At 41.0% G+C, this 144179-nt stretch overlaps 1 protein-coding gene and 1 long non-coding RNA gene across 2 annotated transcripts; both read left to right on the plus strand.

The window, feature by feature from the left end:
* The first annotated feature begins 51101 nt into the window (after window positions 1-51101).
* On the plus strand, window positions 51102-53172 carry LOC126416707 (uncharacterized). Its single transcript, XR_007575500.1, has 3 exons — window positions 51102-51240; window positions 51460-51632; window positions 52972-53172. It is a non-coding gene; the product is annotated as an uncharacterized LOC126416707 (long non-coding RNA).
* Window positions 53173-53690: 518 nt separating this feature from the next.
* LOC126417040 (uncharacterized) lies at window positions 53691-109629 on the plus strand. Its single transcript, XM_050084930.1, has 13 exons — window positions 53691-53760; window positions 55968-56050; window positions 56646-56774; window positions 60235-60405; window positions 69720-70281; window positions 73429-73513; window positions 74104-74956; window positions 75022-75944; window positions 80233-81646; window positions 85996-88272; window positions 88955-89090; window positions 98667-99106; window positions 107309-109629. The coding sequence occupies exons 3-13, from the start codon at window positions 56648-56650 to the stop codon at window positions 107365-107367; spliced, it is 7047 nt and encodes a 2348-aa protein (XP_049940887.1). The 5' UTR covers window positions 53691-53760; window positions 55968-56050; window positions 56646-56647; the 3' UTR covers window positions 107368-109629.
* The last annotated feature ends 34550 nt before the right edge of the window (window positions 109630-144179 follow it).

Genomic DNA, 144179 nt, shown 5'->3' on the forward strand with positions numbered 1-144179 from the left:
ATGTGTGTGAAATCTTATGGGACTCAACTGCTAAGGTCATCAGTCCCTAAGCTTACACACTACTTAACCTAAATTATCCTAAAGACAAACATACATACCCATGCCCAATGGAGGACTCGAACCTCCGCCGGGACCAGCCACACAGTCCATGTGGGAAAGATAAAATAACGCTTATCTTATGTGGAGAACTATTGCAAATTTGTGTCACGCTGTTTGTAATGGAACTTTTATGAACCTGTGTCCTTGTTGATTGTGTATATTAAATATAGAACAACGCGACTAGGGTACGGAAAATCGAGGAAACGTGCGTTTTAATAGGGCTAACATGGGAATTTTACGCGCGCCCGTTGAGTAAACAGTGTGATTTGCGAACAGTAACATCCCACAACTGCCGCTGGTGTGCGTCGCGATCGCGTATACCACGTCGGGGCCCACGTACCGTATGCACAAGTCGCATCGTTCCTGAGCGCTCAGCAGCACGTTGAACTCGGCACGCTCACCGTTGACGTTCGACAGCACGGTCCTGTGCCGACGGCTTAACGGAACATACGAGCTGCATTCAGCTGTGTGTACCTGCGAAACGTCTGCGTCGCGACTCGCCATCTAAAATTTTCTCAATCTTATTCTTATGTCACATGGCTTTGTAAAAAATAACAGCCAACTCCACCTCTCGGCAATTCTATACTGTCCCAGAAATAGTTAACGCTCTCTTTCTTCATGTCTCAGCTTGTATGCACGCAAATTCCTAACAGAACCTGTTTACGAAAATAATATCGAATTCACTCGTCCCAGCACACCTAACATGATACCTTCCTGCTCTCAATATACGCAAACGTCCTCAACGCTATGTAGAGGCTCCTATATCCCAGCACAAAGGATGTGAATCAGTCGAGCATTATTATTCGCTTTTATCGAATTTACCCATCGAATTACTGATACCTCCGATATCGATGCACTGTCCGACTTTTTTTCCTTATTTTACACTGATCACCACACTGAACCGACGACTAAACCTCGCAAAGTGCCATACATATCGTCAAATACGGAAAGACTCTTACTCAATTACACTGCTCTCCCACTGAGGACAGGAGCTTGAATATTCAGCTACAACAGCTACACGATAGAATGAACAGCCCACAGACACAGACAAGCAACCAACTCGTAATTTTAATACACAATAGCAAACTGCTCCTAAATAATTCTTCACACTAATGTGTATACACGCTCAGTACTCGTAAACTGTCCAAATAGCTCATAGAACGGCCTACAGAGCCGCTCGCGAAATAATGCAATCAACGCGCGCAAGCACAGTCCACCGCCCCTTGTCCTGTAGAGTACACATGAGGTAGCGATAAGTGACACATCAGTTAGATGTCAAACCGCGCACTGGCCCCTGCTCGGCTTCCGCAAGCATGAGGTGGCGGCACCCCCATTCATACGTAACACCTGAGAAATTCCTATCCACTTGACACTGATGATGATGCGCTCGCACGTACGGTCGACGCGGCCGTCAGCTGTTAAAGCACTCACAGACGTCCCATTTAGGACCGCGCGTGCCAAAACCCCCTCGAAGTGAGGCAGCTGTAGCTCAGGTCTCGTGCGTTCCGTCACAGTCCCCGAGCCAGCGTCGTCTAACACCGGTGAAAGTCGCATGTGTCTATACAGTCACAGTTGTACTGTCATAGCATTCCAAAGCGCGTTCACGCCAGTCTCATATTCGAGGCATCTCCAGGCGTCACTAGTCTTTACCATTGAAGGCAGAATAGCACAGAGCGTGTTGACACACATGTTCAGCCGGACGTACACGCCCCAGCATGACTGACACATCGCCATCTAAAAGATTCACATGGCTTTGTGAAAAAAAGTTCTCCATAATTTTTTAGTGTCCCAGAAATACTTAACGTTCGCCTTCTTGTCTCAGCTTGTATGCGCCAAAATTCCTACCCTAACAGAACCTGTTTACCAAAATATCGCCGAATCCAGTCTTCCTCCCAGACATAACGTGATAGCTTTCCTCCTCTCAACATACGCAAATGTTCTCATCTCTCCTATATCCCACCAAAATCAATCGAGCATTCTCATTGGCTCTTTTCGATTTTACCAGTCGAATTACTAACGCGTGGGTATCGAAGCACCATCCGCCTTTTCTTTCTGGGACTTTCTGTCGTTATTTTGCAAAGATTGCTAAATTGCAGTGACAGTTCCCTCAATCTATACACTCCCAACCTGTTCTTTCTTTCTACAGACGCTACACTCAGTGGTAATAAACTATTTTACACTCATCACCATTTTGCACCGACAACTAAACATCGGAAAGTTGTCTACAGGTCATCAAATACGTACTATACTAGCAAGAATATTGGAGCGTCAAACCGATCTCCAACCAGGGAATATATCACCGAGTACCGTCTCAATCTAGTAAACATGCAATTCATATCCCCCACCATACCAAATCACCTCCTTTACATCAGCGATCCGAAGTCACTCTCAGAACCGATGTGTGTAAAGACAGGCTCGTTTCCCCCTTGGCACAAACGCGTTACTGTTTCCGCTTTCTTGCTCGCATTTCTACAGACATCTCCAGACTCGTCGATTACAAGAACACCCGTATTTTCGCCATAATATTATACAATTTTCATCGTATTTCTCTATATCAAGCACACAGCAGTAGCCTCCTGATCGCAAACGCAACGCAATGCACAAGATATAGACTGTAAATTATTTCTCCACAAACACCAAAATTTAGTGGGTGCAGCGTACTGTAAACCACTAACTAACTAGAAACAAGTAGAGTAAACTGATATTCGCACTCTCGAATACCGAAGTCGGTGATCTAACAGCTTCCACATGATCAATATTCTTTACAAACGAACTAAGGTTTTTCCCACATCTAGAGAGCAAGTGTCCAACACACCACCATCGATCCTCCCTCAACTAAATAAAGGCACCAAATGTGCAGAAGCAGTGGGCCGAACAATTTGCATGGGAGGGAATAACGCTCCACCGCAAACGCACAATCTTCTCAAAGTTACACTTGATCACGGAAGCCGCCCAGCACATACTAAGTATTAGTTCGCTATTCGGTCTTCTAGAAGATGGTAAAGTTAACTCTGATACATTCCTACAATCAAACAGACCTCTACATTCGCACGGATACTCCTATTAGCAGGAAACGTGAATCAATGCCACCACAGACATTGCATACACGGACACATTCTACAAAACCCATGACATATATCTTCTATCATTATACTTACAATTAAATCTTACGATCACGGTCTCAACTGAGCCGTATTTAGCAATGACCGAAGTATCAGAAATACACCCTCTTGTCAGCAGTGGCTCTGGAAATAGCTGTACCATCCTTACAACTGGACATACTCCCCCCATTGCTATCACAGTACTCCAAGTCAAATCCATACCCTCCCTACAACACCACATAGACATTTCCTTTACACAAACACATATACTTTATAAACCTGATCCTCAATTGGGATCATATCACACATCCAACGCTAATACTAAGTATAATATTACTTTGTCAATAACTGCATGCATACGATATCAAATAATACTGATCGAAAAAACCAATGATGAGTTTGCAAGTCTCTTAAGTTCTTCTTTCGAGTCCTACCACCCTGTCATAAACTTAATCGAGCAGATGTTAAAGAAAAAAATCCCAATCCCAACAACTACTGCATGTTACTCTCACAAGTGCTCTTGGTTCTACAGGTGCACCCAAGTATCCTTGTTAAAACCTATAAGCGCTTTATGAATTGAGGTACGACATTACCTCTGAATAAGGTGATGTTTTTCGGACAAATATCGTGACGGTGATCGTAGAAATGTATGTATTAACAGTCAACGATGCAACCTCGGGATAAAGTCACTGAACTTTGAAAGCGATTTGGCTAAGGAACGTGCCATGTACGCGGTACTTGCAGCTCCATCACACCGCACCCAACTAGGTAATTCATTAGTTTTGCCAATGCATCTTGTCTCGAGACCGTATCTGAGGTTCCTCGATATATCCGCTGAGTTATAGGCTATGACAATTAGTAGTAGTAGATGATGTGCTGATTGAGTTCGTGAGAAGAAAAATATACACTTTCTACTCAGATATCTAGCGTTACGCTATATGTTAGAAATTATTTCCATTCAAACACATACTTGCACAGGCACACACCCACAAGTCAATCATATTTCACGCACCATCATATCTCAAAACGAGTCACCTTTCCTGAACCTAGCTTCTACAGAAAAATTCCAACGTGGTTATAGTCACCCCCTACACGTCGTGCAACTAATCCCATTTCTACAGATTCGCAAATGCGATCGCTCCATTTTAAGTCTAAACTGGGCACAAGTCGGAGAAAAACATGCCCACCACCTTCAGCAACCTCTGTAGAAACAGAACGACTTGAATTACTGCAACAGGAACGTGTTTTGACCATTCCGTGGAAATGCATGCAATTTCGTACATCCCCCAAACGAGATACAAATACTACAGATCCACGTCCATTCAAAACAAAGAGCCCAACAGATAAAAATTCAAACTATAAAAGCTCATACGAATTAGAAGTCACCAAGGCATCGATGCGGGCTTAATGACACATAGCTGCGGTCGGCCTCCAGTGCGGTGAAACACATTTCACAATACTTCTCACAATAGTGTAGCGTGCAGCCATCCAAGCATTCTTGCGGTATAGCCCCTTCCTCACTGGCTCTCACCTCAAACTGCTTCTCCTACAGCTGCATTATGTATGACACGAATCTATTAAACATACAGACACCGCCGAGGCCACTTTAATGTTTGATCACCTGTACTCTACGCGAATTATTGTATGACACGCTCCCTCTGGTCCTATTTAGTTGTCTCAAACATTGTTTTCTAACACGCTTTTGTACAAAGCCAAACATTTGGTTTTTCTGCCACAAGTTCCATGCCTGTCTCATGTTCTAAACTAACGGTAAGACGCCCAGATACACGGCCTGTCACAGAAAACTAGACATCGCGCTGTGTAAATCATTTTGTTACTGCAACTACCATAACACCCCACACATCTGCTTATTTTAAACAAAAACCCACTTACAACATAACGAAAGTAGAAGGCTTTTTCGGCGTTGGCGTAGATCTCCAAACTGATGTCTGAAAGCGAATGACGATCTATACATTAGGCTCGCCTCTCACACGGACAGAATAGCTGACGACTATGCGTCCTCTTTCGACTCATTCCTCATATTGCACTCATTTACCCGATCAATGTTTCGCTGCTAGCAACCCCCAGAAGTTGCCATAAATCCGTGAAAACTTTTTCCCCAACTAAAACAAGCCATATCAGTCAATCATTATCTGCTAACCAATGCAGGGATGGGATGGAAAAGACACTATGCATATACTCTAATAATAAACATGAAACTTGATAGTGCGAACAATTTTACACTAACTTCAACATCGGCCTATCATGTGACAGCATGTTTACCCAATTTCAATATCATAGCTAAGCCACCCCTTTTCTGCTTTGCGAGTATCATCGCGAACATGGATATATGACTACTCAGTTAGTTCTCGAACACTTAAATCATCAAAGTATACCAGACAGCACTCTACACATTTCTAAGACCTCGAGCATAGTACTTAATTTACGATCAATCTCTCTGCGTACGGGAGTCACAGAGCATTCTACCCGTCTGAGGGTAAAAGACCAACCTCACAGAGTCATTGACCAACGCACCCTGCAGTACCGTTAGAGAATTAATCTCCAATCGATCAGAAGATAAGCGCTACTCTCCACGTCTCGTGAATGAATATAGCTTTCCAAGTCCCAACCCATCCAAGGGCACAAGATTCCTCGAGAGGTTTCGTGTCGAAGAGCTTAGCACTCCTTGTCGATGTATAGTTACAGATTTCAAAGTGCCGTAATGTAAGAGCATACAGTTAAGAAGAACAAGAAAAGACTTATTTTTATACACGATGGAGTTCGACACGAATTGAGTTGGACACGTTTTTTACCTAAATCAACGAAGCTATCAACGCTAAATTATTGTTCTAGAGTCTACGATGTGTACCTGGAAGGTACTGGTAAGATAGAGAACATAAACACACACGCTCTGCACTTAAAAACGGGCCTATCAGACATACATCCGTCTTCACAGTTTCTCTATGCTGAACTATCTTATCGCATCGTAAAACATTTGCTTTGCATGATACGAGCACAATATAACTTTGCGGAGACGTATAGTGTCCATTGTTCACATCCAATCACGGTTCAGAAATCATACGATGCCTGCGTCAGGCCTGCATAAAATGATAGTTAGTAGCGGGGATACATCCTACAAGGAAACAGATAAACGCATAGCAGCAGCGTTCGACATGTGAAAATTACAAGTCATTCCGTCACTAACTCTGTAAACAGCACATCTCTTAACACTAAGTTAGTTATGACCCTGAAGTCTCGATTTTACACCCGAGACTTATGCGATCGTATAAATCAAAGCTCCTTTAGAGGAGTGTGTCAAATTTCTTCACACATGAGATGGAAGTCCTCTGATGACCGACAGGTTTACCTTCAACGATCGCAAGTAGACAGTGCTTTAAAACACGTAGGGAACACGTAGCTGTATACGAGTAGAACGCAGGCTATGTCACGTGACTGATGCATCCGGAATCACTGGTACCTCAATAGACATACGGTATAATGCTACCTCAATGGGGAAAAATTGGCTGCCTCCCTTATTCCCTACGTTTCGATGTCCACGTTTTCCCGGATTCCTCCTGTTGCAGCATACTTGGTCCCGTACACAAATTGTTCGGCACGAACCAGAAGATTGAAAATTACTTCCTCAATTTGACCGCATTAGGCTCTATATTCGGTCAATTTATACCTATTCCTTCGACATTTTTCGCAATTCTATCGATTTGAGGTTAGATCAAGACATAACATCTCGTCCTGTGTTCTAAAATTGATTGTAAATGTAGCAGAACTGCCACCACCTAACCTAAATGCATTGATTGGGATGTGTAATACAGCACTGCACTCGACTGTATCCAGTCACCTCCACATTCGGAGAGCGTTTCCTCTGCTTTCTGTATGTTGATTGCATTATTTGCGAGTGGCTCTGTAGGCCGAGTTATGCGTTATTTGGACAGTTTACGAGTACTGAGCGTGTCCACACATCAGTATGAAGAATTATTTAGGAACAATTTGCTATTTTGTACTGAAATTACGAGTTGGTTGCTTGTCTGTGGGCTGTGCAACATGGTCCCAGGCACATCAGGGTGGATCTTTTGTATCAGTGTGATAGATATTCTCTATCGTTAAATAAGATGATTCAAAATAAATAGAGTGCAGTCAATCCTTGCTCTCCCCAGCAGCCCAGAGCAGGCTGAGTCGTTTTGCCACCATTTTCCCAACAATCTTGGTTTACGTCAGGAAACGGACGACAGCGTCCTCTGCTGGTGGTACGGAGTACTAGACCTCGTGGAGAACACACTGTTTGCCTCCATCATGGACAACTGTACTTACGTCATCAGCTGGTGTCACGGTGGCGTCCTCTGGCAGCGACGAAATGTACTAAGCCAGTTGGGTTCTGGAGCTCGTGGTGAAGCCACTAGGTGGCGCCATCTTAGATTACGGTACTTGCGTCTTCACCTGACGTCACTACAGCGTCCTCTAGTGGCATTGACATGAGCTAAGTCAGTTGGGATATGGACTCAGTGGCGAATACACTTGGTGCTGGTGCTACCTCTACTTGTTTAAATAAAGAGTGGTGTATGATTTAGACGGTTGACGATTAGGAAGCAGAGTGTTTTAGATGGATTATTATTTTGACAATTTAGGAGTTGTTTGGCTATCTGGACGTAAATGTATTGCATTATTTACGAGTGGTTCGCATGTCTGTAGGGTGTGCAATGCATTATTTTTGACAGTTTACAATTAGCAAGCGTGTGTGTAGAGCCTTACACATGCGTTATGTAGTAGTAGTTTGCAGGTCTGTATGCTGTGGGGCATGTCAGAGCGTGTGTTCTGTGATACATACACTTCATCCTCAAATGAATTGCGCCCAAATAAATAAAGTACATTCCTTCCTCTCTCCATCAGCCTAGTGTGGGCTGAGTCCTTTTACCAGCAACCCCTAGGAAGAGGTTGCGCCCCACTGGAGGCTTAGGTTAGTATTGGTGAGCTTCGTTTTTGCAACAGTTTTCTTAGGTTGGTAGCGAAACCCCAAGTGAGCTTTGTTTACTTCCTAAATTCAAACTTGGCGCCAGTTCGTAGGAGGAAGTGGCGGTCTGGACCTTGAAAATTAGTTGAAACCAGGTGGTTTAAAGTATAGTGAAGCCCTTTTCTTACTTATATGAAAAGTAGTTGAAACTAGGTAGTTGAAAGCGTAGCGAACCCCTTTTCTTACCTATATGAATATCGATTTAACTAATTTGAATAATTTTTTTTATATCAACGTGATGTTAGCGATACAATAGTTAAGGGGGTGGTGTGTGTGAGTGGGTGACATGGAGCAGAACAGCAGGTTAAGTGCAGAAAAATGAATCGAAAACTGTACCAGAAAATGGTGGGAGGACATAACTGATTACTTAATTTCGTATCAAAGGCGGTACAATAGTTTAAGTGCTGTGACATGGAAAAACACTTAACAGAACAATAGGTTAAGTGCCGACAAAGACCTGAACATTAGGTTAAGACACCCAGAGTACAGTGCCTAACATTAGGTTATGCAACATGTTTGTCCCACGTAATTGCTTCTTGCAAGATGTACATGTTTCCAAACAGCACAGAATGATGAGCAAGAGAAATCCAACTGTCAAAAAATGAATTTTTATAAATAAGCAATATACCCTTTCCATATATTCCATACACTGCCTTGAATCGCCTAAAACAATATTCCATACACAGCAAAAGATTTACCTCCAAACAACCGATCACCTGAGTGGTTTTGGTACCATTTTCCAGGAGGGAGGAGAGGAGGTGGGGGGTTTATCAGATGGGGTGAGGTTCATTAATTGATCAACTTAATTGAGTAGTCAATCAAATGGATGAGAGTGGGGGGGGGGGGCTATTCCAATAAGTCAGATCTGAAAATGTAGCAGTACCAGAGAGGGGGGGGGGGTTGGAGGGGGGGAGGACAATATGTTAAGTGCAGTGACATGGAAAACCACTGAACAGGACAATAAGTTAAGTACCTGTCAATCAAAGGAGAACAATAGGTGGACATGGAAAAGCACTTAACAGAACAGTAGGTTGACGTGGAAAAGCACTTAACAGAACAATGGGAGGAAATGATGTTTACGTGGTTCTCTATTCCAATTTTCTGTACAGGTTCCAGAACCCTCAGACCCGAGGTGATGCAAAACTTTTTTTGATGTGTGTATATGCAAGCAATAAATAGCCAGAGTACGAAGATGTGCAAGAAGTGTCAAGAGATACAAAGGAACAATCAGAAATATTATTATACATAAACTAAACATACATCTATGAAGAATTAACCTGAAAGATTGCCAACAAAAATAAACGAAAACCGAAAGGAAATCGAGATCTTGAAAGACAAGGAAACAAAGATAGCCATAAAACAATAAAGAGCGTAAATGAAGTGGAGAATAAGCTACTGGGGTGTTTAGTTGTCTGGAAGACATTCAGTATAAGAATTTGTGTTACAATCTCAGTCATGAGCAAACAAAGTCGTAATTGTACAGAAAAGAGTCATTAGAATTATGGCTAGAGAGAACCCCAGATGCTCTTGTAAAAACTTATTCAAACAGCTCTAGATACTTACCATGCCATTTCAGTACATTTTTCACTAATGTGCTTTGTGAACAATAATCATACCATCTACAAAACAAACACTGAATATCATGTTCATGATACAAGAAGCAAACATGATCTTGACAAAGATATAAAAAAAATCTCAGTATGGTACAGAAAGGAGTACATTATTGAAGCATAAAAGGATACAATGAACGTCCATTTCGTGTTAAATCAACCATTGGGGTATGTCTGAATTCAACAAACAGCTGAAACTTTATCTTTTGAATAATTCTTTGTATTTTTTACAGGAATTTTTTGGCAGTGTGTGACAACTAGTACAATGTATTTAATTTTAAGCATTCTTATAAGAACTGATTATGTAGCACTAGCTTATCAATTGATGACAGAATGCACAATAGTTAGAAACGTAAAAGCGCGAGAGTGTTGACGTTGGCAACACCGATTCAAAAAGGGCAGTTGACCCAAGTCCAGAGAGGTAAAGACATCTAACAATCGGTACTTGATGGCCAATCGTCAACTTCTTTTACAAAGTAGGAGATAATTAAGTGGGTGACATCGATTTTATATAGTGATTCCAAAAAAGAGGAAAACACTGAAGCATAAGGTATGGTCCGTGTTTATTCATATACACACATCAAAAAAATTTTTCATCACCTCGGTTCCGAGAGTTCCGGAACCTGTACAGAAAATTGGAATAGAGGTCAACATAAACGTCATTCCCGCCCTTTTTATTGCTCATGAAAACTACACATTGCATGTTGTACCACCATACAACGAGACCTTCAGAGGCGGTGGTCCAGATTACTGTACACACTGGTACCTCTAATACCCAATAGCACGTCGTCTTGCATTGATGCATGCCTGTATTCGTCGTAGCATACTATACACAATTTCATCAAGGCACTGTTGGTCCAGATTGTCCCACTCCTCAATGGAGATTCGGCGTAGATCCCTCAGAGTGGTTGGTGGGTCACATCGTCCATAAACAGCCCTTTTCAACCTGTCCCAGGCATGTTCGATAGGGTTCATGTCTGGAGAACAAGCTGGCCACTCTAGTTGAGCGATGTTGTTATCATGAATGAAGTCATTCACGAGATGTGCTCGATGGTGGCGCGAATTGTTTTCTATGAAGATGAATGCCTCGCCAATATGCTGCTGATATGGTTGAATATTGGTCAGAGGATGACATTTACATATCGTACAGCTGTTATGGCGCCTTCCATGACCACAAGTGGTATAGGTCGGGGCCCCAATAATGCCACCCCAAAACAGCAGGGAACCTCCACCTTTTTTGCTGCACTCGCTGGACATTGTGTCTAAGGCGTTCAGCCTGACCAGGTTGCCGCCAAACACGTCTCCAACAATTGTCTGGTTGAAGGCATATGTGACACTCGTTGCCGAATAGAACGTGAAGCCAATCCTGAGCAGTCCATTCGGCATGTTGTTGGGCCCATATGTACTGCGCTGCATGGTGTCGTGGTTGCAAAGATAGACCTCGCCATGGACATCTGGGTTGAAGTTGTGCAGCATGCAGCCTGTTGCGCACCGTTTGAGTCGTAACACGACGTCCTGTGGCTGCACAAAAAGCATTATTCAACATGGTGGAGTTGCTGCTAGGATTCCTCCAAGTCGTAATCCATAGGTAGCGACCATCCAATGCAGTAGTAGCCCTTGGACGGCCTGAGTGAGGCATGTCATCGACAGTTCTTGTCTCTCTGTATCTCCTCCATGTCTGAACAACATCCTTTGGTTCACTCCGAGACGCCTGAACACTTCCCTTGTTGAGAGCCCTTCTTGGCACAAAGTAACAATGTGGACGCGATCGAACCGCGGTATTGACCGTCCAGTCACAGTTGAACTACAGACACAACGAGCTGTGTACCTCCTTCCTGGTAAAATTACTGGAACTGATTGGGTGTTGGACCCCCTCCATTTAATAGGCACTGCTCATGCATGGTTGTTTACACCTTTGGGTGGGTTTAGTGACATCTCTGAACAGTCAAACGGACTGTGTCTGTGATACAGTATCCACAGTCAAAGTCTATCTTCAGGAGTTCTGGGAACTGAGGTGATGCAAAACCTTTGTTGATATGTGTAGTACAGTGTCCCAGCAGAACCGACTAAGCAGTTTTAAGGAGCAATAAAAAGTAAATCTGCATGTATAGAGAAAAAATGTTTTTATATTCTAAATTAGTACAAAACACCATTTTACATTCATTTAGTTTTGAAAATAATGTCCTCAAGATGGCGGCCGTTAGCATCAATCCATTGTTGTAGACGATCCCTGGAGTTTCGAGCAGCTCTTGCACACATATCGCAATGTATGTCATTCACTTCATCAATAATCCACTCTTTTAACTCTAGTAGGGTGTGAGGGCGGTTTTTGAAAACCTTTTCCTTCAGTTATCCCCAAAGAAAGTAGTCACAAATGCTCAAATCTGGTGACCTCACAGGCAACCCGACATCACCCCTCAAAGAGATGAGGCGTCCCGGAAACATTTCTCTCAAAACAAGTGAAACTCGAGCTGTATGAGCAGTAACTCTGTCCTGTTGGAACCACAAGTCCCCCAAGTCCACGTTCTTCAACAATCTCGTCCATTCTGGGTTGCAGAAAATTTTACAACATTGAAACATAATGTGTGGAATTCACTGTGACAGTCACTCCTTCCTCAAAAAAGTAAGGGCCTACAACGGTAAATTGTGATATGGAACACCACACTGTCACTTTAGGAGAATGTTGCGGTCTTTCATGAATAATTCGAGGGTTATTTTCAGCCCAGTAGCGAAAGTTTTGCTTGTTCACTAAGATGTCACTACTGAAGAAAGCTGCATTCGGAGGGATCTGAGCAAGCATTTGCTGACACTGATTTTGATGGTTGGCGTAGTCTGCTGGGTGTAATTCTTGAGCAATCATTATTTTGAAAGGATGGAACTTCAAAGAGCATTGCAGAATCCTTCTCAAACTGCGGTCTGAAATCCCCAATGCAACAGCATGCTTCGAGCAGAACGTTGTGGCGATTGTTGAACTGCTGTTCTCACCTACTGCACATTTTCTGGCGTCCTGATTGCATCTGCGTCGGCCATGTGTATTTATTCTTAGTGTGCTACCAGTTTCTTCCAACTGCCGAACCCAGGACCAAATTGTGTTTGCCTTGGGAATGGCATTGTTGCGTGGAATGTTGATCTGTCACCGAAAAGCTCATTGTGTAGCGATCACAGATCTGCTGTTTTCATAATAAGTGCGAACAGCAAAACAACGATGTGCACCGGCCCAGACCATGTTGACTGCTGAAATGGGGTCAATGACTGAACAAAGGCAGATCACGTGCAACTGCCTACCCCCCCTCCCCTCCCCCCCGCCCCGCAGCCCCAGCGGTAATCGATAGAAACTGCTAAGTCGGTTCTTCCGCACCCTGTAGTATTGATAGAACGACGACCGCGCTAAATTTTACTGAGACTCTAAAAGTAGCAGAAGGCTATTTTGATATTGGTTAACACTTATTATCTGCTGAGATACTGAAGCATCTTTAAATTTTAACGAATTTCAAGACTTTTCTAACAATGGCTGTAATGCCCATAATGAAGAGAAAGAAACTGACAATATCAGATTACATGATTAGTTGTGGGCATCTAGTGGGTGTCACATGTATTAAATGATGACTGTAAGCACACTGAAATGGGACAATCATGTAAAATCAGTTTTAAGAAAAGCGAATGGAAGGCTCAGGAGGGATATGAGAAAATGCAATGACTCTCTAAAGGAAATTACATGCATGAGGGTATTGTGACCAATTCTAGAGTATTTTTCCTGTGTTTGTAGTCCCTATCAAATAGGCATGACAAAACGTCAAACGAAATCAGAAAAGCGATCTTCAGATCGTAACATGTAGATGAGCATACTGGATACCCAGGAGTACACGTCTTTGTCCGAAGCAAATTGACAGCAACGAATATTTTTCTTCAGGGTTCCAAAAGTATTGTAATTGCATGAGGGGAGATCGGGATTGGGGGATGTTTAGAGGGACCGACAAATTGGACATGCGTATTCGTTTTGAGCGACCGACCGGCGAACACTCCTTGTCGGGCAGGTAGGACCAGCCGTCCCCCCTCCCTCCCCCCTCCATCACACCCAACAAAGTGTGCCGTGTGCAGCCAACGCCACCTAGAAACAAAGCCTACACACACAATTCTGTGGGAGCTGTGACATCAGTGTTCTGCAGCTGACCCCTCGTAAATAATGCATTACATTTACGTCCAGACAGCCAAACAACTCGTAAATTGTCAAATAATAATCCATGTAAAAGACTCTGCAAACATGCTTGCTAATCGTCAACTGTCGAAATCATCCACAAGTCTTTATTTAAACAATTAGAGGCAGCACCACCATCCAGTGTGTTCACCACGCGGTCCGCACTCCAACTGACCTACACAGTACCACCACCAGAGGGTGCTGACATCCGTTCCGTGACATAATCCAAGATGGCAGCCATGATGGCAGCTGATGACGCAAGTACCATTATCCAAGATGGCGGCAAAAAGTGTGTTCACCATGAGGTTTAGACCTAGTACACAGTACCACCACCAGAGAGTGCTGTCGTCCGTTTCGTGATGTAATCCAAGATGGTTGGGGGAAATGGTAGGTAAAGAACCTTGCCTGTGCTGGACATGAGTCTTTATTTTGCAGGCAGCCTCTCCACCACGAGATCTAGAATCCAACTGACATAGTACACAGTACTGCCCACCAGAGGGTACTGCCATCCCTCCTGTGACATAATCCAAGATGGTGGTCTGGAGAGGAACAGTGGCGCGAAAATGACTCATCTTGCACTGGGCTGTATATACACAGACATACAGAAAACAGAGCAAATGCTCTACAAATGTGGAGGTGACTGGATACAGTCGGGTACAGTGCTATATTACTGCCCCCGATCAGTACATTTGGGCTAGGTGTTGGCAGTTGTACTACATTTACAAGCAATTTTAGAACACATAACTAGAGGTTATGTCGTGATCGCATGTATAGATCCGACATAAAATCGATAGAATTGCAAAAAATGACGAGGGAATAGGTATAAATTGACTGAATATACACCAAAATAAGCGGAAATTGGGGAAGTACTTGCGTGTCTTCTGGTTCGCACTGAGCAACTAGTACATGGGAAGAAGTATGTGGCAACAAGAGAAATCCGAGGAAACGTCGACATCAAAATGAAGGGAATCAGGGAGGCAGTCAATTTTTCTCCATCAAGGCAACATTGTGCTGTATGTCTATTGAGGTATCAGTGATAAACGCGAGTTGAGTGCTGTATTTGATGCTTTTCAGGAAGACAGATTATCATTCACCTCTGAACTTACATGCATCTGCGTTAAAGGATAACAGAGAGTGGACGGGGTGATCGATTGAGATGGAGCTGTAATGAGGTACGATTTAATGGTTGACTGATGTATTCTGAAGAAGGAGAAGATGCTAGAGGTCAATTTTTCCACTGTTCTGTCCAGATGCATCAGTTATGTGACATAGGCTGCGTTCTACTCGTATACAGCCACGTGTTCTATATGTGGTTTAAAGCACTGTCTAATTGCGATTGTTAACAGTCTTGATTTATGCAATGTACTCCACCCCCACCCTGTCGCATCTTGAGTGTAAAATCGAGACTTCAGCGTCACAACTAAGTTAGCGATAGGTGCTTGTAAGGTGCTGCAATCCCCATGTACACTTTTGCCTGACAGATGTGCTGTTTTCAGAGTTAGTGACAGGATGACTTGTAATTTTCACATGTCGGACGCTGCTGCTATGCGTTTATCTGTTTCCTTGTAGGAGGTATCCCCCGCTACTTGTAGGAGGTATCCCCCGCTACTAACGATCATTTTATATAGGTCTGATGCAGGCATTGTATATTTTCTGAACCGTGGTCGGACGTGAACATTGGACACTACACGTCTCTGGAAAACTATATTCTGCTCGTATCACACAGAGCAAATGTTTTACGGAAGTAGTTTTTTCGTTTTACTGTTCGATAACATAGTTTATCGTAGAGAAACTGCGAAGAACGATGTTTGTCATGCGTTTGAAATATATTTCTTACATTGGAGTATTAGCAACGCTACATTCCATACGACTGATAGGTTGGAAACGCAGGCGATCTACCATTATAGCCTGTTTTAAGTGCAGAACGTTGTAGCCTTAGGGGTAGGTGTGTTTATGTTCCCCATTACTGATACCTTCCAGGTACCGATCGTAGAGTCTAGAACAATACTTTATTGAGTTGATAGCTTGGTTGATTTACGTAAAAATGCGTCTAACTCCAGCTGTCTGGATCTACATCACGCATAAAAATCATTTGTTTATTGTTCTTCTTAACCGTCTGCTATTAAATCAAGACACTTTGAAATCTGTTACTATACATCGATAAGGAGTGCTAAGCTACTCAACATGGGCACATCTAGAGAAATCTCATCCACTTGGGTGGGTGAGGACTTGGAAAACCCCATGCATCCACTAGACGTGGAGTGTAGTGGTCTTCTTCTGGACGGTTGCAGATTAATTCGGTATCGGTGCTGCATGGTGGGTTGGTCATTGACAGTGTGAGGAGGGTGCTTCACTCTCTAATTTTTCCCTAAACCTGCGAGAATGCTCTGTGACTCCCATATGCATAGAAATAGATCGTAAATTAATCACTATGCTCGAGGTGTTAGAAACATGTGGAGTGCTGTCAGGTATACTTTGATGATTTATGTGATCGAGAATTAGCGCTGAATGGAGTTACTGCACAATCATCTATCCACGTTTGCAATAATACTCGCAAAGTCCAGACGGGGTGGCTTAGCTCCGATACTGAAATTGGGGAAACATGCTGTCACATCATCGGCCAGTGTTGAAGTTAATGTAAAATTGCTACAATTGTTTGCGCTATCAACTGTGATGCTTATTATTACAGTACATTCGCGGTGTCTTTTCCACCCCCTCTGTGCACTGGAACGCTGTTGGTTACCACATAATGATTGACTGACAGCGCTTGTCTGAGTTGGGGAATGAGTTTTGTGGATGGACAGCACCTTATGAGGGTTGCTAGCAATGAAAAACTGCTTGCGTACATGATTGCAATATGAGGAATTAGTCGAAACATAGATTTATTAGCTATTCGATCAGTGTGAGAGACGAGTCTAAATGTAGAGCTCGTGAATTACCTTTGGACTATAGTTTGGAAACCTAGGGGTGATGGACGAGGTATACCGTTAGGAATGCTTGGAGGGCTGAACGCTGCGCTATTCTGGGGAAGCATTGCGAAATCTCTTTCTCTGTGCTGGAGCCGCTCCACAGCTTTACGTCATCTTACAAGCAACGGTGCCTAGGTGAGTTTTATATCGGGTGAAGTTCGAATTTTTCTCTGTATGGGGGTAGAGAATAACGATGATAGCATGTTGTGGTGATAGATTTGAATGGACGCGGATCTGTAGTACTTGTATGTAGTTTGTGGATGGTTAAAACAATGTCCTGTCGCACTAACTCAGGTCGTTCTGTTTCTACACAGGTTGCAGAACGTGGTGGGTATGTATTTCTCTGACTTCTGCTCAGTTCCGACTTAAAATGGAGTGATCACATGCGCTAAGCTGTAGAAATGGGAGCAGTTGCAAGATACGTAGGGGCTGACTGAAACCAGGTTGTAATTTTTCTGTAGAAGACAGGATCGAGAAAGGTGACTCATTGCCAGACATGAGAGTGCCAGGAATATGATTCACTTGCACGTGTGATCCGATGCAGGTATGTGGTTGAATGGAAAGACCTGTTTCCAATCCCAGACATCATTTCTAGCGGATAGCGTTACACTAGAGATCTGAGAAGCAAGTGTACATTTTCTTACGACCTCAATCAACACATCATCTACTACTACTGTTTGTGTTCCTTCTCAATCAGTCATCACCTATAACTCAGTGGATATATCACAGAACCTCTGATATGGTATTGAGACAGAATGTGCTACAAATACTATAGAATTATCTAGCTGGGGTGGCATGAGGTAGTCGCAAATACCACTTACATACCACGTTCCTTAGCCGAATCACTTTCAAAATGCGGTAATTTTATCATGAGGTTGCATCGTGGGCTGCGTGTTGGTCTTACAATACACATTTGTATGATCACCATCATGGTATTTGTCCGGAAAAAACCACCTCATTCAGAGGTAATGTCGTACCTCGACTTGTAAAGTGGGTACAGCTTTTAACATGGATACTTGTGTGCACCTGTAGAACCGAGATTGCTTGTGAGAGTAACATTCAGTAGTTTATGCGATCGGATTTTTTTAACATCTGGCTGATTACGTCTCTCTTTCTAAGGCACAGTGGTAGCACTCGCAAGAGAAACCTAAGAGACATGCCCATCTATCGTTGATTTTCGGTAAGTATTACTTTGCGCCGGACGGAGTGGCCGTGCGGTTCTAGGCGCTACAGTCTGGAGCCGAGCGACTGCTACAGTCGCAGGTTCGAACCCTGCCTCGGGCATGGATGTGTGTGGTGTCCTTAGGTTAGTTAGGTTTAATTAGTTCCAAGTTCTAGGCGACTGATGACCTCAGAAGTTAAGACGCATAGTGCTCCGAGCCATATTATTTTGCATCGTGTGGAATCATTTATTGGTCAAATATTACACTTAGTAGTGGGGGGGGGGGGGGTGATATGTTAGCATTTGAGCATTAGGCTTATAATGTATGTGTTTGTGTTGTGACATGTGTAAAGGAAATGACCATGTCCATTCATAAGGAAGGTGCAGATATTTCCTTTTTCAGAGCCTCAGCCTTCAGCAGGGCTTATTTCTGATACTTTGCTCACTGTCGAATGACATTCAATTGAGACCGCGATCATAACATTTAATTGTAAGTATACTGACAAAACATATATGTGACCGGTCTACTAGAATGATTCTGTGTATGCATAGCATGTGGTGGCAATGAGTCACGTTCCCTGTTAACGGCAGCAGCCGTCCGAATGCAGAGGCCTGTTGGAGTGTAGGAATGTATCTGAGTTAACTTTGGCGTCATCTAGATGGCCGAATAGCGAACTAATACTCAGCATGTGTTGGGTGGCTTCCGTGATCAAGTGGAAATTTGAGAAGATTGTGTATGGAGGTGCTTTTGAGCTGTAGCGTTATTGCCTCCCATGTAAATTGTTCAGTTGACTGGTTCTGCATATTTCTCGACTTTATTTAGTTGAGAGAAGATCGATTGTGGTGTGTGCATCTAGCATGTGGAAGACATGTTTGCCTGTTCCCTAGACGTGGGAAAGACCTTACTTGCCTTGTAAATTATAGGGAATATTTGGAATCTGTCACATCACCAATATCGGTATTCGAGATTGGAAATATCAGTTTCCTCTATTTGTTTCTAGTTAGTGGTTTACAGCAAGCTGCACCTTGCTAAAGTTTGGAGTTCGTAGAGAAATAAATTCCAGTCTATATCTTGGGAATTATGTTGAGCCAGCGATTGGTAGGATGCTTCCTAGTTCGTGATATCGAGAAGTATCACTAATATGGTATAATATTATGGCGAACCATGCAAAAATACGTGTGTTTTTGTAATCCACATGCCAGGAGATGTGCGCAGAAAAGCGAGTAAGCAAGGAAGCAGGTTAGGATCAGAAACAGTAACGCGTTTGTGCCGAGAAGTGACGATCCCGAACTTGCAGAACAGTTCTGAGTGCGACTTCGGTCCGCTGAGGGTGCTCTGATGTAAAAGGGATGATTTTGTATGGCGGAGGATATGAGTTGTATGTTTACTAGATCGACAAGGTTGCAGTGATATATTGCTGGGATGGAGCTCGGTTTCACACTCTAATATTCAAGCTCCTGTCCGCAGTGGGAGAGCAATGTAATTGAGTAAGAGTCTTTCCGTATTTGCACTTTGCAAGGTTTAGTTGGTGGTGCATTATGGTGATCAAACTAAAATAGTTTATTGCCGCTGAATGTCATGTCTGTAGAAAGAAAGAAAAGGCTGAAGTGCTTCCCAAGGGCTGAGGAGCATTGTGACATATAGCCGTTGTGAGTGTAAGTGTACCTTCGGGTGCTGTACACATATAAAAGATAATTACACTGTTTGTGTAAAATATTTATATATTGTATTGTAGAGTTACTGTGGCTTATGTTGTAGCATGGCTAGAGAAGGTGAGTGTGTGTCCTATCACGAGAGACGCATAGATTCAGCACATAGATAACCGCGAGGGTATGAGAGAGATTTTTTATGTGGAAAATTATGTACGCTATAGATATGATTATTTGTTCCTGAACCACAACCATCAAGAGCAGAAATTATGTGTATATCAATTGGTGTCAAGACTGTTGCGGCAATTGTAAGAGTATTTAATTGTAGGTAGACTGGTAAATATGTTGCTGGCTTCCGATATTCCTGTGAGTCTAGTGTGTATGTATTTGATGATCAGTAGACAAGTTTTGTGGGTTTAACTGTAAGTGCAATTTAGCAATCTGTGAAAAATAATTTTATTACTGAAGGTCTCCTCTGCAGAAAACAATGCGGAGTGTGAATTGGATGTCGCTGCCTCATGATTGCGGGCAATTGTGTGTGACTTGGCACCTGACGGTCGTGTCACTTTGATGGTAGCCTCCAGTGCGGTGCAGTAGACGGGGCTGCAGGTGGTGCTTGCGCGTGTCTGTGGGATTATTCTGCAAGCATGTCTGCAGGCCGTGCTATTCATTATTGGGACAGTTTATGAGTTGATTTCATGTCCGCACATCAGTGTACTGAATTATTTAGGAGTGGTGGATCAGTTTTTGTATAGCACAATCTGTGATGTCCATATGTGCGTCACTCACACACATGTCACGAGCGGTGGAACAGCATGATCTGTGACGTAGGTAACCGCCAGTCAGAGTTGTCCCGTTAGAATGGCGATAGAGAGAAAGCGGTTGAACAATGAAAAGGATAATAGCATGCTTCATTGGTGGTGCTCTGCACTAGGTCAGTTGGGCTTTGGACTTCATGGCGAACACACCAGATACAGTAGTGGCTCAATTGCTTAAATAAAGACTGGTGCATGATTTCGACAGTTGACAATTAGAAAGCATGTTTGCAGAGTCTTTTAGTGGTTTGCATGTCTGTAGGCTGTGTGATGTGACCTCAAGCATGTCAGAGTGTGTGTTTCGTATCAGTGTATTAGATATACTCCATCCGTAAATAAATTGTTCCAAAATACACTCCTTCCTCTCTCCACCAGCCCAGTGCAGGCTGAGTCCTTCTCCCGTGAATCCCTAGGAGGAGGTGGCGGTTGGGTGACTTAGGTTAGTGGAGGTAGTCCAAGTGTCCTTTCCTTCACGTCATTTTCTTAAGGTAGCAGAGGTAGCCCAATTGACCTATCTTCCTGCCAAAATTCAAACCTGGCACCAGCTTCTAGGAAGAGGTGGTGGTCAGACGACTTAGGTTAGTGGGGGTAGCCCAAGTGACATATTTCCCTCGATTTTCTTAGGTTAGTAGAGATAACCTTGGTGTGATACATTATCCTGTTGGAATTTGAACTTCCCGCCATTTTTCTGGGAGTGGAGAGGGGAGGAGGGGTTTACCAGAGGGGAAGGGGAGGTTAATTAATTGATCAACTTAATTAAGTAGTCAGTCAATTGATAGTAGTGATACGGTGTATTCCAATAACTCAGACCTGAAAAGCCTTGAATCCCCTAAAACAATGTTCCATACACAGCGATCGATTGCCCTCCAAATGACAGATCAATTGAGTCTTTTTCCCGCAATTTTCTGAGGAGGAGGAGAGGGTGGGAGGGTAGAGGGTTTACCAGAGGGGGAGAGGTTAATTAGGTAGTCAATCAAACAATAGTAGTGGCAGGTGCTATTCCAATAACTCAGACCTGAAAGTGTACCTGTAGCAGTGAGGGGGCAGGGGATTTAGAGTGAGTGGAGGGAACAATAGGTTAAGTGCAGTGACATGGAAAACCACTTAACAGGACAGTAGGGCAAGTACCTGTCAATCAAAGGAGAACAATAGGATTGCCTCTGAGTGCATAACTGCCCCTGATGTAGGCCACCCACACTAACAAAATGCGCCAGCATCCCCTTCCTGAGTGGGGAGGGAGTGGGAGGGGGTGGGGGGACAATAGGTTAAATGCAGCGACATGGAAAAACACTTAGCAGAACAGTAGGTTAAGTACCTGTCAATCAAAGGAGAACAATAGGTTGACATGGAAAAGTAATTAACGTAACAATAGGTCTGCCCCTGAGTGCATACCTGCCCCTGACGTAGGCAACCCGCACTAACAAAATGCGCTGGCACCCTACTTGTCCCACTACTCACTTCGACTGTCACACGCATACTAATGGATGCTTTACTGTCAGGCCAGGCCACGGCACCGGTGTGAGCCTGTGATGTGGCTGCAGTCGACATCTTAATGAATTGACACCACAAGGGGAAAAGTCCCAATGGATTTTCTTTCAGTATACGTGCTTGAGCTCCTGGGTAGATGCCACTCGTGTAGCTCTTATTGTCATAAACCTGCCCACTAGTCTGGAAGCTGTAAGCCCTATTCTTTCAACTCATCACAAAGTCGAGAAAACGTGAATTCTGTACTGATCTCCGTAATAGAGGGCAATGTAGCGCATTGTAAAAACAAGTTGTTCTCTTTAAGGCGCGCAGTACCAAAGAAATTGGATGGGCCCAGTGAAGCACGTCCGGTGTGTAAGTGAAACCGTGCCGTGCTGGGCCACAACCAATAAAAGTTCCGCTCTGTTTCGGTACATCAAAGGAGACATCCCATCTGTGTGCACTCTGTCTGGAAGGAGTCTCCCATTTCTTATTTTATTGTCGGGTGTGCGCACTTGGGCACTATGGAACATTGCTGCCAGCCCTGGATCTACGATATTTCCGAACCATGGCAAAAACAGGATACTGCAGTTCCCATCGCCCCTCTCCACCCCCCCTCCCCCCCCCCCCCCCCACCACCACCGACCCCCCTTGGGCGTTTGAGATAGGATGTAGCAATTTTTTTAAAAAAGTCGATTTTTCAAAAAAATGTTCATTTTGTAATGTACATCTTTCTGAAGAGTTTGATATGTGCCAAAGAAACGGGTATAGGCATGCGTATTCAAACACAGAGACATGTAAACAGGCAGAATAAAGCGCTGCAGTCGGTAACACCTTTATAAGTCAAGTGTCTGGCGCAGCTGTTAGACCGGTTGCTGATGCAAGAATGGCAGGTTATCAACATTTCAGTGAGTTTGAACGTAGTGTTATGGTCGGTGCACGAGCGATCAGACACAGCATCTCTGAAGTAGCAATGAAGTGGGGATTTTCCCGCATGACCATTTCATGAGTGTACCATGAATATCAGAAATCCAGTGAAGCATCAGATCTCCAACATAGCTGCGGCCGGGAAAAGAGCCTGCAAGAACGGGACCAACGATGAGAGCAGAAAATCGTTCAACTAGTCAGAAGTGCAACCCTTCTGCAGATTGCTACAGATTTCAGTGGTGGGCCATCAACAAGTGCCAGTGAGCAAACCATTCAACAAAACATCATCATTATGGGCTTCCGGAGCTGAAGGCCCACTCTTGTATCCTTAATGACTGCATGGCACAAAGCTGGTCCCATCAACACCGACACTGGACTGTTGATGACTGGAAACATGTTGCCAGGTCGGACAAGTATTGCTTCAAATTGTATTGAGCAGCTGGACTTGTATGGGTATGGAGACAACCTTGTGATTCCATGGACCCTACATATCAGCAGGGAACTGTTCAAGCTCGTGCAGGCTATGTAATAGTGTGGGGCGGGTGCAGGTGGAGTGATATGGGACACCTGAAACGTCTATATACGACTCTGACAGGTGACTCATACGTAAGATCCTGTCTGCTAACTTGCTTGCATTCATGTCCATTGTGAATTCTGACTGAATTGGGCAATTCTAGCAGGACAATGCGACACCCCACACATCCAGAATAGCTACACAGTGGCTCCAGGAACACTTTTTTGAGTTTGAACACTTCCACTGGCCACCAAACTCCCCAAACATGAACGTTATTGAGCGTATCTAGGATGCCTTGCAACATGCTGTTCAGAAGAAATCTCCAACCACTCATACTCTTACAGATTTATGGACAGCCCTGCAAGATTTTTGGTTTCAGTTCCCTCCACACTACTTCAGACATTAGTCGAGTCCATGTCATGTTGTGTTGCGTCCTTGCCGGGCCCTACACGATATTAGGCAGGTGTATGAGTTTTTTTGGCTCTTTACTGTATAAAACATATATGTTCAAGAAAATGTAAGACATGTTTTTCGCTCTTGTGCCAAACTACAGTGCCACTCCTCTTTACACAGCTTTTTCCTATCGTACATCACCGTATTTCGCTCTGTAGAATTCAGACATCTATATTTTGTAACGGAAGCCATCAAACCTATACTCAGAACAGTAAAAATTAAAATGTCCTGTGGTGCCTCTCCTTCTCCCAGTCAGCCAGCCTGACATCCTACCCCCTTAAAAAAAACTTACAGTTAATACTGGGTGGGATTATTTGTGACTGGGAGAATGAGAACTCTTCAGAAAATTTGCTCTCTTTATTGCCTATTAGCTATTAATTTTCTCTTTTGTGTGATACAAAATTAAATACTGGAAACATAAAACCAGTAAAGAGAAAGCCCATCAGGCAAACTCAAACAATCTAAAATCCAAGATGGGATGATAACAATATTATGAAAAGGGTAGATTGCTACTCATCATGTAGTGGAGATGGTGAGTCACAGACATGCACAACAGAAAGACTGCTAAACAAGTAAGTTTTCAGCCAAAAGGCCTTCTTCTACATTAGACAACATAACACACACACATCGACCCAAACGCAACTCACACACATGACCACTGTCTCTGGCTGCCAAGGCCACACTGTGAGCAACGGCACATGACAGCAGAAGCAATCTGGGTGGTGAGGGTAAGGAGGAGACAGGGGGAGGGGGAGAGATAACAGGGTAGGTGTGGGGGACAGTAAAGTGCTGCTTGTGGAAGCATACAAGGATGGGGTGGAGAGAGGATAGGACAGTTAGGTGCAGTTGGCTGTGAAGAGGTTAGACAAAGGGCGAGCGGTGGGGCGTGGGGGGGGGGGGGGGGGGGGGAGCAAAAAGGAGAGAAGTAGGAAGACTGTGGGTGCATTGGTGGAATAGAAGGCTACATAGTTCTAGAGTTGAAACAGGGAAGGGGACAAGTGGGTGAAGGGCAATGGCTAAAGAAAGTTGAGGTCAGGAGAGTTATGAGAATGTAGGATATATTACATGGAGAGTTCCCACCTGTGCAATTCAGAAAAGTTGGTGTTGGTAGGAAGCATCGAAATGGTATAGGCTGTGAAGCAGTCATTGAAATGAAGAACATTATATCGGGCAGAGTGCTAAGCAACTGCGTGGTCCAGCTTTTTCTCAGCCACAGTTTGTTGGTAGCCATTTATGCAGACAGATAGGTTGTTGGTTATCATGTGCACATAGAACGCAGCATGTTTATGTTGTCTAATTCAGAAGAAGGTGTTTTGACCAAAACCTTACTCATTTAGCAGTCTTTTTGTTGTGTCTGTCTGCAACTCAACATCTCGACTGTATAGCGAGTAACAATCTATCCTTTTCATAATATTGTTACCAAAGAAGTTACATTGATCTACACTGTGACATTATCTTTTAAATTAGAAAAGGAGGGATGCATGCATTGCAATAAAATGTAATTTTTATTAACATTTATAATTACTTTTATTGAGTTTTGTTTAAATTAAATGTAAAAATGCCTGGATGACTAGTTGTTAGTGTGCACATATTTTTAATTAAAAAACAAACTGTATATTTTCATAACCATCAAATACGATATATAAATAGAATAATGGACAAATACAATATAAAAACCAGGTTCCCAGAAAAAGTTGAGAATTAATTCAAATGTCGACCAAAAGTGGTATTGGATAGTTCATTAATGGTGACAGTGATATTGATAGAATCAGTTTGGAAAAGAGAAAATCATCTTAGGTTGTTACAACTGCCTGTGTTCAGCCTATCTTTGCTATATACCATTAAATCAGAATTTTGAATTTATTGCTGTTAACATCTGGTTTTGGCCAAATTTCTGTCCCTAGAACTTAGTTTAGTTCAAAGACAATACTCAGATCAATGCTGCCGTCGACCCCCCGCAGTACAGAGTACTCAAATGAGAGGCCGGGGGTGACTATGGTGTCAGCAGGGGCACGATCAGCACGACAGCGTCGTCGGGGAGCTGTGTCGGTAGATGTCATGAAGGAAGGTTCGGCCACCGAACCTGGAAGTCGTTGAAGCGCGCCGGGCGTCGTTCTGGGTGTACTGGTCGTGCGGTGACAGGGAGGCCGGCAGTTTGTGGGTGGAACGGAGCGACGATGACGATGTCTCCGGTGGGCATGGCGAACACATGAAGCATGTCCAGGTCAACGTCGGGTCAGAGGGGAACACATTTCACCAGTTGGCAGGGAATGGCGGAGGTTGTGACATGAGCACTGGACTAAGGGAAACACACGATGAACAGTGTGTCATCGTGTAGTATTATACAAATGTCGTGGATTATGTCCGGGGGGACAGGGGACAGGCACAACCACCTCGGGCGAGGGCTCATTCAAGATTGGGGGGGGGGGGGGGGGGGGTGAGAAACCTCGACAGGGCGAGGCAGTTGACGGGGGAGAAGTCAAAGGGACCGGAGAAGGACCCGGAGGTGAGGGCATGATCGTAGGTAAGCTCGATGTGGGGAGCATGTGATCACTCGACGGAGTGCGCGAGTCCAGAATAGAGGGCGAGGTCAGAGAAGAGCTCAACGATTGGAGCTGGAAGTCACTCGACTGAGTGAGTAAGTCCAATGTGGAGGGAGTGGTCAGAGTGTCGTGAGCCACGACAGTGAGTGGCGTGGTAGTGGCCTGAAGGGGGATAGAAGCAGGCTTGACATGAGCAGGCTTAAGTCTATTGAGAGAGATTGTAACAGCTGAATTTTTATCTGGATGTCATAGGTGTTGGCTGAGCGCTGGAGGACTTGGTACGGGCCGGTATATGGGGGTTGGAGGGGAGCATGGACAGTGTCATCTCAGAGCATGACGTACTCGCAATTGTTCAGGGATTTCGGGACGTGAACATTAGGGCGGGAATGGCTGGTGGGCGGAGGGATGTGGAGGTTGATGAAGTGGTGTCTGATGCGGTCCATGAAGGAAGGTAAGTCAGACTGAGGGAGAGAAGCGGAAGGGCTCACAAGTTCACCAGGGAGAACAATGTTCTGGCCGTATACGAACTCGACTATTGTGCCTTTGAGGTCTTTCTTATAGATCGCACGAATGCTGAGTAGCGCAAGGGGAAGGGCCTCCATCCAAAGAGAGTCGTGGAATCGAAGAGCCGCCTCAAAAGTGCGGGGCCAGCACTCAACTAGCCCGTTACTTTGCGGGTGATATGCTGTGGTATGGATGCGCCGGATGCCGCAAATGTTACAAATCTCGTTGAACAGGCCCAACTAAAATTGTCTGTCCCGGTCAGTCATGATTTATTTTATTTATTTATTTATTTATTCATCCGTGGAACAATAAATATTGTATGGATGTCGCCAGTTTACAACACATGAGCACACATTTACATTTACAATGAAACAGGTTTCTCATATTTTGTGTAGTTTTTATAACTAGTCATACACACATTTATAATAACATAATATTTTGGTGATAATGTCATATGTTGCTAATAATCTACATCTATGTTAAATATTCTTTTACAGTATAACAACTTTTACTTACTAAAAAGGTTTTAAGCTTTTGTCTGAAAGTGAGGGGCTCATTTATTTCTTTAATTTCTTGTGGTAATTTGTTATACAGTTTTATCCCATTATAAAATATACTTTTTTGCGTCTTTGCCTTGTTCTTTCTATCTAGATGGAGGTGGTGACAAGCTCTTGTTTCATTGTAATGTATTAGGCTGTTTGTGTTGTACATGTTGAGATTTTTCTTAATGAACATTATGTTCTGAAAAGATATACTCACAAGAAACAGTTAGAATGCCTAGCTTTCTAAATAATTCTAGACAGTGGGCCCAGTTGTTGCTGTTTGTTATTATCCTTATGGCTCTTTTTTGTACTTTGAACACAGATTGTATGTTACTGGCACTTGTTCCCCAAAACATGATCCCATAGCTGAAGACTGAGTGTAGATATCCCTAATATGTTATTTTAAGACAGGTATTATTGCATACAGGTGCAAGGATTCTAAGAGCATAGCATGCTGTGGATAATTTCTTTGCCAAAATGTTGACATGGTTTGTCCATTTCAATTGGCTGTCTACATTCATCCCTAAGAATTTGGTACTTGTTACACATTCTAATTCATTATTATTAACTTTTATTCTAGTGGCATTGTGTTTTTGTTCAATTGGAAGTTAATATAGTTAGTTTTCTTTACATTTATGGTTACTTTATTTTTTAATGGCCAGCTGTGGACATCATTGAGAGCCTCGTTTGCTCTTTCTGACAGTTGTGTTGGATTTTCACCTGTTATTACTATGTTGCTGTCATCAGCAAAAAGTATTTTTTTTCCATGTCTGTTACTTTGTGGGAAGTCGTTAATGTATATAAGAAACAATATTGGGCCTAATACACTTCCCTGTGGGACGCCTATATTCACATTTTCTGGGTCAGACAGGTGTTTTATAAGGGAATTGTTTGAAACTTGTGATATCTTAACTTGTTGAACTCTGTTTTCCAAGTATTATTTGAACCACTTCTTTGTCACACCTCTTATTCCTATTTGCCCTAATTTATGAAGTAAGATTTTGTGGTCAACTGTATCAAAGGCCTTGGACAAGTCTAAAAAGATACCACTTACATTTTCACCTTTGTCCAGTGCTTCTAAAATTACTTAAGTGAACTGTGCTATAGCAGATTGTGTGCCTTTTCCGGGCCTAAAACCAAATTGGTCATTGGAAAGAAGGTTATATTTATTCAGGTAATTTAGCAGTCTCTTTTTGACTAGTATTTTTATTATTTTAGAAATGATAGACAGTATAGAAATCAGCCTGCAGTTCTCTACATTTTCCACATCTCCGTTTTTAAAGATAGGTATAACTTTTGCTTGTTTTAGGTACTCCGGAAAGTATCCAGATTCGAAAGATTCATTAATTATGTCTGTTAATGGGCCCTTTATGGAGTCTATACATTCTTTAATTACGCAGACTGGGATTTCATCAAGTCCTACTGAAGTTCTATTTTTTAGTTGGTGTACTTCCCTTTCTGTAGTTGGCAAGAGCACCATTGAGTTTGTTGGCTGGTTCTGAGTAGGTAAATCATACGTATCTGGAAATTTCTGCTGTAATTTTTTTGCAATACTACTGAAATATGAGTTTACAAAATCAGCTAATTTTTTAGTGTCACCTACTGGTACATCTTTGTTTTTAATATGTGAATTGAGGTCCTTTTTAGCAGAGTTAGATGTTTCCTGTTTGACGATGTTCCAGGCTGCTTTGCTCTTGTTTTCAGCTTCAAGTAATATTTTGTTGTTTGAAAGTTTTTTTGCGGCTAGCAACACCTTTCTGTATATTTTCCTGTACTTTTTGCGGGATTGCAGAACTTCTGGGTTAGATTGATTATTTTTTATGGAGTTGAGATATCTAAGAGTTTCTGAGGATTTTTTGATACCTGTAGTCACCCATTGATTTCTCTTTGTAGTTTTAATTTGATAAAGAGTTTTGGGAAACATCTCTTCAAATCTGAGTTTAAAAATTGACATGAGCTTGATAAATTTCTGATTTGCATTGGTTTCTGCATAGACTTCCCTCCAATCTTCATGTTCTAGCTGGGATTTAAACTGATACAGGGCTGATTTGGAAAACATTCTTTTGTATGTTCACAGTTTAGGAGGAGTTTCTACATGAATGTTAGTTTTTAAGATATGGTAGAGGTGGTCTGATAGGCCCAGGTTTTGGACAACAATATGACATTTTTTACTATCAATATCAGTAGCTACATGATCTATAGATGAGGAAGATCCTTTTGTTATTCTAGTTGGACAATTAACAAGGGAGGATATTCCATAACAGCTTAGAATATTCACATACTTGTTGCTAGCCTTATCAGGCTTCATCATATTAATGTTTAAGTCACCACAGATAATTACATTTGCTTTTGGTCCAGAAACCTTGTCTAAGCTTTGATTCAGTTTTGAGAAGAATATATCAATGTCTCCACTGGGGGAGCAGTGCACACAAAATATGACCAATTTTTTTGCTATGTCAGGTCCTATTATTTCAACAGCGGGAAGTTCAAAATGTTTGCCCTCACCTAGATCTAAAAAATCATATCTAACTTTAAATGACATTCCTTTTTTTTACATAGATACATGAACCTCCACCATTCATTGAGATTCTGCTATAGTAACATGCAAGGTCAAATGAGGCTAATGCAATGTGTTCAATTTCCTTCCCTTCACACCAGTGTTCAGTGATACACAAAATTTGGCTATCAAAATTTTCCAATTCTACTTCTAGCTGTTGTGCTTTGTTCTTTATGGCTTGAATGTTTTGATGAAACACTGTTAGGCATTTGTTTTCACTGATCTTGGTGGCGCCTTTCCCTTTACACCTGATGCTAAAAAAATCCTTTAGATGAGCTGGTGGCATGGTTATTCTTCTGTTGATGATGGTGGAGGTGAGTCCGTTGCCAGTTAGACTTGGAAGTTGGTGTATCTGAAGGTATCTGCCTTATGTTAGTCTTGTAGCTGAGCCCGGGTACCAAAAATCCTGCAGAGTTATAAGTTTCCTGGTTCTTGTGCTTCTTCTGTTTGCTTCTGTTACTGCTGATGATGGGTGAAGCTGGTGAAAAGTCTTTCACTGTTGAAGACTGAGGAGGGGCCAATACTGATGATAGGTCATTGGCTGCTGGCACATCAGGCATTTTTTTTCTTGTTAATGATGCAGTTGTGTAGTATGTAGCTGCTTCTGCTGAAGCTGCTTTGGAAACTTTTGTCCTAGTTGAATCATTTATCTCAGCTGTTTTTGAGGAAAGTGGAGATTCTAGCGCTGGACCTGTTATCAGTGATTCAGTTTCATTTTCTTGTTGGAAATTTTCAGTTGCTGTGTTTGGTGGTGGAAGTGGTATGGTCGTGCTATTCTTGTCCTTAACTGCCTTTACTGCATTAAGGATTTCTCGACTAATGAATGATTTTCCGAGTTTATTTCTGTGAAGCCCATGCCTTGTAAAATGACTTCTCTCTGCAGATGGTACATCCACATATGTGGCATTTGGGAGGCTTTGGCAGATTTTCTCAAATTTCCTATTAGTAACTGTGATTTCTTTGTTGACACAGGATTGTTCTGTAAGATCATGTCTTTGTGGGATACTGGCAATGAAGAAGTTAACATCTGTAATTTTCTGTAATGTACTTCTTAGAGCTCTTGTGGCGAGTTTGCCCTCGTTCCTATAAACATCATTAGCACCTCCTACTATTAAACAGTTGCTTCCCAACTTCAAAGAATGTTCACAGTCTTTTAAAACTTTGCGCAAAGGGGCACCCGGTTTCGTTATTCCACTAACCTTGAATATGGTTTGCATGTTACACAAAATGTCGGCTAAGCCCTTTCCATGACTGTCGGAAAGTATGAAAATATCTTCTTTTTTTCTTCTTGCCTGTATCAGTAGTTATCTTGTTTGCACGATAAGTATGTTCCATGTATTTTCTGGTATTTCCTTTCTTGTTATTACAGGACTTCGTAGGCCTACTGAAATGATTTGTGGTCGCTGCATTTGATGAAAGTACTTCCTTTCTTTGGCTCTTTTCACATATTTCATATTCATCACACGTTAAAAATTCAAACTTATTTGCTTGTGGGAGACGAAAGTTGTTTTCGTTACGATTAACACAACAAAACTTTTTAGGCCTAATAAAGTTACCGTTTTATTCGTTTACAACCGTTTCACTACCCTTGGAATGGTCTATCACTTCTTCCAGCTTCTGTACACTATCTATCACTGATTCAACCTTCTCTACATATAGTTTAGCTAACATAAGATCATATTTTAATGAAGAAGTCGTGCATTCTTCTTCGCATTCCGTTTGTAAACACATGATATAATGATAGTTACAGTGCACATTTCCACAGTCACAGGTCATGTTTTTTTCCTCTAAGACATTTAAACATTGACGATGGATCCATTTCTGTGACCACGAACATAATTTAACACCATATTTCACCTTCTTACTGCATTTTACACACACAGGATTTCAAAACTCGTAATTTTCCGCAGATTGGTTTATTAGTACGTCTATACATGCCGCCATCTTGCACACAGACCAGATGATAGCTGGACATCCGAAATGCGATACCCACGACTCGACGAAAGCTCGAGGAACAGTTTCTGCTGTGATATTGGGGAGGGGGACAGCCTCGACCCAGCGAGTTGTTTGGTCGATAGACGAGAGAACATAATAAAAACCGTTAGGGGGGGGGAGAGGGCTGGAAACGCCTAGGAGGGATCAAAAAGGTGCCGAGGGGGGGTGAAGTGTGCTTGTGTACTTTGGAGCATTGACACGCGTCGCAGGAGCGTGCCCATTGCTGGCAGTCCTTGTTGACATTTCTCTACACAAAGTGCTCCGCTATGAGGCGGGCGGACGCACAAACACCGGGTGGGCTAAATTGTGCAGTGCGTTGAAGACAGCTCAACGGAGCGTGGTACTGGTAACAGTGACTGGTAACAGTGAACTTGTTGTTTCATTTAATGTCAGTAACAGTCACGGTAAAGCCTAACCTAAAAATGTTTGCATTTAGGTTTAGTATTGTTTGTACTTTCTCAGGGGGCGGTGAAATGCTGTCGACAGAGACCCAAAAACCAAGAAAAGTGACAGCGGGTTGATGTAGCTGCAATTTGTCCTGGTTGGTCTTGATGCCTGCTGCCGTGAGAGTGTTCATAGCAGTTTGCACATGTTGAATGTTGTTCTCAACGGAGAAGCTGAACACAAGAATGTCATCAAGATATGCAAAGCAGAATTCTAGTTCGAATAGCATTTCGTTGATGAAGCGTTGCCAGGTCTGGGTTGCGTTTTTCAGACCGAAGGGCATGAATCAAAACTGAAATAACCCGACTGGGGTGGTGATTGCTGTCTTCTCGATATCTTCGAGAGCCATGGGGATCTGGTAGTAGGCCTGTTTGCAATCAATGACAAAGTGCGTGGTCGCACCTGCGAGGGAACTGGTCAAGTCGGCAGTGTTGGGTATGGGGCGGGTGTCCATAATTGCTCATGCATTTAGTCGACGGTAGTCTCCGCATATGTGCCAGGACCAGTCTTTCTTGGGTGTCATATGAATGGGCGTAGACCAGCTACTGGCAGAGGGTTCAATGACGCTGGAGCTTAGAAGTTCAGAAATCTGTTTTATAAGGTCGGAGAGGCGCTCGGGTCAGAGTCGACGTGGTTTACTAGAGATCGGGGGGCCTGGCGTGAGGCGAAGCTTGTGAACCGTGCCATTGGTGATGACGGAAATGTTGTCGGCGGCAGGGGAGGCGGTTTGTTTCTATGTGTGGCGGGCGGGGCAGGTGATGCATGGTTGTGGTGTTCAGAGCCACTCGGCGGATCCGACGGTAGCCGAGGTGGTGAAGTGTCCCAGGCATCAACATGACAAGATGGCTGCTGGCCCGAAGCAGTGGCACCGTGGTCAGGTGCGCTCGTTAGAGCTTGTTAAGCGTTAGTGAGCTCATTGTCTGAGGGCGCGGCCTGTGGCAGCACGGTCACGGGTGAGACGCTTGGCGCGAGTGCGCTGTTTGTGTTGTCAGTGGCGGTCGCACGGTGGCGCGAAGGAGCCGAAGTTGCATTGTTTGAGGTGCTGTCCGCGAGGGGTGGGGTAGGAGCTGTCAGTTCGGGAACACGTGACACTTCTCATACATGCACACTTGTGTCCGGCCGAGTGACAAATGCTGCCGTGTTAGGAGAGTGTGACCCTGCGGAACTGTCAGTACACGTTATGGTAGTCTTGATACCACAGTTGCGAGGGGTAACGGGAGGTAAACACACAGAAGCTCGATTGCTGGGATTGCAAGCAGATTTGGTGCACTTACTGACCTTGCTTTGTCCTTGCAGTAGTGTCTGTAATTCCTTTGCTGCATCTGAGAGCTGGAGCTGTGTTTCGTGGAGCCGGAGGAACTCGAAGTTTTCCTTGTGTAGGCGAGCAACATGTTCAAGCTCGACAAGGCACTTATGCGTGGTTTCTTGTGACATCGTCGACAGTGACAAGCATGTACGGATGAGATGAGCCTGGACAGATGTGTCACAGGGTGGGTTGCTCGACGGAGCACAGGGGAACTGAGTCTTGGACGGGTGATGAAACATGGTGTTTCGCAGTAGGTCCGGTGAAAGTTTGTGGTGTCGCAAGAAGTCAATGCCTAGTATAGATTCCTCAATATTGCACACTAAAAAAGTCCATTCGAGTTTGCAGTTTGCGGAGAGTGAGACGACGTGTGAGGTTGAACCCGAGCATTGCAATTTAGTGGAATTCACAGCTTGCAGTGAACTATGATGAGGGCGGATGTTTGACGACGCTAAGGACTTGGGCAGCAGTGAAAAATCAACGCCTGTGTCCACTAGGAAAAGGTGTCCAGACAATATGTCTTTAATGTACAGCCATCCACAATTATCCTGTCACTTCCGGACAGGATGGAGCAGTGGGGAGTGCCTGTCATGTTGTACGCAGGAGGCAGCACCTGAACCTACCTGCGATTGGCATTTGGGAAGTAGCAGGGTGGTCTGCAGTTCCGTGCCACCTCACCAAACCATGTGTGGAAGTAACAGTATGGGTAGTGTGATTGCATTTCCTGCAGAAAGTTCATTGCCAGTGGCGGTGGGCGAGGTTCGGTGGCTGCAGCAGGTTTGGTTGCAGGAGGGGGCGTGACCGCGGGAAGAGCCGGTGACGTCCCAGTTGCTTGTTTACTACTTCCTGGGGCGAGCGGAACAGTCAGCACAGTACGGCCCCGGCCACAGGGCGATGAGCCTGAACCTGAGACTTGTCAGGTAGGCAGTGGCTGGCGAAATGGAGCAGTGATGCATCGTGTAGCTTGTCAGCAATCATCGTTCTTTGCTTGCCCGGGTCAGGAGGCCTTTGAGCCAGAGCAAAGCGGATGTGAGGAGATAGTTTATCTGACCAGATGGTGAGGAGAGTTGTGTCAGAGAATAGATCGGCGCTGACCAGAGCACAAAGCCGTCTCCAGAGCTGGGAAGGTTTGTCATTGCCTAGTTGCTCAACGTGGAGCACTTGCTGTATTGCTGCCTCAGTTGAGCTTGCAAGCCGACGTAGAACTGTCTCTTTGGCTAGAGTGTACTGGGTAGATGAGTCCCAGGCATCGACCAGGTCAGCAATCAAGTCCTCCTGGTCCTGCAGGTGGGTGATGAGGCACAGAAACCTAGTTGACTTGTCGAGTTTGTAATGGTTGAACACTTCGTCCACAATTTTGAACCAGGTTGTTGCTCTGTCGGGATTAAATGGCGGCAGCGTCGGTAAGCGTTGTAGAATGTTCAGAAGAACAGGTTGAGTTGAGTTCGTCGGGACACTGCTGAATCAAGCTGTTGTTGCTGTAGTATTCCAGGAGAGTGTGCCTCCAGGGGATGTGGCAACGACAGCTGTTCGGGTGGCAGCGTGAAGGTGACACATTGTGGTTGAGTGCGATCCATCGCGACACAGAAGGCCGATGTGGGTGAGACACCGTAATGTGTCGATTGTGGTTTCGGAAGCTCAACACGTTGTGGGTGTGCTCGAATTGTCGCATCGCGGAAAACCGACGTGGATGAGGCACCTAGATGTGCCGAGAACGGTACTTGAATGGAGTTGGCGCGCGGGCAACAGGTGAGAAAAAGTTCAAAGTTTTAGTTCGCGGAAAGCTCCATGTTTGATCAGAGCCAGGGCCACCTGAGTTGCAGGGAGGCTGCGGAGGTGCGGGCTGTCCATAAGCACAGTGTGAGAAATGATGTCGAACGTAGGATGGAATGTGCGAATGTTCACTGTTCATAGTCACTCCACTCAAAACGGTGTGCGGGTAAGGTGAATGTCGTGGCACAAAACACTGAGGCATAGCAGTGGGACAGAGGTGGAGGTCAGGTACAGATAACAAGTTACTGTTCGTGTTGCAGTCTGAGGTATTGAAGTAGGAAGGCATGTGCTGATGCTGAACCGAGGCAGGCGTGGGTGTGGTCGGATGCTGAGGAAGTTGACCTGTGAATGAAACAGTTCCAGCCACTGTCTGGTATCCACATGGTACAGCATGGATTGCAGCATAGCAAATCATTGTCCTGGCGGTGGTAGGTTGTCCAACGAAGCATTTGCAGAAATCGCCATTTGTCCCGCACTGCATGGTGATCTGTAAGAGGTAACTGTACAGTCGATGAGGGAGGGCACATGTGGAGGGAATAAAGGTGTTTGATAGTCGGAGTCATGCACACTCCTAACCTCACTTATTGTTGCAGGCTCAAAAACGTCTGGCGAAATCGGCGTAATCGTCAAGTGAGAGGCATTATATTGCAGTCCTGGCGGGTGTACATTGCCCGCAACACGATGCATGTTGATCACAAAATTCAGCATTAGGTATTGGGCTGAAGACATTGTTCGAATGTTGTGTTGATGTAATACACGCGAAAATAATCAATGCAGAGGCCGTGGACACATTAAAACAGAGAAAACGGAAGACGTTACAACTTGGGGTCACCAGTGAGGAGGAAGTTTGGGTCAGTTTCACCAAACAACACTCCCATTTTACAGTAGTTCATTTATTCACCTCTTTACACAAACAAGGCTTACACAGAACTAACGTGGTGGTTTTGTTCAAAGATAATCTTAGTTTAGTTCAAAGATGATACTCAGATCGATGCTGGCATTGACCTCATCAGCGCCACAGATGTATAATTTTTCTCAGTAACTGTAAAATTTTACCATGAGTGAGAAGTGTGGGCTGCGTCGTAGGTTTTTGAGTAGTGGGTTACGGTGTGTGATTTGTTCAAAGTATTTTCATAGTGGGGAATGCAGTGAGGAAGCCAGTGGTCATTTTAGTGAGATCCTCTCACTGTAGTAGAAATAAGTTAGTAGAGGAGCAGAAGCATAAGATCTGTACATTTCAGGTGCAGTTACAACACGCCAAGGAGGAACTAGATAGGTTCCCAGTAAGAGACAGCACACACAAAAAAAGCAGTGGCAGACTTTTTTCAGATCGGCTATGTCTGGTTCTCAGGTATCAGTTTATAACAGTAACCTGCCGTGACACAAGCTAATGTTACCCTCTGAAAGGATTTGGGAAATTCTGACCGCACGTGTGACTAATGGATAAAGGCATCGGACTGTAATTTTGAATATAATTCAATTAATAGCAATTTTAAATGAGCTTAACTTGTTTGCCTTTTATATCACCTGTAAAGCAGGTATTTTAGACTGTATATTTTACACAATCTGGCACTGTATTTTTGCAAAACGATACTTTGCAAAAAACTGAGAGTACTGTAGCAAATTTCTAACTAACTTCCCTTTTGCTAAACTTTCCACATTTGATCAATGTAAATAAATCACTCGTTCATTTGAAACAGGATACTCGGCTTTATAAACACTTAGGACAGGACCCTGCATAGGTTCATGATCAGGATAGAAGTTATGGTTCCAAACACAGATTTATAGCATTTGGAATATTATTAAAATTCACTCACACATATTAACTGGTCCATGCTTTGATACATATCTATATAAATGAAGTTGGTGGATCAGTGGCACAGTTGTGGTAGCAAGTGACATGGCGGCTAAACTGTACTCACGGCTCTTAATGTTTGAATGCTCTATAAAATTTCTTCTTGGCGACGGATTTTTAATGTGTTACAGCCATTCATTATTGTCGAGAATACCAAACAACAACCAAATCCACATCTGAGGCAAACTTCCTTGCAAAATGGCTTCCAACTGCCTCCCTTGGCACCATTGATGTGTACCGTGCAACGGCTAGCCACTGACTGCGTACCGTTCCCACCAAGGAGCCGTGTAGTTCGACCACCAAAACCACCTTTTACATCGTGCCATGCCACTTCCGTTGTGGAAGGACTTCCCTATGTCTTTTACATTTTACAATACAAGTGCCCTAAGCATGAACCAGCTTCCAATACACATTGTTTATCTTATAAACTAACACATATTATAAAATTTCATTATTTTAAGCAATTTTATTTTAAACAATCATTTATCTTTTCCATATATATATTACTAACTTTAAATTTCCTGTCACAAATCAAGGACCAGATACAAGGTTACAGATACATAATATAAACCTACTTCTAATCAATATAAGTGTTACAAGTTGGAAGTAAGCAAGTATTAGGGACAAATAGGTTAAGTGCACCAAGATGTTAAGTGGTGTATGTGCAGTGCATGTAAATTCGCTCAGTACTGGAGTATTGAAGTTCTGGGTACGGGAGGTTAACTTCCAAGTGGATGCAGAATTTTTTCCCGTGGTTAGCGGGAGGTTATTCTTGGGCTTAATTTCCTGGTTGCACATCGTACTGTAATTGACCTGGAATGGCATACTGTGGAAGTGGATGGAACTTTATTTCAGCTAGGTTCTGCAGCCAGAATACCTTCACTGTTGCAAGGTCCACCCCATGGCCAGGGAAAACCAGATAAACTGTGTACAAGGTCTTTTAAGGTCAATTCTTAGAATCAGTTACCGAAAGGTACAGGAAAGGTAGTCTGGGCTGCCAGTGAACTTGTGTATCATTGAATCTTTGGCAGATAATGAAGTACTAGATGCAATTAGTTGTTTTATATGACACACCATGGCCTATATACAGGAGGTAGGTGGCACAAGTGTAGTGCCTATCAGTATTGATAATTTTGGTCCCGGGAAAGTAAAGTTGTCACAGGGTCACTGGCTGTGAATTTAGTAATGTTACATGAGGATGAACTAGACTGATTTTACAGCAAATTACACAATACTGGGAGGGTCTGTCAACTGGTCAGTGCTAAGGAGAGAGGTAGGCCATCTTGAAGTGAGTATGTGGAACTATTTAATCCATCGGGTCAATTACCCACAACACTGCTTATTCAGCACCAAATTCCTACTGGAAGTGAATCACCCATCTAAAAACAACTTTATCAATTTCCAAGTCATTTACAGCCAACTGTGGAAGATTTTACTGTGGATATGTTCCAAAATTTGCAAAAATTGCAAGACCTCTCATGCAATTTCTATGGAAAGAACTGTAGTTTCATCGGACAGTTGAGTGTGAGGTGGCATTCCAGATGTTAGAGGTTCTGTTGACACCTAGTTCCATTTTGGTCTATCCAGATTTTGAAAAACCATTTATTCTTTCTTCTGATGTGAGCAATTTTAATAAATATGTGTAATTGCTCACATTTAAATACTTGCTTTCTATGAAAGTGTGAAACAGTGTTCATGTAAGAATGGAAATAATCTTTGATGTGAGAATCACTAGCTTTTTATTTAGTTTTTTTTTTATGTTGTTATCCTACATGTATATTTTTATGTTAATGTTCTTATAGTTCTATTAAAATTGCAATGTCTAAGTGGCAAGTAAATTCAATTACAAATTTTCATGTACATGTATTTTAAATTGTAATGTTTATTGACGAGTCCTATGGCATTTTGATGATGTACTACAAGGACACTAATAAACTGAATTGAATTGAACCACATCCAAGAGTCTCTAAAATGTAGCTGGTGTATTCTTTGGTCCAAACAGCATCCTGTGGTACCGGTAATGTCCCCATGGTGTAGAAAAAGCTATTTTAAACCGGTTCTTTGGAACTACTTCAAATCCATGATCGAGAGGTATTTACATTACATTGGTGACAGTCTTTTCGTTTAGGAAGTGATAATCGCAATAGAATCTTTACTTCTTGGTACCATGTGATGACTTTTTGGGTACAATGCCAACATTCACACTGCAGGGACTACCATTATGTTCAGTGACTCCATCATCCATCTGCTAACCAATAAATTCCTCCATTGAAGGTTGTTAACGCTTTGGAATCCTGTATGGTTTCTTATATCCTAGTGTGTTGTTTCTGTTCGTATGCTGTGCCGTGTTATAGGTGTCACTGGTAGTGGACCCAGGGAGTGAAGACTTCTTTGAATCTAAGCAATAAAGCTTCCACGCCTTCCCTCTCTTTTCCTTCCAAATTTTTGGCTTTATTACATAGTGCAGAGTTGCTAATGGTATGGTATGCTTGTGGCTGTGATCATCTCTCGACCTATCAATATTGTCTTCTTCCAAGACACTCAAACTGCCAACCATTAGGACCTTTGGCAGACTTACCTTGTCTATGCCAAAACTGTCCAAACTCACAAGAACATAAATTCTCCATCTATATCTGTAATGTGTACTACACTCCTGCACACCATTAAATGCAACTTATCTAATCCCTCACTGTACTCCAATTTTTCTAACATGCACACTAATTGCCTTGGAAGTCTGTACCTACATTACCCTAGTTCAATTTTTCTGTAACTGTCAGTTTGTCATCCCATGAATTAGCCTTTAGTGTAAATGTATGCAGTTTAGCTGGTATCACTTCATGACAGGCACACCTTGTGATATTGATTAACTGGTGGCTCTCCCCTAAAAGAAACAAAATTCCACCAATTTCAATCATATGCCACAAAAGCTCAGTTACTGTGCGATGTTTATCCAGAAAATAAAGTCCGAAAATTGCACATCATGTGGCAACACCTACATATGTTCCTTAAATCTTTCAGTCCCAATGCTAAAAGTGAGGAGTGTTGTCCCTATCTGAGGCCGACAAGTAATTTTACAGGGAGTCCGAATGCTTTGGAAAATTTTTATCGAAGTCCAGAAGAGAAACATCATATTCTTTACTAATTTTTTATTCAATTTTCACTCAAAAAATAATATGAAATACAACTGACACATCTTTGTATTCAAAAATCTAGAAAAAAAGCTCATATTCCTTACTAATTTTTAATTTGAATTTTAATTTTCACTCTCAGATTAAGTTGAAAGACGACAGAAGGCATAACTGTACTGAAAAATCCAAGAAAACTTATCTTTTTCACTATTTTCATTTTATTTTCACTCACAAAAAAATATGAAATATGATTAATAGGCATATTGAAAAATCCAGAAAAGAAACGCATATTCAAGGTTATTTTTTATTTTCATTTTCGCTCACAAAATATTAAGTACAGAAGATAGGTATATTTGTATGAAAAATCGATGGGAGGAATTACATTTTCGGTCTTGAGCCAGTTTCTTAAAGATCTGTTCACGTGGGGAGCATGCTTATGCAAATAGCGTATTCACACTGGGCAACCATAAACCTTGAGAAATACTTTTTCTTACAAAATTTCATTTCTGAAAATGAAATTTCACAAATATATCTGAAGCCAATCATAGTAGCCAGGTATATGGCTAATTTTCTGCCTATTTTGGTAGTTTTCTGGGGTGTGTGTACTCCAAAATTCTTCAGCAGCTGCAATTTTATATGTTTGCAAGGTGAAGCCTTCCAGCAAGTCTATTATCTCCATTTGGAGTAAAGGCTTTGAAAGGCAGAAAAACTTTGCAGCCACACCTGTTCATTCTGCCACTGGAGAAACTCCAAAAGGCGGTTTTAAGAATTGCAACAGCTCCTGTACCACTAGTCTTGAAATCTTGTTGCAAATTTCGTCTTAAGATCTGACACAATTCGAGAATAATGAAAAGTCTATTTCAGAATTATTTTATATTAAAAACTGTTGCAAAGTCTTGACTTGTAATGCCTTTTTCAAAGAGATCCAGCTATCCAGCTTGCAACAGGAGGAAGACACACTTTGTATCACATTGCATATTAATTTCCCATTTCCTTGTAGCTTGGTAATGAGTGCATTTGATTGTTTCAGAATGTCTTTCAAGAAAGCCACAGCTAGCATACTGCATTTGTTTGCTAGGAACTCCAAATGGTTTCTTGCTGTTTATGAATCCAAGTTTTCTACGAAGGATGCTACTTCTCCTTTTATTTTCCAAAAATGTTCAATCACTTGATGTTTACTTGGCCAACAAACATTGTTGTGCTGCAGTAAGTCAGAATGCACTGAATTACAGTCAGAAAGAAACTCTTTGAACTGTCTGTGTTGAAGAGCAAAATGAGGCCTCACAAAATTGATCAACTTGACCAGCCCATCCATTACTTCTTTTGGAGTCACACTACGTTTTCCACAAAGGGCTGCCTAGTGACTTATGCACTGATAAGATAGTAGCCCAGCATTAATATCCTTGATTCTCTTTACTATGTCCATTTTCTTTGCCGATCATCATTGGGACCCCATCAGTTGAAAGAGACACCATTTTATCACAGCTAATGTTTTATTTTGTCATGAAGCATTCAAAAGTCTTGAATACATCTTCTCCATGAGTCTTGCCTTTCAATGGCAATATTGTTAGCCACTCTTCTCTAAATTCTCTACTTTCAATATCCAAAAATCTCACGAAAATGGAAATTTGTTCTTCTTCAACAATGTTGCACAATTCATCTAGTGCTATGGCGTAGCAAGGTGCCTTCTGCAGGAGTTCAAGTAAACTACTTTTATTGTCAGCAACCAAAATTTCAGTTCTTGTATTACTTCTTACCAACAATGGAATACCTTCAATTGCAGCAACATCTTTTTCTCTTCAAAATGTGCATGGCCATTTCCAACATATGTTTTTTGACTATCTCAGTCTGAAAATGGCTTCTGGTGTTTATTAAAGGACCAGCACAACAGATTTTTCTTCCTCACACATAGAGTGAACTAGGAAGGTTGTGAATTTTTGTAAGAAGCTAGATATGCCTTGAGTTTTTTTATGAACTCCACTACACAGAGAAAAATTTTTATGGAACTGCTGATGAGTCGTTTCGTAGTGTTGTTTTAAATTGGCACTTTTAACAAGAGTGACAGTTCTGTTGCATACGAGGCAAACTGGAACAGCTCCAGGCCTATCAGGCTGCGTAAAACAATACTGTTCGGTCCACTCAGTCAAAAACATCCTATTTCCACCATCAGCTTTACACTTTTTAGGATCCATATTAATCCAAAAGAAACATTATAAGCATTGACAGTAACAGAATGCTCTGTATGAGATCGCTGAAACTACTGATGAATTGGCGATAAAATTTGTGTACTTTATTTAGATTCATTCTTTATAAAAATACCTGTGCATGGGACACAGTCCATGCCGATGCACGGCAAAGGAGCTACTTCAATGTCAAAGTGTATGCTGCAGCTCGGCAAAGGAGGCACTTCGTTGTCAAATATCGCCATCACCAAGTGAACTCGCACGAAGTTTCATACAGTAGCTTTAATCTACTGTTCGAGTTATGAACACAAAAAATGGAGTTTAAATGAATTTGCCTTCTCTTATTTAATAGTGGTTTCAAAGGTTGCCGGAGTCTGAAATCGATTTATAAAATTTCCTTGGTCACTAAATAAAATTCTTGTGTTGCATTTGTGTTTACAGAGTTTTTATGCAGATCGGCATAACGTGCTGTGCCAGCCAGCTTGCTCCCTTCCGTCCCCGCTCTTCAGCACGCTATACCATGCTGCACGGCATAGGAACTATGTATTTACTCTACCTATAACTAACCATTAAGTATTTTAATTATTCAGCAGTTAATTGTATCCTACCAGAAAAGATTATAAGTGTGATGCTCAAACGGATTGTTATCGATAGAAGAATTTTTTAAAAATAATTTGAGTACATAATTTATACTTTCAAAATATTTTTGGTGGGCCAGTTTTCAATCTTCTGTGGTCTGGACCTGGACTGCGGTCTGCCAGTTGCCGACTGCTCCACTTTATTGTTTCCCACTCCATGTAACCTATACCGTGGACACTGAAGTCTCTTCCTACGTAACAGGTCCTGACCCACAACTGAAACGTGTGCACCAGTTGTCTACCAAGAATTTATGTTTCTTATTATTTACTGTGCCAAGGAAGCAACACTCCATCTCTGCACACATCCTTGCAGTGTATCATTTTATTGGATATTACCTTTTGGCTGTTAAGACACTCCTGTTCACCTTTAACAAATCCTTTTTATTGTACTTATCTTGCTTACTGCTTTCGCAGTCATGTGCCTTATGCCCACCCTCACCACATTCGAAGCACAGTGACTGGTGATGTTGCTTCTTCACATGCCCTCCTCCTCCACACCTGCTACATTTGACATCAGAGGAGATGACACCATGGTCACTCTTTTTCTGAGTCACAATATCTATCTCCTCCAGCTGTGTGGCAATCTTAATAGCTGGAGACAAATGCCTAAGATTTTCTGTCCTCACCCTTTGTGACATATCTGCTGAAATATGCCTCACAAATATGTCTTGCTTCTTGCAAGAGGATTCTATATCCGCTTCTGCAGCGTACATCAATTTGTAAGTCTTCGAGTTTACCTAACGAATTCCGTCCTAGAATGCCACTACTGACTCACTGTGCTTCTGTGTTAATACCATGAGCTTTTCCCTGAAAAGTGTGGCACTATTTTGCTTGCAATAGTGTTCGATAAGCCCTTTGGCCAGTAAGTCAAATGTCTATGTTTTACTAAGTGTTTCATGGAATGTGACATAGGTTTTAGCATCACCTGTAACTTAGTCCTGAACAGACACCCATAACTTAGTCCTGGACAGATATGTTGCATCAGACCAATTCCCTAACTGAGCTGCTCTCCTCACTTCACCCAGAAAGGCTGATACATCTAAGGATGCTTTCCCAGAAAAAAAGCATAATGAGACAATCTGCTGTAGGATCAATGGATAGGACAGGTACACTCACTACAGTCTCTATATCACCTTCTTACGACTGTGTCAACCCATTCAGGGCACTTAATGCTTCTAGTGCCTTCTGCATCTATTTGCTACCCTGGCATCATTCTATTTCATCCTGTAGTATCGTAGCTACCAGAAGTTTCAAATTTCAGTGGCTTCACTTCAAGTTGTTGCATGCATTTCTGCTTGTTGTGTAACCTCTATTTTGAATCAAACAATAGAACAACTGGAAATCTAGCATATTGAGACAATATCAATATGCAAAAACAACTGTATCAACATTCCTACATATCATGACCCAGCAGGACTCACTGCACTGCCATGCATCATGTCCAAACCATCTACCAGTTTCACACATTACTGGCACTGCCTTAGTACAAAGTAACTCGTGCCCCGATAAATTACAATACTGGCACCTAACTAACTGTAAGTACTCTTCCCAACAGTTACCCTGGAACTGTGATAGGTCTGCTGGTTCTTGTGGTCTAAACAATATCACTTTCAAGTTCCTCCACAGATCCTTGCAACTCAACATGGCCCCAACTAAAAGAAAAAGAAAACAGGTGAAGAAAAATAATGACAGATGTCAATGGCTGCTGATGTGCATGTGTGGCTCCTTGACAGCGGCGACAACTGATGTTAGCGCTCCTGACTCTAAATTTGAAGGGCATCACAAATCACAGCTTCTGGCAAAAACTTGTAGGAACCCACCAGATGTGGTCTCTTACATTGGTGTAGGATAACTGAGTGGAGATGTGGTCCTGTAGAGTGTCGGGGTGCTAATGAGACACCCTTTAATTAACACTCATCTATTTCTGAGGGCTTTACAATTACTCTGTCTTCTTCATAGTGTGGCCTGCGGCCACTGTCCTAAGCCCATGTCACATGGAGGCATCAGGCAGTTCATCAGCACCTGATGAGAGAAATGCAGGTCCTTTTCCGGCATTGACTAAAGTCAGTGCTATGACCCTGATGTAGGAAGGTATGGCATGTGGCATGTCACTCCAGCCTGGCATGTAACATTACAACTCACAACCAGACAGCAATACACACCAGTCAGATACAAAAATTCTTACAAGAACCCTATTCATGTCTCCAACAACACCTGAGCAATTATCTGTCATTATAAAAAGGTTACCCAATAAGTATTCAGCAGGTACTGATGAAATACCAGATATTATCATCAAAGCAAGTGTAACATCTATCGTAGAACCATTAACGGATATTTTCAATTCATCATTCGTGAGTGGTATATTACCGAAAAATCTGAAAATGGCAAAAGTGACACCACTGTACAAGAAAAGGGACAATCATAAAGCTGCAAACTATAGACCTGTATCAGTATTGTCAGGCTTTGGTAAAATTCTTGAAAAACTATTTCTTAGAAGGCAGACAGCCTTTCTAAATAAAGAAAACGTAACAAGTGATGCGCAACACGGATTCAGAACTGGCAGATCAACACAGTCAGCTATTTATACCTTCTTAAATGAAATTCTAACTGCAGCAGATAATAAGCAACATGTGTCTGGCATATTTCTTGACCTTAGTAAAGCCTTCGATGTAATTGATCATAATACTCTGTTGCAGAAGCAAGGTAATTATGAAATACGAGGCCTGCCAAACAAGTGGATACCTTCATGACCGTCAACAGATCACTCATATAAAACACAAAGACATAAAAACACAAAAAAATTGTAATTTTTGCAGTAAGGCACAAAACATTACATATGGAGTTCCTCAAGGGTCAGTCCTTGGGCCAATTCTTTTCATTCTTTATGTTAATGATTTGTCAGAAAAAATAACTAAAGGGACAACAGTACTTTTTGCAGATGACACAAATATCCTAATCAAATAACGTGATGAAGAAAGCCTGCAAAAAACAGCTACAGGTATAATACAAAATTTGACACAATGGTTCAGAACAAACGAGCTAATAATAAATAATGAAAAAACAGTGACAGTCAATTTCCACAATTCACAGAAACTACATCCTGCATGACCAATTTTTAAAATTGATGGAAAAACTGTCTCATCTGTGAGCGCCACAAAATTTTTAGGTATACATATTCAGCAAAACCTAAAATGGGAGACACATCTTAACCATATAAATAAAAAGCTAAATACACTTAACACGCGCAGTAAGAACCCTTGCACAAAATACAATGTACCATGGCAGTATTCAGTCACTGCTGATGTACGGCATTATCTTTTGGGGGAACTCCGTAGGTACAAACAAAACATTTAGGCTACAGAAAAAGACTGTTAGAATAATAAACCATGCTAAGTACAGAGACTCCTGTAGAACAATATTTAAAAATCTCAGTATACTGCCTCTTCCTTGCTTATATATGTGTGAAATATTAAATTTCACAAAAGGAAATATTTTAAAAGATGGAAATATCTTCAAGTGTAACTGTGATTACCACCCTCATGTTACTAGGCAGAAGCATTACTTGCATGTCAATACAGTAAGTACAAACATTTGTAAGAGAGGAGCGTGTCATACTGGCATAATGCTGTAAAATCACATGCCACCCTATTTGAAACAGATGCAAAATTTACAACAGTTTAAAGTGAAACTGAAAGAGTACTTGCTTGACCACTGCTTCTATTTTGTTTCCAAGCTTTTAGAGTACCAGAAAAGTGTAGTGTAACCGCTCAAATATTCTTAGTAAGTCTATCATTTTATTTCATTATATTAAATTTGTCATCAATATTCAACATGTATTGAATAATTTTTAATTATTTATTCTTTCAAAATAACAATGTGTATGATGTTGTATATACTGTACCAACCTGACTTGTCCTACATCGTTTGTGCAAAATATGTACCTAAACATGATTTACAGGACCAATAAAGAAATACAAATACAAAGAGATGTCTGTTGACGCCTTAGTGCTCTCATTGAGTGAGGTTGCACTTAGTTTCAGCTCCAGAAATCAGCAGGCTAATATTACTGGTTGTCGAGATGATGTGTAAGCGGAAGAGCCAACAGTGACATGGAGGATGGCCCAATAGGCAGTCCCAGCAAACAGCCAGTAGGGCAGCACTTGTACTACCCAGGAGTGGCAACACAAATGCCCTGTACCAAAATTAAACTGCTCGCACTCAGGCAGATGGGTTCTCAATCATGGAAGATTGGCCTGGCCCTCATCTTTGGACAGACATGGGTGTGACTGGCAGGAATGCAGCTTGCAGAGTTGAAGTTCCCTTCACTGTCAGACAGCTGCAGACTTGATATGTAGTAGACTCCAAGCTGGTGGTGGCTGGTGATACTTCACCATATCCACCAGGTCATCTTGCAACTAGTAGAGCTAGACTTTGTCGGTATCAGAGGTACAGATGGAGTGGCCAGACTCTGAGAATAAGTGAAAGAAATGGAGGGGTTTTATAGCAGTCAATGACATGATGCCCGCATATGGATGATCGAACGTGCTCTCATTTTCTGATGTCGGCACTCTTGGCAAGGCTAATGTTTAACTTCAGAGCATTCCTTTATGCAAGATTTGCAGCCTGAAATGAGTTCTTGTTTCATTCCTATGTGAAGTTACTACATGTATCCGCGTTACAGAAGAGTATTTGTTCTGCTCTGCAGTGTTTTCCAAGTTTTCCAAGTGCTGAATCTGGTGTTCCTGACATTATCGGTCATGCAGTCTGAGGTAATGCGCTGAGCTCCCTGCTTGTTTGTATTGCGGTTCTTCCGAGAGTCGACAATGGTAACCCACTGCTGCATGCTTGACAGGCATGCTCCTGTTAAAGAGTCCCAGTTGGTTCCAATAAAATTTTATTCCTGCACTTAATTACTATTCTGGTGTCCAGCAATTTTAGATCTGTAGAAATATTTTGACAATATGACTGGGCTACACTCCTTGTAATTCTGAGTGTAGTAAAGATAAAACACAGGGAGCAAAAGGTTTTACAAAAACGAAACTGTACTTATAAAGAGGCGAATGATATACAAGGGAAGCAGTAGTTGAGAAGGATGTGAGACCATGTTGTAGCCTACTCTCAATGTTAATCAATCTGTACATTGAGCAAACTTTGAAGGAAACCAAGGAGAAAATTGGTAAGGGAGTTAATATTCAGGGAGAAGAAATAAAAACTTTGCAGTTAGGTGATGGCATTGTAATTCTGCCATAGATGGCAAAGGACTTGCAAGATCAGATGAACAGAATGGACAGTAAAGAGGTATTAAGGCAAATATCGACAACAGTAATGCTTGGGTAATGGAAAGTAATTGAATTACGTTAACTGATGGAATTACATTTGGAAATTTGACACTGAAAGTGTGTGATAAGTTCTGATATTTTTGCAGCAAAATATCAGTTGATGACCAAAGTAAAGAGGATTTAAAATGTAGCATGACAATGGCAGGAAAACCATTTTGAAAATGAGAATTTTGTTCACAATGAATATAGATTTAAATGTTGGGAAGTTTTTTCTGGAGCTATCTGTATAGAGTTTAGCCTTGTATGAAAATTAATAGGTGGATGATAATCAGTTCAGAAAAGGAGAGAACAGAAGCTTTGAAAATGTGCTGCTAAGGAAGAATATTGAAAATTAAAGGGATAGATTGAAGAACTAATGAGATGGTACAAAATAAAAATTTATGGCATATAATAGACCAAAAGAAGGGAGCAGTACAGTACATATCCTGACACATCAAGGAGTCATCAATTTGATAACAGAATTAACTGTGGGAGGTAAAAATTATAGAGTGAAGCCAAGAATTGAATATAGTAAGTGGGATCAAATGGATTTAGCTTTCATTCATTCATTCATTCATCATGTTCTATTGATCCCATCATCAAGTAGAACATGTAAGGATGTGGAATAACTTAAGTATGAATTAACATGAGGCAAAGGCAGCATAGAACCTTGCTCTATATAGCATATAAATATACACGATACTATACTATAAACTATCACTATACTGGTTAATGCTATTCAAAGTGGGTATGCAGAAAATAAGAGGCTTGCATGGGATGGGTGAGCATTGAGAGCTGCAACAAATCAGTCACCACGCTGAAAACGATGAAAAATAAAAAAATTCTGATAATGAATCAATTCATTAATATTACCATTACTTTAAAATGGTTCTTGTTTTGTTGTTGTATAGTTATGATTAAAAGTGTATGCGTCTTTTGCAAATTAAAAGGAGGGGGAAGGGGAGGGCACACGCTGTAACTTAACTTACTGTATCATCCCCCCCCCCCCCCCCCCCCCGAACAGGACCCTGAATCTGCACTGGTGTTTCAATCCTGTACCTGCCATGTCTTATCACTTCTAGTGCAAAACACTGTAAGAATACCGACTTACTATGAACAATATCTGCATTATATAACTCAATAATTAAAACAATTCTGTATTGTACCACAGATGACTAAATTAATCGAACAATATATACAGCTCCCCTGTGACATTTCCCATATATGCGTGTGTATGTCCTACTGTTAGGATTTCTGTGGTCAATAAAAATCAAATTTGTGTACATGCCAAGAAGACTGTGTAGCTTGACACAGGCAGCTAATGTGCTCCCCCATTTCACAAGTAAACATAAAATATTAACTGCGTTTTTGCGAATGGCTATGCACAAACTTCTTTTTTAAAATCACTGGCAAACAGATGTAGTTGCAAAATTATAATGTACATTCAGTCTGCACAGTTTCAGATCTACAATGGTCAGTGACTGAAGAATACTAAATCACAATTTAATTTCGCATAGTTAAAGAAACGGGGAATTATTACACAAGACGAGGGAAATGGAAGTTGCAGTTCTTGTGTAACTACCTGAGAATATTATTCACGCGATTCTTGACGGTAGGACGCACTCCTGTACCCATACTCGCAGTATTTTCATAAATATTGGTATACGTCTCTACCCTTTACCTCGACACGTAATTGTCCTATCCACTTGTTTAACATACAAACGCAATATATCACATTTCACTGAATGTGTATGGATGAGTTTGCATAAAATTTGAAATGATTGGCTGTAGAAGCCTAATATACAGAGCTAACTTTCGCGAAACATAATTTTCATGTTTGTCTTTTTTCCCCCATATCACGCTTTCGGATAACCTTGTACTATTTTCTATGCGATAGCAACTTGATTCAAGCGCACAAGACCATCTGTATTCGATTCAGTGGTGTCATCAGAATTTAGATTGGAATATTTGCTTAACCTTCAATAAAATAGGTACAAAGGAAAAATGTGACAGTTAAATACGCGTCTCCAGAATGTTTCAAGCAAATTTCAAGTCTGTAGTATTAGACATACGTAGGCATTATTGGCCATATTTATGCACTCATTAGTGCTCATAAAAGTTCAAACTGAATACTTGTCAATTACGTGGTGTTTCGGAGTTATAATATATTATACAACACTGTTCATTCAAATTTTCATTTAGTGATGAAGGTGAATACTGACAGTCATAAATTAATTAGTAAGTTCAAAAACTTGTATAACATTTACTGGTAAATAATTTTATTATTTATTACACAGTGATAAGTATTACTTGTTTCATGTTCTGCAATACTTCTGTTGGTTGTTACTACATGTACGGGTGTTGGCTACACTGTTAATGTTCTTCCTCCGCCATTGCACGCGATTACAATTTGCGGAATAGGCTAGTGGATCCTCCGAAGTGTAAACTCGATTGGTTAATAATCCGTGAAGAAAGGTAGATGTATATCAATAATTTGAGCAAGATTATAGAAATGGAATGTTCCTGTGATGATGTTATAGACAGTTAAAAGTGAATGTTAGACTTTAGGAGTCGTCGTCGTCGTCTGCTGTAGTTATATAGTATATGAAAGAAATTTCGGAACCTTTATGAAAACACTGTAGTACTGGTTATGTTCGTTACTGCAGCATTGCCGATGTTGCACCTCTGTTTCAGATGTCTTCTGCAGTTCCAACGAAAAAGCTCCCTAAGCCCCAAATGAGGAATTTGTTAACCAATCAGTCCAAAGTTGTTTTTGGAGCTGGATTGGTTCTCGCAGCGAGCGTTGCACTTGCATATAAATTGATTGTTGGAGAAGGCCGCAAGCGAAAATATGCGGAATTCTATAAGTAAGTCCCAGTTTATTTTATACTCTGATGTTAGAGCATGTTATTAAGATAAAATAAGTTCAATTGTAAATGAAGTAGTGAAAGTGGGGTTTTCGTATACAATCAGTAAAAACACACACATTGAATGTTAAATTTCGGTTCAGACGACCAATAATTCTCTCGAGCTGGACGAGAATAAAAGAATTGCCCCATATCGTGAACTCTGTGTAATATTTCAAGTAAGCTGGTTATTTTTGTTTCTATACAGTGTTATGCATAAGGTCGTGTTGCAGCTGTCCCAGTTACACTGATTGTTAAGCAGTCAAATTTAATGTTAATAGTTTATTTAGCAGGTTTCAGTAACTGGTTGCACTGCAAGATAAGTTCACTGTAAGTACTCATTCTTTCCAAATTGGGTCGTAATGGAGATAAAACGTTCAGGGACATGTATTTAAGCACAAATCACCAAATGGTTTACGACTTGTTGATTTTCGTGTGTGAAAAAGAATAAGTTGTTTAATTTGAAGCATTTTTGGATTACTTGTTATATAGTTTCTACAGAAACAGCATATGTGGACTGATGCATAAATCCACATTGGGTGTCGATGTAAAGTTGGGTGGTACAGATTAATTTGAGGTAAAAAGGCACTGATATTTAGTCTGCCAGTCTATATTGAAGTTCTTCCTTTTGATCAGGTATTTTTGTGATAACCTTTAGTGTATTTGTCAGTGTTCTAGGAGTAATTTTGTGATCTTAAAACATTGGTCACTTTCCATAAAGATATTATTCTATGTAATTGACTATACTTGGAATGAAAATATTTTGGCCTATTTCACTTGTATTTGAATAATTTCCACATACTGTATGTAGTGGGTTATTTTGTACAAAGAGCAAGAACTTAAAAGTTACAATGTCAGCATTGTGTGTTAATAGCTAAATAAATATGACAACTTGTAGCTTTTCAGTAAGTTAAGCATATATCTTTGTGACACAATAAAATGTTATAAAGAATTGATAACAGGCATCTGTCGGTTTTGTAATTTGATGAATCAGGGTGCAAGTTAATAAACTTGCTATGCGTTAGATATTGTAGTTGGTTAGAAATTTTGAATTAGTAACTTGTGAGGATCTGATTTAGAAACTTTCAGTTAATGGTTGCTACATTGATTTCCTCACTTATTGTTTGAGGTACTCTTTCTCAAAAAAACATTTGTTTTCCTGGCATTTTATGCTATTAGATTGTTTGTACCTTTTTACTCTGTACAAGATTTTTAAATTTTGTTGCACAATAAAGGATAGAGGCCTTTATTTCTGTATGAAGCTACCTGAAAGGAATTAATATTTTGTGTTTGCTTTTAGGACATATGATGCTGAGAAAGAGCTGAAGAGGATGGTGGAAGCTGGTGTTTTAGTTTCAGGCAAACTGGACTCGTGAAGATTGTCATAAATTGTAGTACCATGCAATAATAAATGTATATCATTCTCGTCTCTGCCGTACAGAAGATATAAATTGTATTAAAAAATATGTTCTAAAATTGTAAATAAAGAATTTGTCGATAATTGTAACTTTTTCTTTTGCCAAACTGGCTCCAAATCCTTTCCCTTTTCCATTGCCATAATCCAGTATTAAATTGTAAACTAATTACACTGTGCAACGCACGGATTTGGATAAAACATAAATCCAATATTTGCTAAATTCAAGAACTGGGTATATTACACAAATAGTACCCAAATTTCCATCTTTCAATATTATTACAAACAAACAGCCTAGCAAAGCGGCAAGAAATTTAATAAATTTTAGGTTTCGAGTGAATGAGAGGTTAAATGGCGGGCTGGGCTGAAACTTACTGACACGAAATATAGTGCCGTTTGTAGTCCTGTAGGCTTCTCCAATGTTCAAATAAGTTAATTTTCAATGTTTTGATAATTTCACCGTTCGCCCTTCTACAATTCGCTTTACCACACTTAACCAATGGTATTTCTTGTAGTGCCTATTTCAACCTGTCGGACGGCGGGAAGCCTTACCCACAATTCCTATCGACTCATTTGCGCATGTCAGTTTCGAGCATTGCAAATGGCGGCTCTTGTTATTGTTCCATGGCGTTTATGACTTCGTCCAAATTATGTCCGTTTTTTCTTCGTTTATAGGTAAGTTGGGACCTGTGATCAAAGAATTCGTCGCAATGGATGTGGATTACTTTTATTTAAACCATCTGGAGGTAGGTTGTGCGTCTTCTGAAGCCGTATATGGTAGTCAGAAAGTGGGGTAAGGTGAGATTTTCCGTCTACCGAGGATCAGTTTTCGAATCTAGGATGAATAAATTACATGCGGATGCTTCATTTAACGTGATGTACAATGGTTTCTACGTCTTGTGCGTGGATATTTAATGCATAATAAGTGCTTTAGCAGTGTTGTATTGCTCTTCAAACGCCTGCGGTAGTCTGATTTGACGGAACTTTACAAGCATGCTGCAAAAGCTGATTTCCACTCCCCCATGTCACAAAATGGAGGTCGGAATCCCCTTGTACGGCTTGCTGTTAGTTGTTTGGATTTGTGTGACTTTGGCAACGATACGAGGATACAAATATGATTTAATTTAACAAGGGTCGTGTATTAAACCTTTATATTTGTGCTTCGAGTGGTATTTATTTGCGTTCCGTGGCGGAATCATATGTGTCGGTCGTACGTCGGCAGGGCAATATTTGAGCCATCGTATTTTGTTTGGTGTTTAGATTTAGTGAACAACGTAGGATTAAGAAAACTGATGATGATGTATTAAAGTAGTTTATTTATAGTGGATTTTCGGATTGTCAAATTGTGTGTCACAAACTTGAAGAAATGCAGATAGTGTGTGTTAACGAATCGCCTGTAAAATGTGTCAATATCAGCACAAAACAGTAAGACTTTTTATTACGTGCACATTATCACGTACTGCAAAAGGTGAAAGAAATGGATGATTTACAGCACATGAAACTCACAATAATCTAGAACTTCGTTGAAGCCAATGTAAACTGAAAATATGGTGAATGATTTCGATTTTTCTACCACTCATTTGGTTTGTTTACGAATGTAATAGTATGCATATTGTTATCAATGTACGATTGTTTGTAAATGTATAGAGGGAAAATAGTGGTTGTGAATTTGGAGTGTTTTGTCCCGGACATTGATTGTTTTGAAATGTGTAGAATAATGATTTAAATAGTTTGTCGGGTTGTATAGAATACGAGATAAAAGCGTAGTTTAGAGCAATAACTTCTTTACCTTGATATTAAAAGCGGAGGGATTATTTCTTACGTTATTTAACAGGTGCTGTTACCGAAATATTGGTGATGAATTACTCTATTTAGTTTTTTTTGAATGCATGTCATTTCTACTGTACGTCCCAGTTACCTAAGATATTCAGGCCATTCGTAAGCTCTTAATGGAAATTGTTTTAGTAGTTTGCCTAGAGTGGTGCTTGTTATGTCTCAACAGTTGCCGTACGCTTTAAATTTTCTATCATTTTAATGTTGATATCAGGTTTTGTGAAGTAGCGAAGTAGCATCTTCGAGTCGCAGCTAAGATTGCTACCGATTGCTTTGTTTACATTTCGTTCTTGGTCGTGTTTACTGATCATTAAATGTACCCCTAAAAATGATTGTTTACATATTGTAGGCTGTACTGCTTAAGGGTTGTCACCAACGGAGTTACATATTTTTCGATTTAACTATTACTCTCATTTAATAAAATATTAATTTTGTTACTGTCAGGCTGCTTGGCAATAGTTGTTTTTCAGTTGACCTGAAAATTGATTTTCTTTAACACCTACAGCAGATTTAGAATATATATTCAATTTGCAGAAAACACAGCATATATGACATAGATAATGTGTTGTTTACTTCTGTGTCAGTACTTTATTGTAGAATTTCAGTACTAATACCAGTTGATTGATTCAGATTCTCATTGAATCAGTTATGTTCCTTGCATTGTTACTATTGCATAGCCATATTTCAGCTTACTGTGCCCCCCTCCCCCCTAGGTGATTTTATCAATTTGTTTTGTTTATTTAATTTAATCCAGCTGATTCTAACTATCTTCAGCCGACAGGTGTAAGCTTAAGTCTTACCAGTACTTTATTGCTCGTGTTGTAAATTTTCGACATTATTGTAAACATTCTGTTCATTGGAAAAATTTACTGGGGGGTGGGGAGGTGGAGTAATACTGTAGCTGATATGTATTGCTTTGGAGCAGCAGTATTTTTTATTTTTGTTCTTAATGTGTGCTGAAATTGCAATGTTCAGCTTAAGGCAACTGGCAGAAATGCCAAATTTTAAAATGTTTAACTAGACTTCTGAAGATCTGGTATTTCTTGCAGGTTTTTTAGCCCTGTGCCCCATTGTGGGGCTGTGAGGATAGGGAGGGTTACCAAAAGCAGGAGCATGTGAGTCTGATTGGCAGGTAAGCAACCATTTTCTTTTACTTCTGAAAGCCCTTCACTTTTAATTGCTAGCCATATATTCCATTAATGAATATTGTGAGCTCCTTGGTCAATTATAGTTTCATGAAATACTACTGTACACACAGTCTAACTTGACACTCCATGCAAGGGATGCTGGGTACAACCATAAGGGATCCTGCGTATTCCACTTGTTCCAACATCCCTGCATGGGGTGCCAAGATATAACGCTTGTGTAGTGAGTATCCATAGTAATTTGGCTCGGAGCAGGCACTAAGAGTGTCTAACCAATCTTCTGTCCATAGCATCCCTTGCAAAAAGTGTGACGGTACAGAGCATATATGGTACGCTATTACACCATTACATAACAATTAGTGACAATTTAGAACACTGCACATACCCATTTGATGCAGCAAATTGTGTCAGCTAGCTAAATTTGTACTAACTAAACAGTAGTTGGATATGAAAGAAATGGGAAAGCTATTTCTGTGTATGTTTGTTTAATATACGTAGGAAAAATTTTGATATATTACTATAACCTTCCCCCATTTACCTTTTGCATTTTTAGTGAAATGTGATTTTATGATTGCATTTTAGAGATGGCTGCAGATAGCGATGGTGATCTAATTGAGACAGTTGTGACATGTGAAGGAGACCTCAAAGATCCTTATTTCCCTGAGAAGTTCAAGCTCATAGTGCAGCGTTTACGTGTGCTGTTGTGTGAAGGTACTATTTTCATGTTTCACTTATTAATTAATACTTTTCTAGTCTTCTAAATATCTCGTCCAATATTATGTCAGTATTTCAGTGTTCCTGCATACAAATATTTTAATTACTGTGTTCCCCATATTGATGGACATATATTTGTAGGATATATTGTGCCATATTTATTGCAGCAGTTAAAGGAGAGAATAATTTATATTACGGTTGCTTGCAACAGTATAAAATTGTTTGTTACTCACTATGTCTTGTTCACTGTGCCTGTCCAATTTTTTATGGCCTTGCTATGCAATGTCAGACACCTGTCATTTTCAATAAATGTCCCTGCGTCTGTTTACTCAATGGTTTAAGAAGTAAAACACATTTGCTACATTACATTTTTGTCATGTTTGCCATCATATGGTTGTATATCACATTGAAATGTTGCACTTGTATGTGGTCCAGGTGTTTCATTCCAATTTTCTTTTTGTTAATTTGTAAATTTTTGTGACCTAAAGTTTTGGAAATTTTTGAGTGTATGTGGGTTCAAATGGATGTTGATTACACTATCTATGCAGCGATCAGGAGGCTTGTACAAGACAGACCAGCATGCACAAGTGCATAAAACCAGTCTTTGGACTGAGAAGCACAACAACAAGATATTTGTTAATGAATGTAATATTGTTCCATTAAGTTGCGGAGCTCAGGCAGAAGCTACAGTCAGTTGTGGTATTTGAAGTAAGCCATTGTAGAATCACACGAATGGGCGAGACAGGAGATTGGACGGACACACAGCCGAAATCTGTATCGTGTTTCACACAAAAAAGTTTTTGTTTAGTCATTAGTAGCTGTTTTTCCGCTTCACTCTCACTCTGCATGTTATCCATACTTTAATTTACTGTAATGTGTTGTTCCTAATTTATTTCTGATAGTTTATTTTCTTGTCAATCCAAGCCTCTTCAACAGCTTGTAATGTCCCTTACTTGTGCTCACCCTCGTCCCTCCCTCAAAGAGCATTTTCTTCCATTCAGTTCATTCATCTCATTTATAGTTTGTTTCTGCTGTGTGTGAAAATCAGTGACCTATTTTTAAAAAAAGGTTTATAGGCGATACAAATCTGTACTTGGGTTTGGTTTTTTTCCCTCCTTGTGATTTTTATATATTGGTGACACCAGGCATTGGCAGTTGTTCCTTTTTCTTTTTTTTAAGTCTATATTGCCAGAAACTAGAGGAATATGTTTGTTATATTGTACTTGGAAAAGAGAATGTTGTCAGCACAACTGCAGGGTTTATTGAACTTGACAGAAGTTCCAAGTGACAACAGATGAAGTGTAGAGAACCATTTATGCAACAGTGAAAAGGGATTGACAAAGTGTGTGTGATATTAGTGATAAAATACAATCAGATGCTTACTGGGCAATGAGTTTTAGAGTATGTTTTCACTCATATTGTACAGAAAATTACTTGAAGTGATAGTGTTTTAGTTTGCATCTAGGAAAAAAGTCTAATGAACAAAAAGCATATTATTTGTCTAGTGCATTTCCCATATCTGTTTACTCCTAATTAATTTCAATATTTCTTTATTTTAGTATACTGCTTTGCCTATGGTTTATGGATTATCAGTCAGTAGAATTCTCTCTAGTTCATTGGGTTTGTGGGTTGTATTTGCAAGTAATAAAGTTATCTTCCCTGTATACCACTTCTGTCATTATTATTATTATTATTATTATTTTGCACATATGGAAAGCTATGTTATTGATAATGCATAAAGTGTGTAACTAGTGCTGTTAGATGCACATTTATGACAAAATGTTTATTGCATGTCCCAGAATACAATTGCAAAGGTGGCAATTTCCTTGTGTTTTCTTATTGACTCTTTTTTCCAGCTCTCCACACAGATGTATAGTCAAAATGTGAGATTTGCTTTGTGCTTCTTCCATTTCCTTTATCATTATTAGCACATCCTCTCTCTTTATCTCTGTTACTGTATATTTGAAATCATCTTCCACTACCCTACTTGTACATGTAGACATTATTTATTGGTACATTTCTTTGCGTTGTTTTCTGTATTGTGGCCCAAGAACTACATTTTATTTTTCTGCGCTCTGATCTTAGTACCTCCCTTGTGGGTAATAACATTTATGAACACACAATTGTATTTTATTTGTTACTATTATTTTCTGTTATTATTCAGTACTGATCAAAGCAACAATAAAACTGCAAATTTGTAAATTGCTACCTTGGAACGGAAAGACATCTTGTGTGCATAGCTTGCAGATCTGATTTCAGCAAGCAATGCAGCAAAGGAAAATTTAGTAGCCGATAGTATACAACTGTGGCAGTTGATGGTGGACTCTGTAAATGTTTCTTATTCTTCTAAAAGCTAAAAAATGGTAACAAATTAACTTTCATTTACAGTCTATGCATTCAAAAGCTTTTGTCAGGACAAACTGGACACAGTGATGAAGATGTTGCTTGTTGAATATTGTACTTCATACTATCTGTCTTGTCAAACTATAGGTGATTTATAAGTTTCGTCATATTTTATAGTATTGGGCTGACAAGAGATTATTTACAGGTACATCTCCAAAGGAAAGGAGGATGAATTATCGTCACATTTTTGGTATCATTTCTACACCCAGGAATAAACTATTAAAAGCCTTATAATACCATATGATGATCACAATTGAATACTTTTCCTTTCTAAATTACGTCTTACTACCCACATACCTGGCACTTTTCATACATTTAGCTTGCTCATTATTTTAACTGAAAAGTTCTTAGTAATTCGTCACAGTGAAAATTGTGTAGTGAAAATTTGATTTAGTTTTTCATTTGCAGTAAAAACTGTTGCCATAAATTCTGTTGCGGTATGTCAAGCTGATTATTTAGTGTTGATGCGATTAAAAAAATCTTGCACTTTTTGAACTGAAGTTGGAATTGTCATCTCTGTAATTTGAACAATTTAGAATCGCAAGATGTTTTTAAATCATTTAGGAATATTTCTGATTGTTCGAGTGGTATTTAATCTTCTTGTATGGTAATATTGCCGATCTTCATCCACTTGTCGGAAGAATTAGCCCCTTACACACACACACACACACACACACACGAGAAACAAAAGTAAAAGGGTTGACAAATATCCCACACTAGGTATTCTAGTTAGTTTTGCAACCTCTACACTCTCAAGTTAAGGTTCCCATAACATATGAAATCGTTTTTGTAGATATGGAAGAGAAAAGTCGCCTCCAACAGGTTGCGGGAGACAAATCAATTGCTTCTATTGCAGAGTTTTATGGTGACTTACAGCTATCTTCTGTGCTAACAGACACTGTTCACTTACATGTCTGTCATGTAACAGAAAAAAATGTTTTCTCATATAAGTTCTTTTACCAAAATACCATTCCTTCCCTCTCATAGACACTGTTGGACTAATGTTGAAGATATGCAATACCATTGTCTAATGCTTCCCGTTGCTGTTTTATAGGAAAAGCAGAGTCCCTTCGAGTATCAAAGGTGGAGCCATGGAACTCTGTTCGTGTTACATTCACAATTCCAAGGGAAGCAGCACTTCGTCTGAGGCAGCTCGCACAGCAGGGGGATCAAGCTCTTACACAGCTTGGTATACTGTCGGTGCAGGTCGAAGGAGACCAGGCAAGTAAAATGAGATAGAAAAAAGTGTGTCTGATGTGCACAGTATATTTTATTTTGTTGCTATATGGCCCAAATATCATGCACTACTACTTGTTCTTTATTCTTCTTCCTCCTTGTCTTCTTCTTCTTTCTTTCCTTTTATTCTATGCTCATATGCACATACAGAGAAATAAAATTTGACACTTCGACCTTCCTCAGTATTGAAAGTGAGACTTCTTTTGTATGAACTACGGATACTATGTGGATACTATGTCCCTGTTATCTGATATCACCCAAGGCCACCACATTTCCCTGTGCTGTGATAGCACACCTAGCACGCACTTCCTAACCCCTTGGAACTATCACAGTATGACACACAATCATTTTTTTTTTTCAAGGTCAGACCTGCAAACAAATTGTTGGATAAGCTGTTGGTACCTGCATAGTACCATCTTCTCTAACTTTCCGTGGATCACCTAGTGGTTGTCTTCCTATCCACTACGCATTGGCTTAGATTCATTGTTGATACCTTTGAGACCTAGATGGTGAGAAGGGCATTTTGTTACTTCCTCCAGAAACCAAAGTCTCGTCCCAAGTTGTATCACTTGGTCTTTGTCAGCTCTGTTAGCTCCTTGTCTAAATGTTGATGTCCACCACTTAGATGACTCCATAAAACAATCTGTTCATATCAAACCAGCAACCACCCATGTGTTGAGCCTTTGCAAGCAGACAAGTTCCTCTTCAGTTAGTCCAGAAAAAGATAACCTACACCAATTATTTCTGTGACAACAACAAATCCCTTCCTGTGTTGACAAGTCACCAGCTGGTGCTCCCCCCCATCACTTGACCTCATGCAAGCCTTTAAAAAGCTAATAGTAACCTTCATCAGGGTTTTGAGCTATCTCTTGCAGTGTGCTGAGATGAGGGTATCCTACCCTCATTACCCAAAGTATTTTTCAGTCACCCACTCAACTTATACTGTATCATAATACACTCCCACAACATATTCACTCTCAATCCTGCACTTACACTCATAATTGTCCACCTTGGTGCTCAGGGTCACAGCACGGACTGTAAGTGTCCTGATATTCAGTGCATATTTCTTCACCCAGGCAGTCGTTGATGGTACTGTCTGGTGTCACTTTGCTGTTGACTTTGGTTTTACAGCACTTGGCCTGTCTGGTGGTTTCTGAACTATTATAAGGAACTTTTTGCTTTTTTATGTGTATTACTGTGTGTAAAAACTGTTGTCATCTCCGATCTCTTTGCTATTTTCAGTATAACACCTGACAATGGGTGTATAAGAGCCCAAAACCGGTCGTGTTGTAAATAAAAGAACCTTACAACTATAGTAGTATTTTCAACCTTGGGTTGTGAAAATTATTGTTTTTCATGTTTCTACAACACTTTTCACTCTGGTTCGTGTGAGACTACATCTGTGGTATAAAATAATTTACATAGTCCAAATAACGAATAATTGGTTTTTCATTTTTGTCCAAAAAAACTGAATCGTCATGTTCTCTTAATTTAAGGAATCTTTATTAACAGCCTTTCATAAAATATCGATAATTAAGAATTTATATTTGAAATGAGAACAAGAGTTTTGCGTGGGATATGTAATTAGAAACAAGAAGACCTGCATTATTCATAAAAAAAATGACAATGAATTTTACAATTACGAGATGTAAGTATTTCAAATTGAAACAAAAAGGTAGACCAACATGGGATTTGAACCAGCAATTCACTAACTACCGTAGTATATCAATCTGTTACATTACAGATTCCACCATACATCCAATTTATACTTGTATTTCAACAAAATTAAATATAGTCCCTCAGAAAACTTCAGAGTCCAATTTTTTTCTGTAGATCTATTAAAAACATTAAGAACAACCTATTTCTCGGCACCTTTTAACTATATATATATATATATATATATATATATATATATACTATCCAATCTCCTGGTTTCCCACCTCCGGAAAGGCAACTCACTCACCCTTCACAATGTTTCCCTCTATTTTTATATATATATATATATATATATAAAATATAGGGAAACATTCCACGTAGGAAAAATATATTTGGTAAGTCACATCTTTGTTTATATATATATATATATATATATATATATATATATATATATATATATATATAGGCAACATTCCACGTGGGAAAAATATATCTAAAAACAAAGATGTCTGCCTGTGTATGTGCGGATGGATATGTGTGTGTGCGAGTGTATACCTGTCCTTTTTTTCCCCCTAAGGTAAGTCTTTCCGCTCCCGGGATTGGAATGACTCCTTACCCTCTCCCTTAAAACCCACATCCTTTCATCTTCCCTGATGAAGCAACCGTTGGTTGCGAAAGCTTGAATTTTGTGTGTATGTTTGTGTTTGTTTGTGTGTCTATCAACCTGCCAGCACTTTCATTATAAATATATATGTCACCCTCACAACACACCCACAACGACCCCATTAAATTTTATTTACATTCCTTCCGCAAACATGCCTTCGCCCTAGCCAGATTACGCTCCCATATTTTATTTTCTCAGGCTTGTCTGACATTTGGCATTACCCCCAAAGGCCTCACACTTAAAGTTCCCATCTCTGGCTGCGACCCTTCTTTCCATCAGTCCCTATACCAGTTCCAAACTGAACAATCCATTGCCCTCACCCACCTAATCCTTCACCTACACATCAACTCAGCCAATGAACACACCCGTCATCTCCTATCCTTAATAAAAGTCCTCAATCTTTCCTCTCCCACATCCACACCGGCTGTTCAGAGCATCCTCCTACAGGCCAACTGCAAAATAGAACAACATGCCACCCTCCACCTAAAAAAAACTATCCAATCTCCTGGTTTCCCACCTCCGGAAAGGCAACTCACTCACCCTTCACAACCTTTCCAGCAAACCTCAACCTCCTCATTGCACACAAACCCAGTCTCTCCCATCTACTCAATCTCCCACCTCCAGCTCCACTCCTTCCAAAACCTCAAAATTCCAATCAACACAATCTGGAACCACAACACCCTAATTCAGTAGTTAACCTTTCCTCCAAACCTCTCTCCTAATCCGAAACCTCTGTCCTATCCAAAGGCCTCACCTTCAGCCCCACTCCCAGATTCAACCAAACAGCCCTCGTCAAAGATTTACTGTCCTACAGACATACTCTCTGCTGGAAATTTCACTTTGCCATGAAGAAAAATGATCCTAATCCTACCCCTAATGATCCAACTCCCCAAGACACTATCCAAATTGAACCCTGCCTGGAACAGTTCCGTCCTCCGTCACAGCGGGACCCACCTCCTCTTCCTCAAAATCACCCTCTCCAAACCTTCCAGGAATTTCTGACTTCCAGCCTTGCCTCTCAATCCTTCTTAAAAAAACCTTAATCCTACTCCCAACATCACCACTGCTGAAGCCCAAGCTATCCATGATCTGAAGGCTGACCGATCCATCGTCATTTTTCCGGCGGACAAGGGCTCCACGACCGTGGTACTTGATCGTTGGGAGTATGTGGCTGAGGGACTGCGTCAGCTTTCAGACAACACCACATACAAAGTTTGCCAAGGTAATCCCATTCCTGATGTCCAGGCGGAGCTTCAAGGAATCCTCAGAACCTTAGGCCCCCTACAAAACCTTTCACCCGACACCGTCAACCCTCAGAACCTTAGGCCCCCTACAAAACCTTTCACCTAACACCATCAACCTCCTGACCCCACCGACACCCCGCACCCCTACCTTCTACCTTCTTCCTAAAGTTCACAAACCCAATCATCCCGGCCGCCCCATTGTAGCTGGTTACCAAGCCCCCACAGAACGTATCTCTGCCTATGTAGATCAACACCTTCAACCCATTACATACAGTCTCCCATCCTTCATCAAAGACACCAACCACTTTCTCGAATGCCTGGCATCCTTACCCAGTCTGTTACCCCCGGAAACCATCCTTGTAACTATTGATGCCACTTCCTTATACACAAATATTCCACACGTCCAGGGCCTTGCTGCGATGGAGCACTTCCTTTCACGCCAATCACCTGCCACCCTACCTAAAACCTCTTTTCTCATTACCTTAGCCAGCTTCATCCTGACCCACAACTTCTTCACTTTTGAAGGCCAGACATACCAACAAGTAAAGGGAACAGCCATGGGTACCAGGATGGCCCCCTCGTACGCCAAACTATTCATGGGTCACTTAGAGGAAGCCTTCTTGGTTACCCAGGCCTGCCAACCCAAAGTTTGGTACAAATTTATTGATGACATCTTCATGATCTGGACTCACAGTGAAGAAGAACTCCAGAATTTCCTCTCCAACCTCAACTCCTTTGGTTCCATCAGATTCACGTGGTCCTACTCTAAATCCCATGCCACTTTCCTTGACGTTGACCTCCATCTGTCCAATGGCCAGCTTCACACGTCCGTCCACACCAAACCCACCAACAAGCAACAGTACCTCCATTATGACAGCTGCCACCCATTCCACATCAAACGGTCCCTTCCCTACAGCCTAGGTCTTCGTGGCAAACGAATCTGCTCTAGTCCGGAATCCCTGAACCATTACACCAACAACCTGAAAACAGCTTTCGCATCCCGCAACTACCCTCCCGACCTGGTACAGAAGCAAATAACCAGAGCCACTTCCTCATCTCCTCAAACCCAGAACCTCCCACAGAAGAACCACAAAAGTGCCCCACTTGTGACAGGATACTTTCCGGGACTGGATCAGACTCTGAATGTGGCTCTCCAGCAGGGATACGACTTCCTCAAATCCTGCCCTGAAATGAGATCCATCCTTCATGAAATCCTCCCCACTCCACCAAGAGTGTCTTTCCGCCATCCACCTAACCTTCGTAACCTCTTAGTTCATCCCTATGAAATCTCCAAACCACCTTCCCTACCCTCTGGCTCCTACCCTTGTAACTGCCCCCCGGTGTAAAACCTGTCCCATCCACCCTCCCACCACCACCACCTACTCCAGTCCTGTAACCCGGAAGGTGTACACAGTCAAATGCAGAGCCACGTGTGAAAGCACCCACTTGATTTACCAACTGACCTGCCTACACTGTGAAGCTTTCTATGTGGGAATGACCAGCAACAAACTGTCCATTCGCATGAATGGACACGGGCAGACAGTGTTTGTTGGTAGTGAGGATCACCCTGTGGCTAAACATGCCTTGGTACACGGCCTGCGCATCTTCGCACAGTGTTACACCGTCTGGGTTATCTGGATACTTCCCACTAACACCAACCTGTCAGAACTCCGGAGATGGTAACTTGCCCTTCAGTATATCCTCTCTTCTCATTATCCGCCAGGCCTCAACCTCCGCTGATTTCAAGTTGCCGCCGCTCATACCTCACCTGTCATTCAACAACATCTTTGCCTCTTTACTTCCGCCTCGACTGACATATCTGCCCAAACTCTTTGCCTTTACAAATGTCTGCTTGTGTCTGTGTATGTGCGGATGGATATGTGTGTGTGTGTGTGTGTGTGTGTGTGTGTGTGTGTGCGCGCGCGCAAGTGTATACCTGTCCTTTTTTCCCCGTAAGGTAAGTCTTTCCGCTCCGGGGCTTGGAATGACTCCTTAACCTCTCCCTTAAAACCCACATCCTTTCGTCTCTCCCTCTCCTTCCCTCTTTCCTGATGAAGCAACCGTTTGTTGCGAAAGCTTGAATTTTGTGTGTATGTTTGCGTTTGTTTGTGTGTCTATCAACATGCCAGCACTTTCGTTTGATAAGTCACATCATCTTTTGTGTGTTTGTGTGTCTATCAACATACCAACGCTTTCATTTGATAAGTTACATCATCTTTGTTTTTAGATATATTTTTCCCACGTGGAATGTTTCCCTCTATTATATAAACAACTACATTGCTAAAGAGTGATTAAGAAAAATGTTGATGGCTATGAATATATTAGAATATCTTAAAAGTTTCATTTAAAGTAACTTAGTGGTAAGGTATCTATTACATAAGCAGGGCCTACTTCCAAGAGCATAATAGCACCGGTGTACGTGTGCTGTAGTTTCTGACCAGTCATTGCGTTTGTTTACATCAAGTTTATTCTTGTGATGAGCAGACTATAAATGGGCTATAATTATGTAATTTCTAATTATCATCTGGCAGTGTTTTCTGTTACGCAATTATGTTTATGTGATTGTAATTAATGCTTTGTACAAAATATTTCTGGTGCTGTAATATGTTATGATGGAGCTACAAATACAAGATCTAGTCCCATTAATCTGACCACCACCGATCTTCGATGTCATCATGCATAACCAATCACAGATGGCAGGTGACAGCCCTAGCAATGGAGGGCTTATAAAGCTTGTTGGTGGGTTATGAAAAGCCATGCAGTCGTTGTCGTAATACGAAAACGGAGCATTTGTCCGACACCCTAAAGGGCATGGTCATTAGCTTTCAGGCCGGAAGCGGAAACATTTCTGGAACGACTAAGTCTGTAAACCATTCATTTACTGCCATGGTTAAAGTATACTGTGTTCGGCAAAATGGCGCTCTCCAAAATGGGCAACGCTCATTTCACAACACTTCCTGAAAACATGATGTCATTTTGACTTCATACACAATATCAACAACTGCATGAGTGGCTGTCAATTTTCGTTAGCATGCAATATGATTTATCAGTGGCTAATGCCTTCATGTAAGAGTGCTCTTTCAGGAGTGAATTATTATTGTCAATAATTTACAAATTAAACATGAAACATGCTAGTTTTATAATTTGCAGTATGCCATTTCAGGGTAACAGAGTGTTGAAAATTTTATCACAAATACTTCACCATTATTAACTGTTACATTATAACGCATCAACAATATAAACCTTGAAGAGAGAATGTGATAACCAAGACAGGAGACAAACATCACATATTTAAGTGCTAGCGTAATGAATAACGCGTGCTTTCTCGACTTGAAGGCGTGGTTTTGCATCTGATCAGATGCAAATATTTATTTATATATTTATTTGTTTTCATGTTAGTGTTGTTAATATGTTGTGGGACCGTATGAATGTAATACAAGTAAATTCTGCAATACACAATGTTATTTACATTCCATCTGCTTTGACAACAAAGGATGAAATAAATATTTTGTCATTTCCAAATCTGTGGTTACGCAGGAACCCAAAAGGACAGCTTTAATTAAAATTAAAGTTCTCCCTTTTCACAAATATGTGGCGATTTCAGAGTGTGTGTCCAGGCAGGAACCTAAGGGAGATAATATTCATACTCTTCCATGTCACAGATGTTTCGCTGTGTATTTACTAATATGTGGTAATTTCCTAGTGTGTGGTTGGGTGGGAACCACAGAGTGCAGTTTTAAATGCTGCAACCAAAATCAGCTGCAATAAAATTCATATTCTTTCTCCTCACAAATATTTGGCTCTTTATTTCCGAATATGTTGTGAATTCTGAGTATGTGGTTATGCTGGAACCTTAGAGGACGGCTTGAATTTCTGTGAGTGAATTGAGGAACAACAACATTCATATTCTTCCTTGTCACTAAGGCAGTAGCCAATGATGCAGTCATCAGTATTGTATTTTATGTCAAAATGACATGATATTTGTGAGAAGTGTTGTGAGAGTGTTACCCATCCAAAACTGGCATCAAGGCATCTGTGTTGCACCACGAGCCATAGATGACAGGGGTGAACAATAGCTGTAGAAATGGGTGCGTGTGAATATACTTACAGGTGTTCAGCAACTGATCGCCCAGAGAGCCAAGTGGCTACCGGCAGTGTCTCTTTAACGACCATTCGTTAAATGTTATCTATGAGCATGCGCAGCAGGCGCCTGTTTCATGTACCCATGTTGACTGCTGTTCATCAGCGACGAAGGTTGGAAGCTACACGTCAATATTGCAACTGGATGTCCACTGAGAGGCAACAGATGCCTTTTTTGGATGAATCGCATTTTATGTTACATCGGAAAGATGGCAATTGGCGTTCATGGCGTGAAATGTCTGACAGCAAACACCCTACAACAATCATAGGAGGGTTCAGGCCGGAGGTGGGAGCGTTACGGTCTGGGAAAACTTTTTGTGGCATTCCCTGGGTTATCTCATCATTCGGAAGACACAGTGGAGCGACACAAGTTTGCTTCTATCCTTGGGAACTAGTTCACCTCGTACATGCAGTTTGTTTTTGCTTGGCACAATGGCGCCCCCTTTCAGGACAGTGCAATGTGTCACATAGCTAGCAGTGTATGTATGTAGTTTGAAGAGCATCAGGATGAGTACACTGTGCTCCTCTGGCCACCGAACTTCGTGGATTTAAACCATTCAAGAATCTTGGGACCACCGCAAACGGGATGTTTGTGCCATGGATCCTTAACTGAGAAATCGAGCGTAGTCGCCATCGCCACGGCTACACAGAGCTGTCGAAACTTTTCAGAACCTCATTGACTTTTCTTCTGCACATCTCACAGTGTTCCACCGCGCAGAAGGTGGTTATTCAGCCTGTTTGACAGGTGGTCACATTAATGCAACTGGACAGTATATAATCTCTGCCAGAGATGCTGGACAGAAATTTTGTCGCGAACTTATACTACTATTTGTGTAGACGGCAGTAAATTGTCGTTTCTCCCTCGCTAACTCACGTACTTGACCAGCCAGCCCCCATCCTCCCACCCTTACTGCCATTTTTCCTTCCTCGCCACCCCAACATGAGCTCCACTCCCAGCCCCCTCCACCCTAACTGGTCATCCATAAGCCACACTCCCATCGCTTTCTGCCATTGCTTGTTCTCTACCCTCAGCCCGTTGCCAGCCTCACTGACCCTTCAGCCTTGCCCCTTATAAGCCCTTGGCATACCTCTCCGTCGTCCTAAATTGCCATTTCCACCTATCTATCGCCACCCCTGACCTTCTGCCCTCAAACTATCTTGCACCTGACAGTTTTTATACGATTTTCCTCTTCAATGTCCCTCGCATCAACGCTGTCGGCGTCCCTCGGACCAACGCTGTCGGCGTCCCTCGGACCAACGCTGTCGGCGTCCCTCGGACCAACGCCGTTGATGTCCGTCGACCCAACACCGCTGATGTCCCTCAGACCACCGCTGTCGATGTATTTCGCCCAGCCGCCCTTGCCTTCCCACTCTAGATGTCCTTCGCCCACCATCCTTAACATCCTTTGCCCTTCTGTCCTCGATCTCGCCGTCTGTCTGACCTTGCCGTCCTCCGTCCGTCCGACCTCACCGTCCTCCGTCCGTCCGACCTCACCGTCCTCCGTCCGTCCGACCTCACCGTCCTCCGTCCGTCCGACCTCGCCATCCGACCTCGCCGTCCTCCGTCCGTCCGACCTCGCCATCCGACCTCGCCGTCAGACATCGCCGTCCTCCGTCCGTCCGACCTCGCCGTCCTCCGTCCGTCCGACCTCGCCGTCCTCCGTCCGTCCGACCTCGCCGTCCTCCGTCCGTCCGACCTCGCCGTCCTCCGTCCGTCCGACCTCGCCGTCCTCCGTCCGTCCGTTCGTCCGACCGACCTCGCCGTCCTCCGTTCGTCCGACCTCGCCGTCCTCCGTCCGTCCGTCCGACCTCGCCGTCCTCCGTCCGTCCGTCCGACCTCGCCGTCCTCCGTCCGTCCGTCCGACCTCGCCGTCCTCCGTCCGTCCGTCCGACCTTGCCGTCCTCCGTCCGTCCGTCCGACCTCGCCGTCGTCCGTCCGTCCGACCGACCTCGCCGTCCTCCGTCCGTCCGACCTCGCCGTCGTCCGTCCGTCCGACCTTGCTGTCCAGATTTCCTTTATCCGTCAACCTGACTTTCCTCGCTCTTCTGCCGTCGGCCTAACCTCACTAGCCCTTCTGCCATCAACTAGACCTCTCCTGCCCATCTGTCCTACAATCTACCACCTGCTCCTTTTCACCCTTTTGCGCGTAGCCTTCCTTGGGTACCTACTACCTGCCCCCTTGCTCTTCTGTTCCCAGCCTCCCTCAACTACTCCCCACCTATCCCTTTGCTCTTCTGTCCAGGTCATTGTCGACTGTCCACCTCCTGCCCTTTTGCCCTTCCTTTCCTGATCTCCCGTGACTGCTTGCCTTCTGCATTCTATATGCTTACATCCCTGTTCTTCCATCCTTGGCATCCCTCAACGTCCTCCCATGGCATCCTGTGACTTCTCATCCTCAGCCTTTTTTGATTCTCGTCCTTTTGTTCCTTTGCCTACCCCTCTTTTGGTTCTCCTCTTTGCTCCTGTGCCTTCCCCTCTTTTGCCCCTTGTGTCTCTCCCTTTTCCTGTCATATCCTCCCTTTTGATGCCTTGCTTATCCCTCCTTCCTTATCCTCCCATCGCTCTCTTGCGTATCCCTCATTTCCTACCCTGCTTCTCCCTCGGTTTCCCTTGCTCTCCCTTATGTGACAGTGATTTTAGAAGGATGGCTTGTCAATATATTACATTAAACTTCCAACATTCATTTATGAATAAATGCAACCATTCTTAGGCACAGTTGCCTTTTTGTGTTGTATTTCTTGTGTGAAAAACCACATACGTGGAATTAAATTACTTCATATATTTTGTACACTCCCAAAATTTTGGTATTGTGTGTACATATAGGAGGCAGAACTGACTGGTTATGGGAAGGTACCACATCCGGGACAGGGTTGCCGGTTTTATTTAGGTTTGACTGGGCGGGGAGGGGGGGGGGGGGGGGAGGGTTGCAGGCTTATTAGCCCACACTGACAGATATATTCCAAAATTATAGAATGAGTAATGACTCTCGGTTAGCTTTTCTGTCTTGGCATTCTGAGATTCCAAGAAAACTTTTCACACAGTTTCAACAAAATCTGAACTTCAACTCCTTGAGAAATAAGCCATTGGCCCTACTATCTGTGTTAGTCTGCCGAATATTAAACAAGTAAATCCTGTATCTTCCAGTAGACTTAATCATGATGGTGAGAAACTCAAATTGGAAAGAGGAGTTAATCAGAGAGATTCTATGTCACTAAAGCCATTTACAGCAGTCCATTTTCAAATTCTTAAACTGAGGCAGTGAATCTAAGACAGAAAGTGAAATATGAGTAGACTAAAGCAATATATAAACAACACACTGGACAAAAAATACTGGAAGTTTACATTTAATTTGTAGAACCTGCCGATGATACAGTTGCCTGGAGTGATTCTGATTAATTAAAAAAGTTTTTCAAAATGTGACTTGCTGGCTGACTATAGTGTGTAATAAACATGTTTGTACCAGTTTTGACTTTTGACGTTAGAAATAGTGTTGCTTAGCAAACATTGAAGAGATGAAAATTGTTAGGAGGGATAAGAAAACAAAAATATATTAGGGTACTAACTGGAACAAAAACATGTAACTATAGTGAAAATGAAATTGGTGTGGTCAGAATTATAAGTCAGGTGAATGGGTGTTAGTTGGAGCAAGGAAGCTCTTTACTTTATTGTATTCCAAAAGATAAGGAAAGACAGAGTATGCAGTCTAGTACCAAATAGATTGATGACATAAGAAAACATGAAGGAGCAATATGCATTTCTATAGTTGATGAATTGAAAAGTCAGATGCCAACATACACCCTGCAATGGATGTCAGGCGGCAGTTGATGAATGTGTCTCTGCTGGGCCTAGATGGCTGACAACAGAAGCCAACAAGTAGTTGTTATTTTTATTATTGAAGATGGGGAGAAAATATGTATGTAGTGAAACTGCTCTTCTACACTATTTAAGGAACTTCAAAAGTGGTGGTAAATTACTTTTGAAGAATATTTTATTTATGTTACTGACCTTTAATTTCAAACATAACTTAAGTACTAAATTAGTACATTGTTAGATACAACTTTTTTTCCTTAAATGTTAGAATTATGGAGTGTTTTAATTCCTTTATTGTATTTATGGCTGGATTTACATCCACAGTTGGAGGCACACTTTTGTCAACATCATATTCACATCAACACCTTAATCCTTCCTACGCTGTGCTTTCTTTCCATCCCCCACCGATTCCCTTATTGAACATTAGCCTCGTACCTTGTAGTACACAGACATCCCTTTTCAACAGTCGCAATTTTGTCAACAATGTGCAGGATATCTTGACTGAATCCTTCAGCTGCAACTTTTTCTATATCCGAAATAAGGAAACTTTCAGTTATCATTGTAGTTACCCAAATCTCTTGACCAAATCCACTTTCTTGATCCTCTTGGAAGATGCCACATTTTCAGGAGTAGTTGGTGATGGAAAACTCTAATTTTGTAAAAGTTTGCTCCTTCATCAAACTAAATGCCTTCCACACAGTTGTTTTCCTGTTTGTAATTGTGTTAACACAAAAATGGGTGCAAATTTTCGTTATGAATATAGGAAATTTGAAAAGACCAATAAAAAATGTTATAACAGTAGGAAAACTTTAATTTCAGGAACATAAAATCAGGTTACTGTAGAATACAGTTCAGTGTCAGCCCATACAGACTTGGTCTCAGTGCTAAATGTTAGCTTCAGGTTATGATGTAATGCCGTTAGGATGTAATTCACGTATCCAACTCATTTTTTACTTTCTCTAAACTTCTGCACTAAAATAGTGTTTTTATTCTGTAACAGTATTTACATTATTTAGCAGCATTTGTAATTCCTTGTGTACATCTAACTCATTTTCATCTGTAGCTTACCCTCCATCTTCCCAAGGATTACATTTAACACATCTGCCCCAACACACACACACACACACACACACACACACACACACACAGTCAAGGAATCCATCTGTTCAGATCTCTCCCTTTCCCTGCCTTGTTTCCCCCATTACTCATTCTACCCATAGAATACCACACCCAAGTCAGGTTGCAGTGCTGGTACAGTATAACTGTGCAGGCGTATGTATGTGTGTGGACATTTATATTCTGTACTAGTTAGCTCTGAAGAAAGGCATTGTCCGAAAGTTTAGGTATGTTTTCAGTCTTGTATATGTACCTTCGATCATCAAATTCCTCAATGACGTGGTGAGCTGTAACCTTTACTCCTTCCATTAAAAATTTTTCATTAACTTATTTGTATGCTGTAGGAATGAAATGACTAATGTTTAATGTGTCACTTTTCAGGTATTTATCATTTGTCAGTAAAAAATCAGTAACACCCAATGTGGGCTTAGAATTTGCCCAAAAAGGAAAATCAGAAGAGACATTTGTAAACTTTTGTGGTAAAAAGTTTTCGTCAACCCAACTGGAAGTTTAATTTGAACACTGCAGTGCCACTAGGCATGGCCTTATTGTAGATGATATGTCCTTGTTATCCTGTGACCTATTAAGTAACTTACCCAGCCTTTTGGTGGGAGACTTGAAGGTTAATGCAGTCTCCGAACCATAGTGCAACCTGCCATTTTTCACATACGCAAATCATTGCTGGTGTGAAGGAAGTAATGGGTGACAGTTCCAAATAAAGATTGTCTACTGAACCTGTGGGTTTGTAATTTTACACCTTTCCACTTTAGCAACCAAGCCACAAATTAGGCAGACTAAAATATATGTATTAAAAGAAAACAGGTTTTTGAATAAGAGAGCAGAAAGGGCAGAGAGAAATAGAAATGCTTGACAACAAGCTGATTCATAAACCAACTGTTAGAGAGATCTAGATGTTTATTTCAAAGGCAAATACCCAGTAGCATGTAATGTTCAGTTTACTTGTGAATCTGATTTTTTTCCTTATATATGCAGCTTTTTGCAATAGAGGAAACATTACTTTAAAAGTTACTAATTATAGTTGTTCATATTTTGCAGGTAATATCATTGAGGATTGCCAGTCGTTTTGGAGGAGAAAGTCAAGAAATTGTCCTTCAGACAGCTCCAGGGAATGCAGACGAACAGGTTTCCCTGCAGCAACCAGTACCATCAACATCTGGAATATCAAATGCAAGCTGTCCTGACACAGCAGCTGTGGCAGCTGCAGGACTAGCACGTGGTGTTGTGCATCTACTGCAGCAAGCAGTAGCATCAAAATCGGAACCACCTCCTGCAACCACATTTCGCAGTCCAAATGTTGTTGCACCTACAGACGGTGACCCTATACCACCATTTCCCCAACCGAGACGATCACCTGGCATCTCGGGAACACCACCTGGAACAGCCTCCTTGACAGCAGCTTCGTCTGCACCAGCAGGTGGCACAGTACCTGCAGGTCCTGCTCCTGCTTATCCAGGTCCCTTTCCATTTGCCAGTATGACTCACGCAGCACATGCTGCTGTGCGTGACCAGCCTTTTGTTTCATCTGCTGCAGTTCCTGCCCCAGCTGCAGCACACCATAATTTTGCAACACCACCTCCACCTCCATATCCAGGTTCCCAAACCCAGCCTCAACAACAGCAAGCTGTGTACAAGACAACATCAGGGCCTGCAGGTCTCAGGCAGCCGCCTAACTGTCAGGTTCCTGGTACTGCACCTGTGACTGCAGCCAATGTGGCTCTATCGAGTCCATTGCTTGTCAACTTGTTGCAGAACGATGGCAGTGGAGGCCCACCTGCCAAAATGCCTCCACCAGTGTTGGCCGATAGGCAGGCCAGAGCTCGTGCAGCACTGGTGGTTCAACAGCAACAGCAGCAGCAGTTACATACTGCTGTTCGGCGAAAGTCTGACGGTTCCCTCATTTCTGTGCCTTCGGAGAGCCCCGCCGGGAAAACTCGCACATCACCCTCGTTCTGCCTTTGCGGGTGTTCCGGCATCACCTCCAGCTGATGGCCCTGTCGCCCATCCACTTCCTTCTGGTCATTCTCGTCTGCAACAGGCACCACCTGTGTCAGGCACTTCACTTCAACAGAACCAGCAACCAGTGCCTCAACAATCTGCACAGCAACAGCAGCAGAAAACGTATAGCGGTTCCCTACACACCCTTCAGGCTCCTCGTGCCAGCAACGACCTTTGCCTGCTCCCAGTCCTGCAGCTCCTCGCCCTCAGGGATCTTCATTTCAGCAGCAACAGAATTCACTACCAACAAATCCCCACCGTATCCTCGCACTGCTCAACCGGTCATCCGACCTCAACAGCAGCGTGTCAACCAAATCCCAGCGAAAGAATCAGCAAGTCAGTTGCGACCACAGAAGATGCCAGGCACAGATTTTCAAAGATTTGGAGATATGAGACCAGCTGTGCCTGAAGCTTCGAAAGCTCGACATAGTGCTCCCAGTCAGTGGCCACGAGGGACAGCTCCACCTTACAGTTACCGGATTTCCACTGAATCCAGGCCAAGGCCAGCCATGTCACCGCCAGTTTCTCCACCATCAGCACCTGAACCACCAGCGTCACCTCCATCAGAACTAACATCATCTGGGAAGAAACGTCAGTTCCTCATTAATCCACTGACAGGTCACTTAGAGCCAGTAGCAAGTGACAGTGGCTCAGACGGCGAGACAGAGGCATCTACAGCAGCTGCAGACGACCCATTCTTCTGCTTTCCATCTCCTCTCAATGATCGGTCCAACTCTGTGTTTTCGGATGATGATGATGACGTGAGCAGTACAGTATCACGGAGAGCTGACACAACAACTACTGATCAGTCAGACTCAGAAGCTACTGTTCGCTCCACTGGCAGTGAATCATCCATGCCATCTAGGCATCCACGTTCCAAGGTAAATGATCTCTCTCTCTCTCTCTCTCTCTCTCTCCCTCCCCCTCCCTCCCCTTCCCCCCTCACCTTCACCCTCTCCCCTCCCCCTTCCCCTCACCCCTACCCTCCCTCCTCCCCTCTCCCTTCCCCTCCCTCCCCCTCCCCCGCTCACCTGCCCACCCTCCCTCCTCTCCCCCCTGCCCACCCTCCTCCCTCTCTCTCTCCCTCTCTCTCTCTCTCTCTCTCTCTCTCTCTCTCTCTCTCTCTCTCTCTCCCCCTCTCTCCCTCTCCCCCTCCTGCCCTCACTCTCTCCCCTCCCCTGCCCTCACTTTCTCCCCACCCCTGCCCTCACTCTCTCCCCTCCCTGCCCTCACTCTCTCCCCTCCCCTGCCCTCACTCTCTCCCCTCCCCTGACTTCCCTCTCTCCCCCTCCCCTGCCACACTCTCTCCCCTCCCCTGACTTCCCTCTCTCCCCTCCCTGACTTCCCTCTCTCCCCCCTTCCCTCACTCTCTCCCCTCTTCCCTCCTTCTCCCCTCCACTGCCCCCTCCACTTCCTCCTCTCCCTCCCCTCCACTGCCCCCCTCCACTTCCCTCCTCTCCCTCCCCTCCACTGCCCCCCTCCACTTCCCTCCTCTCCCTCCCCTCCACTGCCCCCCTCCACTTCCCTCCTCTCCCTCTCCACTTCCCTCCCCTCCCTCTCCACTTCCCTCCCCTCCCTCTCCACTTCCCTCCCCTCCATCTCCCCTCCACTGCCCTCGCCTCCTCTCCCTCTCTCCTCCACTTCCCTCCCCTCCCTCTCCCCTCCACCGCCCACCACGTCCATCCCCTCCCTCTCCCCTCCCCTCCACTGATCTCCCTCTCCCCTCCACTGCCCTCCCCTCCACTGATCTCCCTCTCCCCTCCACTGCCCTCCCCTCCACTGATCTCCCTCTCCCCTCTACTGCCCTCCCCTCCACTGATCTCCCTCTCCCCTCTACTGCCCTCCCCTCCACTGATCTCCCTCTCCCCTCCACTGCCCTCCCCTCCACTGATCTCCCTCTCCCCTCCACTGCCCTCCCCCCTCTCTCGCCCCTCTCCCTCCCCTCCCCTGCCCACTCCCTCACCTACCCTCCCTCGCTCCCCTCCCCCCTCTCTCCCCTCCCCTGCCCCCTCTCTCTTTCCCCTGCCCTCCCTCTGTCTCCCCTGCCCTCTCTCTCTCTCCCCTGCCCTGCCCTCCCTCTGTCTCCCCTGCCCTCTCTCTCTCTCCCCTGCCCTGCCCTCCCTCTCTCTCCCCTCCCCTGCCCTCCCTCTCTCTCCCCTCCCCTGCCCTCCCTCTCTCTCCCCTGCCCTCCCTCTCTCTCCCCTCCCCTGCCCTCCCTCTCTCTCCCCTGCCCTCCCTCTCTCTCCCCTCCCCTGCCCTCCCTCTCTCTCCCCTCCCCTGCCCTCCCTCTCTCTCCCCTCCCCTGCCCTCCCTCTCTTTCCCATCCCTCTCCCCCTGCCCTCCCTCTCTTTCCCCTCCCTCTCCCCCTGCCCTCCCTCTCTTTCCCCTCCCTCTCCCCCTGCCCTCCCTCTCTTTCCCCTCCCTCTCCCCCTGCCCTCCCTCTCTTTCCCCTCCCTCTCCCCCTGCCCTCCCTCTCTTTCCCCTCCCTCTCCCCCTGCCCTCCCTCTCTTTCCCCTCCCTCTCCCCCTGCCCTCCCTCTCCCCCTGCCCTCCCTCTCCCCCTGCCCTACCTCTCCCCCTGCCCTCCCTCTCCCCCTGCCCTCCCTCTCCCCCTGCCCTCCCTCTCCCCCTGCCCTCCCTCTCTTTCCCCTCCCTCTCCCCCTGCCCTCCCTCTCTTTCCCCTCCCTCTCCCCCTGCCCTCCTTCTCTTTCCCCTTCCTCCCTCCCCCTCCCTCCCTCCCTCACCCCCTCCCTCCCTCCCTCACCCCCTCCCTCCTTCCCTCACCCCCTCCCTCCCTCCCTCACCCCCTCCCTCCTTCCCTCCCTCCCCCTCCTTCCCTCTCTCCCCCTCCTTCCCTCCCTCCCCCTCTCCCCCTCCTTCCCTCCCTCCCCCTCTCCCCCTCCTTCCCTCCCTCCCCCTCCTTCCCTCCCTCCCTCCCCCTCCTTCCCTCCCTCCCTCCCCCTCCTTCCCTCCCTCCCTCCCCCTCCTTCCCTCCCTCCCTCCCCCTCCTTCCCTCCCTCCCTCCCCCTCCTTCCCTCCCTCCCCCTCCTTCCCTCCCTCCCCCTCCTTCCCTCCCTCCCACTCCTTCCCTCCCTCCCCCTCCTTCCCTCCTTCCCTCCCTCGCCCTCCTTCCCTCCCTCGCCCTCCATCCCTCCCTCCCCCTCCATCCCTCCCTCCCCCTCTCCCCCTCCCTCGTCCTCCATCCCTCCCTCCCCCTCGTGTCCTATCCTCCCTCTTCTCCCCTACCCCCTTGCTTCCTCCTTATCCTTTCTCCCACCTCTCTGTCCCCTACCTCCCCCATCTCCTTTTGCCCCCCTCTGTTTACTCATTTTCTAAATTACAACTGTTGTTTTTCCTGTAAATCTAGGAGTGGTCCAATGCCATTAGTTACACAGTTTGCGGAGCAGTGTACTTGGAAAGGATGTGCTTGTAGACTCTTAAAGTTGCAAGATTTTCATCAAAAGCATACAAATTATTTCATGGCTTGTGATACGTTGCTGATCCAAGATAATCAAACCTGCATCGGTATTAGTTTAATTCTACTATTTATTATCCACTGTAACAAGAAATATAAGGGTTTTCCAGAAAGTAACCACCATTTTATTGTGGCACTAGTATTCGTGCGCCGAGTGCCATCGTCACATCTGCATGTACCCGTATTCAGTAAGCGTCCAGATGTGAAAGTATGAACCTCGTTCTTTTGCACATTCACTTGTTATAACCTCAAAATAAGAGAGCTGTAATAAAAAAGAAAAATCTCATGCAATGTGAAGTGTGAACAGTAATAAGATTTCTTTCAGTGCAAAACATTTCAGCAGCAGACATTTATAGTTTTGTAGTGTATACTGTCCAGGCATTATGAGTGAAGGTGTGGTGTGACAATGAGTCCAATTTTTTAAAAGTGGTAGAAGACAGACACTCATGATGTAGAGAGGAGTGCCAGGCCTTCAGCTGTGAGTAATGGTCTTTCCAAGAAAATTGACTAAACAGTTTGTGAAAATCAAAGATTCATCCTCTCTGAACTTTCTGAAACAGTTGTCGCAGATTTCTAGTACTGTTTTGTATGATGTTGTCACTGATAACTTAGGCTGATGCAAGTTCTGAGCTTGGTGGGTACTGAGGTGCTTTCACACTATTACATGAAAGGAGATTTTTTGAAGGGAATTGTGAATGATGATGAAACGTGGGTGGCATACACAAACGCAAAAAATGAAATTTCAGTTGATGGCTTGGAGCCCTACGAGTTCTCCCTGCAAGTTGAAGAAAACCCGCCAAGTTATGGCTGGGTTTTCTTGGTGTGCCAAGAGAGTCTTGCTGGTTGGATTTATAGAACATGGAATGACAGTCACTTAAAATGTCTACTGTGGAACTAGGAAGAAACGTAAGTGAGCCATTCAAAACAAACACCACAGTATGCCGACATCCAGTGTTGTGTTTTGGCATGGCAACACTCATCCTCACAGTGTTCGAAAAACTCTTGAGATTTTGAGGCAATTCAAATGGGACATTTTTGATCATCTCTCATATATCCCAGACTTGGTGCCAAGTGATTTCCATCTCTTCACTCACTTGAAGTTGCTTATGTTGCAGCACTTCTATGCCAATGACGATGAACTTCAAAATGCCTTGATAGACTGGCCAGGAGCCAGGGCGGGAGACTTTTATGAAGGAGGAATTTGTAATTAGCGAAATGCAACGACAAATACTTAAATTTAAATGGTGACTATGTCGAAAAATAGCAAAAACCTGTAGTTTTGAGATACATATAATAATTTTTTCTGTACAGCCAAACAGAGGCTACTTTCTGAACCATCCTCATTATTTGCTAGGAATGTTGAATCATTTTTGTTTTGGCACTCACAATGCATTTTCTCTTTCATTGCATAATCATTTTTCCTTTGCCTATGCAAAACTGACACATTGCCGATCTATTTAAATGAAAGAAAAAGGGCATTCACTAGTGCTGTCCGTATTCTAGTCTCTTGCTGTTATTACTAATGGTAATCACTGTATATGACTGCATAGAGCTATAATTTATCTGCGAAAGAGTAACAATAATCCTTTCAAAATTGCAACAGGCCGTTTTACTTCTTCATTGGGCTTCATTTCTGGTCATTGATGCCTACCTTGCCATGGTGAGTATTTAATCAGTATTCTTTAATTGTTACAGGTATCACGAGATTCTGCTCAAAGCCCTGCACCGGGAGAGTCAATCAGGCTACGCCTAAAACTTGAGAAGAGTGAACCAGCTTACAAGGTAGACGTCTCATTTGTCAATGTACCCCCAGCCCGAAAAGCAGCGGAGGTGAGGGCTGCACACACTCAGCAAGGGCGGCTTTTTGGAGCACAAGGAGGACAAGCAGCTAGTGGGCAGACTAGTGAAGAGCCTCGTGTACCCCCTCTGCACATATCACTTAGAGGTCGAAATGCTGCTGTTGTTGTAGGCTCCCGCAAGGACAGAAAGTGGCAGGGCAGTACCAACAAGGATGTGATAAGTGGACCACATGGCTCATCACAGACTGCCTCCAGTGTTGCTTCTGGAAAACGTTCGTCTTCATCCTCTTCTGGCAAATTAAAGTGTTCCTCTTCAAAAGTACGTGATGCTTTGTCAGCAGATGGCACAGGATCGGCTTTAAAATTCAAGAAAGTTGTTGGGGTTCCAGATGGTATGAACCAAGTGAGTAGCCCACCAGTAGTTAAAATTAAGAAGCCTGGGTTATCAGTTCCAAGCGAAAATACCAACCATGTGTCACCGTCTTCAATTATGAGGATAAAGAAGCCAAGCACTAGTAGTTTGAGTAGTTTGGAGAACACATCCGTTCCAACTGCTTCTCCTCTGGTGCGACTAAAGAAACCAGGAACCTTGTCTGCCACTGTACCAGATGGCTTGAATGCACCTGGTTCAGTAATGAGGATCAAGAAGGCTCAAGAAAGTGCCGAAATTTTAGACGGACATGCACCAACTTCACCAGGTCCTTTTGTACGCATCAAGAAACCCCCAAATTCAAGTGCTATCTCGTGTACATATTCTCCTTCTACATCACCCGCACTCAGTAGCAAACTTTCAACAAAAACTTATTCAAAATGTGATATATCAAAAAGGGATACTACTGGTAATTTCTTAAATGACAGGACAGCTGCAAGTGTCGGTGGCAGTGATCTCGCAGGCAAAGTGAAAGTGAAGTGCAAAGAACGACGGAATGAACACGATGTTGAAGATGTACCATTGAAAGCGCGATTGAAAGAACAAGATGGTTCTCCAAGTGTAGATGTTGGTGTAGTGAGGAAGTCTCCTGCATTTTCCCCCGATCCTGCTGAAACCGGACCAGGTCGGCCTGAACCTTCACCACACAAGTTGAAACGCAAGGAGTCACGTAAGAAATCGCATCATGCATTGGAGAGGGATCGAGACAAAGAAAGGGACAGGGATCGTGATCGTGATGTGGAGTCACTTCCAAGTGGAAAGTGGCACACAGCAGTTGAAGAATTGCGGCGGACATCTCGAATCCCAGTGCCTGAGGTAGAAAATGGTGTTTCACAAAGCCTCAGGCACAATGCAGATGACAGGGAACTCGGATTCACAGGTAAGTCATTGTTCATGCAGAATTACTTGTTTTTATGAAACTGCTGTATATAGAAAAAGAGCAATGGAACTTAATCAAAATCATCAGTGTAAATAAGAATAATCCTCCATCTGTAGGTTGGATTGTGACTACACAGTGTTTTAGCAAATATGGTTGTATTGGAAGTAGTCTCTCTCTCTCTCTCTCTCTCTCTCTCTCTCGCACACACACACACACACACACACACACACACACACACACAAAACACTACTGCAAGAGTGACCATCTTGTTGATTTATCAGTCAAAACCTAGATTTTTAGCATAATTTGGCTGTGAACGGGAGGAATGGTTACAATACTAAGTTTCTTATCCCTAGGCTGTAACTGAATGTCCTGTATTTAATTATCTATCTGTTTGGACTGTATTATTCAGTGCTGCAATGTTGGTGGTGTCCTGTGCACTTTGATGAGGATATTATGATCAAGTACAATTATGATCACACTTGCCAAAAAAGTGATGACATGTTTCAGATTTAGTAAATTGTATCATTCAAAAAATCAGACCCCTTAAGGTGCACTTAACTCAGTAAGACATGTCACTTTGCCTTGTAACAGGTATTTCCAAAACCAGTTTGCCTTCCACCGTTATTTAGGTATATTTCATCTAAAAGCTTGTCTATTAATTTTTTAAATTTATTATGTGATGTCCAACATATGCTGGAGCGATTAAGAAAACCGAGAATACATTAATTATTTCTTGTCTGTGTAGAATGTGTCACTGTCAGATTACTGGATTCTCCCTATATTGTAAAGCAGATAGAGGTGTTCTTGTCTTGTACTGTAATTGTGAATATCTATCATTGTCAGTATGATGACTGTATACAACAATTATTTTATTACGCTATAAGATAAATCTTGGTGTGCTAAATGATTAATGGAAAATCTCATATAAAGATGTGAAACAAATACTAACAAAGAGATAGAGGGGCTGGCCAGTACTTACCTCAGTTCAGTACAGCCGATAGATACACAAAAAACAGAACCGAAAATATCTTTGGCTTCCCCCTGACAACCATGCCTCCATCCTTGCTACCCTCCCTGTTTTCCTTTCCCTGTTGCTTCATAACCTGGGTTGTGAGTAACTGAATCCACTTTCCCTTCTTCCCTTTCTTTCCCCTCTCTTCTCCCTGGTGAAGGAACATTTGTTCCGAAAGCTAGGAACATAAATTTTCGGTTCTGTTTTTTGTGTATCTATCGGCTGTACTGAACTGAGGTAAGTACTGGCCAGTCCCTCTATCTCTTTGTTAGTAAATCTTGGTGTGCCACTCACAATCTGGTTTTAACATGGTTAAACCCTAATTGGGAAACAGAGAGACAGGACTGTTGTTAAAGGCTTGATTTGTTTTTTGGCAGATAATGTTTGAAAATCTGCTCAGCTATGCAACTTTAGATTTTGGTTGTTCCCCTAAATCTTTTTAGCAAATTGTGGATGGCGTCGTATTGAATTGATGTACTCCCTGACCTTCGTTCTGAGCGTAGACTTTGTCTCTGATGGTTAGTGGCGTATAGCACTGAACTTTTTTTGTATTCCTTAATTACAAAATAATTATTGTTTTACAGTACATTTTGCTAACTCTCGTACCAAAATATATTCAAGAAATCAGAGAAATTACATGTAACTGGCAAGGTGGCCCCTTTTGTCCACTTACTGTCAATTCTTGGGTGATAAAACAACTTCCCAGAAATCCAAGTTATCAGTTATGTGATTTAATTCATAAAGAATTTTCATAAAGGAGTTATGGTCTATCTTTATCTCTTTTGGCCCGTCACTTTTCTCTTTGATATTTTATAACCTGTACTGATCTCATATCTCCATGCTAAGCAGAATAGTTGTGTAATGAAACACAGATTCACCAAAAACATTCACTTCCTTTCCTTCTTGTCAAATCAATATTAAACAGTTCTTTCAACCAATTAAAGATGATTTCACCCCTGTCATCAATAAATTGTTCTGTCCACCGATCTTTGCTGACCATAATGACAGTGAGCTGTTGTCCAATGATAGTTATAAATAGACTGGAAGAAAACATGGAGTCATCTGAACAAGTAGTTAATGTCTCTTTATTGTTAAGAAATGTTGGCAAATTGGCAGTTTTTTTGAACTGTGTTGTTGAACCAAAGTACTAACCAGCATTTAATTGCCTGTTGTTTAGCATGTTCTGCACTCCACTTTTAATAACATCATTGCTGTTACTATTTTCCTTTTGCTCAAACGAAAACACAAAGCAGCATGATCTATGTGGCATATATAAATCTGACCTTACTGCACCAAGAATTTTTCAGGACAGTTGTTTTCATATAATGTCTTTGTGCACAGATATAAAATGATCCCACAAATGATGAAGAAGATCAGTGATGGCTGTTCAGTCAATACCAAAAACTCTTAAATCTTGACAAGGGAAACAATTGTGTCCTGTTGCAGCAAGCTTTGGAATAATGAGAGCAACAGTAGTATAAATTTATTTGTTTTCTCTTTATTTGCCTTCAACACAGTGATGCTTTACAGTCGAAAAAATTGCAATAAATTGAATAATAAAAGCAGAGAGAGAGAGATTGTGGATGAAGTGTTGTTGTTGTCTTCAGTCCTGAGACTGGTTTGATGCAGCTCTCCATGCTACTCTATCCTGTGCAAGCTTCATCATCTCCCAGTACTTACTGCAACCTACATCCTTCTGCATCTGCTTAGTGTATTCATCTCTTGGTCTCCCTCTACGATTTTTACCCTCCACGCTGCCCTCCAATACTAAATTTGTGATCCCCTGATGCCTCAGAACATGTCCTACCAACCGGTCCCTCCTTGTTGTCAGGTTGTGCTACAAACTCCTCTTCTCCCCGATTCTATTCAATACCTCCTCATTAGTTATGTGATCTACCCATCTAATCTTCAGCATTCTTCTGTAACACCACATTTCGAAAGCTTCTATTCTCTTCCTGTCCAAACTATTTATCGTCCACGTTTCACTTCCATACATGGCTACACTCCATACAAATACTTTCAGAAACGACTTCCTGACACTTAAATCTATACTCGATGTTAACAAATTTCTCTTCTTCAGAAACGCTTTCCTTGCCATTGCCAGTCTACATTTTATATCCTCTCTACTTCGACCATCATCGGTTATTTTGCTCCCCAAATAGCTAAACTCCTTTACTACTTTAAGTGTCTCATTTCCTAATCTAATTCCCTCAGCATCACCCGACTTAATTCGACTACATTCCATTATCCTAATTTTGCTTTTGTTGATGTTCATCTTATATCCTCCTTTCAAGACACTGTCCATTCCGTTCAACTGCTCTTCCAAGTCTGTGTTGTTGGTCCTGTTCATTGTGAATACACTGAAGATACAAAATACTTTTGTCGTTGCTTTCTTTGTCACATCTTGTTTGTACTTGATAACGTGGGCATTTCAAAAAACTAAACATATATCTGAAAAAGAGACGCACTGACATAATGACTTTTTAATCACCAGTTGTGGGTAAGTCGTCCGAGACATTGTTGGATAATACCAATAACTATTTATGATATTCTCAAGAACAACTTCTAAATGTTGAAACTAACGTTTTGAAAATGCTATAACACGGTTCGTGTCATTTACATTATTTGCTGAGTAAGTTGCAGTTAATGTCCTTTAAAGATGAGGACTTAATTTGTTTTAACACTTCATCATAGTGCACAAGATTGTGAAATAAGAATGTTATATGTGTGTAAATTCTGTAAGTCATAAACGTCTTAAATTACACTACAGTAATTGTGTACAGTAGCATCTAATACTGATCCAAACAGTCTAACACACACACACATGAATCAAAAGTCCAAGGTTTGATAGTAAACAACCAAAGAATGGTTCCACAAGGGGTAAAAACTGTGATTTTTACCATGATATTATCATTAGGGACAGGAAAAAATAGTTCTATTTTTTGCCAAATTCAGTATTATTTACTGGAAAATTCAGTGTGCTTGCTGTTTTTTTTTCCAAGTTCAGTGGTGTTAATTTGCCAAATTTTGTGGTGTTTTTTTTAATTACATTCTTGTTTTTAAACAGTTTTATACATTGCAAAATTACAAATTTAACAATATGCACTAAAAGTTACTGATTTCTCCTTATTTCGCCAAAAACTGCTAATTTCGTACAATTTTTAGCGTTACTGTTTTCACGAAATTTACTATTCCTAATTGTCACTTAGAAGCCAGAATAAAATCAAAACTTTGCAGAAGCATTATTAGTTCTAAAAAAATAATAGTTTTTGTTACTTAAAAATGCAGCTATTGGAAAATAGTTTAATACATCTTATTGGTTTTTCTGTTCCAGAGTCTCAGGGTATTGCATCTTCTGTGAAACCAAAGCTGCGCCCTACTTTAACTGTGTCTGAAAGTCACGGACATTCTCAGGAGACTTTCAACAGTGGGGTAGTAAGGCAGAACTCTCCAGTGTCATCAAGTGCAAAACAAGTGGGCAGTGATTCTGTGATACTTAGTGATAAGCGCGGTACTGTCCCCCGCAAGGGAGAAGAACTGCTTACTTCAGGCAAGTCGAGTCCCACAGGTAGGCTTACAGTCACAGGAAAGATCTCAAATGATGTCCATCGCAAACAGAGTGCTGTGCATAGTGCCATAAAGCAGGAGAGAACTCGGTTTGTTGAGAATTATCTCCAGCAGAATCCTCTAGTTGCTAACTGCTTAAAGAAGCAGCATCGTGACCTTCCAAACTGTGATTCTAAACGCAGCTTATCTATCAAAAAACCTGCTGCAGATAGGTCAGGCACAGAAGAAAGGAACAATGTAATGAGGAGTGTAGTGACTGTCAATAGGGTGCAGATAGATGCCAAACAAGAGAATGAAATGAACCCCAGTATTCCCCCCAAAATTGCTACAACTCTTCCTGTTGGGGAGTTAGATGTATCGGAGGCCAAAGTGAAACAGAGGTTGCTCGAAGATGACCCTCTACCTCTTCCGAGAAAGCGGCCTCGGACAGACGCAGTTCTCACAGTGGTGTTGCCAGCTGTAAAAGAAGACAAAAAAGATAGTGATGTGTCTGTGGCTTCAAGAACTGCTTCTGCAGACAGTGATGACGGTCCACCTGTAGATCCAAGTAGTGAGCGACAGTGCAGTGTGACACCGACGGATGGAAGTGTGAGTCGTGTGAGTGGTGCTGACAGCCCTGCAGGTCCAGGGGTGCCAGGGGAACAGGGAAACACTCAAGGTGAGGACTCTGGTATAGAATCAATGGACGCATTATCAGAAAAAAGTCCAAACCAAGGTGAAAGCCCATGTCGTAAGGAAGAGAAAGATGGTGAGCAACAGCCATGTGCTCGCAACGATAGCAGTAAAAAGTGTTCCATACAACAGGTTTCTGTAGATTCTGTCACCACGATTACAGAAACACCTGTGGTCGAAAGGCGAGATGATGGGTGTTCTGAACAGTATCTTTCCCAAAATGATAGTCATAGTACCTGTACAAATACAGAACCTGAAAACAGGGTTTCTGAGAATCCAGTTGTAAGTCTTGATTCTACAAGCCCTGCACACAGCCCAGTGCCCCAAGATAGTTCATTGACTGATTCGTCTTTCTCTGGGTCCAACACTGCCTCACAAAATCAGGGAAACTTTACACCTGTGGTAGATAGCATAAAATCTCCAGAGTCACAAACGGAGCAGCAGACTTGCAGGTCAGGTATGCCTTCTGCTCAAGTTGAAAATAAAGATCCAGATGATGCGGATTTGTCTTTAGCTTTGGGAGAAAGTGACAACTCCAAACAAGAAGATGCAGGCAGTTCTACTGTTTTACCAACAGATCACCAGCTAGAGCCATCCAGTGGTGCAGAAGGAGAATTAGGGAGTGATAAGACTGCAGTTACAACTGATGCGGAAAGTTCAGTGGCAGTTTCTTCAGACGACATTGGAGTACCATCCAGGATGTCTGCATCTCCCACACGAGTGCCTGATCCAATATGTTCCCCAACGCCTGGTGATCCACAACCTGTGCGCACCACACCTCCCTTGTACACATATTCAAATCCAGAAAAACATCGTGAAGACACCCCATCACCGGCAGCACTGGGACCAGACGAAGAAGAGGATCCAGACGGTCCGCCAGTACCACGGAGAAGGAAGCGCCGACCTAATTTACCTGATGACCACGATGTTGATCCTTCACCAGAGGAAAGTCAGGTTCCTGCACCCATTCGTGGAAAATCGTTACTGGAACAACTTCTTGTCGAAATTCCAGGAGAGGGTGCAAGTGGTGAAGGTTTAAGTTCAATTTCAACGGCTGCAAGTCGAAGGGGCCCAGGCACACGTAGTGCACGACTAAGCAGACCACCTCCAAATGCTGCTGCGAGTCCTGGTTCTGGACGTACTGCAAACCTCGGGAAAAGGCGGCGCAACGGATCGGAGAGTGCTGCTGAGGAACCTCAACCACGTCCCGGAAAACGAAAATGTTCTGAAAATGCTGCTGAGCTCATTAAAGCGTGCATGGGTTTAGAGGACATTCCCAGCAAGAGACCATCTGCCAGCCTTGGTCCGTCTCACCTGTCCGTGCCTGACCAGATGCAGATCCGCAGGACTTCTGGCAAACCTCATCGGAGGGGTGAGTCGTAGCAACATACATTTGTGTTCATTACACAACTATAAGTGATACAATGATTCTGCTTAGTTTTGTTGATGAATAACAAACTTAAGATAAAGAATTAGTTTAAATTAAATTCTGAATGGTTTAGTTCAGCAAAAGATGAAGTTGCTGACAGGAAGATCTTTCTGCAAGATTCAGTTGGCGAACTATTGTGTGCAGTCTAGTTCAGAATTTATCAAGTTACCACCCCAGTGTTGGAATGTTCAGTCCCAGTATGCATTAGACACTTTTTTTATTCTTTGCATTAATTATCCTTCTCAACTTCATTTTTTTTTTCTTTTTTGATTTGTTTTTGTTTCTTAACCCTTCTCCTCAGACTAATTAGCAGCATTAACCCTTGACATCACTTGTATTTAGTCTTGATAATCACACATTATTTGGAAGGCCATTTCATCGTAATTGTAGGTTTCTATTAACAGTAGATCACCAGTGCTCAAGATTTTCCTAGAATGTGCTGCCTAACGGAGACAAAGCACTGCTTCCGTTATTGTGCTCTTAAAGTGATCTAGAGCAGGGCAAAATAACATGTCTCAGTCCAACTGCAGAGTGCAGTCTTTGCCAGACTTACTGTAATTATTCTTACACATTTTATATGCATTGTGACTGCAGCCTTTAGCAAGTATAATGTTGTTGGATTCAGCTGACGTGGAATCTTCAGACGATGAACCACTCATTGAAATTGCTGGCAAGGGTCGAGCGCGAAGTGCCTCTGAGGAGAGGGCATCTCCGAAGCTGAAAAACAGAATAAATAATAAGACTCAGGATGAGGATAACAGGTATGTTACATGCTGTCCGTAATTCCAACGAAATTTGTGTATGTTAGGCTTAATAACTTAAAGGCAGTAATTTTGAAAATTATTGCACAAATGCTAAAATTACCAGCTTAAAAAGCATCAGCTTTTGGCCTTGTGCAGAAAATGTTAAGTTTCATCGTACCCGTCAGTTATTTCCTGTATGGGACCAGTTCTTTAATTTAATACAAATTAGTTTTAAATCCTTGATTTATCCTCTTCCATCTTTTTTTCTCTTCATTTTTCCTTTGTTGAGCTGCGGCAGGGATGAGTAAGGCTGTCTCACATCAGCTACAGGATATATTACTTGGTGTATCATTATTTGCTATCACACAGCACTAATTAAAAGAGATTGTATTTGACACCACTACCTTATTAGAAAACTGTCAGACATCCTTTCCAGAAGCATTTTATTTATATGATTGTTACTTCTTTTTTCATTCATAATTTCTTTGCCTTTTTTCCCTGTACAGTAGGTTGTAGATTATGTAATTTTTATTATTGTGCTGTGAATGGGGAAAGAAGCTTAGTACTAAGATATGCAATCAAATTGTGTGTACACGTGAAAGCTGTGGGATGTTCTGTACAATATTAATTGATGCTTTGTACATGACTCACATTATGTGTAATCTGTCGGTATTTGGAGACTGTTTATCAGAAACAGTAGAATATCATAGTGCATCACATTTTTGGTTGTGACAAATTAGAAGAACCTCATTGTAAACAGTTGAAAGATAGATCGTCAGGCATTCACATCATGACTAAAAATAATCGTATAGGACTTAAAAGTGATTACTTGTGATTCTTTCGAGAATTTGGGCTGCAACTTAAATTACAAACTTGCTTAGTGTATAATAATGGAAGTTTTTAACCTGTACCCAGAATTGCATGGAAGCTTTTACAAGTGATACATTAATCATGGGATGTGGTAATTTGCCTGAATTTTTCAGTGTTTACTCAGTTTTCTCAATTTACTGTCTGCTTTTGTTCAGTTATTAGGGAGGAACAACAGCTGAGCAGAAATCCTGATGACATAAGGCACATCTGTAAGATTGTTGTGAAAGTCGCCTTTCTTCATCCAGCTTAAATTTAGGTGATGCATGCTTGAGAAGTATAGATATCAAACAGTTTGTAATTGATTTTCAATATTTCACCACTATTAGTTAATAGTATCACTCATGTTGTCATTGAGTTTAGGTTGAGCAAGATTTTCTAATTTGTTTTTGTTGCAATGGGACTGCAGTGCCAAGAGATAAAAATACTATTTGGAGCCTGCCATTACTGATCCCTGTAGTTAAATTTATGTGTAATTTACATCTGATTCTATTACTGAAGACTAAATTAAAGAATAGATAAAATAAACAGTTACAGTGGAATAGATGTTTTATGCATGGGAAATCACAGTACCACTCTGGTGATATTAATCGCACAAAATTGAATTGCGAAGAAGTTTTCTGTTGAAACACATTTGTATAATGCAAGAAACAGACTAATTGTAGTGTACTTCATTAAAACCAAATAGTGATGAATTATGACAGACATTTCTATTGAAAAGTCATCGCTCTGGCATCAGTGCATCATGAACAACCCTAGAGGGAGATAAGAAAATATTCATGTCACTGCAACTTACATAGCTTACTATCAGAAAACAGTTTGTTTCATTAAACCTATTGTATTATCTACAGAAAAATTACAGCATTTTCTGTTGCTTCTCCTGTTTTTCACATCTTAAGACTTAAGCCCCTTAGATACTAGTATAACACATGGCACCCTGCTGCACTTTGCTGGTTGATAGCTAGTGGAAATATGTCGTCTACACGCTAACAAAAAATGTAAAATCCTCTTACAGTGGATTGTCTCCATTGCCTGAAAAATGGAAGATCAGCACAGGGGAGGTGGGGGGGGGGGGGGGGCAGTGATAGAGGAAAGTGACGTATTTCATCGGTAGGACATACTCGAGTAGTTCATGTGTAAATTCATAGTATACTCAGATGAGATGGAGAGAAGGAAAAAATGGTAGATAGTATGTATGAGCTTGAAAACAAACAGAACATTAAGAGCTTAATCAAGAAACAAGATGTGGAGTAAAGTGCTGTAAAGGGAAATTACGGCCATCCTTTTCCCTTTTGGTTGCTGCCTTCTGCAATTTGTGTTTGACTGAATTCACATTGTGTGACACTTTGAGGTATACTGTGCATGTAGCACAGTACATGTTATCTATTTTCAAAATGCCACAATACTGTGCATTCAGTTGCACTTTTCAAGGCCAGAAGGTGGGAAAAACCTTTTAGGTTTCATGTTGCTGGCAGGGAAGATTTAAGATTTGCATACTAGTATATCGTGTAACAAAGAGCTGCATTGTTTTAACTTTAACAAATTAGTGATCAGAGTTGCTATGTGATGTTGAATTCTTGATGTATTGATGCTTTTTGTGTTGTGTTTTTGCAGAGAAGACAAGGTGCCCACATGAAACTTCCGTGATTTCCAAATGCAGTTAAAAAAAACTATGATACATAGGTACTTGTGGTTTGCAGCATCATGTAAAATAACTTTGAAAGATAGTACACTTCTGCGTGCACTCCTTTCATAACCAATAAACCACTTAGATATCAATACTCTATCTCAACCCGTGTGTGCTTAAAAATGTCTGAGGTAATGGACACTGTTGCATCTGCAGTGTCTTTCATATAACTCCACAGGAAGAGATCCAGAAGGGTTTTGTCAGTAAAGTGCAGTGGCCACTTTCGGTCCAATCCACCGCTGTGAAAGTGTTTGGTCTGGGAACTCACAAATATATTAACTGCATTGCGGTGATGCAACATCTTCCTGGAAGATCACATTTAGCTGAAGGGTAACAAGTTGAGGGTAACAAAATACATAAAACATGCCTAGATAAACAGTTGCTGGTGCTGTTTGCTCCATGAAGAAATATGGTCCAGCTATGATATCTTTCATCAGTACACACCACACATTCATCTTTTCACTGTCCCTGACGCTTTCCCAAAAGCTGTGTGTGTGTGGGGGGGGGGGGGGGGGGGGTTCTGAATCCCGATGTAGACATTGTAGAAGGCTGCTTTGTCAGTGAAAATGGTATTTCCTTGACAATTGTGATTTTGCCCGATCCAGTGAATCCTTTTGGTAGCAAATTGATGGTGAAACTGCAAGCCACTTCAGTTCTTCCATAACTTTAATTTTGTAATCATGTAAACTAAGTCATTTATGTGGTATCTTGTAAACTGTTAAGTGAGGACTTAGATCTCGTGATGCTCAACGAACTGACTTTTATGGGTTTCTTTGGAAGGTATCTCTGATTTCCTGTGCCATTTTATCAGATCTATGTTCTCTGATAGAACGTAACTGCCTATTTACGCTCCCAGTGGCTGGGAACTAGTCATATCAAGTCGTTATGTCTTGTGGCTCCCTTTGAAATTTGTGTCTGAAATTGCTGTGGATGGGAATGAGGATTTTCGTTTCCACATACCACACCACACACATGGTGCTCTCTCGAGGTGTAGGTATTTCTGGTAATTATCAAGCGGCTGAAGGAATTGACAAGAAAAATCTACACAAAACTTGAGTTGCTTTACATGATACCACAAACCACAAGTATCTTTGTCTCATAGTTGTCTTAAATTGCATTTGGAAATGAGGGAGATTTTATGTGGACATCCTATACAGTGTCTGACATATCAGTTTCACTGTAGTAGAGATGTGCATGTTTGGACTGTTAATTATCAAGCTAGTATATTGTGAATGCTTCGTGCTTAGGTGACACATCAGTGCAGAGGATACTGTTCATTACATGTCCATAATCCATGAGCCATGTATGGTTTGTGCAATACTGTGCTTCATTAAAACTTTCTGACATTAGTATAATGATAGATATAGTATATAATATGCTGTGTCTGTCTCACTAATAAATGATCTGACATTAGTATAATGATAGATATAGTATATAATATGCTGTGTCTGTCTCACTAATAAATGGATGCTTACAAAAGCATAGCAATAAGAAATCTGGCAGGAGAAAAACTTTTTATCTAATCTGTCAAATAAACCTTGCCGCTAGTGGAGCATGGTTTCTCTACTAGTTAAAGATTGTTGTTGTTACTTTCTTTTAATTTCATGACAGAAACAGTTCTAGATTTCTGGTGCTTGGCATGTAACTTTTAATTTTTCATTGTAAAATTGATGTTTTTGACATAATATTGGTTACCTTTCTTTCTGCTGATGCTGAGGAGTTGACATGATCAGTTATGACAACCTTATGACAACACTAAATATATGAGTTTACCACTATCAGAGGAACTGTGAAATCTTATCGCTGTTGCAGATAACTGACAGTAGTGTGCAAACCAGAGTTTATCCTCCACACAAAAGATATTTCTTAACATATATTGATTATATTTGTTGCCAAGAATTCAAGATGTTCAATTTGAATCTAGTACCTTAGCATTACATTAGGCAGTGGAGTGCACTTCTTTGATAAAACAACTAAACATACTGTAGTGGTAAATGTATGAACACCACAGTGCCTACAACTTTCAACTTATATTGATTACATTTGTTGCCAAGAATTCAAGATGTTCAGTTTGAATCTAGTGCCTTAGCATTACATTAGGCTGTGGAGCTCATTTCTTTGATAGAAACAACTAAACATACTGTAGTGGTAAATGTATGAACACCGCAGTGCCTACAACTTTCAACCTGGCGATAATTCCTTATGTATATATGCATACAGGTACAGTGCAGTAAATTCGCATTCCACACCAAATCAAACCGACAATTGTTGAACAAGAATTCTCTTACACATGCAACCATTAAACTTAAAATCAGTGTTTGCATTAATTAAAAGCAGTAGCTTAATTAAATATCAGAGACATGTCTGAATGTATACAGGAGAATGACAGTAAAAAGTGTAGCAGTTTTTGGGGAAAGCCTCACGGGATTAGCCGAGCGGTCTAAGGCGCTGCAGTCAGGGACTGTGCGGCTGGTCCCGGCAGAGGTTCGAGTCCTTCCTTGGGCATGGTTGTGTGTTTTTGTCCTTAGGATAATATAGGTTAAGTAATGTGTAAGCTTAGGGACTGATAACCTTAGCAATTAAGTCCCATAAGATGTCACACACATTTGAACTTTTTTTTGAGGGGGGGGGGGGGGGGGGCTTTCACCCATAAACATTTTGGTGTTTGTACAAATTGTGTTCCAAAAAAATAGTTTGAATAAGTCATTCACTGAATTATGTTACATATAGACAAATAAATATAACTTTAAAAGCTCAAAATAATGAATTACAAATTTTTGAAGATCATCATTAATAAAATACCCAAGTATACTAGAGAACTAGACATTGAAGTATCCTCAAACTCAATCATTTTTAGTTTCTGTGTAAATATGAAGTCGTACCATGTATGTAATGTGGTTTCTTGGCAAGGTACTTTCTAGTGGCCGAATACTAAACTATCAGCACTGAAATGTGTATAAACGATGTTTTACTTTTTCAAATTTGTGGTCTAGGTTGTCTAGCGTACTCAAGATTTTAAGTTTTTCTCAGAATAATAAAAATGAGAACACATGACTTAATGCTTTAAGCAGGCACTCTAAATTTTGTAAACCTCTGTCACCAGTTTTGTAAAGGCCTCGTCGCTACTGCTGTGGAGGCCGACTTTCCACTGTTGTTATGGTAGGTTGTGTTTGTGCATTCATGAAACGCCTTCTGGTGCAGTACGCCACAAAGACCGTTTCTCCCTACCACTGTTACCCAGCTGTGCCCCAGGGTCAGGTAACAGGATAGGAGAATGAAGGTTCTACAACACTCCAACAAATTAGTAACAAAGTCACACAAATTAGTTAAAAAGGTTTACTTATCTTTGTGACTCGTTGAGTAATGATGTCTGCAACACTGCATGTAATATAACACAAAAAAGGCCCTCATTGGTAAGTGCAAATAATTGTAGGTAAACTTCACAGCACATAGCAAGTGCTATTTACAACTACTATCTGTTCACTTCTAAGAGTTCACTGAACGATGTTCCATGTCTTAAGTCAGCCCTGGATAATGATCTATAACAAAGTGGACGAGAGCTGCTCTTCTATCTTCCGAGTAGGCTTCTGTCCGTTGTAATTCGGTCATTGACGGATTGTACTCGGCCGGCAGTTGGACCTTCATCCTCAGCTCTGCCCATGGCACTGGTGGAACTTGCGCAAGTCTCTTTGGCACTGGCATCAGCTAACATTTTTGCGCCTGTGATGCTTTTGTCCTGGCTGTGTCGTGTTTAGATGACACAACACTAAATTATGGCTGTAACCATTTACATATATAAAGAAACTGATGTAGAAGATACGAAGCATTAATCTACAGCAGGTATAAAATTTGAAATTTTGTTCCCCGCCCCCTCTACAAGTGCAACGAGTTTGAGAGATACATTTTGTTGTTGTACAACAAACATATGACATTGACAGTCATTAAATTCAATAAAATGAAGACAGTACACTGGTTCAGTAGTAGCTAGCCATGAGAAATGGTGTGTTTGCTCACAATAATAGTCTGTATCTTTGTACTCTTCAGGCAGACTTTACCACTTTGTATTTCACTCTTCTGTTACAGTCAAAATGAATCGGTGTAATTCAACGAGGCCATCACCCCATGTGCTATAATTGCATCCTCACCCTCTCTGTTATTATATCTCCTAAGACCAGGTCCATTATTGGAAATAGCATTCATCCTGTGTAACTTTGAATATATGGGTAGTAGAAATTTGAGAATTGAAATTAGAATTTGTTGATGAGTTGTGGGATGAAAATTAATTTGTTGAGAAACACTCTGTTCACTGAACATGTCAGGAATTGTTTACAGCATTTACAATGCTATAGTTCAATTAAAATGAGTTTGTGATTTATGTTTCTGTGAGTTGAGTGGTAGGGATCAGCCACTAGTGAAGCGTGATTCTTTTTGAGCACCACACACTCACTGTATTGTCCATTTCATAGCTGCATGTAGCACTTTGTCAAACATGGCTGGCTGCATGCCAGCGGCACTGCCCTCTGCCACAGCAGTCTTGTCAGTCACAAAGGTTTTTTAAATAAAACTGCATATAATGTATCAGTTCCACTGTTATGAGAGTAAAAAGTACCGTCTTATTGAAGAAGAAAGCATTTTTGAACTGATGTTTGTGGAGTGTTCACTAAACAAACAAGTGCCTTTAATACCATTCCAGCTTTGGTGCATATTTTTGCAGTAAATGTCCCACCCTTGGACTTATTTTTCCCGCTGAGAAAGCGGCAATGTTAGCTTGAACGAGAATGAACAGCTGATTGTCCGAATGCATAGCCAGTACTAAAATATATTTAGTGAAATGTGGTCATAGGATTGGAGGGATAAATTAAATTAAGCATTTTCTGGTGGTACAGATAGCAGGTGGTATGCTCACCACTAACAGTTCATTGCAAATAGAGAATTTTGCTGTTTTGAACTATCACATCCTCTATAATGTTATCGGATACGCTGTCAGAAACTTGACTACATTCCCATGAGAAGTTTATTTCACTGTGTTAATCTCTTGCTAAATTCATCATTGTTAAGGGCACATAAGTAAAAAATAAACAAGGGCAATCAAAAGCTTGTAATGTGGTAGTATTGGACAGGCCAGGTTTGGAATACAAGCATTAGGGGTAGCAAAGGTAACTACTAATCGTATAGTTCAGACATTGAGCTGCAGCGCCAGGGGAATGTAAGAAAGACTCTCGTCAAGCTAGTGATGGAATTATCTGAATAATCAATAATGATCAAAGTATGTTAACCGTCATTGAGTTCTTTTCAGTCACTAGTAACTTTAACTTATAGGTACCAAAGTTTTGATGAGTGTAGCATTTCAGTAAATAACATGATTTCAAACTGATTATGTATAACATTTTAGTGAATCTGTTCTGTTTTCATAGGCATGATGGCTGTGAAATCAGTGTTGTCTGATAGTTAAGTTTGGCAGTGGTGCCAGAAAACACCAAATATTGATTGATGTGTCAATTTCAATCAATTCATGTACTCTCAGTAGCCACCTCACCAACAATGTTCTTGTAGTGTGCGTATAGTAATGCTGTGTTTGGGGGGGGGGGGGGGTGTACCTTTATTCCTTAGATTTTAATGTATCAATGAAAATAATGAATTTTTGAAAATATAATGTGATTGGGTAGAAAAAAGATCTATTCACCAAGCAACGGCAGGAGGAAACACAGCTTTCGGAGTCAGGAGCTCCTTCTTCTGACAGAAGGTTTGAAGGGGCAAGAAGAGAGGTGAAGGAAAAGGTCTGGTGAGGTTTAGGAAATGGGAGAGTTCAGAAAAGTCGCTCAGAACCCCAGGTCAGGGGAGACATATTGGATGGGATGAGAAGGAAAAGCGATTGTTGGAAATTACTCAGGACAAGGTCTGGAAACCTGAGATCTAAAACTTGTGAAGACAGGATAATACAGAGTTCACACACACACACACACACACACACACACACACACACACACACACACACACACACAGAGAGAGAGAGAGAGAACATTTTGCAGTAGTTAAAATTGCATAAAGCTAAGTCCATTGTATGTGGTAGAGATGGAGGGGGCAGGGAAAAATAGACAGGTCAGAAAATAAAAGATATAGAAAACTAAAAGGGTGTGATGAAAGGAATTATTATTGAGAAGAAATTTGGAGACCAAAGAAATTAACATAAATGAAGGCTAGGCAATTTATGTTAATTTATTTGGCCTCACTATTTCTTCTTAGTAATTATTCCTTTCTTCATTTCCTTGTAGTTTTCTGTACCTTTTATTATCTGACCTGCCTGTTTTTTTTTTTTTTTTCCCCTGTCCCCCACCTTACCACATACAGTGCACTTAGTTGTACGCTCTTATTAACTTGTGCACAATGTTTTGTGAGTAGTCTCGGTCTTGCATATCATCCTGTCTTCCACCTTTTGGACCTCAGGTTTCCAAATCCCTTCTGGTGCAATTCCCAACAATCAGTCTTCCCTTCTCATCCCATTAGCCTTTTCCTTCACCGCTTTTCTTTTCCCTTCAGCTTTTCTGCCAGAAGGAGCCACCAACTCCAAATACTCGCAAATTTCAATATCTTTATATGTGTTTTCCCCTGTGAGTAGATTTTTTATCTATCCTATTGCATTAGATTGTAATGTGATGGATTAGCAGTTTATCATTTATATTGTCAAGAAAGTAATAGGGACCTTTTTTCTAATGGTTGATATTGTTAACACCCATAGTGTCGCCAGTAAATGCTTCATTCCTGGATTTCTGAAAGCAGTCTCCACATAATAAACCAAAATTACTTGTGCTCGTTCATATGTTTGTTTGTTTATAGTAAAAAAGTATGTATAGTAAGTTATTCTGAATACTTGCAGATCATTATTCCCGTACTTTGTAAACAATGTACAAAGGAGGCAGTCTCTGAAATGCATATATTAATGTTCTGATCAAAAGGAGGAATGAGGATGTATTTTTGTAGTAAGCCTCAAAGACATTGTCAAGTATATTTTACAGAATAACTCTTTTTTTTTTTACCTCCAGAAGCACCGCGGGACTGCAAGTTCGAACAAACAACCGCCTTGTGAACTCGAGATCCTCCCCTGGTGGATCAGGACTGGGGACTGTGGCTCCAAGTTCGAAAGACGCTGTACGGCGCACTGGAGCCACAGGGACAGGGGAGGATACACCTCGGAGATCTGTACGCCAGACACTTGGAATGGCAGGAAGAACACCAGCACGAGCTTCACCTCCTCCCACTAGGCTTGCCACCACGGTATCTGTTGCTACAGCTGCCTGCACTTCAACAGCATCTGTGACAACTACTACTACTGCACCTACTGTGGCAAGCACTGCAGCTAAATCGGTTATTCGTCAGGTGCAGACTGGCAGCAGTAATGCTGGTATTGCAACTAATAGTGGAAGTAACACCGGTGAAGAACTTGGCCGTAGGAAAACGAGAAGTGGAGCAGCTGCCAGCCCAGGTGAGTGGAGTGTGCAATATAACTTTCTTTGATATATTATATCAGTAGAAAACTGTCAGCTTACGTTTGTGAACACACTGTAAGACAGTAGCTCCTGAAAATAAATTACAGCGTTTCTTTGTGCCGTACCCGCATTAAGGGTGTAATAGGCTTAAGGTATGTTTAGATGAGACGTAAAAATTGCTTACTGTTAACAGTACATCATGACAATGTTGTCTGGCAACATTGCAGCCACATGTACAACAGCATTACCAGCCATTATTTCCTGTCATTGTTTGCGGCAATACATTTCCAGGCCTCAAGATTTTATGAGGGGTCACCCCTTTCACCTCAAAATTGACGAACACTGGAAGTGAGTGCTCATTAGAGCTTTTAAATCACAACAGAAATCAAGTTAGAAAGAACGAGAGTAATCAGGCTCTGTGGGTGTATTCTCTTTTTAAATAAGCAGTATGCTTCATAAAATTTCCTGCAAACTGATATTGTGTACACCCCTGTTCCAGGATTTACCATAATGTCACACGTTTTTGGTTGGTCGGAAAATTGCTAAAACTGATGTGTGTATGAGAGGTTGTACAACAGTTACAACACGATTGATGGTCTCCCTTCGGTTTTTAGCTGCCAGAGCTCGTACAATAGTTTAATGTACCTCTTTAATGTTCACTATTATCAATAAACCTCACACCGCATGTCTGCAATGTGGTGGTAGGACTGAAAGATTTCATTAAGGGAAGTTTGAAATAGGGACATATTTTTTTATTCCCCACCCTCCACCAGTACACACCGCATTTAGACTGTCAGTTCCTGCTTCAGGTACGTATCGAGATGGTAAGAGACCCATGGCAACAAATGCAAACCGTGTGGCAGAACTCTTCCTGTGCAACTTTTTTGCCTTGTATTTGGCATAGGTTTGCAGAGTTCAGAATTTTTTGTGTGCTTCATCAGATGTGATTCTAGCTCATCGGCAACAGGTTGCCAGTGATGTTTGCAGATAGTCATCTCCGTATATGTTACTTACAACATCCCATAGCTCTGGTCGTAGATGAATTGCATTTATAAACTTCGTAGTTCTCTTGTTTTGTCCATTTCTCCATTACTGCACACAACAAACCCATAACAACTACAAAAATGTGTGGCTATATTATTAATGTGTGTAACGTTTCAAACTATAGTGAAACCGTATTGTGTTCACTCAGACACGTGACTGCAGCACTGTCGATGAGAGAAGTAGAAAACAAAGGTGAGATTTAGAGGGAAGCATTTACAGCTGAGGGCAGAGAGAGGCATTGCCCTGCACTATTAAATAGTCTCCATTCTTGAGGGGACAACACTGTCAGTCCCTCAGCAGTACATTGTGTAGCAGCAGATGTATTGCCCAGCTATATTGCAAAATTGCCTTCCATTGCAGTAGTGTTGATGGCAGGACTGTTACAGCCAAATAGGGCTCATCTAAACATACCTTCAAACATCTCTCGTATATTTGAGAAAATCGGTGTGATTCTTTGAGTGAGACCCATTCTCAACATATTTTTCTCCAGCTGTAAGCCTGATGTTGAAACTGCTCAGTGCATTAAGAAGCGTGAGAATTTTCTTTTGGGTACCTTTGCTGTTTATTGTTAATTATAGGTTTATCGGATTCTTTAGTGAAATTTGAATATTTTTCTCCAGCGGTGAACCTGACGTATCAGGCTTGTTTAAACTGCTCAGTGCATTAAGAAGCATGAGAATTTTCTTTTGGGTACCTTTGGCGTTTGTTGTTAATTATAGATTTATTGGATTCTTGAAGGAAATAGTCAAAGATGTAATGACAACAAATAGAAAGGACAGATTGCAATTCTCCACATAGAAGAGGCACAACGAAAAAGAATGCTAGAAATATTTTGTCTTTCAGGCAGAACATTTCTACAGAATTGGAAAACACACACACACACACACACACACACACACACACACACACACACACACACAAGCATGCATGCACACGAGCACAACTCTCACACAAGGCCACTGTCGTCTCCGGGTGTTAAGACCCAACTGTGACTGCATCTGACATGAGCAGCAGTGTAACTAGGGTGAGCAGTAGGGGTACAGAAGCGTGCGGTAGGGTGTGGGATGAATATCAGTTATGGGTGGGAGAAGATGCTAGTGGTGCCTGTAGCAGCATGCGTGGACGTGGTGGGGACAGGGTAGGGCTGCTAGGTGTGGTGTTGGGAGGCTGTGCAGGAGGTGGGAAATGGGAGGGTAGAGTAGGGAAAACTATGTAGATTCGTTGGTCAGATAAGAGGCGTATGTAGTAACTTAAGTGGGAGCATGGAAGGGGGTAGGCAGATGGAGGACTGGGACTGGTGAAGGTTGTGGCCGGGGAGGGGGGTGTACAGTAATGAAGGAAATGTTACAGGGAGAGTACCCACCTGTGCAATTCAGAAAAGCTGGTGTTGGTGCGATTAATCCAGATGTCACAGGCTCTGAAGCAGTCAGTGAAGTGAAGTGTTTTGTTGGGCACCTTGCTCAGCTACTGGATGGTCCATCTATCTTTTGGCCACAATTTGGTGGTTGTTATTCATGCAGACAGACAGCTTGTTAGTTGTTATGTCCATGTAGAATGCAACTAAGTTGGTAGATCACATGGCTGCTTTCACAGATGGCCCTGCCTTTTGATGGAGTAGTAGATCCTTGCGACAGGACTGGAATAGGTGGTCTTTGGAGGATATGTTTGGGATGAATCTTGCATCTAGGTGTATTGCAGGGATGTGAGTTATGGTGTCAAAGTAACCAGCTAGGATGACCTATTGTAGATGGTAACTGTGCCCCCACAGAGAGAATCTCTGCCCTTGGGGACCAACACCTTCAGCCTATTACCTGTAACCTAACCTCCTCACAGACTCTCCATAGTCATTATTCCTTTACCACCCAGTGTCCTGCTTGTCGCTGTTTATGCCAACTCCCTCTACACTAAGGCTCTCACCTTGCTAAACAAACATCTGTGAACTTAAAAGAGTACGGACACACTGAGCGGCATGTGACTAATCTAGTCACTAGAAGAACAGTTGGTGTGATGAATAGCCGCTAGCTATAAATGTAGAAAAATGTAAGTTAATGTAGAGGAGTAGGGAAAACAAACCTGTAATGTTCTTACAGAATTAGTTGCGTCCTGCTTGACAGTTGTGCCATTTAGCTATCTGGATGTAACATTGCAAATCAGTATGAAAAGGAATGACCATGTGAGAATTATGGCAGGAAAGGCGAATGATCGATTTCGTTTTATTTGGAGAATTCTAGGAAGGTGTGGTTCATCTGGAGAGGAGATCCTATATAGGACACTAGTGCGACCTATTAGTGAGTACTGCTCGACTGTTTGGTATCCGTAACAGGTTGTATTAAATGAAGTCATTGAAGCAGTTCAGAGGCTGGCTGCTAGATTTGTTACTGGTAGGTTCAGACAACACGCAAGTGTTACACAGATGCTTCGGGAACTCGAGGGAATTCCTGGAGGGAAGGCGAAATCTTTTTCGATGAACACTATTAAGAAAATTTAGAGAATTGGCATTTGAAGCAGACTGCAGAACTATTCTGTTGCCACCAATATATATTGCAAGTAAGGACCATGAAGGTAAGATATGAGAAAGGCATATAGACACAAGGACTGTAGCATCTACATCTATTCAGACAGCCAGGCAGCTCCTGCAACAAGATCTAAGATTTTTGAAGAATGCCACAGGGCTCTAGTGGAGCTAGGGGGAAGCAATAGGGTAAACCTAGTGTGGGTCCCTGGCCACTCAGGGATCTGTGGTAATGAACAAGCCGACAGATCGGCTAGGATCGAAGCAACAACTCCATTTATTGGACTGGAACCTGTCCTGACAATCACCAAGGCTATGATCAAATTGGAACTGCGGAACTAGCTTAGGAAACAGCACATAGGATATTGGACCAAGGTCCACAAACAAAAACATGGTAAGGTAATGATGCCCATGCCATGTTTTAAAAGAAGCTCTGTAATCCTGGATTTAACAGAAAAGAGATCAAACTCGTGACTGGACTGATGACCGGTCATGGGAATTTCAAAAAACACCTACACACAATGGGTATGACAGAAGAGGACCATAATGTAGGATCTCTGATGAGAGTGAAGACTGCATCACACCTAATCTTCGAATGCATGGCATTGGAGAGTAAAAGATACAGAATCTTCGGGACAACTAGACCTGAAGAAATTGTGTCTAACAAAAAACTGGTAGAGGGACTCCTTGCCCTATTTAAGGGCATTGGTTGGCTTTACTAGATATACAGGGAGCGATACTACACAATAAACTTAGTTTCGGTGTGGGCAGTGGTGGGTTGGACCTTAGCTGTTTTAGCTTCCCAGTTAAAATAAAATAAAATCAAAGCATATAGACAGTCGTTTTTTCCTAGTTCTATTTGTGAGTGGAGTAGGAAAGGAGACAACTATTAGTGGTATGGGGTACCCTCCACTACGTGCCAGAAGATGGATTGTGGAGTATCGATGTAACTACAGATTCACTAGCTCCATAATTTGTCTTTTGTTTTTGTAGTTCTTCTGCAATAGCAATGAGAAGGATGTCGCATGATTTTACAGTCATTTGTAAACAACCAAAAGTTGTGCCTCAATACTCGCAAAGTTGTCCGTACAACATGTTGAATTCACACTGTTCACCTCTCATAATTAATACTATGTAACCCGCGTGATGGCAGTTTCTGCACGAGATCATATTTCAAATAAATATTTTCTGTCAGAAGCATTTCCTGACTCATAATTGGAACAGACGTATCCACAGTGTGAGCGAGCAACACATCTTTGGTGACTGGCATTGGTGCTCAGATGTGGTCATCAAGCATCCGAGCACTTGGCACAATGCGAGTCGCAGGGTACCTAGGCAACAAGCTAGGTGCATCCAGTGTGGCCATAACTGAACATCTCTAATGCTCGTGGCCTTGCTGCTGTTGAACACAACCTTTCCCAATGCCCAACTGACTCCAAAAGTACAATCTTCTTCCTGGTTACCATGGCCAGCTACATCCTCAACCACAGTTACTTCTATTTTGAAGGCATCCCCTAGTCACTGGGCACCCACATGGCATCCTATGCCAACCCATTCATGGGCCATCTAGAGGAATCATTCCTAAACACAGAGAATCACAAATGCCTCACCTGTTTCAGATTCACAAAGATATTGTCATGATTTGAGCCGAAGGTGGGAATTCCCTGTCAACTTTCCTCCAGAAACATCAACACCGTCTCTTCCATTTGATTCACCTGATCTTCCTCAACCCAAAAAGCCACTTTCCTTGATGTCAAGCCTCCACCTCAAGGATGGGTACATCTGTACCTCTGTCCACAACAAACCTACCAATCATCAGCAATACCTACCTTTGATAGCTGCCACACATTACACACAACTAAGTCCCTTCCATGCAGGCTATCCTCCCATAGTGGTTGCATGTGTAGTGATGAGCAGCCCCTCTCGAAATATGCCTAGGGTCTCAGGAAGGCCTTTGCAGACTGAAATTACCCTGCCAACCTTGACCAGAAACAGATCTCACATGCCATTTCTCACCATGTTTTTGACTACCTCTCATCATATACTGAAATGAGAAATATCCTCCCCACCCCTCCCACAGTGGTATTCTGCTGCCTGCCCAGTCTACACAATATCCTTGTCCCTCCGTACTCAAACCCTGCTCCCAGTTTCCTACTTAATGGTTCATATCACTGCAATATACCTAAATGCAAGACCTCTCCCTTACATCCTCCCACAGCCAACTACTCCAATCCTGTCACAGGCATCTACTACACTGAACAAGGTGGCGCAGTGGTTAGCACACTGGATTTGCATTTGGGAGGACGACGATTCAAACCCACATCCAGCCATCCGTGATTTTCCTAAATCAGATCAGGCAAATGCCGGGATGGTTCCTTTGAAAGGGAATGGCTGAGTTTCTTCCCCCAACATTGACAAAATCCGAGCTTGTGCTCTGTCTCTAATGACCTCAATGTTGACAAGATGTTAAGCCCAATAGCTGCAATAACTGTGCTGCATTTTATATGGGCATAACAACTAACAAGTTGTCTGTTCGCATGAGTGACCACTGCCAAATTGTGGCCAAGAGGCAGCTGGACCACCTAGTTGAAGAGCAAGCTGCCCAGCATGATATGCTTCATTCTATTGTCTGCTACACAACCTACACGAACTTTTTTTTTAACTGTGCGGGTGGGAACTCTCCTTACAACATTTCCTTCAGCCTGTAACTCTCCTGGCCTCAACTTTCTCTAGTCCTGTCCTCACGAGTGACTAAAATCAGGAAGTACTATGGTGTTCACCTGTAATTAGTCATACAACTTCCCTCACTCACTGCATTGTGCAATCTTCGTGTTGGACAACAAATTTACAGCATTGTTGAGGATTCATTCGCAGCAATGTAAGGTGTGCTGTTAATTTCCTGCCTAACTATTCTCTCAGAAATTGCAATGTATTTGGAGGAATAAATGGTGAGATATTTGTGACAAGCAAGAATATAAATGTTAGGAAAAGGATAGATTACTAATTAGCGTAAAGGTGACACATTGAGTTGCAGATGCGCACAACAAAAAGACTGTTACCCATTAAGCTTTCAGTCAAAGCCTTTTTCAGATAAGAAACCACACATATTCGTACAAGTAAGCTGTCGGAGGTGGTGGTCATTTGTGCTTGAGGTGTGCTTTCTTGCATGTGTGTGTGTGTGGGGGGGGGGGGGGGGGGGTTCCTGAAGAAAGCTTTGGCCGAAAGCTAAATGTGTAACAGTCTTTTCATTGTGCCTGTCTGCAACTCATTGTGTCGCCTTCACGGTTAGAAGCAATCTCCACTTTTCCTAATATTGTTCATATTCCAAACTGGAGTCTCCATTCTTTGAAGGATATAAATGTTCCTGCAGTTTGTTTCACTCACAGTACTTTTTTATTTTTTTAGTCAGACTGAGGTCAAGAAATTGAAGGAACTCGTTACTGGGGGGGATTCGCTTTTATTATGTAAATAACATTGAATATTGCAAAACATACTTCTCTTACATGAAGAATAAAGTCCCAGAATGTCTTCCAAAAATGAAGATGAAAGAAATATTAGTATGTAGCAGGACACATACACACTTCAACTCTGCAATGTTACACGTACATATTTAATTGACGTGTCTGTGTAAAGCAGCACACTACTAAAGCTGTATTTAAACATAAAGGGATTATTTTCATACTCATCTGTATTTACTTTCTACATTTAGAGGAAGCTGCCACTCATTGCGCCAACTAAAAATTTTGTATAAGTCATCTTGTATCCTCCTACAGTCACTCGACGACAACATATAGCAACTTCATTGGCAAACAGCTGGCTGCAGATTGCTGCTCATGCTGTTCATCAGATCATTTAAGTATACTGAGAATAAAGAGTGGTCCTGTTACACTTACCTGTGGCACTCCTGACAATTCCCTTGTCTCTGATGAACACACGCTGTGAGAACAACATACGGGGTTCTATTACTTAAGAAGTCTTCGAGCCTCTTGGATATCTGGGAAACTTCTCTATATGCTGGTACCTATGTTAACAGTCTTCAGTTGGGCACCATTTCAAATGCTTTTGGAAATCTAGGAATATGAAATCCGCATGTTACCATTCATCCACGATTTGCATGGCATCATGCAACAAAAGGGCAAGCTGCAGTGTAATTACTGAAGCATTCAGTCTACATTCTGGATTCACATCTGTCTTTTACACGTTACCAGGTACCAGGATGTGCTTCGGAGTGTAACACTTACATAGGGTGTGAATACTTCATGTCATCATTGACTGAATTATAACTTTGCTTTCTGGTTTCATTGAGTTTCATGTTCTTTCTAGAACTGTTGTGATTCCCTGTTTCATATGCATTCCTCACATTAGTAATATATACATACATTTGAGAAAGTAAATACAAATTGTTTTTCAGCCAAACCAAAAGTTGAAGAAGTTATGTAATGCAAGTTTCAAGCGCAGTCTGTTACATCTTTTTGTTACAAGTAAATTTGTTCTCCGCATTAAGGATGATATGCATGTAGTGTACAGTTCACTGAAAATATTTTAATTTGTAAACTTTACTTAAAATCACAAAGAAAATGTTAATAAACAGTATGCAAAAGGGACAAAAACTGGACTATTGATGATGTCTTTGTTCTTTCAGTTTCTGAGTCGGAGATGATGCTGAGTAAGAGGAGGAGATCTTCAAGAGATGGAAAATGATTGCTGGAGTTTGACAGTGACACAGATACGGACTGACATTAAATCTGTGGCTGTAAAACAGTTACTTTTGAAGGATATTTGCTTTTTAGTGGCAGAAAAATTTGCATGAATGGATTTTATAATATCAAAAACAGCATCTTGTACCAATTGCCTTATACCTTGTGTGTTAAATTTTTTAAAGGAAGTGCATTACTTACAAAGAATTATTCGTGTTACGGACTATTGCTTGAAATGAGCTAATTCTTGTTAAACTTGTGAAAAGAAAATAGCTTTGAAAAAGTTATTAAGAACACTATTTTTATCCAATGGTATCTTCATCCAAATGTTTTCATATAAATGTATAGTCTTGTACGCAGTTAACAGCAGTGACTGTTCCATACATTAATGCCATGTTGACAGTTGTAATCGGCCAGTGCGCTACATGAATTAGTCATTTTTTCCCTTCCTTTCAAATTATTTTTTGGGTCATTGTAATTCAGAGGACTCTAAAAAGTAATCACAATATTAATTGAAGATGAAGTTAAAGTGCTTAAGATTTTTCAAATGTTTTTAATATACCAATAGCATTGCTTCTTTGAGAAGTGTGACCTTTGTCAAAATGGCAGAATTTAATTTGCTTTGCAGATTTTGTATTCAGGTTATGTACAGATTTTGTTGCAGAACTGTAAAATAATTTTAGATGTTCCATCTGCATTAACTTTTAGTCCTGAGGTTGTGCCAATATGTGCAGCGTTACCATTTTAAGAGTTCTTTAATATTCATGTTTTTATGAAGTTGATTTTGGGATGAACTATAATTACAAATTTCGTTTTTGAAATTTTTTCTTGACGTTTCGATGTGTGGAACTAACTTTTGCTCCCTCCCCCTTCCCCCTAAAGACGGGACATGTTTTTCACATGGACAGATTTGATATGTTTTCTTGCTTCTTTAGTTTCTTTTGTTCTTCAGTTCTGTAACTTAAGCATGTTTTGACTTTTTTCTTTCTACATGTTGATTCTGTATTGTGCAGTGGTGAGGGTACAGTTTTCTCCTAGTTTTACCACTTTATTTGATGACCATCATTGTTTTTTCTTTGGAATGCTGTTTCTGATATTTTTAATCCTACCTAAATTTAAAGTCAGTGCTGATAAGTAATCAAAGAAGGAATCTACAGGTATATAGCTTCTTACATTAGTTCCTCTTAAAATAAAATAAAAATTGTGGTACTTTTATGAGTGCAGACCTTCAATTTTACATTATGAAAATGCATATCACCTGACAGATTTTATTCCGCTTTCTTCAGTTTCTTTTATTTTCTTAACATTTATACTATTAGTAGTAGAGTTAGTGGCTTGTGTTATTATGGTGGGGATATGATTATTTTGGCCAGTACAACATTCACAAACTTTAAATAAAACTAAATAGATATATATATTACATACATATATATTGTATACATGTGAACTGATGCTAAAACAGGAGATATTTTCTCTGAATATATATATATGCAAGATGTTAAATAGTTTTCCGCAGAGTAATGTTTGTGCGGTGACATTTTGCTTTTGTGATAAGACTTTTGTACTGTAAAATGCGTACACATGTTGTATAATATATACAAGCATACATAAATCCATACATACAGATAATTTTATTTACTTTGACATTTGTTGTTGATATGGCTGTTAGGAAGTTTTGCAAGCAATTAACTTATAGAATGTATGTTGGTATGTTTGAGTGTATTTGCGCATTAAAATATATGTATATGGATGAAGCTATTTGTATACTCGGCTGTAAAAATTGTGTATTTTAATTATTTTTAGCAATCTTATCTCTTCTATTTGTGGTGTTTTTCATTTATTCAGATATTGTCTGCTTGAATATACTTTTCAAATTATTTTGGACAGTGAAAACTTTTTGCTGTTGCTTTTAAAATGGCGAGGCATGTTTTAAGGGGTATATTGGACAAATGGAAACAATATAATATTTTTATGTACACCTTGTTTGAGCAATGCAAAGTAAGTAACTGATTGCTGAATTTGTAAATGTCATGAGCACATAGCCCATGATCTGCTTCAGAGCAGTTTACAAGTCTTCTAGTTTCATACCTTTTATATGAGTCTTTGTGTGTTGTGAGCTGTGTAGGTGCATGAAGGAACTTGGAGACTTTCTGGGTTTGAGCTAGGATAGCTGACAAAGGATTAATATTGCTAGTGTGTGTGTGTGTGTGTGTGTGTGTGTGTGTGTGTGTGTGTGTGTGTGAGTGAGAGAGAGAGAGAGAGAGAGCATATGTAGCTGTAAATCAAGAATGAATGAAATTGTAATTGAATTTCTACACACCTTTGTGTGGGGACAAATTCCTGTCTCACTTTTACATGAATGTGCTTTAAATCAGCTTGGTAGCATATTGGGAAAGAAAACAATATTTTTCAGCAGCTATCCTTGTTCTTTGCCCAGAACTTCCATTGTATATTTAATTTTAGAAGGAAAAAACAGTCTGATTTAATCTGTTTTATTTGTCTAGTTGATTTGACGTGCAATCTACTTAGAGTATGTTATTGTTCTTGATACTTTCATGCTATCTGTACAAAGCTATCTGTATTTATTTGTAAAGAAAGTTACTGGCAAATTTAGTTTTGTTGTTCTTGTGATCGTGATTGTTTTGTTAATGCTGTGATTATAATATCTGATGACTTTGATTGTACAGTTTGTTGTTACATATTTTGTAATAGTCATCAGTTGATGGAAGCACCCTTCAATCCTCACTTGTGGACCACAGTGTGTAACAAATGTATGTTGTTATATTTACATTTCTATGGAGGAAAAATAAATTGTGATACATAGTTAACACATGTAAATTAGTTACTTGTCTTGCGTTCGGAACAAGGGATTCACTATTCATCACTGTTCTGTCTCAGTGAATTCATCCCACTTGTTTGTTGGACATTTTTATGAGTGTTGAGAGTTATAAATAATATATATAATATATATGAGAACTGTACAAAGAAAATAAAATTTGCGATAAGTAACAGACACCTGTAAATAACGAAAGTTTTCTATGAAAAAGAAGCGAACTTTACATATGTAATTAGTGACTTGTGCGGTTTATAAATTTTATTATTAATATATATTATTATGAAAAAATACAATGATAAATATCTGAGTAAATTCATAAAAAAACTAGCCAACTTTACATGTTTTATTATATTTCTTTGGATAAAATTAGTATAGTCATTAAATGCCCACCTCAGAGTTGTGATAGATTTTTCAAACTACATCTGTTTGAGTATTTGTATATTTTGAGAAGCATACATTTATGTGATGGATACATCTCATGACCCTTATTTCCAAGAAATATTGGGGATGGGTGCATTTTTAATTTTTGGTCTTCTGTGTGTCCTTGGAGTAATTGCTGCATGTGTGTTATTTTTTTGTTTCAGAAACTTTTAAGTCATTGTTCTGTTGCTGTCATTTCAGTTGTCATAATACTGTATATCTCTATATATATATATTATATATATAGTCTTGTGAAATAATATGTACATAATGTTGTAAATAATTAAGTGAAGCTAGTTTCAAAAGATAAAAGCAAAAATTATGTATATTGTACAGAGAGAAAGTGCTCTATAGGTTTATTTGTATTTTAGTACATACGAACATTGTCATTATTACTCTTGTAGCGTGGAGTCCAAAAGAAATAATTTAAACTATAAAAAATACAAAAGATGGTGGCGATTGTTGTACCTCATTGTAGCTTATAGTTCTCTGTTAATAGAAAGATGAAATTGTGTTATTCCTATGTAGTGTCCTTAATTTTCATGATTGCACATGAACAGAACCTCTTTGAATTTTCACGGCAAATACGGGATAGTTCAGTTATATTCTGCAATTTCTGGTAATTCGACTGATCATGGAGAGAAAAGTAGTAGAACATGGCATAGGAAGGTGACAAGGCAGGAGTGAGGAGGAATTCGAAAGAGAAGCTTAACCACACATTCTAGAAATGCAAATCAAGTATTTTCTGATATCATTGTGCATGTGGAACAAGGAAATGTAGGATGACGGGTGAATTCTAAAGTCAAAATTTTGAGCACAGTTAGAGTTGATAATTTAAATTTATATGTGCTATGGGAAAATTTTGGATCAAAGGCAAAAAATAATTGTGTGGCAGATGGTAAACTATAGACATGGACATAAAAAATGTTTGAGCTTACACTCTTCATCAGAACATTCACATGCTTATTGTTCTTCTCTGACACCTTATATTGACTGGGCTTATGAATAAGTAATTTAATGGCTTTTGAGGTGCATTTCGTTTTTGTCACAAAACCAAATGATAAAGAAACAGTCACTTGTTTAAGATATTTAAATAATTTAAAATTGTCAGGGAGACACCATCAGCCTCTCGCCTATATCTTAACATTAAATTAGCAAGGTTTTTATTAGACTTCAGATTCTGGGCTGTAACTTCTTTGATGTCACATAGAATCTTTGAAAAATGGTTGGTTTTTACATATAAGGCATGGTAGTTTTATTGTAATGTCTTTATTATTTTTTCCCGAAATAGTAATCTCAGTACCACATAACCAATATATTCTGCTATAGACGCTACTAAAGTAAGAAAGAAAGAGCACTATTGCTCAGATGAGATCAGTTCATCATCAGTAATACATACAGCCATTGTGCTAGCACACCCTCAAACCACGCTTTGCAGCAATCCACAATCCAAAAATTAATCGTGGTGTACTCAGATTTTATTAATGTGGTATCTCATTGAGTGGGCAAATCATGAAGATAACTCAGTGTAAGTTAAATTTTATTTTATATTGAGGAAGCCAGAAAATAATAAATTACTTCCAATAATTAAAAGCTAAAAAGTAAGATGTATCCACATCGGAGATCGCAAGTACTGTATACCGCTTGGTGTGCGCACTAAGTGGTCCCACAACTTTAAGAAGGTAAAACACTCTGACAGGTACAGTGTCCACTAGCACAATAAAGAGTGTTTCACAAAGCTAGGATGTCAACACTTGGATGTAGATTATGATGCCTAAGTTAATGAAAATTGCAGATTCAACATTTGACTCCGTTTACAAAAATTTAATTGCAAATGTTCCAAACAACCTTGAAGCATAAAATATGAGTTCATTTTCACAACAAAAGAAAGTGAGGCTCTCATACCCAGTTTGTTGACCAGTCTGTTTCTGTTGTGTTGCACATGTCATATAGGATGTTACACAATCCATATTGTTGCTTTGACAGTAACTTCCTATTCAACATTTAACAGAACACCACCTATTGATTTGCTGTAGCCTTCAAACCAAACATTGGTTTGATGCATCCTTTGCAAGCCACAGTCTCTCTCAATAATTACTGCAACGTACATCTGTTTGAACTTGGTTACTGTATCCATTTACTAGTTACGTTCTACAGTTTTTACCACTCATACTTCCTTCCAATACTAAATTGATGATTACTTGATGTTTCAGAATGTGTGCTGTCAACTGATCCCTTCTTTCAGTCAAGTTATGCTATAAATTCTTTTATCCCCATTCTGTTTACTACATCCTCATTAAATTAAGTGGCCTACTCGTCTAATTTTCAGCACTGTTTTTTGACACCATATTTCAAAACCTATTTTTTCTCTTCTGAGCTGCTTATCATTCATGTTTCAGTTCCATACAAGGCCACACTCCAGACAAATACCTTCAGAAAAGATTTGATAACAAATTTATATTCGATGTCAACAAATTTCTCTTCACAAATGCTTTTCTTTCCATTTCCAGTCTACATTTTACATCCTCTCCAGTTCCACCATGGGCAGTTGTTTTACTGCCCCAACAACAAAACTCATCTACTATTTTTAACATCTTATTTCCAAATACACTGAAGTGCCAAAGAAACTGGTATAAGCATGCGTATTGAAATACAGAGATATGTAAATAGGCAGAATAAGGCGCTTCGGTCAGCAATGCCTATATAAGACAACAAGTGTCTGGCGCGTTGTTACATTGGTTACTGCTGCTCCAATGACAGGTTATCAAGATTTAAGTGAGTTTGAATGTGGTGTCATAGTCAGCACAAGTGATGGGACACAGCATTTCCAAGGTAGTGATGAAGTGGGGACTTTCCCGTATGACCGTTTTACAAATGTACCGTGAATATCATGAATCCGGTAAAACATCAAAGCTGTGGCCGGAAAATGTCCTGCAAGAATGGGACCAGCAATGTCTGAAGGGAATCATTGAATGTGACAGAAGTGCAACCCTTCTGCAAGTTGCTACAGATTTCAATGTTGGGCCATCACCAAGTGTCAGGATGTGAAATGTCATTGATATGGGCTTTTGGAGCCGAAGGCCCGCTCATATACCCTTGATGACTGCATGATACAAAGCTTTACACCTCCTTCAGCACCGACATTGGGCTGTTGATGACTGGAAACATGTTGCCTGATCGTCCGAGTCTCGTTTCAAATTGTATCGAGAGGGTGGATGTGTATGGGTATGGAGACAACCTCATGAATCCATTGGACCCTGCATATCAGCAGGGGACTGTTCAAGCTGGTGGAGGCTTTGTAATGGTGTGGGGCGTGTGCAGTTGGAGTGATATGAGACTCCTGATAGGTCTAGATGTGACTCTTGACAGGTGACACATCCATAAGTGTCCTGTCTGATCAGGACTTCCATTCATGTCCATTGTGCATTCTGACGGACTTGGACAATTCCAGCAGGACAATGCAACTCCCGACATATCCAGAATTGCTACAGAGTGGCTCCAGGAACACTCTTCTGAGTTTAAACGTTTCTGCACCAGACATGCTGTTCGGAAGAGAGCTCCAACCCCTTGTACTCGTGGATTTATGGACAGCCGTGCAAGATTCACGGTGTCAGTTCCCTTCAGCACTACTTCAGACAGTCGAGTCCATGCCACATTGTGTTGCGACGCTCATGGGGACCCTACATGATATAAGACAGGTGCACCAGTTTTATCTCTTCAGTGTATAATTAATCTCAGCATCACCAGATTTAACTCGACTACTTTTCATTACCCTTGTTTTGATTTTGTTGAGGTTCATCTGATATCCTGTCAAGCCTGTCCATTCCAGTCAACTGCTCTTCCAAGCCCTCTGCTGTCTCTGACAGAATTACATTGTAAGTGGCAGATATCAAAGTTTATTTCTTCTTCCTGAACTTTAATCCCATTTCCATATTCTTCTTTGATTTCCTTTACTGCTCACTCACTGTACAGACTGAATATCTGGGATGGGCTATGGTCCTGTTCTCCCCCATCTTAACCAGTCGTATCATTGCCATCATCTCTTGCAACAACTGTCTGGTTACTGTACAAGCTGTAAATAGCCTTTTGCTCCTTGTACTTTACCTCTGCTACCTTCTTAATTTCTAAGAGTGTATTCTAATCAACATTGTCAAAAGCTTTTTCTAAGCATACAAATTCTCTAGATGTAGGTTTGCCATTCCTTAACCTATCTTCCAAGAGAATTTATTGGGTCAGTATTGTGTCGCATATTCCTACATTTATCCAGAACCCAAACTAATCTTCCCTGAGGCCGTCTTATACCTGCTTCTTCATTGTTCCGTAAATACTTTGTGTCAATATTTTGCAACAATGATTTGTTGAACTGAGGGTTTGTTGATATTCACAGTTGCTTTCTTTGGAATTACTACATTCTTCTTGAAGTCTGGGGGTATTTTGCCTGTCTCGTACGTATTCTGCATCCACATACATACTCCGCAAACCACCATACGGTGCGTGGCGGAGGGTACCTCGTACCACAACTAGCATCTTCTCTCCCTGTTCCACTCCCAAACAGAATGAGGGAAAAATGACTGCATATATGCCTCTGTACAAGCCCTAATCTCTCTTATCTTATCTTTGTGGTCTTTCCACAAAATGTAAGTTGGTGGCAGTAAAATTGTACTGCAGTCAGCCTCAAATGCTGGTTCTCTAAATTTCCTCAGTAGCGATTCACGAAAAGAACGCCTCCTTTCCTCTAGAGACTCCCACCCGAGTTCCTGAAGCATTTCTGTAACACTCGCGTGATGATCAAACCTACCAGTAACAAATCTAGCAGCCTGCCTCTGAATTGCTTCTATGTCCTCCCTCAATCCGACCTGATAGGGATCCCAAACACTCGAGCAGTACTCAAGAATAGGTCGTTTCAGTGTTTTATAAGCAGTCTCCTTTACAGGTGAACCACATCTTCCCAAAATTATACCAATGAACCGAAGACGACTATCCACCTTCCCCACAACTGCCATTACATGCTTGTCCCTCTTCATATTGCTCTGCAATGTTACGCCCAAATATTTAATTGACGTGACTGTGTCAAGCGCTACACTACTAATGGAGTATTCAAACATTACAGGAGTCTTTTTCCTATTCATCTGCATTAATTTACATTTATCTATATTTAGAGTTAGCTGCCATTCTTTACACCCACAGCATCATCAGCAAACAGCCGCACATTGCTATCCACCCTATCCAAAAGATCATTTATGTAGATAGAAAACAACAGTGGACCTACCACACTTCACTGGGGCACTCCAGATGATTCCCTCCCCCTCCGATGAACACTCACCATCGAGGACAATGTACTGGGTTCTATTACTTAAGAAGTCTTCGAGCCACTCACATACTTGGGAACGAATCCCATATGCTCGTACCTTAGGAGTCTGCAGTGGGGCACCGAGTCAAATGCTTTCCGGAAGTCAAGGAATATGGCATCCGTCTGATACCCTTCATCCATGGTTCGCACGATATGTGAACAAAGGGCGAGTTGCGTTTCGCAGGAGCGATGCTTTCTAAAGCCGTGCTGATGCATGGACAGCAACTTCTCTGTCTCAAGGAAATTCATTATATTCGAACAGAATATGTTCAAGAATCCTGCAACAAACCGACGCTAAGGATATTGGTCTGTAATTTTGAGGATCCATCCTTCTACCCTTTTTATATACAGGCATCACCTGCGCTTTTTTCCAGTCGCTCGGGATTTGACGTTGGGCAAGAGATTCGCGATAAATGGAAGCTAAGTAAGGAGCCAATGCAGTAGAGTACTCTTTGTAAAACCGAATTGGAATCCCATCAGGACCTGGTGATTTATTTATTTTCAACCCATTCAGTTGCTTCACAACCCCAGGGACATCTTATCACTATGTCCTCCATACGGGAATCTGTACGAGACTCAAACGGCGGTATGTTTGTACGATCCTCCTGCGTGAAAGATTTCTCAAATGCTAAATTTAAAATTTGAGCTTTCGTTTTGCTGTCTTCCGTTGCCAGGCCAGACTGATCAGTGAGTGACTGGATGGAAGCCTTCGACCCGCTTACCGATTTTACGTAAGACCAGAATTTCCTTGGGTTTACAGCAAGATCTTTTGCTAAGGTATGATGGTGGTAGTGGTTGAATGCTTCGCGCATCGCTCTTTTTACAGTAGCACGAATCTCTACTAACTTTTGCCTATCCTCATTCTCCCGATCTTTCTTGTACCGCAAGTGCAACCGCCTTTGCTTCCTGAGCATTCTCCGAATTGTGCTGTTAAACCACGGTGGGTCTTTTCCGTCCATAACCCACTTTTTCGGCACATACTTGTCCTATGCGTGATTTACAATGTGTTTAAAATTTGCTCATAATTCTTCCACGTCCATTGTCCCGGAAGTAAATGAAGTCAATTCATTTACCAAGTGGGATGCTAACAACTGCTTTTCTGCTCTTTCTAGTAAGAATACTCTCCTAGCCTTCTTGACTGACTTTTTAACTTTCGTAACCATAGTCGTAATGACAACATCATGATCGCTAATCCCTGTCTCAACACTGACACCGTCGATGAGATCTGGTTTGTTCATGGCTACCAGATCTAAAATATTTCCATTATGCGTTGGCTGTTGATTTAGCTGCTCAAGACAGTTTTCGGATAATGTGTTCAAAAGTAATTCACACGACGGCTTGTCTGTACCACCTGTAATGAATCCATAGACATCCCAGTCTATACTAGGTAGGTTGAAGTCGCCTCCGACTAATATAGCATGATCTGGGTACTTCTGCGATTCAGAATGTAGACTCCCTTTGAATGATTCTAGAACTGTCACAGTGGAACCTGGTGGCCGGTAATAACACCCTACAATTAACTTTATTTCCTGTAGCCCTGTTAAACGTGTCCAGATAACTTCACAATCACACTCTACTTCGACTTCAGTAGACACAATATTTTTGTCAACTGCAATGAAGACACCACCCCCTACGGTGTCTAATCTGTCTTTCCGATACACGTTTCAGCCCTCAATAAATATTTCAGAACTTCCTATCTCAGGGTTCAGCCAGGTCTCAGTCCCGAGAATAATTTGCACGCCACACACTCCCTGGAGGGCAGTAAATTCAAGAACTTTATTCCAAACACTCTGGAAATTTACTGTTAATATCTTGATAGCTGAAGTGTCTTTATACTGAGCGCGTCCTGATTTCCCTGCCTGCACGTCGACTGGTGAGTGTTCATCAGGACACCTCGCAGTACTGCCTAGCCTAAAAAGAACCATGTGCACGCCACAAGTACTCTGCTACCCGAGTAGCCGCTTCCTTTGTGTAGTGCACACTAAGTGGGGTAGTTTTGTCTTGGCTGGTACTCCCAAGGGTATCAGTATTTCTGAAGGAAATGCCATCTACACCTGGAGCATTGTTTCCATTTAGGTTTTTAGTGATGTGTCAGATTCTTCTCAGAGCATCATATCTCCCACATCTTCGTCTACTTTCTCTTCTGTTTCTAAAATATTGCCTTCATATTTGTTTACCTTGTATTGCCCCTCTGTATACTCGTACCATTTTCAGTTTTTGCTTCTTTGCTTGGTACTGGTTTCCAAAAAAAGTCTTAAGTTCTTGATATTAATGCAACTACTTCTCTTTTCTCCAAAGGCCTCTTTAATTTTCCTATAGGTAAGATCTATCTTTCACCAAGTGATACATGCTTCTATATCCTTACATTTGTCCTTTAGCCATTTTGCACTTCCTGTCAACCTCATTTTTAGGTGTTTGTATTCCCTTTTGCATGTTTTTATCTCCTGTGATATCCAAGGATTTGCACTAGGCCTTGTCTTTTTACTTGTGTGATCCCCTTCTGTCTTCACTATTTCATCTCTCAAAGCTAGCCATTCATCTTCTACTGTATTCCTTTCCCCTTCTTCAGTCATTTGTTGGCTAATGACCTCTGCTTCTTTCAGCTTATCCAGGTCCTGTTCTCCTCAATTTCCTGCCTTCAGAGTTTATACCTGTCCCAGGAAATGTCTTGCAGCTTAAAATTATGTTTCGAAATCTGTCTTACCATTATATAATAAGTCTGAAACTTTCCAGTGTCTTCAGATCTTGTCGTGTAAATCTTCTTTCATTATCTTAAACAAAGCGTAAGCAATTATTAAATTACGCTCTGTGAAAACGTCAACCGTGTGGATTCCTCCTTCAGTCCTTTCCCCAGTCCATATTTTCCCTCTGTTCTTCCTTTTCCAGCTATCGAATTCCAGCCCCCCATCAGAATTAAATTTTCCTCTCCCTTATCTATCGGAATAATTTCTTTTATCTTGTCATAACATGTATTCAGTATCTTCATCATAAACTTGTGCTACTGTGGTGGGTGTTGGCTTTGTGTCTGTCTTGGCTCTGATAATGCGTTCAGGATGTGCTGTTCATTGTAGCTTACCTGCATGCAATTTTTAATTCATTATTAGACCTACTCCTGAATGACCCTTATTTGTTTTTGTGTGTATAACCCTGCACTCATCTGACCAGAAGCTTTGTTTCTCATTCAAGCCAACGAACTTCACTAATTTGCACTGTACCTGACTTCAACCTATCTATTTCTCTTTCTAAACTTTCTAACCTACGTGCTGAATTAAGGGATCTAACCTCCCGTGCTTCAACCCATAGAATGCCAGTTTTATTTTTCCAGATGACGACATCCTCCTTAGTATGCCCCACCTGGAGACCCAAATGAGGGACTTTTTACCCGACAGGATGCCGTCATCATTTAATCATACAGTAGAGCTCCATGTCCTGAGGATAAAGATAGCTGTAGTCTCTCCTGGTTTTCAGCCGTACCAGCAGAGCAAGGCCATGTTGTGTGGTGTTACGAAGCCAGAACAGTCAATCACTGAGACTGCTGCTCCTGCAACTATTGAGAAGGCTGCTGCCCCTCTTCAGGAACTGTTTGTTTGGTCTTTCCAAAAATACCCCTATGTTATGGGTGCACCTACGGTACAGAGATCTGTGTCAGTGAGGTATGCAAGCCACCCCACCTCAACAAGTCCCAGGTTTCATGTGGGCTGGTCCATTGACTGGAATGATTTGTAATAACCATATGTTCTTCATTTGCCCCCCAAAAATTGGTTATTTTGTAGCATAGATATGTATGAGAGAGTGTTTAAGAACATGTTAGATTCTCTTTTCTCCTAGCATTATACAGTGATCTCATCCATGATATATAATACAATTATTATCATTAATTTACATGTACAATAATTTAAAAATTAGCTTTTTTGGTTTGCCGATAACTCTTTTTGTCACAATTATTGAAATTATAGTAAAATGGCAGGGACAGAACAAATACCTCAAGCTGAAGAAAGTAGAAAACCAAAGGACTCTTGAGAGAATTTCTTTCACATAATTCAGTGCCTCTGTCATCAACCCTTATGGAAGTTTTAGACTAGTATGAGGTTTGCTCTAGTGCAGTTAAAATTAGCTGTGTTGTCTTTGTACAGTAGTTATTCTGGATTCCAAAACTATCACAAATAGGTGCAGCATCATTGGTTTTGTCATCTGTGTAGATAAACAATATAGGCATTACTATCAGCTGCGCAGCTAGTAAGCTGAGGACTGGAACTCGGAAGTGCAAACATTGACTGGGAATGTTTGTACATCATGTTTTTACTTTTTGTGTTTATTCCAGGGTGAATGTTACATTGTATAGCAATCGTACGAGGAGTGTTTGAATGAAGTTTAATATTTGTGGTGCCTGTTCCGAAACATATATGTATAAAATGTACTTTAAGTAAAGTAAAACTTCTTACTAGATGGCAGCAGTAGTAGACAATAGGTTCAAATTTCCATCCACCAGTCGTAATTCAGGCTTTCTGTAAATCAAGTAAGGTAAATGTTTGGGTGATTCCACTGGAAAGGTTAAAAAACTACACACCCTAAGGTGACCGCACGGGCGGTCTTAAAACCATTGTGGCTGCTATAACTTTATTTGATGCAGTTCTCCAATCATACTTTTATCAATCTAGCATTCTCCTGTATCAACACATTCGCTGTTGTTCTTATTTTAAATCCATTCAGAACTGCACCTAATAGGAATTTTCATGACTCAATTGTGATGTCGAGGTTTAAATTTTTAAATGTTAGCAGTTCTTTCTTTTCATAGAAAGCCCTTTTGCCTTGTGCAGTCCTTGCTCCTGATTCCTCTTCTTTCGTTTCACCCTCTTTGGGGTACACAGGATCAATCATTTATTTGCGCGTTGTTCTTTTCTTAGGGCCCAGTATTTCTTCATTCTTCCTGATCTTCTTTTCCTCTCTTCTTTCGAAATGCAGGGTTTGGACTTTTGTGTAGATTTGTCTTGGAACTTTATGTTTTCATCTTTAGCAATTAATTTAGCTGTTCGATCAATAAGTGAATTTTCTGAAACCTTTAATTCTACGAGGTCTTTCTCAGTTTCTTTAAACCAGTTGGGAATTGCCACTGATATCTATATTGGTGCTTTCTCTTCTCCTTCCCCATCCCAAGATGGCAAAATTTGCTCATTTCATTAGGAGTGTATTGACCAAGTTTAATATGTATGTTTTACACTTACTACACACACATCTTCATTAGCCTTCTTTTTTCCTGATGTGCTTACTACAGCTGCCAGCTAGCATACATTATGTTCCATAGTCAAATCATGAAGGAGAGCATTCAGGGGTGTGGAATGAATTGAGTAATACATTAATAGTAAGAAGTAAACACTGCAGGCTGTTTATGTAAATTGTGACTATTGCTGATTTATTCATGGTAATATTACGGGAACTGCTTCTGAATCATCTTATGAAAATACAGGGTGATTCCATGTCACATGGTCTAGTTTATGCTGATAATGTCGGCATTGTGCACCTGTAAGCTCCATGGTCTAGTTTTAGAGATGTCCCCCCCCCCCCCCCCCCCTTAACATTGTGTATTTTGTGTGGAAGATGGTTAAATTATGAAAGGGATATATACATATTTTAGCCCTCAACTTTCTATACTTTTTCATTAGCGGCCCCTTAAATGACAGGTGAAAGAATCTCACAGTGACATTTCATAAATATTGACCAAGTATGAAATGCTGTACTTCAGTGAATAATTGTGTTAAAGCTGCAAAATGGTTGAAAAATTTGTTTTGTGTGCACACTGTAAGTTTTATGCTATTTAATTCACTTTAACATCCAAGTTTCATTCGAAGTCATCAATAAATTTTGTCGCAACAAAATTTCTCCTAAATATTTGTGATTTGAGCTTGTCACATAATTGATTTAGGAAGCTCTTATTTTGTAGCTTTTTTGTCTAATATCTGTGTACAAAAAAATGTAAATTTTATGACTTTTGCTTAATAGTTATTCAGATATATGGCTGAAGCTAGCCAAAAAATCATTTTATCTCAGAATGTTCAGTCATGAATTTACAATTATCTTCTTCATAAAGTCATTTTCCTGACAAACTTTACCTCAGCGAATATCATGCTGTAATCCATTTTCAAAGTAGAATTCCTCACTCAGGAGGGGGAATCAAGTGTGACTCAGATGGGTAAAAACTATATTTAAACTGTCACATAATACTATCTAACAAATTTGTTTCTCTTACAGCTGCATCGGATGATTTGAGTTGTCTTGGAGCTGTTTAAATCAAATTTAATTGACCCTTCAACTTTTAAGACAGTAAACTCTAACAGAACTCAAATTACTATTAAGATTTTCACACACTTCCATTTTGAGGTCTTCATCAGATAAACCTGAAACTGTAGCAGAAGCCAATTCAAATAGACAAGGCAAACTGCTGAGGGAAAAATGAATGACTACCTTATAAACAAAATTTTATTTTTCATTTTCATGTGAGTAAAAACTAATTTTGAACTATTATGAAGTTATCAGATGATACTTGATCATGTTTACATAATACCTCATGATTGCTCCTGTCCTGACCAGTCTATTAGCTTGTTCATTGCCACTAATTCCTGAGTGACCAGGGACCCACATCAGGTTTACCCTGTTTCTTTCCTCTAGTCTCCCAAGAACTTCATGCCATTCTGCAACTATATTTGCTGCTGTTTGAATAAATGTAAATGCTACGATTCTTGTAACACATGTGCAAATTCCCCTCCACACACATTCTGATGTGAATATTTCCACCTGGAATACTGTGCCAACTTCCCTAGAGAGACTGCTCTGTCTAGTCTGGCCTGTACCATAGCTCCCCAGCCTAGCCTCTTCATCTGTTTTCAACCCATCAGTAAACCAAACTAACTCTCCTAACAATGTGTTGGTTCATTGTTCCACTACTCCCTTTTTCCAGTTGTTACACTGAAATGTTTATTGAAGCAGCTGGAACATATTTCCCTGACCATTCCTATATTTCCTTTTTTCATAATACTGGTGTGAGATTCACTATATTGGTGTGAGATACTAGGATATCCTAAGAGAATCCAGTTATTTCCTGCCACTGCCTCCATTGTAATGCAAAGATGTAATGGGGAAATGTCCAGTGTTGTCTCCATTCCAGCAGTGGGTGTGCTGCTAATTCTACCTGTAATGCCTAAGCAGGACAATTTCTGCACCTTGCCAAGCTCCATAGCGGTCATCTTCTGTTCTACTTTATTCCACCATACAGCCCATAAGTTATCATAGGTCATCTTACAGCAGTGGCTCCTAGGTTTTAGACCTCCATTTTTAGCATGGGTCCTTGTAGTGCTCATAAGAGTGCTTTTTGCTTTGGAACGTATGTTCTTTATATGAGGGGCACATGACAGTTTTGCATCCTAGATTATTCCTAGATGCTTCACTACCCACTCTGTTGGCACAGTTTCATTGAGGGGCTTGAGATTTCAGTAAGTGTGCTGGATTTGCTTCCTCATAAATGGTACTACAACAGTTTTCTTGGGACTAAGCCTTATATCATGTTTTCTGCACTAGTTTTCCACAATGTCTAGTGCACATTGTGCCATTGTTCTACTAGTATTAGCAACTTTGCCAAGTATCACTGTGACTAAATCATCTGTGTATCCTTGGCAGAAGTAGCCCCTAGTATACTCTTCAATGAGCTCATTCACCGCTAGGCTCCTCAGTAGTGGGGTAAGTCCCCTCCTTGTGGACATCCCCTGGTAGTGCTGATCAACATTTTTCTCATTTATCGTAGTAACTTCTACCTTTCTTCTACTTAGCACGGTCTTAATCCACCTGCATATGGTGGTTTCAATGCTGTGCTCTTCTGCAGCTCTAGCCATGGTGTTCAATGGTCATATTATTAAAAGTCCCCACCATATCCAGGAAAATGCAGAGCCATTTCCTGAAAGTGTAGAGCTTTTTCGACCTCCACAACAAGTTGGTGAAGCATTGCTTCACATTATTTATGTGGATGATATGCACATTGGTTTCCACGTAGAGAAACCAGGATTACCCCCTAACATGCACACTAACCATTTTTTCTAAGGTCTATAAAACCTTGTATCACTACTAGTCTTTTCCTTTCCTGTTCCACTCGCAAATAGAGCAAGGGAAGAACAAGTGTCTGTGCCTCTGTATGAGCCCTGATTTCTCTTGTCTTCACAGTCCTCACATGAAATGTGTGTTGGTGGCAATATAATCATCCTTCAGTAAACTTCAAATGCCACCTCTCTGAATTTTCTCAATAGTTTTTCAGAAAAAGGACAACATCTTCTCTCCAGGGATTCCCATTTGAGTTCATGAAGAATCTCTGTAACACTTGCGTGATGATCAAATCTGCTGGTAGCAGCACATTTTTTAATTGTTTTGATGTTCTCCTTTAATCCAGCCTGCTGAGGATCCCAAATATTCTAACAATACTCGAGAAATGATCACATTGGTGTTCTATATATGGTCTCCTTACAGATGAACTGCACCTTCCTAGAAATCACCCAATAAACTGAAGTCAACCATTTACCTTCCATAGATTCAGATTCTTAATTGGTCATTCAGCATTATTACATGCAATAGACTTCGTCAGTTCACTTAACCTATAGTTTTACAAAATAAATTTTTACATATTTAAGTTGATATTGGGCATTTCTAAAAATTCTTCTAATGAATAGAATGGATTAGTTAACAAGAAGTTATTTACATTTTCTTTGAATAATTTGTCAGGCTTGATTGATGCATTCTTAGACAGTTTGTTATATATTTTAATTGCCATATACTTATGACTATTGTTAGTTTTAGCTAATCTATTTTGTGGCAACAGCAGAGAAGTACAGGTTCTTGTATAGTAGTCATGCCTTTGATTTGTTACACTTAAATTAGGTAGTTCAGCAAGTATGTAGTTAACACTGTCAAGAATATATAAATTAATAACTGTTAAAATTCTATATTTAATGAACAATGGTTTACAATGTGTCCTATTATCTACCTTAGCCATTACTCTCAAGCAACAGTACCTCCATTATGACAGCTGCCACCCATTCCACATCAAACGGTCCCTTCCCTACAGCCTAGGTCTTCGTGGCAAACGAATTTGCTCCAGTCCGGAATCCCTGAACCATTACACCAACAACCTGAAAACAGCTTTCACATTCCGCAACTACCCTCCCGACCTGGTACAGAAGCAAATAATCAGAGCCACTTCCTCATCCCCTCAAACCCAGAACCTCCCACAGAAGAACCACGAAAGTGCCCCACTTGTGACAGGATACTTTCCGGGACTGGACCAGACTCTGAATGTGGCTCTCCAGCAGGGATACGACTTCCTCAAATCCTGCCCTGAAATGAGATCCATCCTTCATGAAATCCTCCCCACTCCTCCAAGAGTGTCTTTCCGCCGTCCACCTAACCTTCGTAACCTCTTAGTTCATCCCTATGAAATCCCCAAACCACCTTCCCTACCCTCTGGCTCCTACGCTTGTAACTGCTCCCGGTGTAAAACCTGTCCCGTGCACCCTCCCACCACCACCACCTACTCCAGTCCTGTAACCCGGAAGGTGTACACAGTCAAAGGCAGAGCCACGTGTGAAAGCACCCACGTGATTTACCAACTGACCTGCCTACACTGTGAAGCTTTCTATGTGGGAATGACCAGCAACAAACTGTCCATTCGCATGAATGGACACAGGCAGACAGTGTTTGTTGGTAATGAGGATCACCCTGTGGCTAAACATGCCTTGGTGCACGGCCAGCACATCTTGGCACAGTGTTACACCATCCGAGTTATCTGGATACTTCCCACTAACACCAACCTGTCAGAACTCCGGAGATGGGAACTTGCCCTTCAGTATATCCTCTCTTCTCGTTATCCACCAGGCCTCAACCTCCGCTAATTTCAAGTTGCCGCCACTCATACCTCACCTGTCTTTCAACAACTTCTTTGCCTCTGTACTTCCGCCTCGACTGACATCTCTGCCCAAACTCTTTGCCTTTACAAATGTCTGCTTGTGTATGTGCGGATGGATATGTGTGTGTGTGCGATTGTATACCCGTCCTTTTTTCCCCCTAAGGTAAGTCTTTCCGCTCCCGGGATTGGAATGACTCCTTATCCTCTCTCTTAAAACCCACATTCTTTCGTCTTTCCCTTTCCTTCCCTCTTTCCTGATGAAGCAACCGTCGGTTGCGAAAGCTTGAATTTTGTGTGTATGTTTGTGTTTGTTTGTGTGTCTATCGACCTGCCAGCGCTTTTGTTTGGTAAGTCACATCATCTTTGTTTTTAGATATATTTAGCCAATACTCTGATTGCTTTCTTCTGGATCACCATAATTTCATTTATTTTTCTGCTGTTTCCCCAGAGTATTAACCCATACCTTAAAACAGATTGAAAAAAGACAAAGTATGCTGTCCTTACGTACTTAAATGTCACACAACACATCACTCTCTTCAACAAATATATAACTCTTGACAGCCTAATCACTATGTGATCAACATGAGAGTTCCATTTTAGACTGTTGTCAAGTATGATACCCAAAAACTTTGTCTTTTGTTTTTATATTTTTGTAGTCTTCGGTAGACTGAACCACATATTCTGGGTCTTTTACTCATTCAATAGTAGACCATTTGCATTAAACCATGATATTGCATTTTCTTTTGCCAGTTTCATACCACTTACAATTTTATCAAATGCATGGTTTACAGATAGAAAAGTTGTATCATCTGCATACATATACATCTTTACATCTATATTTCCTGGTAAGTCATCTATGTGTACAAGGAAGAGAAGTTGTCCTAATTTAGATCCCTGCGGCACTCCGTGTTAAACCGCGAGTGTGTTTGACGGATGACTTCCTGAACTCACCACCTGTTTCCTTTTATTGAGGTATGATTTGATAAGTTTTAAAGTTTTATCACATATTCTATAGTACTCAAGTTTAGAGAGCAAAAATTAGTGTTCAACACAGTCAAAGGCTTTGCTCAGATCACATAAGGTTACCTGTGTGTGAACATGGTCCTCAAATGCTGCTAAAATGTCTGTGACTAAGAGGTCTGTGGCATGAATTGCTGTTCTTTTCTGTAACCAAACTGTGATGCACTTAACATGTCATTTAGTTCTAGGTACTCATACATCTGCTCATATATTATGCCTTCAAAGACTTTTCCTAGTACTGGAATTAGTGATATTGGTCTGTAGTTTGCAGGATCTGATTTGATACCCTTCTTAAAGACTGGAGTCACCTTGTATGGTTTGAGAGGATCAGGAAAAACACCTAATGATGGTCTGGCCCTATTATGATTTAAGTTTGCACTCTTAAGATAATCTATATATGTTACATTGGGCTTACTGATCAACTTTTTGATATCACCAGCTCAGTTTACAAAATATTTGTTGAATGTATCTGCTGGTATTGGAACTGTCTTGTCAAAGTTTCTGACTTCACCTTTAACAGTATTAATTACTGACCAGGCTGTTTTGCATTGGTTTTTACTATTTTTATGAGATTTGTGTTGTATCTTTGTTTTGCCAATTGTAACTCTTTCTTATACAGTTTCTTAGTGTTTTTTTTCGAGATCCTTAATTTCATTATAATTATTTACTTTGCCAAGGTGCTTCAACAGCAGTAGCTTATTTTTTAGATTCTCCAGTTCTTTGGTGTACCACAATTTACCCTTTCTTGTATTATGATATTTCTTTTGAACAAGATGGGCTTTTAAAGTACCTATTAAGTAATTGTGGAATGTTTCATAGACTGTTTGGGCACTGGAATCACAGTTTTCAAATAATTTGTCCCAGTTAGTTATGCTCAGTTGGTGTGTTAGTTTTCTCAGATTGTTTTTTTGTTAATATTAAGGTATTGGATTTTGTTAACTTTTGTGCAGCCTTGCTCTCATCCCCTTTTGTAAAATGTCTTAACTCTACTGTTAACATGGAGTGGTCTCAGAACACAAACTCCTTTAGCTTGGTGGAGTACATATCATGAGCACAGTTGACAAATGCATTATCCAAGCATGATTTTAGTCTTGTTGGTTCTGAATTTATATGATGGAAATTGTGCTGCCTTAGCATATTCAGTAACTTATTTACACTGGGTTTGTTACATGTTACATCAAAGCTTGAATGAAAGTCTCCCCCAATAACAGTTACATATTGTTTCCACTTTGTTATGTAGCAGAGTACACTATCTAAATTATCTAAAAAAGTTTTATCATCTGAGTCTGCAGAATGGTAGATACATACTATGATAAGTTTCATTGATCCCGGTAATTTCAAAGCGTTTCTCTACACATGCCCAACTAAGATCTAGTGCTCTACACTCTATTTCATTTGAAACATAGATAACAGTACCACCATTACGGTACTGAGATGTGCAAAAACTGTTTCTTAGTGTTTTTTTCGAGATCCTTAATTTCATTATAATTATTTACTTTGCCAAGGTGCTTCAACAGCAGTAGCTTATTTTTTAGATTCTGGTATGTAGTATTGTATTTGTTCTGGTTTAAGCCAATGTTCAGATAGACATAAGAAAGAATACTTATTCTGTGACAATGACTCTCGAGAGTTTCAGCTTTACTTTCAAGACCCTCAATTTTTAAAAATAGATGTTGCTGTGACTTATCTGTGAGTTAGCAGGCTGGTTTTTCACATTTTTTTTTCTTGGCTTGAAACCATAAATTATCACTGAATGACATAGGTGTATTTTTCCTTTGGCTCCTCCATAAGCTTTGCTGTGTTGCTGCTCCAGTTGTTGTTGGTTCTGGTAGTGCTGCTGCTGTTCTTGTTGCTGTTGCTGTTGTTGCTGCTTTTGATGATAATGATGGTGCTGCTGGTATTTCACTTATTCCTGGTGTTTGTTGTTCCACAACTGCTGTGCCTTTCTGTGAATTGTTAACATTTGGGGTGTTCACTTGAATTAATAAAATTTCACATTTGTCTTGGAGAGGTGTAGCTTCACTGAAAGCAGTTTTTACATTTGAGTCTCCAGGTAACACACACTTCCTGTCCATGAGAGGTATGACTTTTCTATCATCACACTGCACATTTGAGATTTTATTTACTAGTTCTAAAATTTTTGTTACTATTACGTTTTTTTCCAAGTTCATTTAGACGAGAACCGTGTGTTGTGTGAAATGTTTTCCCTAAATTGCTGATGTTCACAAATGCTACATTTTCAAACCGCTTGCAAATATTTTGCATCTCTTTATCTTCAGTTTCAATTTCTTTATTTACACAGGACCATTCTATCAGGTCGTAACGGTGTGGCACTGAAAAAACAATAACATTTGTTCCTCTCAGCTCATACAGTTTTCTTTTTAGCGAGATATACTACCATCCGTAACTGCTGATTCCATTTCATAACACTTTGCAACACTACACCTAGATATTTAAGTGATGTGACAAGCAGCACACAGTTAATGCTATATTGGAACACTATGGAATCGTTTTTCCTATTCATGTGCATTAACATATGTTTAGAGCAATCTGCCATTCGTCATGCCGACTAGAAATTTTGTCTAAGCCATCTTCTACCATCTTACAGTCACTCTTCACAGACACTTTCCTGTACACCACAGTATCATCAGCAGGCAGCTGCAAATTGCCACTCACCCCGTCGCATCAGATCATTTGTTTGTATGGAAAATAAGAGTGCTCCTATTACACTTTTCTGGGGTACACTCGACCGTACCCATATCTGTGATGAACACTCACCGTTGAGGATGATGTACAGGATTCTATTACTTAAGAAGCATTTGAGCCACTCGCATATCTAGGAACCTAGTCCACATGCATGTAACACTCTACAGTGGGTCACCATGTCAGATACTTTCTGGAAGTCTAGGAGTATGGAATTTGCCAGTTGCCGTTCATCCATGGTTTGCAGGATATCATGAGAAAACAGCAAGCTGAGTTTTGCACAAGTGATGCTTTCTAAATCTGTGATGCTTTGTGGACAGAAACTTTTCCATATCAAGGAAATTTATTATATTCAATCTTGAAATATGTTCAAGAATTCTGCAGCAAACTGATGTTAAGGATACTCGTCTGTAATTTTGCAGGTCCATTCTTTTATCTTGCTTATATATAGGAGACATCTGCACTTTTTCCATTCACTTGGGACTTTGTGCAGGGCAAGAGATTCATGATAAATGCAGGTTAAGTAAGAGACCAAAGCCAAGTATCATCCGATGGTAAATTTGTAAGAAGTCAAAACTATTAGTTGTAGCAAAATTTGTTGCAATTTTTCATGAGAGTTCAGATACAAATTGTTTCGATCTGAATTATGCTTGCTGTTTTATTAGCATATTTATTTTCTTAATGTGGTAATCTTTGCAGAGATTCAAATTTTGTCAGGAAAATTACATTATGATGAAGATAAACTGCAGGTCCATTCCATGCCAGAATGACTCAACAACAATTCCTTTTATTTGGGAGAAAAGTCTGAAACATTCTGCAATGTTTCTTTGGAACTGAAACATCCAAATTGCTAAAAGTACATTTTGGCACAACATACTCGCTTGCTATAACCAACAGATTTTCAAAACAACAAGTGACCTGTGAAAATAAAATTTGTATAATTATTTTAACAGTAGATTACTTTTTCTTGTAACAGATGGTTAAAAATGTTGTAAAATTACATATAAACTCTATTGTTTCATTTTTCATTCAAGGAATACCAAATTTATGCGTGCATTTAGTGCTTTCCATAAAATATACTGATGAAAAAAAATCACAACACCAAAAAATAAGTAATGTAGAGCAATGAAATTTCAGGATACATTTGTGTAGCTAACATATTTAAGTGATTAACATTGCAAGATCACAGGTTAATTTAAGCACAAGACAAGCCATTGCAAATGTGAAATGCTGGTACATTAACAACCGGTGTAACTACTAAGCATGCAAATATCCATGCATTGTGTTGTACAGGTGCTGTACATCAGTTTATGGGATGGAGTTCCATACCAGCTGCAGTTGGTTGGTCAATACAGGGACAGTTAACGCTGTTAGTGGATGACACTGGAGTGTCGACTGAAGATGTCCCATGTGCTCAATTGGAGACAGATCTGGTGACCGAGCAGGCCAAGGCTCTGTAGAACATGTTGGGTTACAACAGCAGTATGTGGGTGGGTGTTATCCTGCTGGAAAAGAACCCCTGGAATGCTGTTCCTGAATGTGGGTGGGTGTTATCCTGCTGGAAAAGAACCCCTGGAATGCTGTTCCTGAATGGCAGCACAACAGGTTAAATCACCAGACTGACATATGAATTTGCAGTCAGGATGCATAGGATAACCAAGAGAGTGCTCCTGCTGTCATACAAAATTGCACCCCAGACCATAACTCCAGGTGTAGGTCCAGTATGTCTAGCACACAGCCAAGTTGCTTGTGGGCCCTCAACTGGCCGCTTCCTGCTAATCAACACCCAACCATCACTGGCAACGAGGCAGAACCAGCTTTCATCAGAAAACATAACAGACCTCCATCCTACCCTCCAATGAGCCCTCCCTTGACACCGTTCAAGTCACAAATGGCAGTGGTTTGGGGTCAGTGGCATGAATGTTACAGGGCATCTGGGTCAGAGCTGTCCTTGAAAAGTAACTGATTTGCAACAGTCCATTGTGTTACTGTGTGCTAACTGCTGCTGCAGAGGCAGTACAATGCACCAGAGCCGTACGCTAAACACACTGGTCTTCCCTCTCGGTAGTGCCACATGACCATCCAGAGCCCGGTCTTCTTGTGACCATACATTCTAGTGACCATCACTGACAGCAGTCGTGTACAGTGGCCACATTTCTGCCAAGTCTTTCTGCGATATCACAGAAAAAACATCCTATTACACGACCTCATTCAAACTCAGCGAGGTGTTTATAATTGGGTCTTTGTCACCTTAAAGGCATTCGTGACTAACAACAACTCGCCATCTCCAATCTGAAAGATAACTGTTGTTCATGACTGTTACAGCATGTTTGTAAAGTGATCCTGATCTACATCTTTGTAGCGGCACTACTAGTGCCATTCTTCAGTGACGTGTGAAATCTGAAGAGACACCATCTTTCAGATAAGAAAAGTTCCTACCAAATTTCTTGCACAACTCCTTCTTGGTGTTGCAATTTTTTCCCCCTTCCACCCTTCCATCAGTGTAGTGCCATTTTATAACACGATGCTCCTGAACAGAGCTTGTCATGAATAATTTACTGGATATTTATTTCACTTTTTGGGAAAAAATTGATAATGGTAGTGGAAATTTGATACTTTGTAGAGAAAAGAATGCTCTTTTAATTGGTGGTTAATGCAAGTAAGGCTAATGCATCCTTTAGAGGTACAAGGATTTAATGGTCACTTATTCTTATGATAAAAAGGATCGGGGTGTGTGGGGATATGGTATAGGAAATCTGATTGCAGACTAGGTCTGGAGGGATAGTGTCTGTTTGTGAAGGCGTTTGTGAGACCTTCAACATACTAAGAAAGGGAGTTCTTGTCACTGCAGATACACTGTCCCTGGTTGGCCAGCCTGTATGGGAGGAATTTTTCAGTGTGGAAGTGATGGCACCTGTGAAAATGTGTGTACTGTTGGTGGAACCACTGAACTACTATTTTTTTTTTTTGTCAGGGCTTTGGTTATTGATCATCATGCCCTGAAATGAGGCATGTCCTATCCAAGATCCTTCTCACTACTCCTAAAGTGGTGTTCCTTTGCCCACCCAACCTCCACAACATCCTAGTCCATCCCTGTGTCACTCCCACTCCCAACTCCTTGCCACAGGGATCATATGCCCATGGTAGACTCGGGTACTAGACCTATCCACCCACACAGCACTTCCTATTCCAGTATTGTCACAAGCTTATTCTACCCCATCAAACACTGAGTCACCAGTGAAAGCAGCCATGTCATATAGTAGATCTACTGCAATCATTGCATAGCTCTTCATCTTTTTGAGTACCAACCAGCTGTCCATCAGGTTGGATGGCCAACCACCACAAAACTGTGGCCAAGAGCAAAGTGGACCACCCGTGGCACAACATGCGGTTGAATATAAACATGCTTGATTTCAGTGGCTGCCCCACAACCTTGGCCATCTGGATCCCCCCCTCCACCATCAACTTTACTGAACTGTGCATATGGGAGTTACCCTTATAACACATTCTCCACTCCCAAAATCATCTGGGCCTCAACGTACGATAATCTTCTGCCCCCCACCCCTCGCCCCACTCTCCCCACAGTTTCCAGCACCACTCCCTGCCAATACATTCACCAGTCTTTTCCCCTTCTCTGCTCCTCTTCTTTTCCAATCCCCATTTGCCCCCCCCCCTCCTTCCTCCCCCACCGTTTCCTCACACTGAGGCTGTTTGTCCTGTCACCTAGCCATGGCACGCTCCGCCAGGCGACAACCACCCTCTTCCTCCACCCATACCTTGCTGTTCCTTCCCCTTCCCTTTCCCACTCAAGACTGCTGCTTCCACTTGATGTGACACAGTTGCAGTGTGTCTGTGAGGTGTGCTTGCTTGTGTGAATGTATGTTTGTTTTGGCATAAGGTGTAGTGAGAAACAGTCTTTTTGTTGTACCTGTCTGCAACCCAATGAGCCATATTTACGGTATCAGTCTATCCTTTTCCTAATGTTTTGATATTCCAATCTGAGCTTACCATTGTTATATCTTTCTATGATTATTTAGTAAACATAAACATGAAATTTGAGCAAAACATGAGATTGTTGAGCGTGACAGTCCTATATATTAGGAGAAACACAGCTACTTTGGAAAAGTCCTGTTCCTTCTCTTAAGCTATACGAGATGTGATTGGAAAGTTTTAAGAATGGGCTTGTAATTGTACAGTGGTGGTATTTAAATGCTACTGTGATGCATCTCCTTCAAAATAGTCCCTTTCTGACTGAACACGCTGACTCCAACGGTGTTTCCACTTTTGGAAACATTCCTGGAATTTTTTTCCTGAAGTGTGTTAAGGACACTCTCTGTATTTGCATGGATGTCTTCAATCAAGTCAAATCGGTTCCATTTCAGTGGAAATTTCAGTTTAGGAAACAGGTAGAAATCTGAAGGGCCCAAATCAAGGGAATATGGCAGTTGTGGAAGCACAGGAAATTTGAATTTGGTCAAAAATTCAACGATGGAGAATGCACGATGAGCTGGAGCATTGTCGTGGTGTGGCACCCAACTCTTGTCTTTCCACAATGCAGGACTTTACTTCCACACCTTTTCGCACAAACGCTCAAGGACACATTTTTAGTATTCCTGGTTAATTGTCTGTCCTCCAGGGGTAAATTCATGATGCACAATACCGGTAGAATCGAAAAAAACCACCAACATTGTCTTTACCTTCAACGACATTGCCGTGCTTTTTTCGGTTGTGGTGAACCTGGAGTCTTCCACTGTGAAGACTGCACTTTGGTTTCAGGATCATATCCATATACCCATGATTTGTCACTTGTAATTACCATATTTAACAAATCTGGGTCATTCTTAGTCCCATTAATCAGTTCTTGGCACACTTCAAGCCGGAATTGTCTCTGGTCACTTGACAACACTTTTGGAATGAATTTTGCGGACACTCGACGCATGTACAGATCCTCAGTTAAAATTGACTGAACTGCATAGAAACTTAAATTAATTTCATCAGCCATCTCCCTAACTGTAAGTCTATGATCAGAGTACACTATGCCGTGAACTTTCACAACATTTTCATTCGTTTTTGAGGTGGAAGGATGGGTCGACCATGGTTAACCTTCAAATGATTCGTGGCCATTTTTAAATTTGTTGAAGCAGACAAAAACATTTGACTACCTCATACAATTATCTCCAAAAGGTGTTTTTAATAGTTTGTAAGTCTAAGAAGCTGATTTCCCAGTTTTAAAACAAAATTTCACACAAACTCATTGCTCCGTTTTTACGTCCATTTTCCCCCAGACAGAATCCGGCAACAAGCCCTAACAGACCCATACTCAACCAGCTGCCACAATGAACTGAATAAAGGAAATGCAGTTTCCTGTCATAGGGCATTAAAGGACAAGGCAATGACTCACTCCCCATTCTCCATGTACCTGCCCACCAAAACAGAAAGCAGTAGCAGATCCATTCTTAAAATTTTCCCATCACACCTCTTATAGTCAATGCTCAAACCAAAACATTTATGTCACATTACATAAAGCATTGTTCACTTCTGGTGATCACTGTTATGTTGTCAGTGAACCATCTCACGCAGAGATTCTGTATGTGAGAAACAGCTCCCACATTGAGATAGGAAGGCCATCTGCAACTTGTACAGAAACCAAACTGCAGTCTGGACATTGGGCACACAGTAAAGGAGACTTAACTAGAAATGTGGAAAAGGAAAAATGACACTAATTCTGTCAGAGATGGTTATGGACTTGAAAAAACAGTTTAATGAAATGGTTGTCTTGGGTAGTGAAATTAAATCAGGTGATTCTGAAGAAATTAATTACACTTGGAAATGAGACAAAAAAGATTTTTACATTTGGACAGCAAAACAATTGACCTGACAGAAGCAAAGATATAAAATGCTGACTAGCAGTAGCATGTAAAGCTTTTCTAAAATTCAGAACTATGTGAACACTGAATAAAAGTTTAAGTAGTTGGAAGTTTTAACAAAAGACTTTGACACCTTAGATGTATGTGTGCTACCTTATATGGAAGAAACGTGAACCATAAACAGTGCAGATGAGAAGAGTATAGAAGCTCTTGAAAAGAGATGTTACAGTAAAATGCTGAAGGTAAGATGAATAGCTAGGATAGCCAAGGAAGATGCACTAAATTAAATTGGCGAGTAAAGAAATTTATGGGACAGTTCGATTAAAGAAGGGATAAGTTAAAAAGTATACCTTGTGTGGCATCAAGGAATAGTTAATTTGGTAATGGAGGGAAGTGTCTGGGTGGAGGGAAGTGAAGGCCTAGCTGTAGCAAGCAATTTCAAGTGGATGAAGGCTGCAGTAGTTCTGCAAAGTTAAAGAGACTAGCATGCAGAGCTGCATCAGACCAGACTGATGATGGAGATGATTTGTTTGTGGGGTGCTCAACTGCGTGGTAATCAGCACCTGTAAAAAATCCTATTTTTTACACAGTCCAATCTAGCCACTGTTACGAATGACCATGATTAAGAAATGATGAGGACACACGGACACCCAGCCCCCAGGCAGAGAAAATCCCCAACCCAGCCAAGAATCGAACCCAGGACCCCGTGATCCAGGGGCAGCAATGCTAGCCACTAGGCCATGAGCTGCAGACAAACCAGACTGATTACCACAGCACCACCACCTCCTCTTACTTTCTTTTAAATGTAATAATTATAGACTTTCTTATAGCTGATGGTGCTTCTCTAATTACATGAATTTCAACATAAGACAGTATCCATACAATATTTATTGTCTACATGTGAATAAATAAATAAAATAAAAATGAAATGTGCATGTGGCTAGGACCTTCCATCGGTAGACCTGCCTGGTGCAATTTTTTTTAGATGATGCTAATTTGGTGATTCGCCTGTCGATGATGATGAAGACAACACAACAACCAGTCCCTGGGAGGAGAAAATCTCCAATGCGTCCAGGAATCAAACTTGGACCCCTGGCAAGGCATTCTGCTGTGTTGGCCTCTCAGCTATCAAGTGGACAATAAATAAAATTTTAAAAAATCACAATCTTCTATAGATCTTGCCTTGCCTTTTGCTTGATGCCCATAAGAATTCTGCTAGTATTTAATCAATATCTGGGCATTTGTTCCTTCTAATTTTGTGTGAAGATTTTTGGAATTCAGAAATAAGGATTGGAGCTCACTGTCTTCGTGTCTGTGACCTCTTCTTTAGTTGGCATAATTACTTCAGGGCTACATAGTTTCCCATTTTCTGCTTCCAGGACTCCTTTACCTTTTTCATCTGTAATCATTGTACTGCTTGTTCTAAAGTGATTGTTTGTTAGTCTATGTGTAGCATGGATATTGTATTGTTTCACTTTTATATCTTTCCTATTACACTTCTTCTCCATCCATTGTTCATTAGTTTCTACATTAAGTTAATTTCATTTCTAAGTGGCCTACATCGCTGCTGTTCACGCTAAACAGTTTTGCATTGTCATCATTTCTTTATTAATTACAGTAACTCAAAGCTTGTCTTGCTAACCATTTTGAATCTTTGGTTTTCTGTGCTAATTGCTCTTGGCAGTTTCTTGATTTCTTTTGTCACATGTTTTTCTTAGGCAGTCTAAGAGTTTAGTTCCTTCAGTTTGTCTAGGTTCTAATGTTTCACCTGTTTCCCCTTTAACTTCTTGAATTTCACAAAGCAATGTATTAGTACTAGGTCATGGTTGCTATCAATGTCAGCACCTGAATAACAGGTCCAATCATTAACTTGATTTCTGAATCTTTGTTTCACCAAAATATACTGAAACTTATATTTTCTTTGAACCCTGGCATCTTCTAAGTATACATTAAATTCAATAACTTTATTTGCAAAGACTAACTCATGCACTGATAGAATTCTTTTAGTTTTCCTGCCTTCTCATTCCACTTACCGAGACCAAACTCTTCTGTCATTTTCTGTTCCATACCTCCACAACTGAATTCATTTAAACTATTTTTTGTCTCTTTTGACATATTTTAGAAGTGCATTAATATTATCATACACTTAAATTTCATTATCTTTTACCGTATAGGATATCCATTAAGTTTCAACATCACTTCTTCCTGATTGTTGCAGATTATCCCTTTACTTTTTTTTCTGATTTCCTGCTCATTGTTAGTTCTTCTCCTGTTCTACCACTGTCTGGCCCAATATGACTGAGCTAGTAATGCCGACTCTAGCAATCCCCCATTCCGACTTTCTCCTCTCAATGATTCCTAAAATATTTATCTGCATCTTATCCATTTTTGTCTTTAGATGTTCTAGTTTCACATATTATTGAAGGTTCTAACAATCTATGTGCCTAACCTAATCAGTATTCTGTTATTGCCTGATAGTTCCTCATGGGTAGCACCCACCCCTGGATGTCCAAATTGAAGACTATTTTACCTCCAGATTATGACATTTGTAGCATCAAATAACATGCACAAAGGAAAGATTGTGTGATTGTTTTCCATTCCCTTCCATAGCACAGTATTACAACATGTACTGTCACTCAGGCCACATCTGCAGGTATCATCACAGTTGCCATACCAATCTTCTTGACATTTGCCTACAGAGAGTATCAGTCTTCACTGTAACCTATGTCACTAAGAAATGTTAATGTTCCTGGCTAAGGAAATGATGAAGGAAGTCCAGGAAAATATTTTTAATTTATATTATGCCTGCTATGAGAAAGTGCATGTTGGCACTAACTAAACACTCGTTGTTCTCTGATCTTCAGCCACAGTGTAAGGAATGTATTCTAGTTGCACAACTGAACCAAGACACACAGGAATTTTTTTAGTGGATTAGGAGAATCATTCCTGTAACTGAAGTAAAACAACAGTGGATACAGCTGGGGCATAACTCTGATAGTATTCCACTGTCAAAGGTAACTTTGTTGGTGGCAGCTAACAATGACGAATTTTTGACAGCACATCTGCTTATGAGAATCTGGTATTCTGCGTGACATGAGCAAAGTAATGGAAATCATAGTGAAAGAGGGAGCCACATATTAACATTACTGTGCACCAGAAGTATCCACTGCCATGAATAGACCTGACTGCTCCACAGAAGGATTCCACTGCTTGGCTGGCTACATACAGACATATTACAAAACACAAAATCTGCCACAACACCAGCCACCGCTGGCAAGCCAGGGAAACTTGTGAAGCCTGCTGGCCTCATTGCTAGTCCAAAATTATCCTCTAAGGTCCAGCAGGTAAAACTCAACCTTAAAATCATACACCAGAATCTTAGTAGTCTTAGAAATAAGCATAATGATCTAGATGTAATTTCACAAATTGACAAACCCAATATATTAGTTGTAACTGAACATTGGTACAATGAAGCTCTGATTAGCATTAGTCAACCACTGTGTATGAAATTCTGCACAGCCTTCAGTAGAAAAGACAAGACTGGGGGAGGTGTAGCAATTTTCACTGTAAATGAAAGTAATTTTAATGTTATTGATGTGAGTGCCTTCTGCTTGGAAGGAGTCTCAGAATTTGCTGCAATAAACCTGAAATGGGGTAGAGATAACATAACAGTTATCGGTGTTTACAGGCCACCTGCAGCAAATACAGATACCTTTTTTTGTAAATCTTTCTGACTTGCTTGTATATATAGACACAACATTTTCTGGGCCAAATGGTCATGTAAATATTATAGTCACAGGGGATATAAATATAGATTTATTAACAAATGATGTCAGCACCAAAAAGTTACATCGTCTGTGTGATGAATTTAACCTGACCCCACTCATTCGGGAACCTACTAGAGAAACTGGCAATAGTAAAACATGTCTTGACAACATAATAACAAACATGACCCACCTATCCCACAGTGCATCGTTTTTAAAACTAGCCATCTCAGATCACCATGCAGTACAGCTTAAATTGGAACGCCATACGGCCCCCACTGTCACCACAAAGCAACAGTTTGTAACTAAAAGAATAATGTATAATGACAACATAAATAGACTAAACTGGATGCTAGCACAAATAAAATGGTTTGAAAATAATAGCTTTTCATATGATAACTTTGCTGCTGACTTCTATTACTGCTTTGATACCACATGCCCAGTTGTAATCACAAAAATGAAACAAACAAAAAATATAAACAAAAATATTTGGGTAAATAGTAATGTCACTGAAACGAGGGATAAATTAAAACTACTCCACAGTGCAATGCTGAATAATAGAGAGATTCCTGAGCTAAAGGAAGCCTTCAAAATATATCAAGCACACTATAAGGACTTACTTACACAGACCAGGAGCAACTATGTTGCAAATAAGCTTCAAAACTCACACAACATAACTACTGGCATCTGGGCAGTCATAAACAGTTTTAGAACCGGCAATGACAAATCCTGTATGGACTTTACTATTAACCACAATGGCATGCTCATAAAAGACCAACTGGAAATTGCAAATATTTTTAATGAATATTTTTCTTCCGTAGAGGAAGCCATAAATGACAAACATAAAAACATGCACTACAGTTTTAAAGGTAATACATGTGACCATAGTATATATCTAGCCCCCACAAACTGTGCAGAAATAATGGGCATCATTAGCTCTCTAAAACCCTCTAATTCAGCTGGGCATGATGGCCTAAATACTAATGTTTTAAAAGCCTGTAGCCAAAATGTTTCTGTACCTCTGTCTGCAGCAGTCAACAATATAATAGAATCAGGCACCTTTCCAGACAGACTCAAAATAGTACAGGTAACACCCATTTTTAAGAAAGGTGACAACAACAAAATAGAAAACTACAGACCAGCCTCAATCCTTCCTGTCATTTCCAAAATAGTTGAGAAAGTTATATACAACAGGATTATAAACTTTCTTAACAAACACAACCTGATGTTCGAAAATCAAAATGGATTCGTAAAAGGTAAATCAACTAGCACTGCAGCTGCTCAACTAATTGAAGAGGTGTTAGGGGGTTTTGAAAGCAAGGAACATGTGGCAGGTGTATACCTAGACCTGGAAAAAGCCTTTGATTGTGTGAATGTTGACATCCTATTAGACAAGCTATGGAACATGGGCATTAGAGGTGCTGCTTATGACCTAATAAAGTGTTATGTGAGCAATAGAAAGCAGTTTGTTCTACTTAAAATGGAAAGTGGTGTCTACAAATCAGAGATCACTTGCATAAAATATGGGGTGCCCCAGGGCTCAGTATTGCGCCCCTTCTGTTCTTGATCTATGTAAATGATATTAAATACTGTACTATAAATTCCAAAATTGTGCTGTATGCCGATGACACGTCCATTGTATGTAAAAAGGAATCATGTAATGAACTAGAGGCCGAGTGTAATAATGTTACAAAAGAAATTGTTCAGTTTTTTAATGAAAGCCACTTAAATGTAAGCACCAGTAAAACATGTTTGATGGAGTTTAACAAAAGTAGTTTGAATAATGAAATTAAATTATACATGGGCAACGAATTGGTAAAGAAAGAGTCTAGTGTAAAATTCCTTGGCGTAACAATCCAAAGCAACCTGAAATGGGACACACATATTGACTCTCTAGCAACAAAGTTGTCAAAAAATATATTTGCAATCAGTACTATTAGCAAGTTCTGTAGAGACACCGTAGTCCTAAAGACTGCATACCATGCTCCTTTCTCCTCTCACTTGAACTATGGTATTGAAATTTGGGGGGCAACAACCAAAGCTAATCTAGATAAGCTACTCATTCTTCAAAAAAGGGGTGTGAGAATAATCTGTGGAGCAAAATATAGAGAATCTTGTCGCAACTTGTTTCCAAAAACAGCGGTATTAACTGTTATAAACACATACATTCTAAAAGCCATATTGCTTGTGAAAAGACTGCACCCAAACACTTATTCAGATTTCCACCAGTACACTACTAGAAATAAAGAAAGATTTTACATTGGTAGCCACAGAACAGCACTTTACGAAAAGGGGCCTCAGTATGCAGGTATAAAATTAGCTAATGCACTGCCTAGAGCAGTCATTGCTCTTCCTACAATTAAACTGAAACATCAGCTTAAGAAATTTTTAGTAAAACACCCTTTCTACACATTAGAAGAGTACCATACTTATATGAAGAACAACAAATGCTTTGTGAAATTATGTGAACAGAAATAAGTAAACATCTTATCGTAATTTTGTTGTAAATTAATGACGTATTCAGAAGAATGTGTCTTGTGTATTGTACAAATAACTTTAATCATTACTGTTTCTTTGTACATGTGCAGTGTACCATTCGATGTTGAATAAAGCTATTATTATTATTATTATTATTATTATTATTATTATTATTATCATTATTATTATTCACTGTCTCATATCTTTCACCTTCCTATGGGTGGGTTAGAATTCAAGGGTTGAAATGAAGTATCATTTGCCAGTGGGCTCACAGTTCTGTCAGAGAGTAGTTACATAAAATATTTCAATTAAGAAGTATTTTTAATAGACAGTTTTTAGATTGTTTTGAGGGAAAGTAATATCGCGTAAACAAGCGTACTGATTTTTTGCCAAAAGGTACAAAACTGTAGATCTGAACAAGAATGTTCTTCCACATGTGATTCCAGCTTATGCGGCTGAAAGTGTAAGAGACACCTACAGCACAGAAATCTAAATCACATATGTGGCTTTTTTAATCAAGTCCAACCCCTCGTCCAAGTCGTGGGAGATGGGCAACGACACAAAGTAGGGGACTGCCTATAGGGGTGATGTACAGCGGGGACTTCGTGTGCCCCAGGACCACTACGGTAGCTGGGAAGGCCCTATGGGAACCCTGAAACATGACGGCTAATGGGGCTCTGGTGAAGCTGCAATAGGTCTAGCAAGCCAGTAGTGGATAAATCAACTGCTTTTAAAAAGGGAACATGCCTCAGATCACGGAACGGATTTAAAGGAAACCGACCAAGCAATGGAAAAGGATTACGAGATGGTTTACGACTGGGCACCTTAAACGTAAGGACTCTAACTGGGAAGTTAGAAGAAATTGTAGAAATGATGGAAAGGAGGAAATTGGACATCTTGGGACTTGCTGAGACTAGGTGGAGAGGAGTTAGTGAAAAACCACTAAGTAAAGGATGTAAACTGTACTGGATAGGGAATGAGAGGGGAAGAAATGGAGTGGCAATAGTGGTCAGAGAGGGTCTGCAGGAGGAGGTGGAAGGTATCAATGATCGAATGATAAAAGCCAGAGTACGAGTGAAAGGAAAAAGCATTGAAAACATCCAAGCATATGCCCCACAGGTGGGGTGTACAAAAAAGGAGAAGGAGGAATTTGAAGATGACATGCAAAAGCAGCTAAATGGAGGTAATCAGATTATAATAGGGGACCTCAATGCACATGTTGGCACAGACAGGAAAGGATTCGAGGAGATAATGGGACCAGAGGGCTGGGGGAACCGAAATAGAGAAGGAAAATTGTTGCTGGAATTCTGCAAGAGGAATGGGCTGGCGATCACAAATTCCTGGTACAAGAAGAGAAGTAGCCACAAAATAACTTGGTACAGTGGAGACTGGTCCCAAACTTCAGTAGTAGACTATGTACTAGTGGATAGGCAGATGATGAGCAGCCTCACAGATGTTAAGGTCATTCCATCTGAGGCCTTAGACAGTGACCATCGGCTGTTGGTAGCCACCCTGAGAGAGAAAAAAGATAGGAGGGCAACAGATATACAGGAGAAAAGGTTGAAGACATGGATGCTGAAAGAGGATGAACGGAGGACCCAGTACCAGACACTGATCAGGAAGAAGCAGCCAAAGGAAGATCAGAGAACAGTGGAAGAAGAATGGGGAGATTTTAAGAGGGCTCTAGTTGAGGCAGCTGAGACTGTGTGTGGAAGAACTAGCACAAAGAGGAGAAGTAAGAAAACCCTATGGTGGAACAACATATGTAAAGAGGCAGTACTTCGAAAGAACAAAGCCTTCAGAGAATGGTTCCAGACCCGAACAGAGGAAGCTAGGGTAAAATATAAGGAAAGCAAGAAAGCGGCACAGACCATAGTAAGGGCGGAGAAGAAGAAGTGGATGGAAAAATGGACAAGAATGTTAGAAGAGGACAGTGAAGGGAACAAAAAAGTACTTTACACCATGGTAAGAAATAAGAGTAACGACAGAAGCGAGTGCCTGAGGATCATGGATAATAATGGAAGAGTTGTGGAGGAAATGCATGAGCTCAAAAAGATTTGGAAGGAGTATTTTGAAGATCTGTTGAATGCCGCCAAGCGGGTAACTAACAGCGATGGAGAGCCTAAGGCAGCAGACGATTATAATAGTGGGGAAATTGATGATCTAACTTGGAATGAAGTGGAAGAAGCCATAAAGAGGATGAAAGGGGGCAAGGCACCAGGTTGGGACGAAGTAACAGTGGATATGATATGAGCAGCAGGAGAAGTAGGAACCCAGTGGCTATACAGAGTGCTGAGGGTGGTGTGGAAGGAGAACAGAATTCCTGAGGATTGGAAGAAAGGAATTATAGTCCCGATCTTCAAGAAAGGGGATAAAAGGAGATGTGAGAACTACAGAGGAATCACCCTGCTATGCCACTGTGGAAAAATCTATGAAAAGAT

The sequence above is a fragment of the Schistocerca serialis genome, chromosome 8, assembly GCF_023864345.2.
Source record: "Schistocerca serialis cubense isolate TAMUIC-IGC-003099 chromosome 8, iqSchSeri2.2, whole genome shotgun sequence".
NCBI lineage: Eukaryota > Metazoa > Arthropoda > Insecta > Orthoptera > Acrididae > Schistocerca > Schistocerca serialis.

Excerpts from the sequence above, each read along its gene's own strand:
- LOC126417040 (XM_050084930.1), top strand. The coding sequence starts at position 56,648 with ATGGCTGCAGATAGCGATGGTGATCTAATTGAGACAGTTGTGACATGT. Across the intron at positions 73,514-74,103 it reads GAAAATCAGAAGAGACATTT|GTAATATCATTGAGGATTGC; the intron begins GTAAACTTTTGT and ends CATATTTTGCAG. Across the intron at positions 99,107-107,308 it reads TGGAGCAGCTGCCAGCCCAG|TTTCTGAGTCGGAGATGATG; the intron begins GTGAGTGGAGTG and ends TTGTTCTTTCAG.